The sequence below is a fragment of the Martes martes genome (genome assembly GCF_963455335.1).
Source record: "Martes martes genome assembly, chromosome: 2".
In the NCBI taxonomy this organism is placed as follows: domain Eukaryota; kingdom Metazoa; phylum Chordata; class Mammalia; order Carnivora; family Mustelidae; genus Martes; species Martes martes.
The window spans coordinates 55,323,353-55,467,531 of record NC_137889.1 but is presented as its reverse complement, the minus strand read 5'-3'; positions in this window follow the sequence as shown (position 1 = coordinate 55,467,531).

The window sequence follows — 144,179 nt, the reverse complement described above, 5'->3', positions numbered from 1 at the left end:
GACCTTACCAACAACTCTGGTGCTGTTAAACTCTATTAAAGTCCTTACAATAAGACTATGTGAAGGCAGAGTATGGAGAGTTTGGCCAAAGTACTCCATGGTATTGCTGCTTCAGCATTCATTGTATATGTCTAGGTGGCCTCCAGAGACCTCAAACTGACTTCAGCACCTCCTGCCAGCTCAGAGCAGAGTCACAAGGAAATTTCAGTTTCTGATAAGACTTGCCCAGCAGCCCATGTAAACAACAGTCTCCCCCCAGTTCCCAGGGCCCTTCTTTTCTGTATCTCTTAGATAAGACCCTCATGAAGCTTACCAAAGGTCCACTCTTTTCAATTTGAACTGACCAATCTAGCCTTAGCTGGGGAATGCAAAGCACTTTACCTGCAGACCCTAATAAAGGCATGTGCCCCAGGTCCGGACTATCTGCTGGCATTCTGCCTTGACCTCCCACAGTGGCCCCTCAAGGCATCCTACATACTTCTTCCAGGATCTGTGATTAATAAACTTCTCTGTTTCACTTTCTCTTGCCATCTCTTGACATCTTTTGGTCTTTCGTTGAACCTTGGCTAGCTATCCAATATCCCGGGCTCTGCTTCACAAGTGTGAATTTAACAAAATCACAACACAGAGAGAAGATAACCAGGTGAAGACAGAGGCAGAGATGTGAGTGATGCTGCCACCAGCCAGGGGACACCTGGGGCCACCACAAGTTGGAAGAGGCAAGAAAGGATCCTTCTCCAGAAGCTTCAGAAGGAGCATGATCTGCGAGCACTTTGATTTCAGTCTTAGAGTGTCCAGAACATGACAGAATAAATTTCTCTTGGTCTAAGACCTAGTCTGTGATACCTTGTTTTCAGCCTTGGGAAATGAATATAGGCAGGTGACTTCTTTTGGTTTTGACAAGCCTGGGAACCACTGCTTCATCTTATGCTTTTATTTTTGCCACCCTATGCAATATTGAGAAAGTGTCATTGCTAGGAAAATAGATTTATAGAACTTACAGAATGTAAGTACTTAAAAGGAACTTCGAACCTTAATATCAAACCATTCACAGAGCAGAGGTAGAAAAACGTTTTCATAAACCTGTTTCTGTTTCACTTCAGGAAAATTGAGACAAATCTTGCTTTGTTGTCTCAAGTTAGAAGAGATGTTTTCAGTTTCTAGACATGGGACAGTGAAACCTATCAATCATGTGAAATATGCTGTGTGTCTCTGAACAGTCTCTGAGATGAAAAAAAGTCTATAAAACATAACCTTGCTTTGCCAAGAAATGACAAATAAGTTTACTTGCTCTCATTCTGATCTAAAATATTAATTTTTACATGTTTGCTTCCCTATTATGTTTTTAAAAAAATATTTAGCATTCCAAAACTATTACTCAAAATATAAATATCATTTGAAGAGCAATAAATATCTCCCCAGATTAATGATTTCTTGAATCATACGTTTAATAAAAAATCCTTTATATGTCTAATTAAACAGATTAACCAAAACAGACTGAAATAACAAATGACACTCCATCCTTCACTGGCCAGCTAAGGTAGATCAAGGCAGAGAAGAAAAGGCCCAGTCATGATACATAAAAGCAAATAACATCCCTGAGACACATCCTTCCTCCTTCCTGAAGACCTTAAAATCACAAATCTCTGACACAAATTAGCTTAGGAGCTCACCGGATCTAGAGAAAATCCTCTGGCTGTTATTTTCTTTTTGCACTGAAATGTGGGGTCACCTAGCAAAACATTCATTTCTACACTACCCTTCCTTTGCTTTCCTATTATTTTCTATCCACAGTGACAATTTATCCTGAGCAGACTCACCTGCCCCTTTAGATCAGAAGATGTGAATTTTATGTAAATATCATGTAAAAGAAGTTGTGACTTAGGGAAGGACTTGCCAACAATATTTCTTATGTTACCATTTCATCGTTTGGCTCTATGATATTCTTACCTACTTTTTCAAGCATTGGAATTTCTGTAAGATTTTCTGGTGAACATCTCAAAGTGTGGTCCAGTGTTATATACAGTAGTTGTTAAAGTCAATTGAGTTAAGCAAGGTATTCAGGATTCATTCTCCTTTAAATATAGAAACCACTGGGATTACCCATCTGCAAGAGAGTTTTCATTTCCTTTGGTTCCAAAACCCTAAAATGAATTGTTTATTAAATGTTATATAAAAAATAATGGACTTTGCAGCACTGTAATTCTCTGCCATAAAAAAGCAATCAAACCGGTATAGCTAACACTGGTGCCTGAACAATGCAAGCTATTATGTAAAATTGGAAGGAAATGTGCAATAAATTATGCACTATGCACTTGTGCTTGCTAGAGGCAAATCTCTCTTACTCTCTCTTTTTGAAGTAAGTTCTTGCATGACTATAGTGTTCCTTTATGCACTTTGCTTTCTATGTGTGTATCATCTTGAATACTCTGTGTGTGTGTGTGTGTGTGTAGACAGTAGATAAATAGAGAGATGGCAGATAGATGGACAGTAGATAGATAGATAAATAAATAGATGGCAGATAGATAGATGATAGATAGATTGGTAGATAGGAAAACACCTAATATAGGAAGGAAGCTTAGAAATCACGCTTCACTACTACACCCTATAACAAATTAAAAGAAAATTCTTTTTTTGAAAGGATTTTATTTATTTTTTTGACAGAGAGAGAGATCACAAGTAGTCAGAGAGGCAGGCAGAGAGAGAGGGGGAAGCAGGCTTCCTGCTGAGCAGAGAGCCCAATGCGGGGCTTGATCCCAGGACTCTGAGATCATGACCTGATCCAAAGGCAGAGGTTTAATCCACTGAGCCACCCAGGAACCCCTTAAAAGAAAAGAAAAGAAAAGAAGAGAAAAAAGGAAAGAAAATTCTTAGCACAGAATGCTGCGAAAGTGCTTGTGAATGCTTTAGTACATTAATTTATTTCTATCAAATTACATTTGGTGAAGGTTGTACCAATTTATATGGCCACCAACAATGCACAAACATACCTGATTCATGGAGCTATTTTCAAAAGTTTTTAAAAGTTTGACAGTTTGATAACATGCAAATAGTACTCTATTGTTTTATTGTGTCTTTGGTAAAAAGTTTCATTATTTTACTACATATTCAATAGTCATTTATGTTCTCTGTTTTAGAGGGTAACTTTGTTGGAATTACCTTTTATGTTTTACAATTGGGATTTTTATTATTTTTTTAACTTATTTGGTAGAATACTTTAGTAAATTTTTTTTGTGTGTGTATATTTTAAATATACTTTAGTTTTCAGACTATTTTATAACTTTGTGATTTTTGTCTTATTGTCTCATAACTTTTTATATGTAAATCTATCAATTTATACATTTCTCATTTTTTGTAGTTAGACAATACCCAGTTGAAGGTCAGCTAAATATCCATGTATGTATTTTATAGTTTGCTCATTTAAACAGATTAACCATTAAATCATTCTGTAATTCATTGTATACGTAGGAATATTTTCTAATAAATGTCTGTCCATTTATGAATTAATCCTCTTACCACTGATTTAAATCTCATCACTACACATATTTCATTCTAGTAAGCTTAGTTTTGTTACTTTCTGGTATGTTATGGTGATTTATCTAGTCTAATTATAGAACAATATTACTGATTATGTGTTCCATAATAACTGGTGGTAAAATCAATCTCTATTATTCTTCTAAATCAAAACATTCTTGAAGATTCTTACAATATAATTTACAATTAGTTTTTCAAGTCCAAAAATATACCTTGGGTACTTGTTTTGAATTATGTTTATTGATGCATTTTAGAAGCATGGTTTACACAGCATTATGTTGAGTCCAAAGTCAGGAGCCAGGAGATGGATTGCTCTAGTTCAAATCCTGGTTTTACTGCGTCCTCTCTGTGATCTGTGCCCTGGTTAGGCTAGGCACAGAATCCAACTTAACTTAGCTTGTCCATGCCTCAGTTTTTTTCATGTATGAAAAGCAGAATAATGAAATTAGCTACCTCCTTGGGCAGTGGTCAGAATTAAATAATACCATATTGACATAGATTATTGTCTAGTACAGAATAAGTGTCATTTATAAATTTCTTACTCAAAACTACTTTTGTATCTTTCCATACAACATTTTTACCAGATTCAGAGAATTATTGCCCCTTTCTTGTTTACACTGAGTTCTAATTTCACCCCCTACCCTTCTAGCTCTTGGTAGCTTTATTTCCTTCCTACTATTTCCTTAGTTTAGCTTTATTTTTCATTTATTTATTCATTTATTTGAAAATTAGGTCAAGTTCTTATCATTGTTCCCTTTTACATGAACTATTAGGAATGTGAATTTCTCTGCCTATAGCTTTGGCTATATTGGTTAAATGTTACCTGTAGTAGCACATTCTTATTTTCTTCACTATAACTTTGTTGGCCAGTCTAGTTTTTAAGTTCAGATTCACTCAAATTTAAATATGTGCAATGGTTTTAAAAATTTTCAATGGTGATGTTTCCGTGATAACATGATTGCCTTATCATGTCCCCGTTTTGTATCTAGTTTCTTTTTTATTCTTTTTGTAGATTATTTCTTTCACCCTTCGCAGCAGTTGCTTACCACTTCACCTTTCGTTTTGTGAGAGTAGGCAGTTAGTTTAGGTGCTAACAGCATGTGTGCAGGGCAGGAAACAAGAAGTCATGACCAACCACAAGGAGGTCAGAGGCCTGTCCTGGCAGCAGTCCAACACAAAACAACAAGAAAACAGATCAAACCAGATGGCTGAGAAAGTGGGTCAAAGTTCACGTTATTCCTTCATTTTACCCTGTTAGCACACTAAAATCTCCTCCCTGAGGGGCCATGGCAGGAAACCCCTGACCAAATAAGGAAGAAAACTGCCGAGATCAAGAGCCTCTGGTGACATCTTTTGGATGGGCTGTCAAGACCTTAGAACCCAAGGTCTCTCCAGTTCACCTGACACCAGTTTCTTAGTTCACAAAGGATAAAATTTTTGAATTTTATGGTAATATAAATTTATTTCTAATGGATATTTTCTTTCAAATGTGTACATTTCTTCTAAAAGTTGAATTATAGATGTTCTTTTTCAAAAAAATTCATTTTTATAGGGCTTTAGTGTTTGAATTCATCAGATTAACCAGAGCTCTATCTATTACTACTTTTCTATTGAAAACAGGATGGGCGGAGTCACCTCAATTTCTCTTAGTTGCCAGCTTTTGACACTAACATGATCTTCAAGGCGTTAAAGCTAAACCCAGGTTGATATGCACAGGCCCTAACCAACTTCTTGACATTTTATCGCCATTTAGTACTATTGGTGTGAAATTATATCAGCCAGTTCTAGTAACTGATTGTCTTGCTATGAATTATAATATTCATTTCTAGAATTTGAAGTGGTTTGTATCATTTCCTTCACTAGAAAGAATAATTGACATATAAAATTTCCATGATGATTTTCCCAGGTACTGCTTCTTCTACTGCCTGCATTTTTTTACTACAACAAAGCATAACTCCTGTCTTTGATACAAAGATTGTTGGAAGTGTAGCCTTATACTGAATATACAAATGTGAGGTATCATGGGAAATCAGCTCCCAGATGGGGGACCACTCTCTTTTCTCTGGTCTGAGAAAGGAATGGCCACACGATGCATAGGTTTGGTACATAGAGCTGGGTGGTACACTATGGAATATATTGACCACCAATATTTATTTCCCACCTCTCTGATAACAGAAGCCAGCCTCTGGCCATGCATCATGATTTGCCTGAGCCATTCATAACTATCCTGTTGTCCTTGCCAGGTTGTCTGCAGCCTCTCCAATGACAATTCAGTGTAAGTGTGATGGAGTGGTTTCTGAGAGAGTCTGTGTTGTGTACATGGAGGTCTTGGTCCTTGGATTCCGTACAAGAAGATTTATGTGAGAATACATACTCAAATAAAGATAATCAGTAGGAAAGGAGCAAGCACATAGTGGTTTATTAAAGGCAAAGTACACTCTCAAGGTAGGAGAGTGGGCAGGTCCCACAAGGTGGAACCAATCCTAGGTTCTTTTGTAATTGGGTATTATTGGCTCTCTGTGGGCTAGGAGGAACTGCAACGTACAGTGGAGTGGTCTCTGATGGAGGCTGCTTCCAGTCATTTGGGAAATTCCCATAGGTTGGGAGGGGAAGACTTTGACCCTACAAGGTTTGTGCCAGAACCATCATGGCAGTCTTTCTCCATCTGTTGGGGCTGTTCCCTCAATGCAAATGCATTATGATGAGTCTAGAGGTTACCTTGGGGGCAGAAATGGAAGAGGAGAGCACATGTTCTGCACCTGTGGTTCTTGCTCTCGGGCCCAACATCTTGGAAGCCACAGGTCAGGATGTTGAGCTCTTGGATTTATACTGTGTAGCTTATTTATCACCGTCCTTGCTTTCAGCTCCTGTTTCTGTTCTTCCCCTTCAAGGACTTGGCACTCTGCCTCTGGTGTTCCTTCCACTGCTCGTCTGGCTTCTACCTAACAGGAAGACTTTTGATTGACTGATAAAACAGAAGAGTGGTTGACACTTCTCTTCCTTTGCTTTTTCTTTCTTTTTTCTTTTTTTTTTTTTCACCTTGAATTCAGTCCTGATACTGTGTTACAGCACTTTTCTTATGACCACAAGGCAACCAATATGATTATGAATGGAAAATGTAGGCAAAAATGTAAAAATCTTCTAGCATTGGGTCTGTATGACACTTTTCATTACTGAACTACAGCAACAGCCAACTCAGACTTCATTTCATATATAAAAACTAAGCATTTATTTAAACCACTGACAGTTGGACTTCTTTATAATTTTTTTTTAAGATTTTATGTATTTATTTGACAGAGAGGAAGAGATCACAAGTAGGCAGAGAGGCAGACAGAGGGGGAGGGGGAAGCAGGCTCCCCACTGAACAGAGAGCCTGATGTGGGGCTTCCCAGGACCCTGAGATCATGACCTGAGCCGAAGGCAGAGGCTTGACCCACTGAGCCACCCAGGCACCCCAACAGTTGGACTTCTTATTTGAATTTGAAAGCATTCCTTCTCAAATATACCTGCTACATTTACTCTCTTATTTTACCTCTAGGTTACGTGAGTATTTGAGTAATACAAATTCATTATAAATTCTTGTAAATGATTGAATAACATTATAATATCCAGTATTGATAAAACTTTATATTATTTTTCAAATATGTTTATAGATTTTGTAACCAAAATTAAAGGAAGGAAAATTAATTGCAAATAGATTATGCATGTAACTCCAAGTCAGATTATAAGCAAATTACTCATGTCACTACAGTTTCCTTTATGCAAAGGTATCACAGTTTAGGATTTTACTCCGGAGCACAGGCATATAATTTGATATCCCCACATCCCATTGCTGCTTCTGTTATGGATCGAAAACTCTACAAACAAAGTATACAATGTATACAATGTATACAACTGTGCTGTTGACCTACACGTTCCACTCCACATTTAACCATCAGATGTGATATTGTAATATTTTTCCTTTTATGGAGAGGGATAGTGTCAGAGAACTGCTGCAGAAATAGAGCAAATCTCTTTCAGGATCTGACTGCGTAACTTTTGGTCTTTGTGGTTGTGAATTTTAGAGACTGTCTTCTGTAGAATATCTTAGATTTTTTAAAATATTATAATAGCTGCCATATTTCATCCAGTTTATTGTTTTTTCCCTACTTTATAATTCTTCAAAGGCAGAGGTCACTGTATGTGACATATGGTAGGTACTCCTTAAAGGCTCCCATGCTGAATAAAAGAATAAATTAGACAGTTCTCAGGGTTTTGTGGGTGGTTTTTTTTTTTTTTTTTTTTTTTTTTGTGAGAGAGGGAGAGAGCAAGCAGAGAGGAGGGGTGGAGGGAGACAGAGAAAGAAAATCTCAAGCAGGCTTCACACACAGCATGAAGCCCTATGCGGGTTCCATCTGAGGACAGTGAGATCATGATGTGAACTGCAATCAAGAGAAGGATGCTTAATCCACCAAGCCACCCAGAAGCCCCTCTCAGATATTTTTTTTTAAAGTGGACTTTATATTTTAGGGCATTTTTAGGTTCACAGCAAAACTGAATGGAAGGTACAGAGATTTCCTTTGTACTCCCTGTCCCCACACAGACACAACCTCCCCCCACTATCAGCATCCCCCATCAGAACAGTACATTTATTATAATTGATGAAGTTACATCATTATCACCCAAGGTCCTTAGTTTATACCACAGTTCATTCTGATGTTGTCTATCCTAGGGTTTTGAGAAATGTATAATGGCGTGTATGTACCACCGTGTTATCATAAAAATAGTTTTATTGCCTTAACAGTTCTCTGTACACTGCTGATTCATCCCTCCCTCCCTCAACCCCTGACAATAATGTATCCTTTTACTGTCTTCATAGCTATTCATTCATTTAGTTGGAATCATACACTATGTATATTTTCAGATTGGCTTCTTTCACTCAGTGATATGCATTTAAGTTTCCCCATGTCTTTTCATGTCTAGGTGGCTCATTTCTTTTCAGCACTGAGTAGTAGTCTATTGTCTGGATGTACCACAGTTTATTGATCTAATTAGCTATTGAAGGACATTTTGGATGCTTCCAAGTTTTGTCAGTTATCAATAAAGCTACTATAAGCAACCATATGCAATTTTTGTGTAGACAGACTTTGTTTTTTAACTTCTTTGGGTAAATATCAAGTAGTGCAGTAGTTGTAGTGCAGTAGTTGCTGGATGGAATGGTAAGAGTATGTTTCATTTCGTAAGAAACCGTCAAACTGTCTTCCAAAGTGTCTATACCATTTTGCACTTCCACCAAGCAATAAATGAGCTTCGCTGTTACTCCACGTCCTTGCTAGTGTTTGGTGCTGTCAGCATTTTGGACATTCTGATAGCTGTAAGATAATGGTTTTAATCTGTGGACTCTTATTAATGATTATCAGCAAATATTTTCTTTCTTCACTTTTCTGTAGAATTGGAAAATGGAAGATGCAATTCTTAAAGTTTTCTTTGTGATTTTCAACCTTGAGGCTTGTTTCAAAAACATGAAGAGGGTGTTGATCTTTGCATGTGAATTTTCCTATTCTGAATTTTTTATCATATTTATTCCTCTTAAAAAATCAACTGATATTTAACATATTTGGCTCAATATGAATCATAAATTGAAAGATAATTTTCACAGGTCTGATGAGTTTTTAGCAGCCACATTAATTGATATTACCCTGAAGGCAAACATAAGGTTTTCAGAGTACGAGACTTGTCATTACTTAAAGCAATGAGCACAGGGACCTGGAAAAGAGGAAAAGAGGAACCTTGAAATGAAGAATCTGCTAATTCATACAGGCTACATGCTGCCTGCTTTCCCCCTCAGACCTTTGCTTCTAATCTTTTGATATGTGAATGATTGACTCATTGATCAAAGTTTCATTTCCCACCTGCAATGTTAACAAGTGGACTCTAAATCTCTCCCATTGTCTGTGGCTGTTCAATCACCCTTGAAATTTCAAGGCTCATCTTCTAGCCAACATCCCAGTGTCCTTTCTCCAGAAACACTCATGAGGCAGGAATAGGAAAATATTTTCTCTAGAGTAATACAAAGTCCAATAGCCAAAATAATGTTATGCTTTATGAAAGTGTTCTTTTGTTCCTTAAGGAAGAAAAGATACTTGATGTAAGAATAGTTAGAATTCAGATGCTCTGCCTGAGTTTTCAGAAATGAGCAATCTGAAGTTGAGTCCATGTGACAGTTAACAGCTAGGAACTAGATTTATGTAGACTGACAGAAATGGTGGGAAGCAGAGGAGAAAATCACTGAAACCAAACTGTAATGGACCTGACCTTTACCTTGAACTTCTGACCTGTTATGTCACCTATTTGGCCGTGACCTAAGAGTCCAGTCTTAGGTCTGGACTCTTAGGTCATGAAAGCATCAGAGCTCTAAGTTTATGTAACTTCTAAAAACAAAAATCAGGTGGATCAAATCGTTCTCTTGTGAAGCCAGGATGACGGAACGGAAGTGTTGGGTCAGATATGCCATTTTTTTTTTTAATATTCAACTTATTTATTTGTCAGAGGAAGAGAGAAAGATTGAGAACACAAGCAGGGAGAGCAGGAGGCAGAGGGAGAAGCAGGCTCCCCACCGAGCGAGGTGTTGGATTCCCAGGACCCTGGGCCACAGACACTTAACTGACTGAGCCACCTAGGTGTCTGGAATGTACCCTTTTGTCTTTTCACCTTTTAGTGCTAACACCCAGGAAATGGCCTTTATGAATTTAAAAATATTTTCTCTTCAAGAGTGCTAATTGAGTGCAATCTTATTTGTAGGTTATGAAGATATAAAATAGTCTGCTACAAAACTACTGACATGAATTCAGAAGCCGTCTGTATTAGGAAGCTCACTCTTTTATATGACATTTTATGATTCATTTCAGCAGCCTCATAGTGGCCCTCAGACGACACTCCAAAAATACTAGTCCTGTGAAATGAGCTCTGAGAATGCTGCCTTAGGGAATAAGCGAGATTGTGGGCATTTTTTTTTTTTTAAGGCAGATTTGTAATAAAAAAAATGAGCAAAGTTTCCTCCCAAAAGAATTTCAGAAGTTGAGCAAACATGGCTAAACACAACTGGTTAATCTAGGGATGAGTGGAAGTTAAAATGTAAGTGTGAAATAGAAAGACAATGAAAATGAATAAAGACTAAAAGGGAATGCTGAGTCTAAGGTACACTGCTGTATCTTTTCCTATTCTGACCTTCCCACATGCAGGAAACATAAAATAAACGTGGGAGTAAAACAGGCAACATAAGAAAATAAAATTCAGAAGCACATTTCTTAGGAGGAAATGTCAAAGAAAGAAAAGATCAGGGTGGGCTAATAAAGTGTAATGGAATGTCCCTGTTGTCAGTTTATTTTAAGAAATTCTAGGTGACAAAGCTTCTCCCTGAAGTTGATTCATTTTTGCAACTTGTAGCAACCTTATGGTTGCCAGGCCTCTCATTACACTGGGGGGTGGGGGGGGGGTGCCCAAAGCACTAGGGCCTGGGACCACTAATGAGCAGCTCTGACTTCAAATCTGCCAGGAAAGCCAGGGTCTGAGTAGTGTTGCCTTGGGCTATGATTTTATACAGCCTCTTGCTCCCACAGTCAACATATGAGCATCAGAAGACAAATCGGACAGGGTCCTCATAGGGCCAGAGTGTCAGGTGAAAATCAGAAAAGTAGAGCATTAGGCAATTTTTCTTCAATATCATTAAAGACATTAAAAAAATCTTTATTTTTGTAGACCCATGTATTTCCTTCACGGTCATTTGTTAAGGTCGGAGATGCTGAGAAATGCTTTTGGCATCCTGGAAGAGCAAGAAGAAGAGAAGCAAGAAAAATATATGGAAGAGGAACAGAACAGTTTGTTTTTCAATCTCCAAGCTGTTTAGTAGCTACTGTAGAAGACATTTAAGAGAACTGAAATGAGTTCTTAGCCATCCGTGTCCCTGTATAGGAAGAACTCTAGAAATCCCCTCTTAGAGCTTGAGAGTAATCAGGAATACCACTCATTGAAGGGTTCCAGGAAGGGGAGGACTGTTGAATGATTGTACTGCAATATGAATACAGCAGACACAGTTACGAACAAGGGAATTAATTCTCTTTTCATTCTATCTGTTCAGATTGCTTATACAGAGCCCCAGATCTGTTTTGAGATGATCTTTTCTAAAACGTTTAGTTAAGGACATGGTAAGTTAGCTTTTGAAATTATATAACCTGACACTTGAATTTCTTTTTTATGGTTGATATGATTTAAAAGAGAACAAGAATGAGGGGATGCCTGTGTGGGACAGTCGGTTAAGTGTCCAACTCCCAGTTTTGGCTGGCTCAGGTGGTGATCTCAGGGTCCTGGCGTTGAGTCACATGCTCAGCTTGGAGCCTGCTCAAGATTTTCTCCCTCTTCCTTTGCCCCTCCCACCATGCTCTCTCTTTCTCTCATATAAATAAATAAATAAATAAATAAATGAAAAAAACAAGGATAGCTATTTTTATTTTTATTGCGATGATCTGTCAGTTATTTTTCCCCAAATAAAATATGGCAGAGGGAGGGTGACATAACATTTGGCCTTTCTCTCATGTTCCACTACTTTTCAAAAATGTGAAATGTTTAAAGAGTCTTTAAAAGCCCATTTTTGGTCAGTATTTAAATAAATACTCAGATTCTTTTCAAAAGTTAAAAAGCTTTCACAGAATAAATCTTGGTATTAAGATCTTTCAGGTTAAGAAGAAAGGTATTTGAATGACCCTCAATTTCTAAAGAAGTTAGTAAACTTGTGTAAAATATGGAGCAGGTTTGGATTGATAGGTAATATAATGATTGCTATTTTAAGTTTTCTTGCAACAATCACCAATTGGAAAAGGAAATTAACATCTTTTTTTTTCTTAAGGTAAATTAAACTGTTACATTAGAAATATTGGCATTATTAAACTTTTCTGTCAGTGAATTATTTAAGACCCTAAAACATCTCTGGCCTCTGAACCTCTTCCCTGTACCTGAAAGACAATACTACTTTGGAATAATCCAAGCTGGATTTACAATGAATGATCTGTTACTGGTGGCATTTGTCAATGGAGACAATGATGGACCTGGTATGTTTTGAGGAATTTAAGAGATAACTGATGCACTTGGTAGAGGAAGAATGAGCTTTGAAGTCAGGGGAAAAAAAAAACAGCAAAAATGCGACAAGAATGTTTACTAATTTTGTGACTTCAGATAAAATACTGCAGATTCCTGAGGCTTGTTTTTCTCTTATCTTAAAGTGGAATAAATAGAAGTTTAATATAAGTATGAATTATGTGCCTTCTTATGATAGCACATATAAGAAAGGACCTTGTACAAGGTAGCTGCCCCGTAAATATTATTACCATACTCTCCAGATTGCCTCTCCTAAACGCATAGTGTTGCACAACTCCAACTCTGATAAAATACAGAACCTTCCTGAGAACGTCATTTTAAATCACCAGATCCGTATTATGAACTCATAAATAGTATTTATTGTTTAGTGATTTAAAGGCATTTAGAGTAGTTAAGCATCTTTCAAATTCTACACCTACCATTCAAAAATATGATTTGCATGTTTCTTTTTATCTTTTTTATCTTTTTATCTTTTTATCTGTGGCTTTCCTGCTTCTCCTCCAGGAGATCTGTCCTCACTCTCTCCCTAACTGTCAATTCCCAAAGATGGGAACCCCTCTGCTAGGAACTCATCCGGTCATTCTTAACACATTAATATCCTCCAGTTTCTGCATCTAAATCATAACCCCTTCTAGTTATTCTATAATTTCTTTCTTTTCCTTCCACAAAGCTTTTTAAGGCAATCTATCACTTAAGTTTTCTCTACTTCCTCATTGGCAGTTCCTTCCCAGATTGGCTTCTATTTCCATGTTCTACCAAATTATTCTTTGTAAAGCTTTCACAGTCAAACTCAAAAGTCTCTGTCTTTCTTTTTTATCTTAAATCTCTCTGTAGATTATGATGCCCTTGACCATTTTCCTTTCCTTCAAACTCTTATCTTTGGTGTACATAAAATCACACTTTTGGTTTTCCTCTTAACTCTTTGGGATCTTCCCAAACCTGTTCACAAGTCCCCCTGCTCTGCTCGACCTGCAAATATTCCTAATGCCTAAGGCTCTATCTTTAGCCTCATGTTCACCTCCTACTCTATGTTCTTCCAAGATAACCTCATTCAAATCTATGGTGTCTGCTACCAATCATATCCTAAATATATATTTGCATTCTAAATCTCTCATGCTTCCCCTCTCTAACTGTCTAATTGAAATCTCTGCTTGGCTATCTCATAGTCCCTTAAGCCAACTATTAAAAGTAATTTTTCAACATTCCTCTATGGTTTTACACAAATTGGCTTAACTGCCAGTATTTCCACCTTGGCAAATGTTACCATTAACAAACAACTCAGCTTCTTAAGGCAGATCTGGCGATCAGTGTTGAGTGACATTATTCTTGCTCATCCGTGCTCTTCTCTCATCATTTACTTATCCTTCTTTCTGGTGTGTTTTTCTCAAATTCTTTCTCCAACTCATTTTCTCTATTCTCAGGGCCACTGCCTTAGTTTGGACTGACATTATTATTATTGTCATTATTATCCAGATTAAAACAAAATAAGATGCTGACTGTCAGACTCTATAGCACTGCTATTGTCAACTTTTTAAATGGCAGCATAGATCATGTCACTTTCTTATTGAAAACTCTTCATACTTCTTCATTTACATCAGATATATTTAAGAGTAATCATGTTTGGGGCACTTGGGTGGCTCAGCGGGTTAAGCCTCTGCCTTCGGCTCAGGTCATGATCTCAGGGTCCTGGGATCAAGCCCCGCATCGGGCTCTCTGCTCAGCAGGGAGCCTGCTTCCCTCTCTCTCTCTCTCTCTGCCTGCCTCTCTGCCTCCTTGTGACCTCTGTCTGTCAAATAAATGAATAAAATATTTAAAAAAAAAAGAGTAATCATGTTTATCATGTAAGCTCCTCATGATCTCTTCCTTGCTATTTCTTAGGTCTCACTTCCTGTTACTACCACAATTATCTTTGATTTAGCTATGAAGAAATACTAACAGTTCCCCAAAGATATGATGGTCTTTCACCCTCTATCATAATCCATGGTATTTCTTTTGATTGGAATGCTCTTCTCCTTAACCTCACTTTTATTATAATTCTTTAATTTCAGTTTATGTATTGCTTCCATCAGAGCCATTCTGGATTTTTGCCAAATCTCTTTTTTCTACTTTTATTCATTCCATCACAATGCATTATGTTTTACTTAAACTGGTCTCTTTGACAATAAATGCTAGTTCTTCGAAGGCAAAACCACATCTTATCTAGGTCTGTGTTTTTAGCCTATGGTATTATGTCATAGTGATTCTTTTGTGTAAATAGCTGTTGAATAGTGATTAAATAAAGGCTCAGGATACTTGTGAGGGAATGCTCTTTGAGTGGGAACAGATGAGCTAAGTGGGAAAGCTATAAAAGATGATCTCTTCCTATGATTTTACCAAAATTGCCTTTGTGAGGCCTGATAATCAAGCTATGACAGTTAATCTAATTTGAAAGATGTGTGCCCTCCTATGTTCCTTGCCTCATTATTTACAATAGCCAAGATATGGTAGCTAAGTGTCCATTAGTAGATGAATGAATAAAGAAGATGTGGTATGGAATATTGGAATATTACTTAGTCATAAAAGATGGATATTACAATAGAATATTACCATAACTATAGAATAGAATGAATAGCTATAAAAAAGGATGAAATTTTGTCATTTGTGACAACATTGATGGGCTCAGGGTATCATGCTAAGTGAAATAAGTCGGGAAGGCAATAGAAAGGCAAATAGCATATTATTAAAGAAGCTAAAAAACAAAGTAAATGAACAATAGCAAAACACAAATAGACTCATGAATACAGAGAACAAATTGATGGTTGCTAGATGGGTTGGGGGATGTGGGAAGATGGGCAAAATAGGTGAAAGGATTAAGAGGTACAATTTCCCAGTTATAAAATGAGTAAGTCATAGGGATATAATGAATAGTATAGGGAATATAGTCAATAATATTGTAATAACTTTGATGGTGACAGATGGTAACTAGGCTTATTGTGGTGATCATTTTGTATATAAACATTGATCACTATGTTGTGCACCTGAAACTAATATAATATTATAGGTCAATAAAACACGCACACACAGACACATACACACGTGCAAAAATTATGAGGTTTCAGGGTTTATGATTGCCAGGTTTGGGGAATAACACATCCTAGGATTCAGGATGTGAATTTTCATTGAATAATCTTCTTTCATATTTTCCTGAGTTTCTACTCAAGCAAAATTTCTCTTCTAAGTAGATAGGAGTTTAGGAGTTGCTGCAACTTTTCTGTCTCTATTTTATAATCTTTACATCTGTCCTGATTATTTTAACTCATTTTTCATTTTGTTCATTGAAAATACATAAAAACTTCAAGGGGTGTATGGGTGGTGCAGTCAGTTAGGCGTTCAACTCTAGAGATTGAGCCCTGAATCAGACTCCTTGCTCAGTGAGGAGTAGGCTTGAGATCTTCTCTCTCTCTCTCTACAATAATAAATAAAGAGATCTCTAAGAAAAAAGACAATACACAAAAAATTCAAGATGGCAACCCAAAATGCTATTATAGCATTTATATAACAATTATATTTAAAAATATAATTTTGGACATAAGAGGGAGTGGATATTTTGTATTCTAATCCATTAATTTTAAAGTCTTAATGGTTAAGTTAGTTACATAAATCACATAGCACACTGGTAATTTAAGGATTAATCTCAGAATCTACTTAATGAATAAATTTTTACTAATCATTAAAAAATTGTCTGGCTATTATAAGAATTAGCTGCAAAATGTTATCACTATAGTGTTTATTTGACAAGTTTTTAAACACTTTAATAATATAAATAACTGGTATTTTTAGTATGGTGTGACATTATGAGTTTCATTTTCTTGTTAATCTATCTTGAAGTTTTTTATTTTCTTATTCTTTGGCTTTTCTTGTTGGCTACAAAAATGAAAATAACCTAATATAGGAGTGACATTTTTATCTCCTGGAAAATAGCAATTAAGCAGCCAAGGAATAATACCATATTAATTGATAACATTAATATTTATTGAGAACATGTTGTCTTCCTCTTCCTGTGTTAATTATATAGCCTGTATTATCTTATTCACTATTCACAATGGTGCTATATAAAAGACAGTTTTGAATCATTTGTGCTAACACCTGAAAGTAGATTTTGTTTGACTTAAGCAAAAAACAAATGAATTAAAGTGATGATGGAAAACAACAGAATTCCCCAGATGCCTAGAAAACCAGTCTTGGAGAATGTATATGCAGGAATAAAATGTAAGCCAACTTAATTCCTATAATAATAGCAGATACCTGGTCCAGTGGGAAAATGGCTGTCATTACTGCCACACAGTAGGTACAGCAACTTGTGTGGCTGATGCTCTGGGCACTACTGCCTAAGGAATGGGACTTTGTTGTAATTACCTTCACTCTCAGAGATAATTATCTGAGCTCTTCAGACCAGAGCAGGTATCTCATCAAATTAGCCAGAGCAGTATCTAGCATTTTAAGCTTCTATTGTGACAGGAGAGCTCTGTTCCATCAAGATTCATATGGTGGGGAATTTTATGAAGCTTAGAAGATTTAGACACTCAATAGCCTGAAAGAATGACTAGTGATCATTTTACAGGTAAGAAAATTGAAGCTCAGGATGGTCGTATAATCTGCAACAAGACACAGAGTTAACAACTGGCAGAGCCTTGACTGGAAACTAGGTCTTTATGATTCTCACATTTGTGCTCGTAGCCCTTTGTGTTCTGGTGTTATCCTATCCTCCATTTCTGGTTTGGTTGAGCTATTCCCCTAGTTGTCATTTCTGTTTCTTAGAAATCACAAGTGCACACTTTTCATAGTTTTCTGTCTGGCTGCTGAGGAGTCTGTCTTACTTCATCTCTATTTTACTTTCTGAACCAAAGGGAACACCAGTTTGCATTTGCCTGTGTTACTCTTTCGAATGGCAGCTCTTGATATTGCTTTGAGATTCTTTACACAGGAAATTCACACGTAGTTCGACCTTAGCCACACAATATTTTCTTTTTAAATGTGAATTTTTAATTCATTTTATATATTACTTGTCTTGAGGCTGTATACAGATATGATGAACTTAAGTCCAAGATTTTAGACATTGATTAATAATTGAATTTTTAAAATAAATTTTTTTTGGAAAGAGAAATTTAGAAGATGCAAGGACACTAGAGAATATACTTGTAGGCTGTAAACATTTTTGAAGCAAAGGGAAGAAGATTTTAGGCATTGTCAGTTGCTAGGAAACCATGTCTCGATTAGATAGTTTCAAAATTACTGAGTATCTCATGCCTTGCTCTAGGTCCTCAGAGTACTAGTAGGAACAAAAGAAAATTTGATGCAATAAAATGTTGTTCATTTTCAGTGCTTAAAAAAAGATGACCGCCAAAACAATTAATTGAAGAAAATGCTGTACCAATGTTAGGACTCAAATCAGATATTATCCATTATTTGGAGACTTGGGCTTAAGCTGTTGTACAAATGTGAAATTATATGAGGGCATTTTGGAGGATTAGGGTCACTATTTTAAAGTTATAGATACTATTAACTATGTCATGGGGTTTTCATATAAAATAAAAAATAGTTTTTAATAGCATGTTGTACAATATATGACATGCATATAGTATATAGTATCTGAACCAGATGTGCATTTATTTTGCACATATTTGATCCTGATGAGCCCTCATGAAGCTCCCCCATATCCACTCCATCAACTCTCATTTGGATTATGGCAATAACCTTTTGACAGGCTTCCAACGATCTTTCTCTTAGAGCTAACTATCTTTCCTAAACAAAAACCTCATCCTCTGGGGAAATACAGTTACATAAAAACAGATCAATAAACTTCCTTCCCTAAAATTCAATAAAGGTAGACTAAAATAAATGGAAGCAGTAGAACACAAACGAAAGAAAGGCTGCATGTTCATTCTATAAACTTTGAAAACTGTCATCGATAGAGTTTTCTATGAGTTACTGAGTGATTCCTCTCTGATTTCTTTTGAAACAGTATGGTGGGACAAAGCGGGTGGATACATTTCTGAAAACTCCTGAAGTAACAGATATCTAGAAGGAAGAATTCAGAATAGGCTTATGGGGTGGTCGGAAGTGCACAGAGCAAGGACAAATGAAAAACGTAAGCCCTAGTCCACCACTACAGCGGAAGAACGTTTAACTCTGGTTAGGGAATTTCAGGATTCATCAGAGTAGTTTTTCTTGAGAAAAGAACAGAGTGAGAGACATCTGGTAAGTTCCCAATTTTCTAGATCTCACAACAACCAGAGTCTTCAGAGAATGGAAAGAGCAAAGGAATAAGAAAATTAAGAAGTGGTAGAGATATTGATGATCCCGGGAAAAGATGAAAAGAAATCTCAGTATAGTTTAGTTCCTCCCTCCTGCTACAAATAAATAACAGTATCTGAAACTATTTCTAAGTTTTGTTTTAATTAAAAAAATTGGTTAATATTGTCCTCAAAATATTAGTCAATAAATGCATTTAGAAAAAGAGAATGGAATGAGTGACATACATAATGGAAGCCCAGGGGAAAAATACAATTACCAGTAATTATGTGACAGAACGCTTTGAATTGCAAGAGACTTCACTGAAAATGGAAAAACATGGAAAGATAATTAATTGATATAGTGGGTTACATCAATAGTATCTCAAAGTCAAAGCATTACTGGTGCAAAGCTAGGAAGGAAATATAAGGAAGTAAATATTATATTCACATTAAGAATATGATCAATAACATGCTTAGTGATGAGTGTAGCAAGAACTATGTAGAACACCTATGTAAATAAAGTTTTTGAAATAAACCAATACACTTAAAAGAAGATTTGAATAAAGAAACCACCTCATTCTTGAAGCTTCCATATTTTGAGTATATGGATTTTCCTTCAAAGGATTTATAGATGAGATGTAGACCCAATAAAAATACCAAGACTTTTTAGAGTGGGGAGTGGAACTTCACAAAATCATTCCGAAGTTCTTCTGAAGAATAAAAATAAGTGGCTAGTTATGGAAGGTGAAGGGAGAGGGACTAACAAAGTAGAGAAGAGCAAACACAGTCAAATATGTCATGAAGGCCAAAAATAAGAAAGAGAAGGAAGCTGGGTCTATACTTATCCCTTATATCACAATACATTTAAGATGTAATATAAAATTTAAAACATATAAGTCTGAGAAAAATACATACATTAGTATTTTGAAGGAGAGAGCATCTTTTTTCCTTATGCTATAAAACCAAGAAGTCCAAAATAAGATGATTCCTGAATTTAACGTCTTCATTATGACAAAAATAAAAATAACAAGCCTGAATAATGTCAATGTCAAAATAAGGAAAAATGAAGCCTCTTTGGATAAAATTACTTGTCCCATGCAAGAAACCAAAAAATTTTGATATATAACATGCTTATGTATCATTGGGTAAAAACAAACTAATAGAAACAGTGGCCAAATTATATTGTAAGGCATTGTACAAAGTCAGATAAAATGAAAATAGGCAAATAATATTTTTAAAAGCTTCAATTTCATTTTTAATTTAAAAATACAATCAAAATAACAATAACCGCTTTTCACTTATCAGATTAACAGTAATGAAAATGAATCAGCTAAATCTCTTTGTGGCAATGTGGAAAGTAAAGATTGCGGGAGAACAAAACGAGCAAAAGTTATCGGCTGCTGTGTGTTTTATAGTGTGGGGCATGCAGGATTCCAGAGGGCCTTCTCAGTGCTAACCTTAGCTACCCTCTAGGGCACTTTTGTAGGGGTGTTAACAAAAGCACCTGATATTCAGTTCTCACTACTCTCCCACCCTGAAGTCTGGCCTTTAGCAGGTATACGCTTCTGTCCACAAAGTTGTGTTCACAGGAAATGCAACTTTAATTTTCTATACTCTATTTCACATTTCAAGTTCTTCAGTCAGTTCAAAGTTTTCTCCCCTTTATCTCAGGCTTGCATTTGATTCTAAAACATCTTAGTCAATTTCAGTCCTTGCTGACATTTGCTGACGTGTCCATTCCCTCCTTTGGGCATCGATAAGTGGTTCATGCATGTTGCAGCTGTGCATTTCCCATAATTTCCCATTTTTGTCTTGAGTCCTAACATCTCCTAGGACCCTGCTTGGGGGTCGGGGAGCAGGGGCCGTAGATCCCATTTGCAATCAGATCACAAAAAGTTATTTGCATATTCTTTTGCACCTTTCTCCTTGGGTTTGACAGCTTTGAGTCTGGTTGTATCAGGTTCTCTTACTTTCCCCCCCTACTTTATCATTCTACTGGCAATAATGCTTGCTCTGATACAGGAGGTTATATTTCTATCTATGGAGTCCCTTCAAGGGCTCAGATCTGAATTTTGGAACTCATGAGCCTTTGCTCTGCTCTAAATTTCTTTCCTGAGGCAATGAATGACAAATGACCCTCTAGGTATTGGGGAATGCTTCAGGGCAAAAATTGATAATTTTAACAATATCTGCTGACATCTGTTCTCACTTGTAACTGATGCCACCTGCAAAAGATAAACAAGGACCGAAATGTGTGATGACACAAGGACGGGTTGTAGGAGCAGTTTGGGGAGACAGGCTGGGCAGAAAAAAAAAACCCTAGTAGAGTGGTAGCTGAGCTGCTTCTTCTTTTTCTTCTTCTTCTTCTTTTTAAATTAACATATAATGTATTATTAGCCCCAGGGGTACAGGTCTGTGAGCTGAGCTTCTTTTGAAGAATGTGACGGGTAATGATTGGGAGAAGAAGGGAAGAAAATTTATGGAATTACTGATGTGTACATTTTGAGGCAGAGAATGGCTCAAGACAGGCTGAACATATAAGCAGGGACCAGGTGATGAATGTGATGATTAAGCACTCACACTTTATGCTGTAGATCACGAGATGCCAACAGACATTTTAATTAGGAGAATAACATTATTTTTTTGCATTTGAAAAGATCAGTTGAGTGGCAATATTTGTATGAATTTGATGGGAACAAACCAGATTTAAGCAGACAAATTCATAGGCTCTTTCCATAGTTCAGACGATGGTTTGTCAATGATGGAAGTTAAAAAGACAACCTTGAGAAATACTTGGGTGGTGTCTTGTGAGAAATTAGATGTGAAGGGTGAGGAGGAGAAAGAAATGAGTTATAGCTTTTATTTTTTTGACTTTGTACTCTTCTTTTTTTTTTTTTTAAGATTTTTATTTATTTATTTGACAGACAGAGATCACAAGCAGGCAGAGAGGCAGGCAGAAAGATAGGAGGAAGCAGGCTCCATGCTGAGCAGAGAGCCCGATGTGGGGCTCGATCCCAGGACCCTGGGATCATGACCTGAGCTGAAGGCAGAGGCTTTAACCCACTGAGCCACCCAGGTGCCCCGACTTTGTACTCTTGAAGCACAAGAAACCAAATGAGGGAGAAAGAGAAGAGAAGGGCTCTGGAGGGCACTGAACAGTGAAATTGGAACAGAAATTAGTTTATTCTGAACCTGGAACTATCAAATGTTAAGGTGGTCAGAAATTCCATATTTTCTGTCTTTTGCCATTATTCACTTCTTTTAAAAATTGAATTTATGTGGAATAAGATAAGAAGAAAAAGAAGAATTAATATTTTTGAGACAAAACTGACAAACTGAGGGAATGCTCAGTTCTTACAGTTTTAAAGTACCTACTTAAAAATATATTTAGTTGCTTGATTTTTCTCCCAGCCTAAATTAATACACTTAAAAACACTTAAAAACATAAAAAGCTGTATATGAGCTGATCAAATCTAAAGAAGCTAAAAATTATGCCATACAAAAAATAATCCACCTGTTTCAATCAATTCACAGCTGTAATGCATTTTACTGACATTGGCCCACATCAGTAAAACAGTTTTCTGCTTACTTCTGATTTTAGAATGTGCATCATCTGGCCTCCTTATAAATTCTATGCTCTTTTTATGTTTCTACTATTAATTAGTGCTGATTTTCCTTTATTTAAAGTCCCAAATTGTGAACCAGAAATAGTCTGAGGGTTTTAAGTGCTCCAAAGTATAATCAGTAGACTTAAAAAAAAAAAAAATCAAGATGGAAACCGTAATCCTACTTGCTTCTACTCAACCCAACGGAAAATGGACAGTGAGGGTCTGTGGTCTGAACTACTGTCTGACTGAAATTAATGGCAGTGTTATCACCAAAGTCAGTTGAGAGATACTTCTGTGAAGCCATGGCTAGAATCAGGTGCATGGAACTAAGAAATCTGGAGGGTAAATATATGTTCAGTAATATTAGGTAATACCATACTGTTCCCCCCAAATGTCAACCAGATGTACATTTGCACCAGTTGAGAATTAGAGTTCCTATTGTTCCAAATCTCGAGATTTGATTTTTCCCAACATTTAATGTTTTGTTATGAAAATTTGTGTCTCCTTATTTGTAAAAATAAAAAAAGGCATGTTTTGCCCATTTTACTGAGTATTTTGCAAATATCTTCTCCCGATATGTGGCTTATCTCTTCATTGTCTTTATGATATCTCCTCATGAACAGAATTTTAATGTCTTTAAATGTATTAATACTTTGCAGTTGGTACTGTTTTATATTTGTTTCCCTTCTCTGCCTTGATGCAATAATCTCCTAGTTTTCTTCTTTTTTTTTTTTTTTTTTTTTTTTTTTTTAGATTTTTTTTTTAATTTTTTTATTTTAATAAACATATAATGTATTTTTATCCCCAGGGGTACAGGTCTGTGAATCGTCTGGTTTACACATTTCACAGCACTCATCATAGCACATACCCTCCCCAATGTCCATTTCCCCACCACCCTCTCCCATCCCCCTTCCCCCCCGCAACCCTCAGTCTGTTTCTTGAGATTGAGTCTTTTATGGTTTGTCTCCCTCCCAATCCCATCTTTTCATTTTTTCTTTTCCTACCTCCCCCCAAACCCCCCCACCTTGCATCTCCACTTCCTCATATCAAAGAGATCATATGATAGTTATATTTCTCCGATTGACTTATTTCGCTAAGCATGATACCCTCTAGTTCCATCCACGTCGTCGCAAATGGCAAGATTTCATGTCTTTTGATGGCTGCATAGTATTCCATTGTGTATATATACCACATCTTCTTTATCCATTCATCTGTTGATGGACATCTAGGCTCTTTCCACAGTTTGGCTATTGTGGACATTGCTGCTATAAACATTCGGGTGCACGTGCCCCTTCGGAGCACCACGTTTGTATCTTTAGGATATATACCCAGGAGTGCAATTGCTGGGTCGTAGGGTAGCTCTATTTTCAGTTTTTTGAGGAACCTCCACACTGTTTTCCAGAGTGGTTGCACCAGCTTGCATTCCCACCAACAGTGTAGGAGGGTTCCCCTCTCTCCGCATCCTCGCCAGCATCTGTCATTTCTTGACTTGTTAATTTTAGCCATTCTGACTGGTGTGAGGTGGTATCTCATTGTGGTTTTGATTTGTATTTCCCTGATGCCGAGTGATGTGGAGCATTTTTTCATGTGTCTGTTGGCCATCTGGATGTCTTCCTTGCAGAAATGTCTGTTCATGTCCTCTGCCCATTTCTTGACTGGATTATTTGTTCTTTGGGTATTGAGTTTGATAAGCTCTTTATAGATTTTGGATACGAGCCCTTTATCTGATATGTCGTTTGCAAATATCTTCTCCCATTCTGTCAGTTGTCTTTTGGTTTTGTTAACTGTTTCCTTTGCTGTGCAAAAGCTTTTGATCTTGATGAAATCCCAATAGTTCATTTTTGCCCTTGCTTCTGTTGCCTTTGGCGATGTTCCTAGGAAGAAGTTGCTGCGGTGGAGGTCAAAGAGGTTGCTGCCTGCATTGTCCTCAAGGATTTTGATAGATTCCTTTCGCACATTGAGGTCCTTCATCCACTTTGAGTCTATTTTCGTGTGTGGTGTAAGGAAATAGTCCAATTTCATTTTTCTGCATGTGGCTGTCCAATTTTCCCAGCACCATTTGTTGAAGAGGCTGTCTTTTTTCCATTGGATATTCTTTCCTGCTTTGTCGAAGATTAGTTGACCATAGAGTTGAGGGTCTATTTCTGGGCTCTCTATTCTGTTCCACTGGTCTATATGTCTGTTTTTGTGCCAGTACCATACTGTCTTGATGATGACAGCTTTGTAATAGAGCTTGAAGTCTGGAATTGTGATACCACCGACTTTGGCTTTCTTTTTCAATATTCCTTTCGCTATTCGAGGTCTTTTCTGGTTCCATATAAATTTTAGGATTATTTGTTCTATTTCTTTAAAAAAAATGGATGGGATTTTGATAGGGATTGCATTAAATGTGTAGATTGCTTTAGGTAAAATAGACATTTTCACAATATTTGTTCTTCCAATCCATGAGCATGGAATATTTTTCCATTTCTTTGTGTCTTCCTCAATTTCTTTCATGAGTACTTTATAGTTTTCTGAGTATAGATTCTTTGCCTCTTTGGTTAGATTTATTCCTAGGTATCTTATGGTTTTGGGTACGATTGTAAATGGGACTGACTCCTCAATTTCTCTTTCTTCTGTCTTGTTGTTAGTGTAAAGAAATGCGACTGATTTCTGTGCATTGACTTTATATCCTGACACTTTACTGAATTCCTGTATAAGTTCTAGCAGTTTTGGAGTGGAGCCTTTTGGGTTTTCCACATATAGTATCATATCATCTGCAAAGAGTGATAGTTTGACTTCTTCTTTGCCGATTTGGATGCCTTTAATTTCTTTTTGTTGTCTGATTGCTGAGGCTAGGACTTCTAGTACTATATTGAACAGCAGTGGTGATAACGGACATCCCTGCCGTGTTCCTGACCTTAGCGGAAAAGCTTTCAGTTTTTCTCCATTGAGAATGATATTTGCGGTGGGTTTTTCATAGATGGCTTTGATAATGTTGAGGTATGTGCCTTCTATCCCTACACTTTGAAGAGTTTTAATCAGGAAGGGATGCTGCACTTTGTCAAATGCTTTTTCAGCATCTATTGAGAGTATCATATGGTTCTTACTCTTTCTTTTATTAATGTATTGTATCACATTGATGGATTTGCGGATGTTGAACCAACCTTGCAGCCCTGGAATAAATCCCACTTGGTCGTGGTGAATAATCCTTTTAATGTACTGTTGGATCCTATTGGCCAGTATTTTGGTGAGAATTTTCGCATCTGTGTTCATCAAGGATATTGGTCTGTAATTCTCTTTTTTGGTGGGATCCTTGTCTGGTTTTGGGATCAAGGTGATGCTGGCCTCATAGAATGAGTTTGGAAGTTTTCCTTCCATTTCTATTTTTTGGAACAGTTTCAGGAGAATAGGAATTAATTCTTCTTTAAATGTTTGGTAGAATTCCCCTGGGAAGCCGTCTGGTCCTGGACTTTTGTTTGTTTGGAGATTTTTGATGACTGTTTCAATCTCCTTACTGGTTATGGGTCTGTTCAGGTTATCTATTTCTTCCTGGTTCAGTTGTGGTAGTTTATACATCTCTAGAAATGTATCCATTTCTTCCAGGTTGTCAAATTTGTTGCCATAGAGTTGCTCATAGTATGTTCTTATAATTGTTTGTATTTCTTTGGTGTTGGTTGTGATCTCTCCTCTTTCATTCATGATTTTATTTATTTGCGTCCTTTCTCTTTTCTTTTTGATAAGTCTGGCCAGGGGCTTATCAATCTTATTAATTCTTTCAAAGAACCAGCTCCTAGTTTTGTTGATTTGTTCTATTGTTTTTTTAGTTTCTATTTCATTGATTTCTGCTCTGATCTTTATGATTTCTCTTCTCCTGCTGGGTTTAGGCTTTCTTTGTTGTTCTCTCTCCAGCTCCTTTAGGTGTAGGGTTAGGTTGTGTATTTGAGACCTTTCTTGTTTCTTGAGAAAGGCTTGCACTGCTATATATTTTCCTCTCAGGACTGCCTTTGTTGTGTCCCACAGATTTTGAACTGTTGTGTTTTCATTATCATTTGTTTCCATGAATTTTTTCAATTCTTCTTTAATTTCCTGGTTGACCCATTCATTTTTTAGAAGGATGCTGTTTAGTCTCCATGTATTTGCGTTCTTTCCAAATTTCCTCTTGTGATTGAGTTCGAGCTTCAGAGCATTGTGGTCTGAAAATATGCAGGGAATGATCTCGATCTTTTGGTACCGATTGAGACCTGATTTATGACCCAGGATGTGGTCTATTCTGGAGAATGTTCCATGTGCACTAGAGAAGAATGTATATTCTGTTGCTTTGGGATGGAATGTTCTGAATATATCTGTGATGTCCATCTGGTCCAGTGTGTCATTTAAGGCCTTTATTTCCTTGTTGATCTTTTGCTTAGATGATCTGTCCATTTCAGTGAGGGGAGTGTTAAAGTCCCCTGCTATTATTGTATTACTGTCGATGTATTTCTTTGATTTTGTTATTAATTGGTTTATATAGTTGGCTGCTCCCATGTTAGGGGCATAGATATTTAAGATTGTTAGATCTTCTTGTTGGACAGACCCTTTGAGTATGATATAGTGTCCTTCCTCATCTCTTATTATAGTCTTTGGCTTAAAATCTAATTGATCTGATATAAGGATTGCCACCCCAGCTTTCTTCTGATGTCCATTAGCATGGTACATTGTTTTCCACCCCCTCACTTTAAATCTGGAGGTGTCTTCGGGTCTAAAATGAGTTTCTTGTAGGCAGCATATGGATGGGTTTTGTTTTTTTATCCATTCTGATACCCTGTGTCTTTTGATTGGGGCATTTAGCCCATTAACATTCAGGGTAACTATTGAGAGATATGAATTTAGTGCCATTGTATTGCCTGTAAGATGATTGTTACTGTATATTGTTTCTGTTTCTTTCTGATCTACTACTTTTAGGGTCTCTCTTTGCTTAGAGGACCCCTTTCAATATTTCCTGTAGAGCTGGTTTGGTGTTTGCAAATTCTTTCAGCTTTTGTTTGTCCTGGAAGCTCTTTATCTCTCCTTCTATTTTCAATGATAGCCTAGCCGGATATAGTATTCTTGGCTGCATGTTTTTCTCGTTTAGTGCTCTGAATATATCATGCCAGTTCTTTCTGGCCTGCCAGGTCTCTGTGGATAGGTCCGCTGCCAATCTAATGTTTTTACCCTTGTATGTTACAGACTTCTTTTCCCGGGCTGCTTTCAGGATTTTCTCTTTGTCGCTAAGACTTGTAAATTTTACTATCAGGTGACGAGGTGTGGACCTATTTTTATTGATTTTGAGGGGCGTTCTTAGCATCTCCTGGATTTTGATGTTTGTTCCCTTTGCCATATTAGGGAAATTCTCTCCAATAATTGTCTCCAATATACCTTCTGCTCCCCTCTCTCTTTCTTCTTCTTCTGGAATCCCAATTATTCTAATGTTGTGTCGTCTTATGGTGTCACTTATCTCTCGAATCCTCTCCTCGTGTTCCAGTAGTTGTTTGTCTCTCTTTTGCTCAGCTTCTTTATTCTCTGTCATTTGGTCTTCTATGTCACTAATTCTTTCTTCTGCCTCATTTATCCTGGCAGTGAGAGCTTCCATTTTTGATTGCACCTCATGAATAGCTTTTTTGATTTCAACTTGGTTAGATTTTAGTTCTTTTATTTCTCCAGAAAGGGCTTTTATCTCTCCGGAGAGGGTTTCTCTAATATCTTCTATGCCTTTTTCGAGCCCGGCTAGAACCTTGAGAATTGTCATTCTGAACTCTAGATCTGTCATGCTACCTATGTCTGTATTGATTAGGACTCCAGCCTTCGGTACGGCCTCTTGTTCTTTTTTTTGAGGTGAGTTTTTCCGCCTTGTCATTTTGTCCAGGTAGGATTTGCTTTCTCCTGCTGTGGAATTCCGCTGTTCTTGGTGACTGAAGTTGGTTTTGGATGGTTTCTTGTTGATCTTCTGGGGGAGGGGCCTGTTGTAGTGATTCTCAAGTGTCTTTGCCGCAGGCGGAATTGCACCGCCCTTGCCAGGGGCCGGGCTAAGTAATCCGCTCGGGTTCGCTTTCGGGAGCTTTGGTTCCCTGAGCGCTTTCCGTAGAGTTCCGGAGGACGGGAATGAAGATGGCGGCCTCCCAATCTCTCGGCCCAGAGGAGCCGAGAGCTTGGGGTTCCGCTCCTCAGTGCGCTCTCAGAGCAAAGCGCCCAATAGCCCCGCCTCCCTGGCTTGCGGTCGCGCCTCGAGGAAAGCAGTCAATTGTTGGAGCTGGAGAAAAGCGCCGGGTCGCTTTTGTCTCCGTGGCCTCCGGCCGCGCTCCGAGCCCACCCAGCCTGCGACCGGCACAAGGTAACCCCGGGCTTAGAGCTCACTCCTCGGCTTTGTCGCTATAGCCGGCTTCCCCGCTCTAATACCTGCGAGCTCTGCGGCACTCAGACACCCCCAGTCCTTCTGTGACCCCGCGGGTCCTGGGGTTATGCTGACCCCACCTGGGTTTCCCCCCAGTTTAGCCTCTGGAGCGATGTCTCCCAGTGGAGCCGACTTTTAAAAGTCCCGATTTTGTGCTCCGTCGCTCCGCCGCTTGCCGGGTGCCGGCCCCTCCCCCTGGGGTCTATCTTCCCGTCGCTTTGGATTCACTTCTCCGCAGGTCCTACCTTTCAGAAAGTGATCGATTTTCTGTTTCTGGGATTGTTGCTCTTCTTCTCTTCGATTTCCCGTTGGATTTATAGGTGTTCACAATGGTTAGATAAGCTATCTAGCTGATCTCCTGCTACCCGATGTCGTCTCAGCCTGCTACTTCTCCGCCATCTTGACTCCTCCCTCCTAGTTTTCTTCTAAAATCATATTCATCTTTCCTTTTTTAGTTATGATCCTGGGAATTTTTTTCATTTATAATCTTCTTGAATTTGTAGAGATTTGTTTTTAACCTAAATATGATCTAACCTAGAAAATATTCTGTGTGTGCTTGAGAACAATGTGTATTCTTCTGCTGTTGGATTGAATGTTTGGTATATGTCTGTTAGGACAGTTTGGTCTACAGTTTTGTTCAAATCTGCAATTTCATTATTGATTTTTTGTCTGGGTGATCATCCATTGTTGAGAGTGGGGAATTCTGACCCTCTTTTAAGAATAAGAAATAAGATCATGAACACAAATTTAGGCTCTACAGTGAGTTTTTCACTCAAATGAGAATGAAATCAAAACAAATTATAAATTTTGAAATGCATACAGATGTCTCAAACATCATATACTTCTGAAAAATAATGTTCATTAAATTACAAACATTTAAATATTTGATTTATGAGAATTTACATTACATATTTAAATGTTGATTTATAACAAAGTAATCTTGTACATTTTGTTAATAGTTGTAGAATTTGGGAAAACAGCTTTCAATTTATTTAATGTATATAAGATGTAAGATTTCAGTACCTTCTACATTTTCTCGTGAAGTGGAATCTTAGATACTTTTTGAGTTGACCACATTCATTAGCCAGTTGGTCACAATGTTAATGTTTTCTAGAAAAGTCTCATTCCTCTTCATTAACTGGATTATTAAAAAAATCCAAGAGATTACTCAGACGTAAAAAGGATGAGATTTTGCCATTTGTGATAACATGGATGGACCTAGAGGGTTTAAGTGAAATAAGTCAGACAGACAAATACCAAATACCATAGGATTTCATTTATATCTGGAATCTGAAAAACAAATGAGTTAAATAAAAAGGAGAATCAGATTTACAAATACAGAGAACAAACGTGGGGGGGGGTGGGGGAATGGGCAAAAATGGGTGAAGGCTCCCAGTTATGGAATGAGTAAGTCACAGGGATGAAAGGTACTGGGTTGGGAATATAGTCAATGGTATTATAATAGCTTTGTATGGTGACAGATGGTAACTATGCTTATGAGCATAGTATTATATAGAGAGTTGTTGAAGCACCATGTTGTACACCTGAAACTAATGTAACATTGTGAGTCAACTATACTACAACAGCAACAAAAATTGTCACAATGGCCATCCCAGATTCATGAGGAAGGGGAAAAGACTCCACAAGTTGATGAGCAGGGCAAGGTCATATTGCAGAAGAGCACAGAGCACAGGAGTTGCGGCCATCTTTGGAAAATCTAATATGCAATATACCTTTCTTACAACATATTACAACCAGTTCTTGTATTTTTTTTTTTTTAATTTTTTATTTTAATAAACATATAATGTATTTTTATCCGCAGGGGTACAGGTCTGTGAATCATCTGGTTTACACATTTCACAGCACTCATCATAGCCCATACCCTCCCCAATGTCCATTTCCCCACCATCCTCTCCCGTCCCCCTTCCCCCCCGCAACCCTCAGTCTGTTTCTTGAGATTGAGTCTTTTATGGTTTGTCTCCCTCCCAATCCCATCTTTTCATTTTTTCTTTTCCTACCTCCCCCCAAACCCCCCCACCTTGCATCTCCCCTTCCTCATATCAAAGAGATCATATGATAGTTATATTTCTCCGATTGACTTATTTCGCTAAGCATGATACCCTCTAGTTCCATCCACATCGTCGCAAATGGCAAGATTTCATGTCTTTTGATGGCTGCATAGTATTCCATTGTGTATATATACCACATCTTCTTTATCCATTCATCTGTTGATGGACATCTAGGCTCTTTCCACAGTTTGGCTATTGTGGACATTGCTGCTATAAACATTCGGGTGCACGTGCCCCTTCGGAGCACCACGTTTGTATCTTTAGGATATATACCCAGGAGTGCAATTGCTGGGTCGTAGGGTAGCTCTATTTTCAGTTTTTTGAGGAACCTCCACACTGTTTTCCAGAGTGGTTGCACCAGCTTGCATTCCCACCAACAGTGTAGGAGGGTTCCCCTCTCTCCGCATCCTCGCCAGCATCTGTCATTTCTTGACTTGTTAATTTTAGCCATTCTGACTGGTGTGAGGTGGTATCTCATTGTGGTTTTGATTTGTATTTCCCTGATGCCGAGTGATGTGGAGCATTTTTTCATGTGTCTGTTGGCCATCTGGATGTCTTCCTTGCAGAAATGTCTGTTCATGTCCTCTGCCCATTTCTTGACTGGATTATTTGTTCTTTGGGTATTGAGTTTGATAAGCTCTTTATAGATTTTGGATACGAGCCCTTTATCTGATAGGTCGTTTGCAAATATCTTCTCCCATTCTGTCAGTTGTCTTTTGGTTTTGTTTACTGTTTCCTTTGCTGTGCAAAAGCTTTTGATCTTGATGAAATCCCAATAGTTCATTTTTGCCCTTGCTTCTGTTGCCTTTGGCGATGTTCCTAGGAAGAAGTTGCTGCGGTTGAGGTCAAAGAGGTTGCTGCCTGCATTGTCCTCAAGGATTTTGATAGATTCCTTTCGCACATTGAGGTCCTTCATCCACTTTGAGTCTATTTTCGTGTGTGGTGTAAGGAAATAGTCCAATTTCATTTTTCTGCATGTGGCTGTCCAATTTTCCCAGCACCATTTGTTGAAGAGGCTGTCTTTTTTCCATTGGATATTCTTTCCTGCTTTGTCGAAGATTAGTTGACCATAGAGTGGAGGGTCTATTTCTGGGCTCTCTATTCTGTTCCATTGGTCTATATGTCTGTTTTTGTGCCAGTACCATACTGTCTTGATGATGACAGCTTTGTAATAGAGCTTGAAGTCTGGAATTGTGATGCCACCAACTCTGGCTTTCTTTTTCAATATTCCTTTGGCTATTCAAGGTCTTTTCTGGTTCCATATGAATTTTAGGATTATTTGTTCTATTTCTTTAAAAAAAATGGATGGGATTTTGATAGGGATTGCATTAAATGTGTAGATTGCTTTAGGTAGAATAGACATTTTCACAATATTTGTTCTTCCAATCCATGAGCATGGAATATTTTTCCATTTCTTTGTGTCTTCCTCAATTTCTTTCATGAGTACTTTATAGTTTTCTGAGTATAGATTCTTTGCCTCTTTGGTTAGATTTATTCCTAGGTATCTTATGGTTTTGGGTACGATTGTAAATGGGACTGACTCCTCAATTTCTCTTTCTTCTGTCTTGTTGTTAGTGTAAAGAAATGCGACTGATTTCTGTGCATTGACTTTATATCCTGACACTTTACTGAATTCCTGTATAAGTTCTAGCAGTTTTGGAGTGGAGCCTTTTGGGTTTTCCACATATAGTATCATATCATCTGCAAAGAGTGATAGTTTGACTTCTTCTTTGCCGATTTGGATGCCTTTAATTTCTTTTTGTTGTCTGATTGCTGAGGCTAGGACTTCTAGTACTATATTGAACAGCAGTGGTGATAACGGACATCCCTGCCGTGTTCCTGACCTTAGCGGAAAAGCTTTCAGTTTTTCTCCATTGAGAATGATATTTGCGGTGGGTTTTTCATAGATGGCTTTGATAATATTGAGGTATGTGCCTTCTATCCCTACACTTTGAAGAGTTTTAATCAGGAAGGGATGCTGCACTTTGTCAAACGCTTTTTCAGCATCTATTGAGAGTATCATATGGTTCTTACTCTTTCTTTTATTAATGTATTGTATCACATTGATGGATTTGCGGATGTTGAACCAACCTTGCAGCCCTGGAATAAATCCCACTTGGTCGTGGTGAATAATCCTTTTAATGTACTGTTGGATCCTATTGGCCAGTATTTTGGTGAGAATTTTCGCATCTGTGTTCATCAAGGATATTGGTCTGTAATACTCTTTTTTGGTGGGATCCTTGTCTGGTTTTGGGATCAAGGTGATGCTGGCCTCATAGAATGAGTTTGGAAGTTTTCCTTCCATTTCTATTTTTTGGAACAGTTTCAGGAGAATAGGAATTAATTCTTCTTTAAATGTTTGGTAGAATTCCCCTGGGAAGCCGTCTGGTCCTGAACTTTTGTTTGTTTGAAGATTTTTGATGACTGTTTCAATCTCCTTACTGGTTATGGGTCTGTTCAGGTTATCTATTTCTTCCTGGTTCAGTTGTGGTAGTTTATACATCTCTAGAAATGTATCCATTTCTTCCAGGTTGTCAAATTTGTTGCCATAGAGTTGCTCGTAGTATGTTCTTATAATTGTTTGTATTTCTTTGGTGTTGGTTGTGATCTCTCCTCTTTCATTCATGATTTTATTTATTTGCGTCCTTTCTCTTTTCTTTTTGATAAGTCTGGCCAGGGGCTTATCAATCTTATTAATTCTTTCAAAGAACCAGCTCCTAGTTTTGTTGATTTGTTCTATTGTTTTTTTAGTTTCTATTTCATTGATTTCTGCTCTGATCTTTATGATTTCTCTTCTCCTGCTGGGTTTAGGCTTTCTTTGTTGTTCTCTCTCCAGCTCCTTTAGGTGTAGGGTTAGGTTGTGTATTTGAGACCTTTCTTGTTTCTTGAGAAAGGCTTGCACTGCTATATATTTTCCTCTCAGGACTGCCTTTGTTGTATCCCACAGATTTTGAACTGTTGTGTTTTCATTATCATTTGTTTCCATGAATTTTTTCAATTCTTCTTTAATTTCCTGGTTGACCCATTCATTTTTTAGAAGGATGCTGTTTAGTCTCCATGTATTTGCGTTCTTTCCAAATTTCCTCTTGTGATTGAGTTCGAGCTTCAGAGCATTGTGGTCTGAAAATATGCAGGGAATGATCTCGATCTTTTGGTACCGATTGAGACCTGATTTATGACCCAGGATGTGGTCTATTCTGGAGAATGTTCCATGTGCACTAGAGAAGAATGTATATTCTGTTGCTTTGGGATGGAATGTTCTGAATATATCTGTGATGTCCATCTGGTCCAGTGTGTCATTTAAGGCCTTTATTTCCTTGTTGATCTTTTGCTTAGATGATCTGTCCATTTCAGTGAGGGGAGTGTTAAAGTCCCCTGCTATTATTGTATTACTGTCGATGTATTTCTTTGATTTTGTTATTAATTGGTTTATATAGTTGGCTGCTCCCATGTTAGGGGCATAGATATTTAAGATTGTTAGATCTTCTTGTTGGACAGACCCTTTGAGTATGATATAGTGTCCTTCCTCATCTCTTATTATAGTCTTTGGCTTAAAATCTAATTGATCTGATATAAGGATTGCCACCCCAGCTTTCTTCTGATGTCCATTAGCATGGTACATTGTTTTCCACCCCCTCACTTTAAATCTGGAGGTGTCTTCGGGTCTAAAATGAGTTTCTTGTAGGCAGCATATGGATGGGTTTTGTTTTTTTATCCATTCTGATACTCTGTGTCTTTTGATTGGGGCATTTAGCCCATTAACATTCAGGGTAACTATTGAGAGATATGAATTTAGTGCCATTGTATTGCCTGTAAGGTGATTGTTACTGTATATTGTTTCTGCTTCTTTCTGATCTACTACTTTTAGGGTCTCTCTTTGCTTAGAGGACCCCTTTCAATATTTCCTGTAGAGCTGGTTTGGTGTTTGCAAATTCTTTCAGCTTTTGTTTGTCCTGGAAGCTCTTTATCTCTCCTTCTATTTTCAATGATAGCCTAGCCGGATATAGTATTCTTGGCTGCATGTTTTTCTCGTTTAGTGCTCTGAATATGTCATGCCAGTTCTTTCTGGCCTGCCAGGTCTCTGTGGATAGGTCCGCTGCCAATCTAATGTTTTTACCCTTGTATGTTACAGACTTCTTTTCCCGGGCTGCTTTCAGGATTTTCTCTTTGTCGCTAAGACTTGTAAATTTTACTATTAGGTGACGAGGTGTGGACCTATTTTTATTGATTTTGAGGGGCGTTCTTAGCATCTCCTGGATTTTGATGTTTGTTCCCTTTGCCATATTAGGGAAATTCTCTCCAATAATTGTCTCCAATATACCTTCTGCTCCCCTCTCTCTTTCTTCTTCTTCTGGAATCCCAATTATTCTAATGTTGTGTCGTCTTATGGTGTCACTTATCTCTCGAATCCTCTCCTCGTGTTCCAGTAGTTGTTTGTCTCTCTTTTGCTCAGCTTCTTTATTCTCTGTCATTTGGTCTTCTATGTCACTAATTCTTTCTTCTGCCTCATTTATCCTGGCAGTGAGAGCTTCCATTTTTGATTGCACCTCATGAATAGCTTTTTTGATTTCAACTTGGTTAGATTTTAGTTCTTTTATTTCTCCAGAAAGGGCTTTTATCTCTCCGGAGAGGGTTTCTCTAATATCTTCTATGCCTTTTTGGAGCCCGGCTAGAACCTTGAGAATTGTCATTCTGAACTCTAGATCTGTCATGCTACCTATGTCTGTATTGATTAGGTCTCCAGCCTTCGGTACGGCCTCTTGTTCTTTTTTTTGAGGTGAGTTTTTCCGCCTTGTCATTTTGTCCAGGTAGGATTTGCTTTCTCCTGCTGTGGAATTCCGCTGTTCTTGGTGACTGAAGTTGGTTTTGGATCGGTTTCTTGTTGATCTTCTGGGGGAGGGGCCTGTTGTAGTGATTTTCAAGTGTCCTTGCCGCAGGCGGAATTGCACCGCCCTTGCCAGGGGCCGGGCTAAGGAATCCGCTCGGGTTTGCTTTCGGGAGCTTTTGTTCCCTGAGCGCTTTCCGTAGAGTTCCGGAGGACGGGAATGAAGATGGCGGCCTCCCAATCTCTCGGCCCGGAGGAGCCGAGAGCTTGGGGTTCCGCTCCTCAGTGCGCTCTCAGAGCAAAGCGCCCAACAGTCCCGCCTCCCTGGCTTGCGGTCGCGCCTCGAGGAAAGCAGTCAATTGTTGGAGCTGGAGAAAAGCGCCGGGTCGCTTTTGTCTCTGTGGCCTCCGGCCGCGCTCCGAGCCCACCCAGCCTGCGACCGGCACAAGGTAACCCTGGGCTGAGAGCTCACTCCTCGGCTTTGTCGCTATAGCCGGCTTCCCCGCTCCAATACCTGCGAGCTCTGCGGCACTCAGACACCCCCAGTCCTTCTGTGACCCTGCGGGTCCTGGGGTTATGCTGACCCCGCCTGGGTTTCCCCCCAGTTTAGCCTCTGGAGCGATGTCTCCCACTGGAGCCGACTTTTAAAAGTCCCGATTTTGTGCTCCGTCGCTCCGCCGCTTGCCGGGTGCCGGCCCCTCCCCCCGGGGTCTATCTTCCCGTCGCTTTGGATTCACTTCTCCGCAGGTCCTACCTTTCAGAAAGTGATCGATTTTCTGTTTCTGGGATTGTTGCTCTTCTTCTCTTTGATTTCCCGTTGGATTTGTAGGTGTTCACAATGGTTAGATAAGCTATCTAGCTGATCTCCTGCTACCCGATGTCGTCTCAGCCTGCTACTTCTCCGCCATCTTGACTCCTCCCGGCCAGTTCTTGTATTTTTTAAGCCATACTTTATTCTTCACAATTTCTGAAAATAAAAATATGTGCACATAAATATAATAAAAATATTCTAAGAATCCAAGAAACTGTTCATTTCTTTTCCTCTAAATATACTTCTTAATGAATAAAATAAAAAACCTTAATGGGTACTTTGCTAACCCAGAATAATTTGTAATTATTCCATTGCTCAAATTTATTACTTTTGTTTCGTATTCCATTAAGTTATACCTGAGTTTTCTTTTGTCCTTTGGTAAGTTAAAGATAGCAAAATAAGAAGATATTCATATGTGTCCTCATCAGAAGCTTATAGTTATCACTTGTTTTATTGAAATTTTCCAACATATTTTAATACAATTAAAATAGTATATTTGAGCAACTTATTTAATACAATTCTACATTCTTGTATAATTGGATTTCTTCTCTCAGTTTTCAAATATACATATTAGAGTCCATAAAATGTTGGATGGCTTCATTAGCTTTTTAATGGATAGATCTTAGTTTCTTAAAATGGTGAAGGTACATATGTGTTTAAAATATTTCAAACCTATATATAGAAGAATGAAACTTGACCATTCTCTTACACCATACACAAAGATAAACTCAAAATGGATAAAAGACGTCAATGTGAGGCAGGAATCTATCAAAATTGTAGAGGAGAACATAGGCAGTAACCTCTTCGATATCGACTACAGCAAATTCTTTCAAGTCATGTCTCCAAAGGCAAAGGAAACAAAAGTGAAAATGAACTTTTGGGACCTCATCATGATCAAAAACTTCTGCACAGCAAAGGAAACAGTCAACAAAACAAAGAGGCAACCCACCGAATGGGAGAAGATATTCGCAAATGACACTACAGACAAAGGGCTGATATCCAAGATCTAGAAACAACTCCTCTAACTCAACACACACAAAACAGATAATCATGTCAAAATATGGGCAGAAGACATGAACAGACACTTCTCCAGTGAAGACATACAAATGGCTAACAGGCGCATGAAAAAAATGTTCATCATCATTAGCCATCAGGGAGATTCAAATCAAAACCACATTGAGATACCACCTTACACCAGTTAGAATGGCCAAAATTAGCAAGACAGGAAACAACAAGTGTTGGAGAGGATGTGGAGAAAGGGGAGCCCTCTTACACTGTTGGTGGGAATGCAAGTTGGTGCAGTCACTTTGGAAAACAGTGTGGAGATTCCTTAAGAAATTAAAAACAGAGCTACCCTATGACCCTGCAATTGCACTACTGGGTATTTACCCCAAAGATACAGACATAGTGAACAGAAAGGCCATCTGTACCCCAATGTTCACAGCAGCAATGGCCACAATCACTGAACTGTGGAAAGAGCCAAGATGCCCTTCAACAGATGAATGGATAAAGAAGATATCGTCCATATATATAATGGAATATTTTGCCTCCATCAGAAAGGATGAATACCCGACTTTTGTATCAACATGGACTGGACTGGAGGAGATTATGCTTGTAACTGTCCCTCAGAACAACATACTGCTTAAAATACAACCTATGAGAGATTATATTAGTTACCAAGCATGCTTAGATACACCATTAAGAAAAACATGTGCGGGTAACAGGCCTCTGGGGGAGAGGACGATGTCCTTGAAGCCGAGCAGCTGGGAACATCTGGCCTGCTCAGCACAGAATGCTGTCTGCTTCATTTTTCCATTATCTCCCCTTCTCTAGAGAGCGTCAGCAGTTAGTCAGACAATCCATTCGTTTGAGCTTGCTCACTATAGGTCATGTACTACATAACCAGGCATATTTTGCCTTTCTTCTTACATATCTACAAGACTCATGGTCAATGTGTAATCTACTCTGGTTTCTTTGTTGGTTATTACTCGCTTCCTAATAAATATGAGACTGAGGAGGTGTTCGGTGCGACAGTCTTTTCTCCTGTGGTCCCCTGCTCCCATCCTCTTGCAGGTGACTTGTTTGTTCCTCATTCTTCTTCCCTGCACTGTCAGGAGGCAGCAATGCTGAGTGAAATAAGTTAAGCAGAGAGAGTCAATTATCATACAGTTTCACTTACTTGTGGAACATAAGGAATAACACAGAGGACATTGGGTGAAGGAGATAAGTGAGTTGGGGGAAATCAGAGGGGGAGATGAACCATGAGAGACTGTGGACTCTGAGAAACAAACTGAGGGTTTTGGAGGGGAGAAGGGTGGGTTTTGGGAGGGCTTGGTGGTGGATATTAAGGACAGCACATATTGCACGGAGCACTGGGTGTGGTACATGAACAATGAATCTTGGAACACTGAAAAAATAAAATTAAATTAAAAAGAAATTTTAAGCCAAGATTAAAAGAAAGCATATGTATTGCATACTGCCTATATATGGGTATATTTAGGAAATATTAATTTATTCAGCGACTTAAAATATTGTAGATACACCTTTTTATTTCTCTGAAGGTGCATATTCTTTGTACAGATGAATTCATTCAAAGGGAGTTGTAGTCCTTAGCTCTCACCTTTCATTGTGACAAAAGACAATGTTGTTCTTCAGCAGGTTTTAACCATCCCATGCTTGTGTTGTATAAAGTCATATACTGATGGTTTCTATATGGCAAAAACATGTTAAAATAGCTGCAAATACTTTCTATTAAAACAAGTATATACAATTATCTGTAACAGATCAGTGTTGGCCATGTCTTATTTCACATGGTGTGGGTGGGTAAATGCATATCATTTGAATATTCCTCTTGCCTATTTGACAAGATGTTGACCTAGTTCATTATTATTTGATTTATATACATTCCAAGTAAACATAAATTTCTCATGCTTTCTGAAATCTTTGTGACCTTTAAGGGGTGTCAAAATATTTTGGTCTGAGAATTCATCAAGTTCGAGTAAGAAGTTTCTTATCGAAAATAGTTTGGAACAAAATGATGTTATGCAGGCATTAGTCTTGGAATAGGCTAGCTAGGCTCTCAAAACATTTTGATTATTGGATTAAAAATATAACCATTTGAGAAGCATTAATTATGTCGATTGTTCTACATGATTTTCTATAAAAATTATTGAGAGTGTGATTTCTGAAGGAAACAACCTGTCTTTCAATAACGGAGTGGAATAGAATTGAGGTTCATTGTAACAAGCCATCATAAAAGAGCACAGTGCATATCAAATTAATGCATTCACGAAATGAAGCTGCTACTGACCTTCGGGGCTGCCTTATTTTTGCACAAATTGCGCGTCTTGAAATTGCTATGTTTTACTGAGCTATGTATGATTGTGTAATCAGATTACTTTTATTCTGAATACATTGCATTATTGACGAATATGTGTACATTTTGGACATTTGTTTCCCAAGGCCATTTTGCTGTGTTAGTGCGACATTGCATGCCATTTCATCTAGCGCCGCCAGAGTCATCAGGGCCAATATGTCATATCTGCTACGATGTGGTCCAATACACAAGTATGAATAAAACGTGAATATTCACACACAGAAATACCTGCTGTTTAATTACTCTCTTAAATTTATGCCCTAAAAATACAAACATCCTGATAAATTCTCTTTCACCCAATTCTTAGTAAAAACTGTGGTGCATTTTTAACTGTACGTATTGCATTATCATGTATATTTCACTTGCATTCAATTCCTGCTCTAAGAATTCCTTAATTCCTGGCTCAAAGTATTCCTTAATTTCCTGCTGATTTATTGATTCATTCAAGAAGAATCTTTAGATATCTCTGTTGTTGTTCTTAAACAGCTTTATGGTGGGGTAATTTATATGCAAAAAACTGTACATATTTAATCAAGTTTAAATGTTGATGAATTTTGGAGATAAGCATATGCTCATGAAACCACAATCAAGGCAACAAAAGTATCCATCCCCTCCAAAAGTTTTGTCCTGTCTTCTTTTTTAAAAAACACTTAATATGACATCGACCCTCTTAACCAATTTTTGTTTTTAAAGATTTTATTTATTTGAGAGAGAGAGAAAACAAGCAGGGAGAGGGACAGGGAGAAGCAGGCTCCTAGCAGAGTGGGGAGCCCGACAAAGGGCTCCATTTGGGCCCCAGCATCATGACGCAAGCCAAAGGCAGACACCCAACCAACTTAGCCACCCAGGTGCCCCTGATTTTTAATAGGTATGGAGGAGTTTCAGTTATGCAAGATGAAAAATTTCTAGAGATCCACAGTGCTACACAGTAGTTACAATTAATAATTCAGTATTGTACACTTCAAGTTTTGTTAAGAGGGTAGATTTCACCTTAAGTGTTCTTAACACACACACACATCTTACTCTCTGTGTTTGGGTGATTTCAGATATCGGATTTTGGCCTTTATTCCCCAGTGATGCTGGAGTTAGAAGTGCTAAATTAGATTATTCTCACATTTATTTCTCCCTGTTTGTGAGTTCAGTTTCTTCCCAACTCTATTCTTGATGTCATCTATATATCAACATGGCAACAAACTCAGATTTGCTCTATCAACTAAATATCATGTTTTAGTTATTGTTCATGTAATATTCATTATATTCATTTACTTAGTGCCCCTCCCTTTTTTTTTTTTTTTCCCCACTTGCAGCCTTTCATAAGTAAAGTGCTCAGTTAAATTTCTTTCAAAACTTCTTTGGTATTAATAATTATCCCCTTGTAATATTGGTTTTGTTTTTACTACTTTTCTTCTCTCTTGTCCTATATTTAACATTTATGTCACTAATACAAAATACCACAAAACAGCTAGCTTCTGAACAACAGAAATTTATTTTTGCCAGTTCTGGGCTGGGAATTTCAAGATCAAGGTGCCAGCCTGATTGAATGAGGACCCTTTTCCTGGTTTATAGAACCTTCTCCTGTGTCCTCATGTGAAAGGAACCTTTTTTTATAAGAACTCCAATCCCATTAATGAGGGCTCTGCCCTTGTGACTTATGCATCTCTCAAAGGTCCCGCCTCCTAATATCATCATTTTTGGAGGTTGAGATTTCAAAATAAAAATTTTAATGAGAATAAACATTCAGATCATAGCAATATATAAAGAAATTAAATTGTTATTGTGCTCAATTTAAATCATTAACATTTTTCATTTGGCTACAAATTTTGTGTCTTATAGACCCAATTTTAACTGTTCAAACAAATTCTTCAAAAGGTAAAAACTTCAAGTTTTTCAGTATTTTAATTCTAAAGATCACCACTGTCACTGCATTGACTTTTTTACATAGCAAATAAACCATGTTTTTATTAATAATTCATTATGTTATAATGGGGTCTAAAGAAAGACATCAAAAAATTGAAGAAAGATGTTCCTCTGTAAAATGTCTGAATGTCTTTTAAAAATCAATTTAAGTATAAGAATTTGAATAATGAGGCAAAACAGATTGTTCTCAGGAATTAAAAACATTAATTTCCAGGTAGCAATTAAAATATCACTTTCTCTGTGAAAATCTCCTTGACTCCAACTGTAAATTGGTTTAGTAAGTTACTTTCTCTTCTTCCTCTTCCTGTTCTCTTCCTTTGTAACATAGTTTGTTTCTTCTACTTGTTACAATTTGTGATAGTATCCTTAATTTTGTTTTATGCCTATAATATCTTCTTATCCATTAGATTCTAAAGGGACAGAGTGGACCCATATTTGAGTCACCTATGAACTGGCAGCATCTTGCACGATAGTTGAGTAACTGAATTAGTCTATTAAGCAGCCACTACTGCCTGGCCAGGTGCTAAAAGAGCATGAAAAAATGATTGTGGTGGTACCTGTCATCAAGGAGCCCCAAAACTAGCAAGAAGAAAGGTATGTTAAAAAAGCTCCCAACAACACTAGATTGAGAGTATGCTTATAATTCAGACTTGAATGTAGGCTAAATTGGTAGAAAGGAAGGTCATCTTCACACTAGAAAGTCAGGAAGGATTTGTGAATAGAAGTGCTTCAGCTAAGATTCAAAGAATCTTCACATGGACTAGAAGGGGGAAAATGATATGCAAAATGGAACAAAGTATAATAAATAGAATTCTCAAAGAGGAAGAAAACAGGAGAGAACTTAACACTATTTATTCATTTAAGATTTATTTATTTATTTGTCAGAGAGAGAGAGAACATAAGAGGGCACAAGCAGGGGGAGCAGCAGGAAGAGGAAGAAGCAGGCTCCCCACTGAGCAGGGAGGTCTCAATCCCAGAACCCTAAAATCATGACCTGAGTCAATGGCAGACATTTAACCGACTGAGCCACCCAGGTATCCTGAGAACTTTAAAGATGTTGTTGCATTGCCTTTGACCTCCATTGCCTTTGATGATGCCTTTGATACATGCCTTTGATGTAATTTATTATTGTTTTTTTTCCCTATGGCTACTTTCAAATTTTTCCTGTATGTTTCGGTTTCTAGCAGTTTAAATGTGATGTGCCTATGTATAGTTTTCTTCATGTTTATATTGCTTTGAGTTCACCGAGCTAATTGTTAACTATGTGTTTGCCACCATTGGTTGAAATTCTTACCTATTATTTCTCCAGATATTTTCTTCTGTCTCTGTCTCTCTGGTATTCCAAGTATTTGAAAGCTAGGCTGCTTCTTTGTAGTCCTTTTTATTTCTTTGTCTTTAGATTAGACCATTTCTACTGATTTATCATCAGGTTCCCTGGCATTTTCTTTTGCCATCTGCATTTTGCTACTAAGTCTATCCAGTTATATTTACAAGAGGCAAGACGTGGAAGCAACCTAAATGTCCATCAGTAGATGAATGGATAAAGAAGATGTGGTGTATATATATACATAATGGAATTTTACTCAGCCATAAAAAAGAATGAGATCTTGCCATTTGTAACAACCTGGATGGGACTAGAAGGTGTTAATGTTAAGTGAAATAAGTTAAAGAAAGACAAATACTATATGACTTCACTTACATGTGTATTCTAAAAACCAATACAAATGAGCAAACAAATAAACACAAAAAAAGTAGAAACAGACCCATAAATATAGAGAACAAAGTGGTGGTTGCCAGAAGGGAGGGGGTGAGGGGATAGACAAAATGAGTGAAGGGAAGTGGGAAGTACAGACTTCCAATTATGGAATGAATAAGTCACGAGGGTGAAAGGCACAGCATAGGGCATATCATCAGTGGTATTGTAATAGTGTTGTATGATGACGGATGGTAGCTACACTTGTGAGCACAGCATAATGTGTAGAGAAGTTGAATCATTATGTTGTACACCTGACACTAATGTAATATTGTATATCAGCTATAATTCACTAAAAAAAAAGTTAGAACTTTTTTTGGTCATGTATTTTACTGTTTCAGTACTAGAATTTGTGCTTCATTCTTTTATACTGTCTCTGTATCTCTGCTGAGATTCCCCATTTGTTCATTGAATATGATTTATTTTATTTTAAGTCCTAGAGCCATTTTAACATTCTTATCTGCTACCTCCAAATACGAGCCATCTTATGACTTATTGTCTATTTTTCCCTGGACCATCTTCACATTTTCCTGTTTCTTTGGCTGTCTAGTAATTTTTTATTGTATAATGGACATTGGGATTTATACATTGCAGAAATTCTAAGTTCTGTTTTCTTTTTTTGAAGAGTATAGTTTTTATTTTAATAGGCAGTTAGCTTCATTGAACTCAGACTTCCAAGTCTCTCTCTCTTGTTTTGGGCAGCAGCTGAAATCTGTTCACTTCCTCCAGGCTTCTGGCTGTTTTTTCTTAGAACTTATAATCCTATAGTCCTATAGTCATCTCTCTGCAGATATAGTTAAGAGGTCATACATAGCTTTGGGCCAGTATTATACAAAGATTTTAGGGATCTCAATTCTAATATTTTTCCTGATCCCCTACTTTCTAGCTGTCTGACTCCCTTAAAATCCATTCTGTTTCCTAAAGCCAGGACCACCACAGCACCTTCTGTGAATAGACTAAGGAATGACCCTAGGTAAATGCTAATCTTATCTAGTGTAGATCCGTGATTCAAGTATCAAATTCCCTCTATCTTCTGCTTGTTTTTGTTCTTCATCTAACACCCTTAAACTATTTTCTTTTAGTATATAAACATTCTAGAATTTTTTTTAAGGTTTTATTTATGTATTTGACAAAGATCACAAGTAGGCAGAGAGGCAGGCAGAGAGAGAGAGGGGAAAGCAGGCTCCCTGCTGAGCAGAGAGCCTGATGTGGGGCTCAAATCCCAGGACCCTGAGATCATGACCTGAGCTGAAGGCAGAGGCTTAACCCAGTGAGCCACCCAGGTCCCCCATCAGTCTGGAATTTTTAAATCTTCTTTCTGGGAGAGTTTGTTAATGTAGGTCCTGCCTTAGTTATAAATAAAATTCTCTATTTCCTTATATGGCATATATTGGGGGAAACACAAAAAATTTACTAAAAATTTGAAAAATTGTGAAAGTGTTTGAGATACTACCTAGCCTTTCTCCTTAGCTTGCATTGGCTCTCCTCTTGCTGCCTCTTCATATTGTTCTCCTTTTGTGGGGACGCACACCTCTGGTGTTTCTTCTTTGTGTCCAAAATTCTTCTTAGAAAGATACTGGTCAGAATACTTTAGGGCTCACCATAATGGCCTCGTTTTAACTTAATCATATCTTTAAAGGAGTTTCCTCCAAATACAGTCACATACTGAGGTACTAGAGGTAAGGATTTCAACATAAGTTTTGGGAGACACAATTCAGCTTTTAACACAGTAGATTCAAATTTCTCAGAAGACATAGATTGTAATTGTTTTTGCTCATCAATATATTCCCAGCAACTAGTATGCAGAATAGAAATTCATTAATAAATATTTATTAAATGAAAGAAGGCATGAATGAAAGAAATATTGAGTATGTATTTTTGAAAAACATAGATTCTTGGGGCCTTTGTATTTTATGTGAATGGTATTGTGTTATATACTTCATTCTCATTTTGCTTTTTTTTTTTTTTTAACTCAATTTTATAAGATAGATCCATGTACATCTACTTGGTCATTCTAACTGCTTCATAGTTTTCTAAATAATTCTTGACCTATAGAAACCAAAACAAACTCTCTCTAAAGAATGAAAAAAATGGAATTTTATGAACTTTGAGAAAACCTGGTTAGGGCGTAAGGAGTAGGTTCAGCTTAGGTTCCCTCATACCTTCTCCTTATGTTCACCCATATCCAGGTTTCCCCACAATGAACTTGTTTATATCTTTTGTCCCAACAGGACACATTTTCCCCTAGATATATAATTAATTAACAAAGTGTTATTAGTTCTGGTGGCATAACCATGTCAAACTTATTAGTCCACATAAGTTGAAACTATTTGAACTATTATTTTATTAAAGAAAAGCTTTTTGTTCTCATCACAAACATGCTTAGATCGATTTAGGACAAGAAATAGAATAGGTATGATTTTAACCCATATATTGTATAACTGTTACATAAACATTCTTCAACCTTTCCTTTATCTTTCTGACAAAGTGTAACAGAGTATCTGCTACTAAGAGAGTCTTGTGTTTCAGTTTCTTGTAAACTTCTGAGGTTGGTCCCTTCTAACTTCAGTTATGTTTTTCTAACTGGGACTGAATTAAAAAAAAAATACATCAACTCACCTTGGTTAATTGAATTTAAATAAGTAAGTAAATAAGTAAATAAATATAAGCTTGTAATTATCTTTTATTATTATTATCATCACCATCATTTTCATCATGATCATTGCTGTTATCACATGTATTAGAATGTGCAGCAGAGTCTGTTTCTGTCTTGCTTTCTTTTTACTATGTGTTTCTTAAGGTTGACAAAATGGTCTTATTTTTCTTTGCATCTTTGCACTTAGTATCAGCTCACCTTGGAGAGCAGAGGGAGAAGCAGACTCCCCACTCAGCTGGGTACCTGATGTAGGGCTCAATCCCAGGATCCTGGGATCACGACCAGAGTGGAAGGCAGACACTTAACTCACTAGGCCACCCAGGCACCCCACTGAAGCCTATTCCTTTTTAAAGGCATTTGTTCTTTTCTCTCCTCTCTCCTTTCCTTGCAACTCCTGAGGCAAAGCAGATGCCTGGGACAGAGGAGGCATTCCAACCATGCCTCTTCTGTTTCCTCAGGCAAGTGCCCCCAACTTGGATATTTCTGGTAGAGTACTTTTGGAGATCTTGTTGACATGCCTTCTAAGAACTGATCACTGTCAGGGAGAAAAACTGTATTTTCTTTTTCCTGAGATAGCTGTCACTGTTTTGCTTTCAGATTTTGTTTTTTTCCATTAATACCTCCTTTTTTCTTATTCTCATTTCTCTCTCCCAAGAGGACTGCTCCTGCCAGATATACTTTAACTAGTATTACTTAACTTATTTTTTTATACAGTTGAATATTACATTCATTGGTGAAAGTTTTTGTTAACATGTTTTTATACCTTTGGCCTTTAAATAGATAAACTTTTTAAGCAAATACTAGTTATTAGAGCCAGAAAGCCAAAATGAATACTGAAATGTAAACCTGGCAGTCGAGCATAAGACAAATCTAGTTAATTTCCTTTGCATGCATCAGAATTCATTTTTCCCCCATTTTTTAAAAGACCATTTTGAAAATTGCAATTCCTCTTCACATTATGGTTTGATAAAACATCAGGAAGGTATTGTACTTGAGTTATAATTCAATAGGCACCAGAAAGCATCTTCTTTTCTTAATTGTGATGAAAATGCCAGGTTTGTATGTTTGGTAGAATGTTCCTCCCCGCTCATACCTTTCCTTGGGTAGGACAGTCACCTACCCACTCCTCTGGGGTTTTGGCTTATCCTGGAAAACCAATGAGATTAGAAGTGGGGAGGACAGTGCAGTGGAAGGTGAAGAAAACAGATACTCTTCACATTACTAACTGAAGTTGGGCTATAAGAGGTGGTACATTAGCAAAAATTGTCTTGTGGCTTTCTCCATCTGAGGCCTGACCGGGTTTTCCCACAAACTGTGAAGGTCCTTCCCTTCCAACCATTGTGGAATCTGAAGACTCTTCTCTTCTCTCCAACTTCTCTGTGGAAGACCAACTGTGACTGATACTCTGGGAGAGTGATTCAGAGACAAGAGTAAGAAGCAGAACTATTTGCAAAGGTTGAGAATGAGGTAAACCATGACTGGGAGAAGCAAAAAGATATATTTTAAATATGGGGAACTATCTCCTCTCCACTCCAGGTGAACTGTATATGAATGCTGGAAACTTCAGGGGAAAAAATGAAGAATGATTGGATTCTTTTTAAAGGCTTGATTATTTAATATCACATTTTTCCCCTGGTTAGACATTACTCATTGAATATTTGGGAGCTAGTCTGGGGCTGGGTAATGTGGCAATGTGCAAGGCCAAGCATGACCGGGCTAGGTTACATTCACTTTGACCTCAAAACATTTGAGGATTAGGATGGTGCTAAAGTAGGTACAAGCTTTCTCCTGAAAGCTGTGGTAGAGATGATTTTGATCTGAGCTCTAAATTGCTAGGGGCATAATATTCAAGAACGGACATTTTAGCCAAACAGTAAAGATTATATTGTGTGCGATTATCAAGTGATTGCCTCAGAAAACTTCCCAAAGGAACTTCCAGGGGAGGCAGCTCGTGGAACAGAATTTTGTACATTGTGTCATGTAATGTGGGATTTCAGAAATATGTTGTTGGAAGGACTTTCTCTAAATATGCAGAGAAGCCAGTGAGAGATGGCTGCATGGTAGAAGTAAGCCATCAGATTGCATCAAGAGGGCCTTGGCTTTGGGTCTCAGGCTCTCAACTGTACGGTAGTGCGTGCAGAACATAAGAACTGATTACTGAGGTGCTTAGTTAAGAAAAGACACCAGGGAACATGTATTTAGGCTCAGAGAACCCACCAACAATTGTCTTTTTAGCTTTGTGCAAAGAGTGTTGGAAGATACTAAAGTGACACAACCACTCCTGCTGTGCCTCATCAGGATATGAGAAGATGGGGGAAGGGGATGAAATCAAATTTTGGGCAAGTACAGTAAATGGAAATTGTGGCATCATCCACCTCTACTGGGGCGTATAGAGTGGTGCCAAGGGCCTTAAGAGAAATGCTTTTTCAAATTTGGGGTGTCACAATAAATAGGTGCTAGAATTTTGTTTCTGGGGTGGATTTCTGTTTCATTAGTGGTTTACCTCACCTGCTTTGCTGCCATCAGAAAAGAGAAGAATACTGGAAGGAGATGGTATGGGTAAGGAACAGTGGGTAGAATGGACATCAGGATCACTACCCTTTCAAGTCCTTGGTTCCCTAGAGGAATTAAAGGTGAATTTTGCAGGTACCAGGAAAGCCAAGAATTGGTATAAAAATGAGATAGTTCGGAGAGCTTATTGAAGACCATGGCAGAGAAAGCCAATTTATTTAAGATAACCAATCATGTAGGAGGACAGGTTTGGAAGAATAAAATTTATGACATTACTAGAAAAATAAAACTGTTTTATGTTTATACCTACATAAATCTAGGTTCCTAACTAAACCCGTTAATATCAGTTCATAAATTTTCATCCAAAGTTGCAGCTAATTCTTCTAATTAGTCAAAACTACAGTAGAACCAAAATAATAATCAATGGTATTATCCAGAAGTTCTTTTCTTGAGACTAGAGAAATGTCCTATCTTTCTGTAGGAAGGAAAGAGGATAAAAAGCAGAAGGAAGGGACCGTGACTGGAATAGCCTCAACCATGTATTACGTTCTATTGCGGTGTAACAAATTATCCCCAGTTTTAACAGTTTGAAAATGAAAATGTCTATTTTCTCACAGTTTCGGAGGAATCTGGGAACAGATTTACTGAGCAGTTCTGGCTTGGGGTTTCTCAAGAGGTTGTTATCAAGCTGTTGGCCAGAGTCACAGTCATCTCAAGGCTTAACTGGAGCTGGTGAATTGGCTTTGAAGTTTACTCGCAGTGGTTGCCAGGCCTCTATTCCTTACTGGCTGATGGCTGAAAACTAGTTTCTTACACTTGGACCCCTGCATACAGCTGCTTACAGTATGGCAATTTGCTTTCCCCTGAGTGAGACCTCCAAAATAGAAAGAGGAGATGCCCATGTTGGAAACCACAATCTTTTAAAAGCTAAACATAAAAGTGATGTGCTGCCATTTTTGCTCTGTGTTCTTGGTTACATAGGCCCACTGTGGTTCAGTGTGGACCCAATACTCAAAAATGTAAATACCAGGAGGTAGGGATCCTAGAGGCTGGCTGTCACAGTCAAAGTTTTAGTGACTCTCTAAACTCAGGCAGGAGTGGGGAAATATTTCTCATTGCCACATGGATGGTGAGTCTCCCTTTGGTAAACCTTAAAACTAGATAATATAAAAGATTTATCTAGAGTGAGTATCATAGGAATTGTACACCGAAAAGGAATGGGTGTTTGATTGTAGATACCGAACCTGGTATCACAGAAGCCAACCACTGTCTATTGTGACCTATAGAAGAGCTAGGTATTTCTGGAGAAATTGGCAACTCTTTTTTTTTTTTTTTTTTAAAGATTTTATTTATCCATTTGACAGACAGATCTCAAGTAGGCAGAGAGAGAAGGGAGGAAGCAGGCTCCCTGCCAAGCAGAGAGCCCGATGCGGGGCTCGATCCCAGACGCCAGGATCATGACCCCAGCCGAAGGCAGCGGCCCCAACCCACTGAGCCACCCAGGCGCCCCTGGCAACTCTTCTCAGGAAGCTCATGTGCCGTGTACAGCACACATCAATTTCCCGTCAGTCACAAATGGAGGAGCAAGTGGTACTGATGAGGGAACAAAAGGCTGGCTAAGGACGAAGCAAAAGGCTAACACCTTGCAATCTTCCTCCACCCCCACTCCTGGGTGGGACAAATGTGACATTCTTTAAGAATCTCCCACTATCTTAATGTTAATGGCTTGCTAAAAGGGAAAAACAACCTTGATGAAGGCAAGGCCTCTGGTATGCAGTACCTTCTAGATCCTCTCTAGCATATGAAAGTTCTTTTGAATCCTCCCTTTCCCCTACCTTCCCCCAACTCCATGGTACATAACCTACTACCCCTCACAACCCCGGGGGCAGCATCTCTTCCTGCCTATGGGTCCAGTCCCCGTGCTTTGATAAATCACCTTTTTGCACCAGAGATATCTTAAGAATTCTTCGCCCCGCCGAACCCCACCTATATTCTAGAACTTCATCAGCACTACTGTTAACTGCAGTGTTTAGAGACTCCTCAAGAAGGGGGCATGTGAGAGTGTTCTTCCTTTTTACCTCTTAGCGGTTGAATTATGTCCATCAAAAAAATATGTTTAAGTCCTAACCTTCTTGTTGGTGAGTGTGACATTATTTAGATAAAGGGTCTTTACAGGTATGACAAGTTAAAGTGAGATCCTATGGGTGGGCCCCATTCCCACATGACTGGTGTTTCTATAAGAATAGGAAAATGCCATCTAGAGACAGAAACATATGAGGGGAGGATGCTTTGTAACGAGACACAGAGATTATAGTGTAACTACAAATTGGGAGGAGGCAGCGAGGAAGGATTCTTCTCTTTAGATGGATTGTGGTCTTGCTGACCCTTTGATTTCAGTTTCTAGCCTCTAGAACTATGAACAATAAATTTCTGTTGTTTTAGATACCCTGATTGTGGTACTGAGTTATAGCAGCTCTGAGAAATTGATAAAAACTTTACTTTGGACCAATGCACTTACCCAAAATGCTTTGTGCCTTGTCCCAAAGCAGTGAATCTAAGGGAAAAAGGTTAGATGAAAATGGAGAAAAGATAGAGTTTGTAAGCCTAACAATCCACTTGGAGATACCTGAGAAGAGGTCATCAATATGAAAGAAACAGGTTCAGAATTTGGCTCAGCAGGGCAAAACTGTAATTTTCTTAATTTCACTAAAGCTTATATTTTGCATTGGTAAAACTATTCCTGCTGATCCAATGACAGAAAAAATCCCAGAGTATCCAATGGAAATAGGAAGTGTGCTCCCTGTGGTTTCCCACTTCCCTCTGCCTCTCACTCCACCTGAGCCTAGCTCTAGGAGGCCGGTCCCTTCCACCTGGCTCACCTGCTCACCAGACAGCCACTGAGCCTTCCCTGCTTCCTCCTAGTCAGGAGTCTCTCTAGTGTTATCACCATTGTGTGCTCTGTTTTGTCTCTAAGCTTTGTCCTTGTTATGTAAAGAAGCTCTCTTTGGAATTTAGAAAATCTCTTTCTCTCTCCACAAAGGCTGGATTTCCACAGCAATATCCCACTAGGAAATGAACAAGCTATGTTGGAAATTCAAAGCAGAGTAGTATTGAATGCCCTTTCAGAGATTTTTCTCCTTCAAACAGATTCTGCACATTGCTTGTTATTTACCCACTCTGAGAAAGGCTTCCATTTCATCTCTCCTTTTCTGCAACACACTATACCTCCATGGATCTGCCTGTACTGTCTGAAAACAGTTAAGTGGGGGAAAAGTGATGTAGGAAAGAACAGTAGCATTCAAAGCCATTGGCCAAGAAAGAATTCTTGAGACATCTTTGGGACAAAAAGGTGGTTTTATTAAAGTACGGGGACAGGACCTGAGAGCAGAAAGAGCTGCACTGGGGTCCTGAGGAGTGGCCCATTGTATACTGTCAAGTTGGGAGGGAGTTGGGGATAGTGGAAGTCTCTAACGAATTTTGGAAGCAAAGTTTCCAGGACCTTGAGGGGGCTTGTTGTTGTTGGGAAAATGTCATTTATTACCATCTTATAAAACCTTAGTCCTGAGACCCTTAAGGTGTATATTGGTGGGTCATATGCTTGGGAGATGATTGCCAACACATATCTTGGGGGATTTAGAAATAAAGGAAATTTCTGAAGGAAGTTTTATATGTTAAAGTAGACTTACAGGATCCTGGTTGTGGGGAGGAGGGCAGTCAGGCTAGGATTGCCTTTTGCCCTTAGCAAAGTATTAACATAGAGGCAGCTGAGTGCCTAGAGGAATGTCACTCTGCCTGTTTCAAGGACTTGTCAGTAGGCTCTAGTTAGTAAGGAAATTTAATAATTTTTCTTTTGCCTTTGTTTCCTACATCAAGAAGCACATCTTTTCTTTAGCAAAATGGTAGCTGTGATCAAAGTCCAAGCTAAAAACACCTTCCTCCTTTTAGAAGCTTGAATGCCATGCTAATTTTTTTTTTTTTTTTTTTGGGTGGTGGGGTCTTCTGAAAAACATAAATGTACTTATTTATTTATTTTTAAAATATTTTTACTTATTTATTTGACAGAGAGAGAGAGCGAGAGCGAAAGTACAAGCAGACGGAGACACAGGCAGAGGGAAAGGGAGAAGCAGGCTCCCTCACCCAGAAGGAAGCCCCATGCGGGACTGGATCCCAGGACCCTGGGATCATGACTTGAGCTGAAGGCAGATACTTAACTGACGGAGCCACCCAGGTGATGAAGTTCTAGAACATAGGTGAGGTTCAGTGGAGTGAGGTCTGGAGCTGATGACCAAGAAAGAATTCTTGAGACATCTTTGGTGCAAAATGGTGGTTTATTAAAGCACGGGGACAGGACCATGGGCAGGAAGAGCTGCTGTCCCAGGGATGTGAGGAGTGGTCTATTATATACTAGTAAGTTGGGGAGGGAATTAGGGATGATGTAAGTCTCTAAGGAATTTTGGAAGCAAGGTTTCTAGGACCTTGAGGGGCTAGCTATTTCTGGGAAAAAGGTTATTCATTACCAGTAATAAAACCTTCTCATGAGACCCTTTAGATGTATATCAGTGGGCCATATGCTTGGGAATGATTCTTGACACTATCTTGGAGGTTTAGAGATAAAGTTTCTTAGAGGAATTGTTTAAAGTAGACTTACGGGATCCTGGTTGGGGGTAGGGGGTTGGTCAGGCTAGGATTGTCCTTTCCCCTTAGCAAAGTCTTAAGGTGGAGGTCACTCTGCCTGTTTTAAGGGCTTGTCAGTAGGTAAGGAAATTTAATAATTATTCTTCTGCCTCTGTTTCCCACATCACAGGGACCCAAAACAGAAATTTATTTCTCACAGATCTGAAGGCTGGAAGTCTTGAGGTCAGGATGCCAGCATAGACCGGTCCTGATGGGGGCTCCCTTCTGGGTTGTTGGCTTGGGACTTCATATCTCCTTGTTTGACAGGGAGAAGAAGAAACCTCTCCAGTGACTCTCACAAGGGTACCCATCCCATTCACTAAGGCTCCACCCTCATGACTTCCTCTAATCCTAAATCCCTACCTCCTAATATCATCATTTTGGGCAATAGAGTTTCAGCATATGCATTTTGGAGGGGTGCAAATGTTCAGTCTATAACCCCAGATCTGATTTTTCTCTTCTAGCTCAGTATTGAATTATATTGCTTCTTTATAATGTCAAGTCTCCATAAGGGCAAAAAAATTTTTTTTCCCACTTGACTAAACAGATTTTTGTAATTCGATTATTAGATTATATGGTATGTTAATGGGGTGTCTCTCGATCAGTTGTGGGCCCTCAAATGTGGGGCAATGATTGGGTAGAAGCTGGTGGCATGGGAGGTGAGAGCATTCGCCTGAGGCAGAACAAAGGAGATGGAAGCTTACTGAATACACCACAAGGGAGCAGAGGGTAGGACAGCCAAGCAGAGGCTGTCTGAAACAAGGCAGTGGGTAGGGGCTGTTTTTAAAGGGGGAAGGTGAAGAGTTACAGCAACATGTGGAATCTTCTCTTTTTTTGGTATCTATGCTTAGTTGTAAGTCATTGGTCAGGTAGGGCCTATGGATGTTATGAGGTGGGCCACCCATCCTATGGACCTCGCTGTATTCAGCCAGGTGGCCCTTTCTACATTCCATCCCTCAAGTCTGTTTGCCTAAAAGTGACCTCTACAGATTAGAGACATTTATATAAAATGTTAACTTATAATATTTTGAATTGAGTTTTATTCATTCAATAAATATTTATTGAGTGTTATCACCTCTGTGCTAGCTGCTGGAGATACAGTGGTGAAGGAGCCAGTTAAGGTTTCTGTTCTCATGGAATTTACACTCTAGTGGGAAAGACAGACAATGAATGAATCAACAGTCATTCATACATTAGTCAGACCAGCAGGAGAAAAATCAGAAATATCCCTGTGTTTTGACAAATGCATACACCTATGTAACCCAAGCCCTCATGGACTTATGGAACTTTACCCAGTTCCAGAGAGTTCCCTCATGCTTGAAGTGTTCTTTAGAATTTGGCATAACTGGCTCTTTTCGTCATTCAGAACTTAGCTTAAATGTTTCATCCCTGTACCATCTCCTGCCCTCCAACCATGCTAATTTTTAATCTAACCTTGTTAAACATTCCCTTACTGTGCAGCAGGGACGGTATTGTTTAAGAAATCCCTGATTATTAATATGTAACCCATATATTCCCAACAGTATTTTGTAAGAGAATCTCCTCAAATATTTCTAAAATCAAGTTATGTTTTACTTTTCACTGCTGTCCACATTGCTTTCAGACACTCCACTAACCATTTTTATTATCAAATGTTGAAGTAATGCTATTTATTTGGAGAATTCCTTTGAGCCTAATTAGAATTTTGACATTCACTTAATAGATATTGAAGACCACAGAAAATTGCTATAAATTATTAAGGATGGGATTCAAGTGTTCTGCTGTAGGATCCAGGTTAATATTTGTTTCTCAGAAAATCAGTTTGCCTTATTTTTTCTCAATCATTATTTTGAGGTAGATATGTAGTAGAAAATTTCTTTGTAAGAACTTCCATATATGTGCTGTATAGAAACAAGATGTAAGGTCTATCCTTATATCATGTTTATTTTCGAAGAAGTCCTTTCTTCTTCTGTTTTTCTGTCTTTCTCTCCCTTCCTCCCTCCCTTCCTCATTTCCTTCCTCCTTCCCTTCCTTCCTTCCTTCCTTCCTTCCTTCCTTCCTTCCTTCCTTTTCTTCCTTGTTTCCTTCCTTCCTTTTTGGAAGTGCAAAGTATTTTACAGGATGATACACTAACATTCATTTCTCCTTCTGTGTTACATATTTGTTTTCACCTTCAGAGATTTCAACCATGTGAGAGATGACTTCTATTAACTACCACCTATATCCTTCCCTCTCTCTGCATTTGCTGTTTATACAGGCATAATGTTACCTGAATTGGCTGCCTTGTCAGAAACAGCTCCAACTGAAGTTCAAATTCTTGGAAAGAAGATTTTGTAGCATGAGCCACAAACAAGATTTTTGCGAAATGAATGACAAATGTTAAGACCAAACATAAATGACAAGTCTCTCTTTGCATCACTCAATACCTGATAGTACTCATTCAAGATGAGTAACTCAATTAGTGTTGTTTGTAGCCATATAACCTCAGAGATTATAGACTCTCAAAGTACCCCTAATCCTCCCAAATATTAGACTAGTGGCTATCTGGCAAGTCAGTATGAAAGACAGACTGAAATGGAAAATGAAGGCTGGTGACATTTAAAAAAAAAAAGGTTAAAATGAACACAGTCATGCCAAGGGATATTTATTGAAATGGAGAAACTAGTTGCATACTGTTGGCCAGATAAGAATGTAGATTTTCATAAGGTGCTTCTGTGTATTAGTAATAGCAGTTCTTCTTAAAGCAAACCAATCTCTCTCCTGCTTGCAAGGGAATGCCTTTGAATTAGTCCGTAGAAGAGATACCTGGTCTACTGCGGTACTAGCAGCAGTTGTTCTGATTTGTCATTCTTGAAGGCAAGACTCTGCTTTGCCACTTGACATAGGCCTTTGTTTGCATCTCTAGTAGGTAAATAGTTGTAACCTACTGAGCTGCTTCTGGAAAGGGTAAGGAGAGATGAGTGCAGCACAGCGGATTAGCTTCTAGTCAGGTTTTTCTGGATCACTGAACATCACCCTATAAACAAACCTTTGACTGTTAAAAGCTTAAAGTCCGTTTACACTTTTATTTCATGAATTTTATTTATGTCATTTCTTTTTATTTATTCTTTTTCATGGTGGAGATGCATTCTGAATTTGATGTGCTGGTTCCAGAGAGTAGCTTTAAAAATACTATTAAAATAATACGTGCTTGCTTCTTTACCTTTGGGTTTTAGTTTTATAAGGCTTTTTAACAATTTTTTATTAACATAATTTTATAAGTCTTTGAACATTGTAAGAATGCATATAGTTTGGCAATATTAGTTAAAGTTTGCATGTATATGTGAAAAATGCATTTTAGAATACAAAAATATTGAAACTTCTTAGAAGGAAAGAGAAAAATAGCTATTTTTGCACCATTGTCTCAGTTTAGTATGCAGATATTTGATCCAGTTCAACAAATGTCTAGAATGAAAATTCAACAGAATTTACACTGGATAGTATAAATTTATTTTAAAAGTTAGTAAGCCTTGTTTCTGATGTCTTTCCTTCGTAAGATGAATCTTGAGTTCTCATACCTCATAAAGGCTCAAGTAAATTCCGGATTCATGAATTAATAACTTATGTAGGTGTAAAGAATTCAATGAGAATGAACATATCCATGTTCCTATTCTCTTTTATGAGTGTACTCCTTTAGTACTAGGTGTTTTCCATTTAGGAGAGGCAGCAAGTGTATAGAAGTAGATTGAGATTCAGGATGTGGAATAATCAAAAGCCACTTAAATTTGATGTAAGTGGACTGAAATATGGTCCAAATGACAGTTTATCATCTATATGAAACTTTTCTTAGGGAAAAAATCTCCACTGTAAGGATAAACATTGACAAAGTTTTCTTATATAAAATAAAGGTAATATAGATTCAAGATTTCCCTTGTTTGACAGAATCCATTTCACCTCTAGGAATTGTGTTCTGAAGATAGGAATCATAGGAGCTACTTGTCTGTATGCTTCTAGGAATACTATTTTTATTTCATGTCATTTCATTATTTCATTTCATGTTTTATAAAATTCCATGAATGGAAAAGACTAGCATTATATTTACTTGGAAATAAAACAAATAAATGCAGCCAAAATTCTTTAAAAGTTAAAAAAAAATGGAGGAACGGTGTCAAACTTCCAGTTAAAAGGTAAGTAAGTACTCAGGATGTCATGTATAACATGATGACTAGAGCTGCCACTGCTCTGGGATATATAGGAAAGGTATTAAGAGTAAATTCTGAGAGTTCTCATCAAAAGGTGATTAAAATTTCCTTTTCTTTTTATTATATCCATATGAGAAGATGGATGTCTTCTATTGTGGTAATCATTTATTTCACTATATATATATATAAATCAAACCATGATGCTCTGTGCCTTAAACTTATACTGTAATATATATCAATTATTTCTCAATAAAACTGGAAAAAAGTTTAAAAAAACCCCTAAGTGTTACAAATATAGCTGCAATTTCTAAAATGTTAAAAAATTGTTTACTAGATCAATTTTTTTTCCAACAGCAGTGGATCAAGTATATTTATTATTAAATATTTTACATATGGAGTATAATTCTGTCTAATGTAATTATCATCGTATCACATCAGGATTTAGTTTTTCTGATCTTGCTACTGATTATCTTTCTGATCTTGGTTGCCTAAAACAAAAGGATATTTTGGCTTATGATGCGTGGCTGAAAATAAATATAATAGATGTTGTGTGACCGAAACAAAACTCCATCTAATTGCTTTCATTCTGGGTCCAGAATTCTGTTTGCCTCAGAGCAAAAAAGCAGCCAAGTAGTGCTGCAGGTATATTTTTCTTAAAAAAATGATTCAGATAAAATACACTGCTCAATGGGAAGAGAAGTTAGGGAATAGAAATAATGATCATAAAAATATTTTGCATCCTTCAGAAAGTATAGACTGCCTTAGAGGCAGGAAGGTACACACCATTACATCTCAACAGAACCATGTGTACTAGTCAGGGGTCCCTCACAGACACACCTAGAAGAGTGTTTGGCCAACTGTCTATGGCTCAGTCAAGATGACACACAAAACAAACCACCACCCCATGTAAACAGGAAGCTGTGGTGGAACTGTCAAGGACAGCAGGCGACTCTTGTTTTCCATCACTGTAACAATAGCTACACCTGCACTCTGATGCTCATCCCGACAATTTAAACTAGGAAGGAAGAAGTAACCTTCGTGTCCAAGGATGCAGAGATTATCAATCGGTCCTTTTCGTAAGGAGTCGCTGATGGAACAAGTTCAGATTAGGCACTGCATATGTCATTCTACCTGTTGTCATGCTCTATGTCATGGTGTCCTTCATTACAGCAGTTATTAACAATTGTCTGTGACCTACTGGTGTTCTTTGTTAGGCGGTAAATATAATATTGAGGGAAGTCACAATGTCTGTATTTTCATTCTGATTTCCCCAGTGCCTGGTGTGTAAGAGTAGCTGTTGAGTAAATTCAGATCCAAAGGAAGGGAAATATAGATAGGTAGGTCCAGAAATTAAAATCAATCGAAAGAATATGGAAGAGCTAAGCACACAGGAATTGGGAAAATATTTTCTATGAGAAAAACAGAATACCTTTGGCTGGAGATGGGTGGATACCAGAGTGGAGCATTATTATAATGGTATAAACTTTGGGAACACCATATGGGAGTAGAAAATGAATAAAACTCTTTATGTGCTAAATCTAATCAGATGCCTTCAGACTGCTCTGATCTGCTTCCACAACTTATGGACCTAATTGAGCTTTGTGAACCCCTGTTGGCCTTTGGTCTCCTAGTTTTCTCTTGATTACCACCTCATTTTTAGACTAAGATGTACCTCCTGTTGAGGGATTATTTTTATAATGTTGAGTATTAGAAGGGTCAGGCTTGGGTCAGAAGAATTGGTAATTGCAAAACTCAGTGCTGCTGAATTAGAAGGGATAATTATTAGAGTCAGTCATTTTGAGGAACTAGGGAAATTTTATATGCAGTTTCTGACCTCGAATTTATCATTTTCAGAAAGCTTCACCAGGAATGTTCCAGCCTTTGCAGACTTGACTGGGTATATTTGCTGGTCTGTGTCAATCTAGGGATTTAATCAACAGCCCTCCTAGAGGACAGCAGATCGCAATGGATGGATGAGCTTCATACCTGTCAGTGTACATTCTGAAAAAAATGTGTAACGGTCATCGAAAGTTCAAACATGCCAATACAGAGGTCCCAACACATGGCAAAATTTATGAGTTTAAAGAGCTTCCACAACTGGGGTTCATACTTGAATAGATGAGGCCCTCAGGAAAGTCATACTGTGGGATAGGAAAAGCAGCTTGTGAGGAAGGAACCCAAAGGGGCCATTATGAGCAATGACAAAGGAGAGGGCCACAGAGCTTGAGCTGGTCTGACCAGCATGCTCTGGTTCTTAGAGGGAAGGAAGGTCAGGCTGCTGCTTTCCCCCTAGCCAGACACTCCCTTTCTTCTCAAATGTTGATGTTCATTGGAAGGAGGAGGTCTGTGGAATAGGGAAGGGGTTTTCAAAAGCTCTGCTGGGAAAAGCTCTTTTGAAAAAAGTTGTTTATCACCAGCTCAAGGATGGGTAAGAATATGATAAAGTCCTTGGGGAGGGCCTGGAGGAGTCTGGCTGCAGGGCTGGCCGTGACTAAAATTAGCTTGATTGTTCAACCGGTGATTACACAAGTAAAATGTCAATGGAAAGAAATGAAGAGAAAATTGTTTACTTACATTAACTATTCATTTTTAGTGTTGGCAAATCTAAATGTCAAAGATAGATCTGATCTTTATAGTGAAAGGGTCAGAAACCTCACAAGATCAATTATAAGAAATAAATTAGTGCCGTAGTCATGGAAACGTGCGTTGTATTTTTTTAAACTAAATATGCACATTTGACTCTGACAAGGAACCTAGGGCCTGTGTCAGGTCGTAGCAACAGTAAGGACTTGTCAAAAAATATGATATAATTTTCTTTTTCAGCATCAGCTGGGGACTATCTTGGAGGGGTGAAACCTACCAGAGAGGAAGAGCCCTCTCCAGCAGTTATCTTCTGGGGTCAGGTCTGCCAAGTTGTTTCTTCATTAATTGTCTTGTTCCTTCTTCCTGCTCTGACTGAACCCGTTCCTTAATAGCCCAGATTTTATTCTCAGTAGCTCTCATGAGAGCAGCTTGTTGCGGATGGGCAATAAAGAGGGGGCAATGTGTGCAGAGAGCCTTTGTTTTACACAGGATTTATGGTAGCTTATTTTGCCATTGATTTCAGAGCTACCCACGTGTTAAAAACCTTCCTCTACCCCTAACCGAATCCGCAGTTAGCATGCTGAAATGAACACTCCACTGTTCACCTGGTGTACAAAATAATTTTCCCTGTGGTGTATTTCCTGCATTTATTATTGCCAGTTTGAAGGCACTCAGGGAGATAAAATGAGAATCAAAGTTCCCACAATTAGTTTGGTTTTAATGTAAGTCCGGGGAAGATGTATATCCTAAGCATTTTATTTTCAATTTCATTCATCTCTAAAATAATTGAATAGCTTTTTGTTTCATGGAGTGTGTATGTGCGTGTGTGTGTGTGTGTGTGTGTGTTTCTTTTATAGAGAGGTATCTACCAATAATAGAAAAGGCATCTTTAATCTGTGGTAACATTCTCTAGTTCACTGCATTTATTTTATTTGTGGGGAGTCTTTGGGGAAGTCTGTTGTTTCATAGCCAGCGCACTGATATCTCCTTGGCAAAGTTCATTAAATTAGTTTTATTGCTCTTTATGACATAGACTGATTTGATTTGATTTCATTTGCTTACTCTTATTTTCCATTATTTCAGCCTCTGAAGAATAGTATCTTTATTAACACTCCGGAACTCCCACAAAACAAATAAACAATTGAAACTTCTACTTCTGTCAGAATTCTTTTATCTTTAAAGGTCAGCTCAAATTGTACTTCCCTTTTGTGGTTTTCCTAGATTTCTCCTGAGTCAGAAGTATCTTTTTTATCTTGTATGATCTTTTAGCACATTGTATCACTTAAAACAAAACAAAACAAAACAAAAACAAACCCTTTTCTGTAAATGACATTTGACATTCAGGAAAAGTAGATCCTAAGGCTTTAAAAGTCATGAAATGTGTAAACACGATTTAGTTTACATTCTTTCTCTTGCAGCTGTAGTAATTTAAGACACTACTTTATAAATTTTCTTTCTTCTTGTTTCCACGTTTGTATATATACATACATACATATATATATTTTTAGACACAGAGAGAGAGTGTTCATGTGAGCTAGTAGGGCAGAGGGTGGGGTGGGGAGGACAGAGGGAGAGAGAGAATCTTAAGCAGGTTCCACACCCAGCATGGAGCCCAACTGGGGCTTGATCTCATGATCCTGAGATCATGACCTGAGCCAAAATTGAGAGTCCAACACTTAACCGACTGAGCCACCGAGGTGCCCCAGAGGATATCCAAATTCTTAATCAATTTACTGTTTTTCACTTTATTTCAAATTTCTATTTCATGGTAAATGGTGGAGGTGGGGAAGCTTTGTTGGACATTTCTACTTTTCCTGCCTTTCAATCACAGCACTAGTAGCTTATTTTCTTTGCATTTTTTTTTTTCAAGAGAGCCCCCTCATTGAGATGCATATGCTAGAAGGACAGTTAGGTTTCCTCACTATCTGAGTGCTTCATACACACAAATTAATGTCAGAGAAGCCAGTTTTAATGTCTGTTAGAATGGAGCCCAAAAATTGGTTCTACACCATGAGCTTTTGGAACTCTGAATGAATAATAAAAAATGCAGTTGACAAAGACTAATGGTCTTCTGTGGTTATTTATGTCCCTCATTGGATTAAATACATATTTAAAGAAAAACCCGATACTAGTTGACTTTCTTTTCTTTTCTTTTCTTTTTTTTAATTAAACATGCTACTAGATCAATTCCTTATACAAAAATGGTGTTTGTATAAAGTGGACTTGTTTGTGTAGGTTTGTATTCGGTGGACAGGTCATAGCAATGTGCTGTGAGGGGTTTCAGGGGAAGAGTAGAAGGTGATAGTTAAGAAACCGCACTCTAAATCAGAAATACCATTATTTAGATCACAGAATTTATGTTCTTCTGCTTATTAGATTTCTCATCTTGGAGGAATTGTTTACTCTGAAAATTTTGGAAAAGTTCATCTACAAAATGGAGTAGAAAATAATGGTATATACTCCCTAAAATTCTCATTAGGATTAAATTAGGTAACACATTCGATTAATCCTGGCAGTAATAAGCATTCAATAGAGACCAGTTGTTGCTATTAATTTTAATTATGATCATTAATCCATTAGTTATATTTATTTTCCATAAATGTGTTCATAGAGGGATATGCTCAGAATATATTAAACAGGCAGAGAACTGAACAACAATGGGGAGCATTCTTTATTGAGGCCAAACCTACTGAGAATGTGGTGTGGGAGTCACTTGGAGCATGATAGTGAGTAAAGAAAGGGTTAAAGAATAGGCAGGGGGAAATAGGGAACCCCTGACTAGGCTCTGAACCTCTTCCTGGCAGCCAAAAGTGGCTAAGCCAAGGTGAGCAAGAGATGAGGGACTAGATCAGACCACCTGGCCCTGGGAAGTTAGAGAGTATTTTTCTTTGGTGGCTGTGGTGTAATCACAGAAAATGACCAAACTTCAAAGAAATAAGTTATTAAGGATGTTATCAATAGTTCTTCCTCAAACCAAGATGACACAGGAATCTCAAGGCCACAAGTTCCCTGGTCAAGTTTTCGATAAGAGACTGGCTCTAAAAACCCTCAGTGGCAACCCAGTCAGGACCCCTCTCACTCTAGAGAGCTCTTTCCTTTTCGCTCTCACCCTCACTTTATATGCTTTCACTTCACTTCACTCTTTTGTATCCATGAAATTCACTCTTCAACTCTGTGAGACAAGAAACCTGCAAACCTGCAACACTAGTTTTCTTCCTAGTGAAGCATTGTTCTTGTTGATTTTGCTTTTAAACTAGTTTACCACTGGAAGCCAAATCTCCTTGCATTTGCATCCGCTGATCTTGATATGCACTATTATAAAAATTAGAGTATGTTTACTGTGTCATCTGACAACTCTGCTTCATTAACTTTCGTGTAAATAAGGTTACATAATAACAGGTGATTTTTAATTGTTGTGACAGTTTTGAACTTCATTCCAATGAAGTCTAATGAATTTCGAAAGGCATTCTCTTGCCTTAGTCTAGTGGTTGAGATCACAGACTCTGGTATTAGATTGTCCAGGTTTGAAAATTGGTTCCCAAGAGCTGGAAACATTTACTAACTTCTCCTTCCTTCAGTTTCCTTGATGGTAAAAAATAAATGTCAATGGTACCTACCACTTAGGGTTATTGTGAGAACTAAATACTTTAGTACACTTAATGTGCTTGGAACAATGTTTGGCACAAAGTAAGTGCTTAACAAATACTAGTTATAATTTTTACTAAACATTTTTTTTTTAAAGAGTGAGAGAGGAAGGGGAGGGGCAGAGGGGGAGGAAGAGAGAATCTCAAGCAGGCTCTATGCCTAACACAGACCTCAAAGTGGGGATCTACCTCATGACCCCGAGATCACGACCTGAGCAGAAATCAAGAGTCCAACGCTTAACCAACTGAGCCATCCAGTTACCCCTAAACATTTTTAAATTGCTTTGGAAAGAAATTGGTCTCATTGAACTTAATATACTTTATGTACTGTGGACTTCATATACTGTGGAGCCTGAATGTAAATATGCTTGTAGGACAGAGCTCTTTGTCTGCCTGCTATAAATTTGTGTGTGTGTGTGTGTGTGTGTGTGTGTGTGTGTGTGTATTGGAAGTTGCTCCTTGTTATAGAGATTAAAGTTCAGCAAAAAGACAAATGGGTAGATGTACATTATGAATGGGACATATGTGGTGTGCACTTGGTCTGCAAATGGCTAACATGATGCCAGTGGTTAGACAGCACAGTTCCATAATATATGCAGCAATGCCTTGACAATTCTATTTATTTTTTCTTTTGAAATTTAAATCTTTCAACAATGGCTAACTTCAATGAGAAGATTTCCTCAGCAATCACCGTGGCTGATCAGGTATAGAGAACACTTTATTGTGACATATGTTTGGAAGGCAAACTGTCAACAACAAAGCAGGGTTCTTGACATGACTATTACTTTTGCTGGAATAAAACTTTCAGTATAGGAATCTCAGAAAACAGCTGTTTTTCATTAGTACATGACAGTGTAGTATATTTTCAGCAGTGAAACTTTTATTCAAATATTATACAGAGCCCATTATTTAATACAGATTTTTTTTTTTTAAACTACTGCTGTCTTTGAAATGGAGCTTGAGTTTTTACTAAAGGTTCTACTTATCTACATTGATGGTCCTGAGACATTTTCATGGAACCATTGGTACTTCCAAGTATACTCTTGGCTAGGGATTTTAAGATCTTTGCTCTCCCATAAACTTAGTCATTTAGTAGCTGTATCCTTTTGGGCAATTTCTCTCAACGTGGGCCCATTTCCTTAAATTTAAAATGGGCTCAACAACCCTTTTCTGTCATTTTAAATGGCAATCATGGGGATAAATGAGATGTATATAAAGACAGATTGAAAAAAATGTGCCAAATACAGATTTTTTGTGTGTGTTATGTGGCCCCCTCCACCCAAAAAGCTCTTTGAAGTATATGGTCAAAATTACATATTTTATATATGTTTTATATATTCTCCCAAGTAGATTTTTAAAAATTAAACTGCATATTTTGAGATAACTGCCAATTGACATACAATTGTAAGAAATAATATAGAGAGATTCCATGAACCCCTTAGCTAGGTTTCCCAATGGTAACGTCTTGCAAATTTATAATATGATATCACAGTCAGGGTATTAAAGTTGATAGAGTCAAGATACACAACACTTCCATCATCACAAGCATTTCTCAGATTGTACTTTTTCAACCATACCCATGTCCCTCCTATAGCATCCACTCTTGAAGCCGTGGCAACATTAATCTGTTCTATATTTCTGTAATTTTGACATTTCGAAAATGTTATAAAAATGGAGTCAAATGGTATGTAACCTTTCGGGATTGGCTTTTTTCATTCAGTATAGTTCTCTAGAGATTCATGCAGATTTCTGTATCAGTAGTTCTTTTTTTTTTTTTAAATTGCTAAGTAGTACTCATGGTCTGGTTGTACCATAGTTTGTTTAAGCATTTACCGGTTCAAGTGTACCTGGGCTGTTTCTAGTTGTTGGCTATATATAGCTCTATATAACTATCAAAACCTGCTATAAATATTCATATATAGATTTTTTTATGAACCTAAGTTTTAATTTGGTGGGGAACAGAGAGTGGCTGATAAATGCCCAGGAGTATAATTGCCTGCTTGTATAGTAGTTGCATGTTCAGTTTGTAAAGAAACAGAAACTTTTAGAGTGGTTGTCAATTTTATATTCCTATCAGCCGTAAATGAGTGATCCAGTTTCTCTGTATCTTTGCCAGCATTTTGTGTTGTTACTATTTTTTATTCTAGTCAGTCTGACAGGTGTGTACTGATATCCCCGTGTTGTCTTAGTAGGCAGTTCCCTCATGTCTGATGATGTTGAGCTTTTGGCCTATGCTTAATTGTCCTCTGCATAGCCTTTTCAGTGAAACATGTTTCGTGAAATTTGCCTACTTCTTATTGGATTGTTTTTATTCCTACTGCTGTTTGAGAATTTATTTTTTCTAGATGCTATTCCTCTCTCAAATATATGGTATGCACATAATTTCTTCAGTTTATAGCTTGCCTTTCTTCTTCTTAACAGACTTTTGCAGAGCAAAATTGTTTAGTTTTTTTGATCTCCAATTAATCACATTTTCCTTTTAAGGATTTTATTTTTGATGTTTAAGTTAAAGAAATCTTTTCCTAGCCTTAGATCTAAATACCTTCTCCATTTTCCCCTCTGAAGGGTTTATCGTTTTGTATTTAAGCATGTGATCTGTTGTGAGTTTATTTTTGTATAATTTGTGACAGTTCAAGGCTCTTTGTGGGTTTTTTTTTTTTTTCAATATCTACAGATGTCTACATGCTCCAGTATCATGTGTTGAAAAAGCTATTTTTCCTTCACTGAATTCCATTTACAACTTTGTCAAAAATCGTTTGGACATAGTTATGTGCATTGATTTCTGACTTCTCTACTCAGTCTATATGCCTATCCCTTAGCAATGTCACAGAGTTCCAATTGCTATAGTTTTAAAGTACCTTGAAATTGAGAAACCTGATTCCTTCCATTTTATTCTTTTTTTTCAAAATTGTTTTGACGGTCTTAGTTTTGTTTCCTTTTCTTATAAATCTTGGAATAGTCTTTTCCTATCTGCAAAAATATCTTGATAGTATTTTGACAGTAATTTTATTAAAGTTTGCTTACCCTGTCAAATATAATTTTGAAAACTCAAGAGGAAAAGGAAAATATATTGAATTTACCCAAGTTTTTCTTACCATGTTCTTTTTCCATCCTGGTGTTCCTAGATTTTTTTTTATTATTATTATTCATTCTCTTTCTGTTTAGAGAACTTCCTTTTCCTTTTGTTAGGTTTTTTTTTTTTTTTTTTTTTTTAAGGCAGTTCTTGCTGGCATCAAATTATCTTGATTTTCCTTCATCAAACAGGGAAATATTTTGATTTCCTCCTAATTATGAATAATATTTTCATGGATATAGAATTCTAGGTTGACAGTTTTGTTCTTTCAGCATTTACAGATATTTTGTTACTTCCTTCTGGTTGAAACAGTCTTCCATGAGGAATCTGCTGTCATTTGACTTGTTCCTCCCTTATCAGTAAGGTATTTCTTTCTCTCAGTGCTTTTAATATTTTTTTCTTTGTTTTTAGGTTTCAGAAGTTTGACTGTGCTGTACTTGGTGTGAATTTCTTTGGGTTTGCTAAGGGTTCAGTCAGTCTTTTGAATCTGTAGGTTTACATCTTTGTAGAATTTGGAAAGTTTTCTGCCATTAATTCCTGAAATACATTTCTAAACCTACCATCTTCTTCCTCTCCTTCTAAGATTCTGATGAGATTAATATTTGATCATTTTCATAGCCCCATTCACCTATGAGACTCTGTTGATTTTTTTAAAGTCTAATTTAATCTCCGTTACTTAGATTGGGGAATTTCTATGGTTTCGTCAAGTTCTGATTTCCTCCTTCTGTGTATTCTGTTGTTGAGCCCTTCAGTGAGATTTTTTCTTTTGGTTTTTGTATTTTTCAGCCCTAAAAGTTTCATTTCATTCTTTTTTTATCTTCCATATTTCTTTTTGCCAAGTCTTCCTATTTCTTTGCAGAGAATCTCTATTTTTTAATTTGTTGCAAGCATGATGGTGATTGCTCATTGTATCACTTTAATGATGGCTGCTTTAAATTGTTTTTCAGATATTCCTAACAATCTGACATCTCAGGGCTGACATCTATCTATTGTATATTTTTCATTCAATGTGCAATCCTCCTAGCTTTGGTATACAAGTGATTTTTCAACTTAAATATAACTTATGTTATATATGATGTCTGAGTCTCTAGATCTTATCAAGATCTTCTTTTTTAGTATACTTTCTCTGAAGTGACTCTGATAGAAGAAGGGTAGTTGCCTCATTACTACCAGATGTTAAAAGTGCAGATTCCCCAACTGGCTACTCTTGACGACCAAGGGGAGGGGTTTCTCATTATTTGTGGGTGAGGATAGAAGTTCTGGCTAACCACTAGGCCTGCACTAATGCCTCCCTGGCTGAGAGGGACAGAAGTTCCTTTCATCTCCTTGGCCTTGACTTACACCATGGGGGCTTGGGATCTTGTTACCATTGCGCAGTAGTTAACATCCTTAGTTTACACTAAGCCTCCTCTGACCCCATAGTAGAAAGAGAGAGAGGTACCTTGTTACTGCTGGGTTGAACTAGAAATCTAGGGTCTCCATATGGTCTCCCTCCACTGATGCTGAGGTTCATGCTCTTGTTGCCCTCCCAGTAGAGATGAAAGTACAAGTTTTTTACTTGGCTTTATCCAATAACACTCAGGTGATGGTAAAGATGGGAGAGGGCAGTTAAGAGCTCCTTGTTATAACAGGGCAGTGGGGCAAGTCTAGATACCTACTGGGCTTTTGCTGGCTATAATTTTTTTTTTCCTTTTTTTAAATTGTTTTTGTTGCTGGTAGAGTGATTATTGTCTAAAAATTCTGTGTCTTGCTAGGTTCCCCCTCCCTAACTGATCTTCCTTCTCTCCACCTTTCAGATTCTTCTTACATTTGTATTATATACAATGTTCAGGGTTTTTAATTGTAATTAGTGAGAAAAATTGGTAAAAGTGCATCTTCCCAGAAGCAGAAGTTCTGTAGTTCATAAATATATAGATTTTCACTGCATTATATTGTCTAGTCCTTTACAATCAAGATCTTATCTGTGTCACCAAAAGTTACAGTGAGGAACCAAAAAACAAGCAAGGGAGTTTAACATCATCAACTGTATTTTAAGGGCAGTATTTGAAGACAGAGACAACTTTTTCAGAGTAGTTGAAATCATTGTGGCATAATTTTATTTGAAGTCCAAAAATAAAGACCATTGAACTCCAATTTCTTTTGAAATAGAAAACATAAATGACACATTAGTTCTGTAATTTTTTGTATTCAATTATTCATTTAACCAATGGAATCTGTAGTATAACATCTAAAGCTCAGGATAAAATATATATAAACTACTGATTGAAAACATAGTTCTGTCATGCCACTATTTTCAGGTCTTATAAGTTATATTTTAACAAAGGTCTCTGAATTCATCAAAGCAAATAAATGATAGTTGAAATTTTGGTTGTTTAAAAATGTAGACTAAGTAAGGCAAAAGGAACTGTAAACAGAGCCCTAGATCTAAGCAGGAAACGGAAGGGAATAAAAACTTCCATGTCCAGATTGATATTTATTTTTTGACTTTGGTTTATTGTTCCTGACAGCACTCCACATGATACAGAGATCACTGGGATCAAATAATTTTTTTTAAAGATTTATTTATTTGAGAGAAAGAGAGAGAGCATGCAAGGGGAGGGGCAGAGGGAGAGGGAGAGAAGCAGATTCTGTTGAGTGCAGAGGCTGATGTGAGGCTTGATCTCATGACCCTGAGATCATGACCTGAGCTGAAATCAATAACTGGTCACTTAACCAACTGAGCCACCCAGGCTCCCAGGGATTAAATTTTATATTCTTGCAGAATACCCATTTGAACCCTTTAAGGTCACATTTAAAACAAAGCTCTATCAATTAACATTGATGAAAAGAGCAAGTTCATCTAGCAATAATTAATGCTCAAAACTGACCAAGTTAATCTATGTCTCATAGACTGCTTAACAACCCTCCACTATAGTCACCTGCCCCCTTACCACACTGTGCACCACCCCCCCCAGCCCCCGGCACCATTCAAGCAGATCTACTTGAACAAGACTTTCTGTAAGAATCTGTAAAGAGGGGCACCTGGGCGGCTCAGTGGGTTAAAGCCTCTGCCTTTGGCTCAGGTCATGATCCCAGGGTCCTGGGATCAAGTCCCACATCGGGCTCTCTACTCAGAGAGGAGCCTGCTTCCCTTCCTCTCTCTCTGCCTGCCTCTCTGCCTACTTGTGATCTCTGTCTGTCAAATAAATAAATAAAAATCTTAAAAAAACAAAAAAAGAACCTGTAAAGATTTCTGTAAGAAATCTGTAAAATTTCTGTAAGAATCCTGAATTGTTAAAGAAAATGGAGAAAAGCAATCTGTGACCTAATCTGCATGATTTTTTCCTGGTGAGTCAGGCAGAGATGCAGAGCATTTTGGTGCTACATAAAGCAAGGATCTGTGGAAAATAGGTGCCACTGCTTGCTGTTTGCTGTGGCAGTTACCAACCTTCTAACTTTTTCTAAAGAAAAAGATCTTGATAAAATGTAAAAAAAAAAAAAAAAAAAAAAAAAAAAAAAAAAAAAAAAAGATGAAGCATGTGAGATGCTCTAGTTCTGTGTTCTGTGTTTTAAAAATCATACCTCATTCTTTTGACAAACTGGTGTTTCTTTTCCTATATATTTTTCCTCCCCAATCTTCAATTTGTATTTAGTTCATAAAGTTAAAAAAAAAAAAAACAGAAGAAAAGGGTGTGGCTGACTTCCTTGGCCTGCTCTGGTAGTTCCTTCCTACTTCCTGACATTTATTTTAATTTTTACTTACATTTGCTTTCCTAGCTCCAAGCTCCTCGGAGATTCCTCTTTCCTCCCTGAAAAGAGAGAAGAGAGGAAAAGAGCTTTGGCAAACGTGTTCGATATTTTCTCTTCATGTAGAAGACTTGACTGAAAGCACTTGTGACTTCAGTTTGTAACATTCTGAAAAGAAAGGAAAGGAAAAGAGATGATCAAGAGAGAGTGGGAGCAGGAGCAGAAGTGAGATGGAAAACCTTTCCTCCCCTAAAACAAAATAAGAAAAGATATCATTAGTGAGAAGGGAGCTCACGTCTTGTGTGAAAATCCAGCATAGGTGATCATATGATGTTGTTAACTATCTCTGTGAGAAATTGTAGTCCGGCTTCCAGGTTGTGTGGATAACCATCCCTAGTGGAGTTAGAGGAAGGGCTTTCCAGCCAAAGGATTGTGTTCACTTGTGTTCTAAGTTTCTTAGCAGGCAAAAATCCTTAGGCAAAACCTTGGACTTTTTTGTTTTTTTATAGTCATTTTCCATGATCTGTTGATCATTAGAGACCAAGCTAAACCAGAAAAACATTTGAAAATTTCAAGCTTATTTGTCCTCAGCCTCCATCTGAATATGCCCTGGTGCTTAATAGCTTAGCACACTAGCTCCAGTATAGCCTCCAGACAGGAATCAGTGGGCAGTGTTTTAACTGCCTTTTACAGTAGAAATAAAAAATGATCTTAGAATTTACAATCAGATGGACTCCCAAGAATTTGAGTGCTAATGTTTTTTCAAAGGAAGTTCAACCCATCCTAAAAGTGATAGCTTTTTAATAATCAACTTAGTGAGGCTGAACTATAGTTCCAAATTATTCAATCAAACATTGAATGTTGTGAAGATTTTGTAGAGTTAATTACAGTCCCTAATCACTTGATTTTAAGTTAATCAAAAAGGAGACTATCTTGGGTGGGCCTGGTCCAATCAGGTGAGCCTAAGTAAGCAGCCCAGAGCCTTTGATGAGCTCACGCCCTGAGTTTTGAATTTGAGTTCTGTGTTCTTCCCCTTGATTGCCCTTGGAATCAGCCTCAGCTGGTACTCATGGAGTTCTAGCCTGCTTATGATCTTCCTTTTCTGAACATCTTCTACCTTATTGATTTTCAATTTGTTTAGAAGGCCCACACAACTGTATAAGCCAATTACTTATAATAAAACTTCACTATATGCTTATTCCACAGTTCTGCTTCTCTAATTGAACCACAACTGAATTATGGAAAAATAGCTGTCATTTCTAACACTGCAAGTAAACTGAAACGGTGCCTCTAAAAACGGTGTCACTCCTTTTTCTTTGGTGTCTGAGAACTTCCTTTTTTGGCCATTCGGGGGACTAGATACTGTCAGGAAAGTGATTGAAGGAACTTTTGTTTGCTTTAATTTTAGTTTTCCTGTAACATGAAATTTTTTGTGAGCTAATAAATTTACAAAATGTTGCTTTTTCTTTTCCATACAAACATGAGAACTAATGGACAAATTATGTTCTATATGCATTTTTTATTGTCTGGACACACAGTCTCAAGTGTGTAAATAAATTTAAGCTTTCTTAGTTCCAGATACATACAAAGCAGGTCTCTGGAGGCTCCCATAGGCCCAGGGATGGCAAAACCACAGGTCAGCATTTGCAGAAAGTTAATAACTGACTTTATTTCACTCACACTCAAACTTGTAATAAAATGCCATTCTGTCACAAGAGTCCATAACTTTTTAAAGCAACATTTGTTCAGGTTGTTCCTTTGAAACTGGCTCACTGTTTCTGACTCCAGCAGTAGCCTCTGCCTGCCTGTCACTGCCTCACTACTCCCAGTGTCAATGACAGTGAGGGACCTTCTTGTGGCAGCTAATGAGGGGACTGCTGCAGCAGCTGGCATTGGGACTCTATGGTTAGCTTCTGTCAGCCAGAGACCTGACTCTCTGAGAGAGTGTCAGTTGGTGGGTGGTCCCTCCATCAAGCATGGGCAGTCTTGATTATTATCACCAGTTAGAACCCAAGCAACGTATCCTGTTTCATCACCAAACCCTCATAAGAAGTTCTGAAGCAGGTTGAGAGCATCTAAGCAAAAGGTTGTGTCCCATTGTGAATGGGGAGACACTGTGTAGCCACTGCAGTCCTGCCTTGACATTCCTGTGTCATGTTGTTGTTTGAGGGCTGCGGGGCCTCTTTCCTTCTCTGGATCTTCCTTCCTCATCGCTGGAGAGGTATAGGCATTTTGAGGTATTGCACTATCTTTCTGTTTTGTTTTGTTTTAGATTTATTCATTTATTTCAGAGAGAGAAGGTAGATACACAGAGAGAGAGAGAGATAGAGCATGAGTGGTGAGGGGAAGGGGCAGAGGGAGAGAAGATGATTCCTGCTGAGTGGGGGAGCTCTGTGTGAGGCTCAATGTCACAACCCTGAGATCACAAGCTGAGTTGAACACAAGAGTCTGTCCCCTAACCAACTGAGTCACCCACGCACCACAGTCTTTCTGTTCTTAAATGGAAATAATGAAAAAAGAAAAAAAAAAGAAGTTGGCTATAAAGTAAACCAATCCAAATTGCATTGTTATTAGAAAACTTGGAACTAGGGATTCCTGAAATCTTACAAAAGACTAGATAAAAATGGATGTTGGTACAAATTTGGGCTGACGATAGACCTCTCACTTGCTTAGCTACTAATGCACATAACTAGTAAATATAAAGTTTATGTCTTAGAGGACTATAATATTTCAACCTGTACAGCCAAGAGATGGAGAAGTCACTCAGGTGCAAAATTTTTCAGATTTATGGGCCCTAAGCTCACTTCCATAAATGGACTGAGACTTTGAGACATAAAACAAGTGACTGGGTGATGAATGAACTGAGAAACAAAGCCATAAGCCAAAAATGAGTGTAGATGACAAATGAATGAGTCTAGAGCCAAGGCAGAGAAATGGCTTTTTTGTTTGTAGAGAAAGCTGCTTCCACACGAAATGGTTTTCATTCTGGATGGCTCCTTCTCTATTTCTCTGCAACTGTATGTATAGTGTCCAAATAGATTAAAACAAACTTAATGAAACAGAATTCACAGTGCCTGTAAAGTACAAGAACAGCTGAGACCATTTTCCTGAATGAACATTAGGTTGTGAGTTTTTAATAAGGGAAAAATATCTTTGGGTAAAAGAGAAGGTAGAGAGCAAAAACAAACAAACAAACAAACAAAGCCAAACAAACAAAATAAAACTTTTTTACCAAATTTTAGAAATGCTGCTTCATAATGAAGCTAAAATGGTGGGTATTTGCATATGGAAATGCATTTTTATTTAAAAGCACAATGAGGGGCGCCTGGGTGGCTCAGTGGGTTTAAGCCTCTGCCTTTGGCTCAGGTCATGATCTCAGGGTCCTGGGATCAAGCCCCGAATCAGGCTCTCTGCTCAGCAGGGAGTCTGCTTCCCTTCCTCTCTCTCTGCCTGCCTCTCTGCCTACTTGTGAGCTCTCTCTGTCAAGTAAATAAATACAAATCTTTAAAAAAAAATAAAAGCACAATGAATGAAATAATACATTTTGTTTTAAAGTTTGTATATCTCAATGTTTGTGTCACTGAGCTCTGAGGATTTATGTTCTTTAGGGTTTATCTTAACCTACCTGATTCTATCTAAATTCTTTAGCATTTGGTGACCACTGGGTTGTTTTTATCCTGCCTAAAATTTTCTTAGTGTTTTTGTTAGCATTGGTCAACATGAGTAAATTCAGAGGAGAAATAATATGAGGTCATTAATTAATTAATTAAATTTAATTTTGTATACCAGGCACTGTACTCTGGGCTGAAGATGAGACAGTGACCACATTAGATTGTAGGATTTTTATCCTTGAGACTCAAATTCACTGGAAGTCTAGAAGGGCATGGATCTAGTCAAGAATTTTGATTTACACTCTTAGTTTAAAACAAATGATAAACAGTAGGGAATATTACCCTTCTTATAGCTTAAGTAAGAAAGATTCTAAAGGGAGTACTTTATTTATTTATTTATTTATTTAAAGTTTTATTTATTTATTTTAGAGAGTGGAGGGACAGGGGGAGAGGGAGAGAAAGTCTTAAGTAAACTCTGCACTGAACATGGGTCCTGATAGGGGTCTAGACATGGGACTTGATCTCATGACCTGAGATCATGACCTGAGTTGAAACCAAGAGTCAGAAGCTTAACTGACTGTGCCACCCAGGAGCCCCAAAAGGGAATACTTTAAATACATATGGTATTAAGTTGCTTCTATTTTGATATGTAAGAAGTAGTATGAATTCTAAAAAATGATTACCATTGAAAAACCTAGGAAAATAATATTGTTTTTTAAAGATTTTATTTGAAAATAATATTTTAAATGGTCATTTTACAGCTAAGTTACTAGATATATAACATAAAAAAATAAAAGGATATTTCTTATGAGTCAAGTATATACCTTCGTAATTCTGGAGATAAAGAAAATGCTAATGTACTTTACCTAGTCTTATTAAAGTTTTATGACTCTCTTAATTTGGAGGATACATTTTTTAAACTCTGAATCAATCTTTTTTTTTTTTTTTTTTTTTTGGTAACAAGATCTGGTTTTCTCATTCCATTAGAATTTACATAAACAGGGACCATAAAAAATATTTTTTCTGACCTCAAGGAGCAAAAATATCTCAAACAAACAACCTAACCTTACACCTAAAGCAGGTGGAAAAACAAGAACAAACAAAAAATATTTTTTCCTGCTGACAAACAAAACAAGAGATGGAACACTGTGTACTCCTGCAAATTCACAGAAGACACAGATAATAAGCACATTTACAATCACTGGCAGCAAGGCTGAAATTATCCCTGCTCCTATTAGGCTAAAATATAATGAGCAGTGGTAGGTAACTACATGGTCACACTCCCACAGTCACCATGAGAAAATGAGATCTGTTGCTAAAATAATGAGGAGAAAAGAAGAGACTCTTCTCTACACGATATGTCTTTTTAAAAAAATATTCTTTGCCCTCACATAATGAGAAGAGACGGAGAGTGACTTATTTTGCTTAAATTTGCTACCGTACCTACTTCCAAACAACACCAATACAATTTTTTTCCCTCTCTCATACTCAAATCCTTTAGGGTATCTGGAAAAATTCTAGGGCATGTAAAATAATTTTTATTCTACCCTGTTTGATTTCTTCTGCTTTCCTGTGTGTATGCACACAGTGGTTAAACGATCAAGCAAACAAATTAAAAAAACAGAATAAGAGAAAACGAGTTAAATTTAGTAAAACAGCCCATTATTTTGAGAACAAGTTAAAAATGGATAAAAATATATATTGAGTTTGAAATTCAGTCCTTTGGACAAATTTTGAGAGTCATTTTTGTATGAAGACTGATTATATGTATTAGATCTCTAATTGAGCATGAAAAATATCAGAAAGCTTTAAGAAATACCTCAAAATAATGATTTTTTGGGATTCCAGAGTTTGAGTGTATCTAGGAAGGTGAAAAAGGAGAAAAGGCAAGGAATTCCATGACACCAAAGTGGACATTTTTGGTATATTGTATCTTGAAATATTTTTAATCTTTTTTCCCATTTTTGAATTGGAAGAAAGAAGGCCTGGTCAAAATTGAAGTCTGGCCATGGTCATGATCTGACCCTTATGATTATGTTTCATTAAAGTCACTTTCATTTGTTATTTCAATTTCCAAAGTCACTTCAAATCACCACTTTCAAATGTAGTCTGTGTTATGGACTGTTTGTGTCCCCCTCAATTTCATATGTGGAAGCCTGGATCCCTAATGTGACTGTATTTGGAGGAAGGGATTGTAAGTCATAAGGTTAAAGGAGGGCACAGGATGGGGCCCTAATCCATTAGGACTGGTGCTCTTATAAGAAAGGGAAGAGACACCAGAGTGAGAGCTCTCTCTCTGTCTCTCTGTTATATGAGGACTAAACAATTTAGCACAGCCAAGAGGTGGCCGTCTGCAAGCCAGGAAGAGAGCTCTCACCAGGAACTGAACTGGCCAGCACATTGATCTTGGAATTATCAGCTTCCAGAACTGTAAGAAAATACATTTCTGTTGTTTAAACCACTTGGTTTATGGTATTTTTTAAGGCAGCCCAGGGAGACTAAGGCAGCCTAAAAATAAATAAATAAATAAATAAATAAAAATCAAACCCTAAAAATAATCAAGATCTATATACTGTCAAGTCTGGTAGCCTCAGGATGAGGGAGTTCAACCCCTGAGGCCAGGATTCAGGGCCCTGAGGAGTCATTGGAGAGAAAGAGTTATCGGTCAGTGGTTTATAAAGCTCAGGTTCAGGCACTGACTTAGATCCATACGAGAAATTTTTGCTAGCTACCAAAGACTTTTTTGAAAAAGATTTCGCAAGGGACTCATTTACTTATAAACATGTAGAGTCTAGAAGCTGCCGAGTTTCAGACATTAATGTGGAAATAACTTCATTTGTATTCTCAGACCAATGAGAACTGGGGATTTCCTGATAATAACACTTATTTCCTGATTCTTAATATTACAATTAATTATTTAATGAATGTACGCACACATGTTGCATACTAAAATGAAAATAGTAAATAAAGACAATTGTAAAAGTCATATGTAACATTAAACTAACAATATTTTCTGCAGAAGAGGATAGATATTCATAATTATATATAAGCATTTCATTCATCCTTTCTTCTGTCTGCCATTACCAACAAAAATGCAGCAAGTAGAACTTGTATAACCAATTAATTGTATAGCTGAGATACTCTAGATATTTTAATAGAAAAGAAAGACATTATGCCTGTGATGCCTGTTGTGGAATTCAACAAATTCATATGATGAAGCCATGAAGTCATTGTAGTTGGAGGTAGAGCCTTTATTGAGGTAATTAAAGTGAGATAAAATCATTAGGTTCTAATTAGGCTCTAATCTGATAGGATTAATGTCCTTATATGAAGATGAAAAGAATCTGGAGGAAAGGCCAAGTGAGGACACATGGAGAAGGTGACCATTTGCAAGTCAAGGAGAGAGCCCTCACCCAAACCCAGTCCTGGGGATACCTTAGTCATGGCCTTTAGTCTCCAGAACGGTGAGAAAACAAATATCTGTTGCTTAAGCCATCCAGACTGTGGTATTTTGTTATGCAGCCCAAGCAGACTGATATAATGCCCTAATGTGGTAATACCAATGAAGATTTTGCTACCGATGACACAATTTTATATATGATATAACTTCTTTGATTGCAGCTGGGTCAAGTATTTGCCACATCTCAAACTTGTAATCTCACATAAACAACTGCAACGATAAGAATGTTCTAGAAAGTCAAAGAAATGAATGGCTATAAAATGCTATAGTTATCATTTTGGTTAATTGTTATTAAAATCACTCTCTTCATATCACTTCCAAGGCAAACAGAAAGTAATATTATTCTAAGAAGTGAGAGCAATATTAACATGACCAAATTTTAGACTACTTTCATCATAGTATTTGGAAAATCCCAGATAATATAGACACATATGCAAACAATAAACTGTTAAAACAATCAGCAGTATAATTTAAACAGTTTGTAGTTTTACAACAGATGGAGTTTTCTCTTGAATATAGGAATTATGACTTGCTATGTTTGGGTAAAATCCACTTTTAATTTTTTCTCTCTTATGTTACAAAAGGAATAGATAAATGCATATTTTTAAAATTGCTGTTGTGGGGCGCCTGGGTGGCTCAGTGGGTTAAAGCCTCTGCCTTCAGCTCAAGTCATGATCCCGGGGTCCTGGGATCGAGCCCCATATCGGGCTTTCTGCTCCATGGAGAGCCTGCTTTCTCCTCTCTCTCTCTGCCTGCCTCTCTGCCTACTTGTGATCTCTGTCAAATAAATAAATAAAATCTTTAAAATTGCTGTTGTTAAAAAAGAAAATAAATTCTTTAGTAAAAAAGAAAAATAAATAAAAGATCCCTTTTATTTAATGTTCTTTAAGACCATCTCCTTCTTAAAAGAACACTGTTAATAGTTTGAAGTATGTTTAAATATATCTGCACATATGTGATACACTTATACATAATCTTTAGAAATATGATCTTACTACATATAATGCAATATGCTTTTTTGCTTCACATTGTATCCTGGTATCTTAGTCTGTTTGGTTGCTATAACAAAAATGCCAAGACTGAATGGCTTAAAAAACAAATATTTCTTTCTCATAGTTCTGGAAACTAGGAAGTACAAGATAAAGGTACCAATTGATTTGATCACTGAAGAGAGCCTGCTTCCTGGATCACAAAGGACTGTGTCTTCACGTGGTAGAAGAGGCAAGAGAACCTTCTGGGATCTCTTTAATAAAGGCATTAATTCCATCAATGAAGACTTAGACCCCTGAACCTAATCACCTACCCAAAGCCCCACTTCCTAAGACCATCACATTGGGGTTTAGGATCTCAACATATGATTTTTTTTTTTTTAAGATTTTTATTTATTTATTTGACATGCAGAGAGAGAAATCACAAGTAGGCAGAGAGGCAGGCAGAGAGAGAGGGGGAAGCAGGTTCTCTGCTGAGCAGAGAGCCCGACACGGGACTTGATCCCAGGACCCTGAGATCATGACCCGAGCCGAAGGCAGAGGTTTAACCCACTGAGCCACCCAGGTGCCCTCAACATGAATTTTTGAGGGACACAAACATGCAGCCCATCGTATCTGGATACATTTTTATGTCACTAGGTAGAAATCTGCCTCAAATTTTTAAAGACTACATAGTATTTCATTACATGTAACAACAAATACTTTATTTGGCCCCTCCTCTTTTGAGGCACATTTAGGTTGCATCAAATCATTGTCAAATTATCTGCTGAAGATGTTTCGTAAAAGTACGTACTCACCAGCCTAGCTAATATTGACATTATCATTTAAATATTTGTCGATTTGATAAATGGAAGTTTTATATTATTGTTCAAATTGGAAATTTAAAGCTAAATCTTAATCGTTAAAAATAAATATACTGGACTCAGATAAAACTGTGGCTCTTCCAATGCTTTTGCTGTAAGAAATTAGTGAAGGTATTATAATTTTCTAAACTTCAGCTTCCTGGGGCTCCTAGGTGGCTCAATCAGTTAAGTGTCTGCTTTTGGCTCAGGTCATGATTCCAGGCACCTGGGATTGAGACCCTGCTCAGCAGGGGAGTCTGCTTCTCTCTCTCCCTCTGTGTTCTCTTTCTCTCTCACTATCTCTCTCTCAAAAAAAAAAAAAAACAAAAAAACAAAAAAAACCTCTAAACTTCACTTTCCTTATGTATAAAACAGAAATAACAATACCTATGATAGTGTGATAATTACATGAATCTATACCTATCATATAGCAGCACCGTGTATGGCATTAATAAAATTCTATATGTATATTTAAGGAAAATAGTAGTAGTAGCAATATCATGTCCCTATTGTTGCACTAACCCTCATTTTTATAGGCAATTTTTTGGTAAAGTTCTTGTTCGTATCCTTTACCTCTATGTTTTTATTCAGCATCAGTCTTCTTGTTGATTTGAGGTGTTGGATTGGAGGAGAATTAAGGCTTTTATTTAGGGTATGCAGGTATCTTGCCGCTTAATATTGTCATCATAAGTTTTCTGGCCTGTGGGGTCATCTTTCCCTCTATAAAGCCGAACTTACAGGCCTTCTCTGGAAGTAATTCTTCCTGATTGTATCATAAAGACAGAGCCAGTCACCTGCTAGGGCTGTGGCATTGGGCAAGTGTGTGTAGCTGATTACAGCCTTTTCCATTTGCCCAACGGACTCCCCTTGACACAATTCTTTCTCATCTCCAAATGCTTCTAATCTTGTAGTCTTGTAACTGCCTTGCAATTTTCTAGACCTTCCAATGTTGGTATGGACTTAATTTTATTTTTATAAAAGCCCTTTTATAAAAGCCCTCAACAAAATTTTTGAAGGACTGATTTTTTTTTTGAAGGAGTGAATATTAAAGGAGTTTTAAAGGAGTGAATATTAAAAGCAGCTTGTCAGTCAACAATATTTCATTGAAAAATAATTATTTTTTAAAAATAAAATAACAACAATAAATCATAACAAAATCATAAAAAAAAATCGTAGCTCAGGTCATGATCTCAGGGTTGTAAGATCAAGCCCCACATTAGGCTTGAATTTTTTTCTTCCTGTCCCTTTGCCCCTCTCCCCTGAACACACACACACTCTTTCTCTCTCTCTCTCTCTCTCTTGCAAATAAACAAATAAATAAGTCTTTAAAAAAATAAATCTTGACAGGGAAAGTGCATAACTTTCTCACTAGTCTTCTGCCTGGAGGTGAGTTGAGTGTTACACTAAGTGCTGAATGAAAAGAAAAGGGAAAGAGAAAGAAAAAGAGAAAGAGAAAAAGGAGTCTGAAAAAGAGAACAAAGACACAGGCTAAGTGATGGTTCATATCAACACATTACTATTCACTTTACAGGTCACTTCTAGTTGGTTAATGTACATTAACTGTAGGGCATACACAAGTACAATAAAATAAAGACTTTGGAAAAATGATATTATTCTATAATATTCTATTTCATTCACAGCCATTTGATCTTTATTCTCATGTTGGCTTTAAGTTATAGATTCAGTTTTTAATACTTTAGAAAGATATGTAACACATTAGAGCTTGAAGCAAAGTATAGCCGGGGTTAGCATAATGAGATTTCTATATTTTGTGGTAAAATATCTTTAAGGAGGCACAAGAAACGTGGTTGATTTAATTTTATCAGAGAATTTCATTTATTCAATTCATGGATATCTAATTCCAGGTGAAGAATGACAAACTGACAGCAGCATTGTTTCCCATTTTAATGTAAATTTCTGTTTCCTTTCAAATATAGTTCTATTTGAAAATATCACCATTGCTTTATTTACCTATTTTCAGTTGCCTGGGGTAAAGTGAATTGAATATATATATATATATACACACATATATATATATACACACACACACAATATATATATATATATAAAATACAATATATATACATGTATGTGAACATTAACCTCCTTCCTTTTTCAGATTTTCTTTTTTGCTTAATTTTCTTTCCCAGTTCTTTCTGCTCTGACTCTCATCCTAGATAAAAAGTATACCAGTAACTGTAAAGCTCTAGAGATATTGACACTTTGTATTCTTTATTGGTGATGAAATTCCAAATCTAAGTTTTCTAAAAGTAAACACAAATTCATCATACAAAAGAAAGTACTGGGGACTCACTATTCCAAAATATAAAATTCTCACAAGACTATTTAATATTTTTTGTTGGATGTTGACAATATTACTCTCAGTTTTATTTTTATTCAGAGTGAAGTCAATAAAATAACAGATATTTTTTAAAAATTTGGAGTACCTTAGACAAAGCATGTTTGGAAAATTAAATTTCACCTTCTAAAACATTCACATAGTTCCCTAAAATCTAAGATGTGTGGATTTAGTTCAAATGTCTATGTGTATATTTCAAAATAATTGCATGTTTTTGTTCTTTTCTACAACAAAAAATGGAGGGTCTCAGAAAATAGTCTCACTGATTCAAAATGAGTTAGCTTTGAATGAGTTAATGCACATTGAAAATATTTAACTATGCTTCAACCATTAGAAAATATTCTCTTTTGATGTCAGTGGATTAGTTAAAAAATGCAACACTTCGCTTACATCTAATACATAGCAAACTTTCACAATTATCTAACCTTATACTAGAGAAGAGAAAATATGAAATATTTATTGATTTCTGGAGAGGAGGTAAGTATGAAAATTAAATTTTATTACTGTACTAGCTCAGAACTGCATTAAGCATCCTCTGTGAGAGGTTTATAATTTCTGTTTTACAGATGTTAAATAGAAACCTCAAAAAAATTAATGAACTCGCCTCCAGTTGCACAAATAGAATGTAGGTGAATCGTAATTTGCATTCAGATGTTACTGCAAAGACTGCCTCTATCCTTGCTGCTCTATTATATTCTCCTGTTTTCTCTTTGGTCATTTATATGCATTTATCTTGATGGTAGCGCCATTCTCAATACATAATTTCCATCATTACACTATATTCATAAGTTTGCGAGAAAGGAATAAAGAATGAAGGGGAAATGAGAAGGAACAAAGGAGTGAGAGCCACAATGAAAAGACGGCAAGAGAGCGCAGGCGCACAAGAGAAGAGCTCTTGCAAGCTCTTTTCTTTCCAAAGGTAAACCAGGACTGCTGGTCTACTTTTAGTTTTCCATTGCTTTGGGCCATTTCTGCAGTCATTCTGAGGTAAAATTTATTCCCCAAGTATTTCTAAAGCCACTAAAATGCCCTTTCTCTTAGTACACAGAAGAATTCCTCTGTCATTTGCTTAAATGGACCTAGGGAATAGAAGAGGACTGTCCTTTGGTCATCTTTTTCAGTTTATATGAATACCCAGGGTCACCATCTAGAGCTTGTCAGTGCCTTTGCGTAAAAGATTCCTTCTCTGAAGCAATTGACTACCCAGGTCTCATATTATCCAGTCCAAAATTGTCCTCTGCCTTCTTTTGTTGTTTCTTATTTAGTTTTTAGATACAAGCTTGACATTTAAAAAGTTTTCTTATATGCTGCCATTTGACATTCATGGATGAATCCACACTTGTCAGGGTTTTGGCAGGCTTAGTAAGAGAGGCTGTACATGTGTCATTCCTTACTCATAAAGCCACGTTTATATATAAACCACTTATTATCTGAATACTAGGAACCTTCCAGATTTACAGCGATCTTAAGTTGTTCATAACATCTTCCAAGACACTTGGAATCATGGCGATGTCTGTCCTCTGAATTTCAGTGGAGGGAACTACAGAACATACTGACTTAGGGTTTTCCTTTTACTTTCTTGAATGATTGTTTTTTAGCTGTCAATTTATCTCCCAAATAACATAAAAGCTATTCACGTAATGATGTTTTTAATGCTCTTTGCACCCATCCTACCTCCAAAAGCCCTAACCCGGCATCTAACAACTAGTGGGCAATTAACAACTATTTCCATTAATATTTTTCTCTTAACCCATATTTAACACAGTAATAATGGTGAGGACAGATAACAATAAATTGTTCTGCAATTCCTTAATGATAATGTACAAAAAATGATTAGGTTTCAGTGTCCACTGAGAAGTGTGATATAATAGCAACAGGGTTAACTTGAGAATCTAAGAGGCTTTTCATTGTACTAGTATCAACTTGTAGTCAATTCATTTGTGTCTTGGTGTATCACTTCATCTCCCTGGAACTTTTCCTTATCCTTAAAAAAGGGAACATGGCAGATGTCCTTTACATGTAGGGTTTTTTCCTGGCACAACCTTCTGGAAAAAAAGATCTGATTCCTCTCCTTTATCTTTATAATATGTCACTTCAGTTGCTTTCAATTTATGGGCAACACATTATGGATCTTTTCACATGTTCTGGATTCTCCTGCAGGTTCAAACTGGCTTTCACAATGAAACTGCACTCTTGGCTCTTGTTCACAAGGAAATTGTGTGCTTTAAAGTTAACGTTAACCTACGGTTTCTTAGAAGAATGTTAAGGAGCAGGTGGTATGCTTAGCCGTTCTCAACCAGTCTGAACCATTAGATACTATTTACGGCTCTAGGGGAGAACTCATGTGGAGGACACACAAAAAAGACCATTTTCACCTATACTATAGGGCTCGATTTTTCTGTCTCATTTTTCTTCACAGAAGTTAGCTCTCCCTTGGTTACTGTGTTCTGTCTCTTTAACCAGCACTAAGGGACTCAGACTGTAACAATAGCTTCTGGTGTGTTCTGTTTTGTTTGTCTCTTCTGAATACTCTCACTTAGATCTCCAGCATTGAAATGGGAAAGAGTGGTTGAGAAAGTAGGGATAGTGAATTACCAGGAAGAAGCAAACCAAGGAAAAATAAGTGAGTTACAGTCCTAGTTGGAGTACTGTACTAGCGGGAGATGCAAATTCATTGTGAAGGATGGGAACACTGTGGGAAGGGTATAGGTGTTGGAGTGGCAGAACCATTTGGGGGATGACAGGGGAATAATCCACTGGTTCGTTGTGGCTCAAATGTTCCCGTTGGGCACAGCAGAAGTTCTTGGAGGTATTAACTGACTACCAGCCATAAATGGTCCCCTGGAAAAGTGAAATGTTTTCAGAGTGATTTGTGTGCATATGAGAATAAGAAGAATAAAGAGTGAGATTTCCTCTGAAAGAGGATCAAATATGTCAGAGAATTCTGAAACACACCATTGTCATTCACTAAAATGGATAGTGGTCATGGTCCAGGTGATCCCAGGAGCTATACCACGAGACATTTAGGTGGTTGGCGACATCTGTGAGTGAGCCTAGGTGACTAACTGAGGCTTGTCAGCTCTTATAGGTTAACTGTGACTAATCTTCTATTTTGGGTACTTCTTTTTTTTTTTTTTTTCCTTAGATTTTATTTATTTATTTGACAGACAGAGAGAGAGATCACAAGTAGGCAGAGAGGCAGTCAGAGAGAGTTGGGGAAGCAGGCTTCCTGCTCCCTGCTGAGCAGAGAGCCTGATGCGGGGCTTGATCCCAGGACCCTGAGATCATGACCTGAGCTGAAGGCAGAGGCTTAACCCACTGAGCCACCCAGGCGCCCCTATTTTGGGTACTTCTAAGCACATAAGTGTATCTTGGGATAAAGAAAAGGTGGAATGGGTTGGTGAATAGGCCAGATTTAGAATTGCTAAATCAGACTGTGACTAGAACATGAACCTTATGTATTTCAAGAAATTCAGTAGCTTGGGCTAAACATTTAAAATATGTTTTCTGACATCAGAGAGATCGGAGTTCAGAATGAAGGAAAATATTTAGTTGTTAGGGAAAATTTCAGCTTGCTCTGCTTTTATTTTATGTTTTATGATTAAGACTAAAAAATTTATACTTATTCAAATTTTGTCCATAAGTCTCAGGAGCTATAATGCCTTTATTAAAAGGATATTGTTTAAAAGTGTGTTATAAATTATATGATGATATATCAATTCTCTTTCAATGTTACTTGTTTTTTTTTTTTTTCAAGTTTTTATTTGAGAGAGAGAGAGTATGAGAGAGCTGAGGGACAGAGGGAGAGGCAGACCCCCCCGCTAAGCAGGCAGTCTGATGCGGGCACTTGATGCGGGCACTCCAGGATCTTGACCTGAGCCAAAGGCAGATGCTTAACTGACTGATCCACCCAGGCAACCCTTCCAATGTTACTTGTAACTTAGGATCTAAATTACTTGGCAAAAGGATTGGATGCACCAGGAGACATAATCATATACAACAATATCAACAAGATCATGCCATACATACATTATTTAATTATCAATTGAATGGGCTGTTGAGAAAGACATGAGTGTCATGAATATTCAAAGTAATAAATAGATATTGTTCTAATAAGGAGATTATTTGAGAGACAAAGCACTTGATGATTCTGTAGACTGACTTGCACCACACTCCATGAATGTTCACAATAAGGAAACAAAGTTCTGGGGACATGCTTGAGTCTGTAAAACTGTCTGGAATCACAGGGCATTTCCTTAGCTTGTTCTAGCCCTTTCCAGAATTTCTTAAGCTGTTTTTTATCTCCAGAGATGGGAAATCTAGAAGGAATGATAATATAAGAATAAACCCTCAAGGACTTCTGAGACTGAACAGAACTCTAACTAGTAGTTGAGAGCCATTTCCACGTGTGAGGAATTCTGCAGAATGCCTGATATTTTTCTTTTCCCTCAAATTTTATTTTCATCTGAAAAGGTACACAATTTGTACAATAAGGATGGAAACATGTAGTACAAGAGAAACTGAAATACTAAATCCAGGCAATACTAAACCTTTAAAGAAATCTTTTGAAGATGGGTGCCTCGGTGGCATCCGACTCTTGGTTTCGGCTTGGGTCCTGATCTCATGGGTCATGATCTCATGGGTTGTGACATCAAGCCCTACGTCAGGCTCCTCTTGCTTAGCAGTGAGTCTGTTTGAGATTCTCTCCCACTGCCTCTACCCCCACCTGCAGTGTGTTCTCACTCTTAAATAATTAAATAAATAAGTAATCTTTTGAAGAAAGGTTTCCTCCTCCTTTATCCTTCTTCCCCCTCTTTATCGTTCCTTTCTTTCTTTTCCTTCCTCTTTAGCTCCATCTCTCCATCCTGTTTTCTTGCCCCCTCCCTCCTACCTGCCCCCCTCACTTCTTTCTTTCTTCCCTCCCTCCCTCCTTCTTCCAGCCCTTCATCTATTATTTCCTTCTTTTCTACCTACCTTTTGTTTTTTTCCTTCCAACTTCGTTTTCTTGTGATTATTATTTTCCTTCTGCACGGTCATTTGTTCTTAGCACACTTTTTGTTCTTTTTATAGCATACACACAGATGAATTTTCTTTGTTGCCTTAGTAAAGACAAAGAAAAGATGTTCTGTTTTTCTTAAAGAGTACAATTCTTTAGTCATTATTCATGGTGCCCATCATGTACTAAATGTAATATAAATTGAATGTACTTTTACTAATAAAATGTTTCTCCATTTTGTAGCAGAAATAATTATTTCTTATTTTTCAAGTTAAAGTCTTTGTTTTATTATTCAGGAGTCTCCCACTGCTCAACCTCACATGGGCCTCTCTCTTTAACAGTAGGAGATAATATCGCTGCTGTTTCCTTAAATTTATAAAATTAAGTCAAAAGAGACATCTATATCAGTTTCCATTTAGCTCACTAGAAATTCTAATAGTTTTAATCTAGAAACTAAAAAGTATTACTGAATTTTATGATCAGAATTGAACAAAATATTCCTAAAGATTCAAATAACCAAATAATCTGGCTCTTGGTACAAATAGATTTTATTCAATATGGGGAGATAAACTGACACACACACCACTATTAAAGGGTTGCCAAGCTGTAATAAAATGTAATATATACTCAGAATATTTTCAGTAATCTGTGAGGTCATTATAAACTTGATTTATAATGTTCTGCATATCAAATAAAATATCAAATAAAATAGATGAAAAATAATCAAGATCTTTTTCATGTACTTTTTTTCCATGTCAATTCATGTTACTTTTTAATAAAAAGTAGGTAGATTTGAACTATTCTGATAAAATTCTTAGTGTTAATTCACATCATTGCCATATACATTATAATTGAGGATTGCTAAGGCTGTCTTTTGTAATCCTTTCCAGTTTTCTAAATAAATAAGTATAATGTAATAGGTATTTATCAGTGAGGTGGTATTCTTCTTGACTGTGGCACAATATGAGTCACTATTTGTGAGAAAACAATTCCTATCATGCAATTTCACCTGTCATCCCTAAAGCCAGTTTCCGCACCAGTATTTCCTATGGCCATGCTGGTGCCCATTTTCCATACACTTGGGTAAGCCCAAAACTGGGTTTGTTAAGCTGACCCTGACATTTCCTTAACTTTTACCCCTTTCTATGTCATATAGACCATCAAATCCTGGCTGGCCATTTTCTTCCTATATTTTCCTCGAATTCTATATTCTTTCCATTTACAATATCACCAACCTATTTTAATATCCAAGACAATTACAACTATTAATGGGACTCTCTATATTCAGTCTTCATGAAAATCGATCTCTACTCTGCAACCAGTTTATTTTTTATGCTTAAAACCTTTTATGTTTCCCCATGACCTTAAGGAAAAAGTTCCCAATTCTTATTTTGGTCTTTAGAACCCAACATGATTTTGTTTCTTGCTTGTTTCTCCAGCCTCATTTTTGTCCCTTTTTTCCATGCATTGGGCACACTGACCTTTACTTTTTCATTTTTTGAATATAAGGGATTTTACATAGAACTGCACAGTGTCCTTTTTTGTCTCATGGTTTTTTCCTCACACTGAAAACAATGCAAATGTTTCATTTTCAAAATGAAACAACACCCTTGGAATTATAAGGAGTATTTTTCAAATGCATATTAGTAGGGTTGAGACTACATTTTACTAGGTATCCTAAGGAAATGTTATACCCTCCAAAAAAATCAAGAACTCTTATTCCACATATTTGGTTCCTTTAGATTTGTTGGTAGGTCTTCTCTCCTCAATCAGTACTCTCAATTTAGGTAATTTTATCCATTCCCCACCCGTTTGACCTCATCTACATGCCAGAGATACTGCCATGTAAATATCAAGTCTCTCTTTAACTATAGACTTGGACATTTAATTCCCTCCTTAATGTCTTCACTAGATGACTCACAGCATCTCAAATTAATAAATAGAGGTGCACTGACCTCCTTATGGTACCCCTACAAATTTTTTCCTCCTCCAGTGTGCCTCCTTGGGTGTCTGCCCATCCACTTGCTCTTTCCAGAAACTTTTCCTTCATCTCCCACAAATCCATAACTATATCTTGTCTTTATCTTGAAAAGTTCTTTTTTTTTTTTTAAAGACTATCTGAAGAAAGTGGAAGTTTGTTTTTTTTTTAAGATTTTATTTATTTATTTGACAGACAGAGATCACAAGCAGGCAGAGAGGCAGGCAGAGAGAGAGGAGGAAGCAGGCTCCCCGCTGAGCAGAGAGCTCGATGCCATGCGGGGCTCGATCCCAGGACCCTGAGATCATGACCTGAGCCAAAGGCAGAGGCGTCCAAGATGGTCAAATTCTTATATTTATTTTATGTTATATGTAATATATGTAATATATGTTATATTTATTTTATGTTTATATATTTAATATATTTATATTTATATTTTGGCTTCCTCCCACCTTTATTGATATAACCAAGGACAACTGTAACACTTAATCTCAGCCTAAGAATCGTCCAAGGCCATCATTACTATATTTTAAAGCAAAAGAGAGACTATCAAAGCATTTATTTGACTGAGCCTCAGCTTAGGAGAATTGTGTTGGAGTGGGGTCTAAAATATAGACCTAAAATATAAAATAAAATATAAAATTAGACCTAAAATATAAAACTGCAATATGACTTTTGCTATTTTCCTAGTGTCAAAACTTGTGCATTATGGCTCTCACTTTAAAATGATATCCTTAGACTACATTGAAAAATGAAATAGATTAAGGACAGGATTTACTTATTTAACAAATATTACATATTTGTTAAAATAGAAAATACCATGCAAATATTTCTTATTAATTCTTTTGTTTACAATTTAGGAAATGCTTTTTCTCATGACATTTCTATTTTTACTTTTTTGAAGATTTATTTATTTTAGAGAGAGAGAGAAAACCAGAAAGAACATGGTGCGGAGGGGCAAAAGGTGAGAGTGGGAGAAAGTCTTAAGCAGACTCCATGCTGAGCATGAAGCCCGATGTGGGGCTTGATTTCATAACCTTCAGATCATGACCTGAGTTGAAACCAAGAGTCTAACACTTAACTGACTGTGCTACCCGAGGTGCCCCTCTACTTTTAAAATAAAATTATATTCCTTAAAGTGAGATAAAGCTGTTCAGAAAGTAATGGGATGAATAGTATGCAGGGAGAAACATGGTTTTCAGATGAACAAAATATTTTAGTTCATCTTACTGTTTCATCCAAAAAAAAGTAGTTATTATCTAAAATAATTTTCAGTTTAACATGATATTTTGCATGATTTTTCACAACCCTTCTTCCCAAAGCCTGAACAGACACAATAAACACATTTTAAAGTTATTTCTATGACATATTCTTTAATTCTAACTATTGTCAAATGTAAATTTCTATAGCTATATATGATTTGATAGGAACCAGACTAGATAAACTGAGATCAGCATTTGGATTATTACTCTTTTCATTTTTTCTAGTCATGTCCAATAAAAATAGGAGAGCATTGCTTCTTTTTTAAAAATTATTTTAAAGATTTTTATTTATTTATTTGACACAGAGAGAGAGAGACCACAAGGAGGCAGAGCAGCAGGCAGAGAGAAAGGGGGAAACGGGCCCCCTGCTGAGCAAAGAGCCAGATTCAGAGCTGTATCCCAGGACCCTGAGATCATGACCTGAGCTGAAGGCAGAGGCTTTAACCCACTGAGCCACCCAGGCACCCTGAGAGTATTGCTTCTTTGCTTTCATAGTAACACATACAGTTTAGAGATACTCGTGTATTAATGCTTTCGTTGGATATTTAAGATTAAAATAGCTTCAAGGTGAAAAATACTTGACCTGAATTACTTTGAAATTGTGTGATCTGCTATACACAGTGCTTACCTTCGAAAGATCATAGAAATACACGTTTTCCTTATATTTGGTAATAAACAGTAGAGTGAGAAACTATAGCCTCATTCCTCAAGCAATTTGTTTTTAAGATTTTTATTTATTTATTTGAGAGACAGAAGGAGTGAGCATGAGTGGGGGGTGGGAGGGTAGGGCAGGGGCAGAGGGAGAGGGAGAAGCAGATTCCTCACTAAATGTGGAACCTGATGCAAGGCTAGATCCCAGGACACCGAGATCATGACATGAGTCAAAGTCAGACGCTTTACCAACTGAGCCACCCAGGTGACCCTCCTCAAGCAATTTTTGTTAACTATACACTATTATTTTAAAATATTTTACATAAGATGAATGTAAATAATAATACAAAAATTGGCCATGTGAATTAAAAGATTACAAACTGGAAAATGGTTTAAAATAATATAACTTTCTAGGTTTGTCTTTTCCTCAAATGACTTTTTTTAGGTGAACTCTTGTTGATATATGAAGAGATAAAAACTATAATAGCTCTGTTATAACATATTTGTATTTCCATATTTACCATATGGATTGCAAATTGAAGTGGTAATATTATTGAAAATATATTTGTATTTATGACTATCCATAAATCTTACTTAAACATGCATTAATCAATGGAGAATTAAATTAGAAGAATTAGACATGCAATATATAAATTTCAAATTTATGACAATTGATATTTGATTTAAGAAATTGGCAATTTCAGGATCATAGATTTAAATATAAAGATGAAATAATTCAAGTATTAGAAAAAAACAGGATGGACTCTCTCTAATCTACACGTAAACAGAGGTTTTCTAGCTATGACATATATCCAGATGTAGTAAAAGAAATGACTGATAGAATTGCCTACAATTGAGAAAAATGCCCTGTAAATAGCCAAAAACATTTTATTCTAAGTGTCAAGAGGTGACTGATGAGAGACAATATTAAGACATCTTGAAGATGATATTTGCAGCACCTATCACAAAGGACTAATGTCCCAAGTAAATAACTCTTATGGGTTGAGGAGAACAAGACCAAAACCAGATAGAAAATAGGCAGTTCCCACTCCTCCCCACTCAAAAAAAAACACAAAAAAACCCCAACCCATCCCACATGTGTTTTGTTCAGTTGTACAACACACGTGCACAAGATAAATCAGTAACTAATGTGATTATTTTACTTATAGAAGTCAGGTGGGAAGTCTGTAGAGAATATGGGAGGATTGGAACAGCAGGAGTGATGTGGAAAGGACAATTCTTTGAGTAAACTTTTTAAAAAAATTCTGAATTTTAGAATCATAGTAATGTTTTACAAACTGAAAAACTGACTTTAGTAATCAAACATAGGAAAAGGTAAACAAAAAGTAGAATTTAATTAGAAACAAATGAACTTACCTGCATTTCAAATGGACAACACACAACGAAGAGGAAAGACAAAGCAGTATAATTAACATTTTTAGTATAATTAATCTAAGAAGGAGTTAAAAGAAGTGAAATCAAATGTATTTTTCTTGTTCCCTGACTATATTTGAAACTCACCTGATAATTATGTTTGCTTTGGAAGGAGAGCCACTTAATCATATCATGGCATTTATTTGGTTCTAATGCAAGCATTTTCTTCATATCTAAATATCACAGTGGGAAAGTCAGAGAAATGCCAAAAGTTTATTTCTAACACCCTTCTCCCTCACCCTTTCCCATTTAAATGATAGAAGGGGAGCTGTACAATTTCGCAGACTCCCTTGCAACTTTGTGCAGCAATGTCTGTTCCAGTCAGTCAGACATAGAGAAAGTCTTTTACTTTCCAGCTAATGACAGATGCAGGAGGCACCATCACTTTCCACAAAAGCGAGGCTCTGACTCTGGGAATTGACCTACCACTCTATTACTTGTGCTAGCCATGGAAAACATAAACCTAGTTTTTCAAACTACTTTCAGTTTGTTTTTCTGTTAAGTAAAAATAAAAATCTTCATTTATACACAGAAGATCTGCATGTTCAGTTCATGCTCCTAAGCTAGGACTACACAAATAAAATGTGTAAAACTGCTTAGTTCTTATACAAATTAGATCTTCTATACACAATAGTTTCATACGAACAATCTCATTGAACCCTCAATATGCTTAAGAGAAAGGCAAATGAAATTCATTTTACCTAAGATAAAACTGAGATTGCAACATTTTGATTATTGTACCAGGAGCCTTTAGCTCATTTGAAGAGCCAGAATTCAATATTACAACTTTCTTAAGTGATTTCACCACAACATTCAGCTTTATATAACAGATCAACAGACTTGAATCATGTTAACATTTTGAGGCAGAATCCAGATAAGCATGATAAATATAAACCTTGGTAGGTGCCACTGGGACTGTTGCTTTACTGTGTACATGGGATTAGAGTGGTCTTCACAATTTTAATGTGCACTGAAAGGTCAAATGACTTTATGTTTGTTTCATTAATAAAAGTATTTCGAAGTGTTATGACTTTGCAGTTTTTCCTGAGTAGATTTTAATAATTTTTTGATTCTGGGAAGAACAATCTTCAACCAGATTACTTATTCAAGATGGATACAATACTGAGAAAAAAAATTTTTTTTTCCTGAGTGACAAAACAACTGAATATATTGGTATTTTAAAGAAATTATGTATAGGATTCGAGGCATAAAATTAATAAAAATTCCCATTGAAATATGACCAACTCAGTAGTATATGATTGTGATGAGCAGGGTAATATTAGTAGGATTAAAGAACTGTATTAGGATTTGAAGTATCCTATATTCCAATTTAATTAATTCACTAAAGCTTTATTGCATGCTACCATGGGTCAGCTAGTTTGTTAATTCCTGAGACTATAAAAGCAATACATATACAGTATAGTGAGCTTATAGCTTGGGAGGGCAGTCTTCAAAGTAATTACTGAGGAAGATGCATTATAATGATGGGATAAATAAATATGGAAATTCTATTTAAAAAGTGGTGACATAGAAAAGCAGAGACTGGGTGCCTGGGTGGTTCAGTTGGTTAAGTGGCTGTCTTTGGCTCAGGTCGTGATCCCAGAGTTCTGGGATCAAGTCCATATCCGGCTCCCTGCTCCGAGGGGAGTCTGTTTCTCCCTCTCCCTCTGCCTGCTGCTCTGCCTACTTGTCTCTCTATCACTCTGTCAAATAAATAAATAAAAGCTTAAAAAAGAAAAGAAAAGAAAAAAAAAGAAAAGCAGTGACCTCTGCCATGGAATGTCAAGGGAAGCGTCTCTGATGAGGTACTATTTGCTCTGACTTGACATTCTCTTGTGAGAGAAGTATGAATTTCTCCTGAGAGAAGCAACAGCTGATGAGACAAGGGTAAGGGACAGCCAACTACAGCACAATGGGGTAAGGCTGGGCATGTGTATTGGGCCCAGCTTATGAAAACTCATGAAGGAGTTTTACTGTAATAAGTGAAACCCTTGGGGAGACTTTAAGGAGGGGAATGAACTTGTACACTTCTGCTTGCCAGATTGATTTTTGATTTTTCCTTAAACTTTGCCTTGGAATGAAAATAAATAGAACCTCTGTCAATAACCATTTCAGGGTTTCTGAAGTGGTTATTTTTCTGTTTATAATTTTCCTTTACTTCATTTTTTAACTTGTTCCTTCATTTAGGAGTAAGAGTCCTTTTGAGAATTCCAAATCCTCCTTAGAGAAACCAAGGAAAATGGAATTTACATACATCTAGTCAAAAAGATAGATGGGCCTCAAGTTGGTGATGGTAGCAGCAGCCATAGTTAGAAAGAAAAGAGAGGACACAAGGAAAATTTAATTATGGTCAGCTTTGCCTGCTTATCCTTTGCCCTGTGGTTCTCCATAGAAGAGAATATTTATATAAATATTAATTACCCCAAACTTTTCCATCTCTTGTTGGAAAAATGCAGCATTTAAAATATATGTTGTTACCATCAATGTATGTAGAGGAATTTAATAGTTACACAGTTAAACACATATCTTTTACTTCTTGTGTTTTTAGTATGTTGTTTCCCCAGCTTTACAGTGTTTGAAGGCATTAGAGGCATAGAGGTAGTACAAACTCAGGTTACACTGCTTCCTGAGAAGGGCATACTTCTCATTGGTAACGAGATTGTTCAACTTTGGGGATGTGTAAGCTTGTTTCACCACCTTCCTTTCCCATCCCTCCAGCTACGTCATAGAGCTTATCAGAAAATCCTCTCATTCTTTCTCTCAGAAATTCACCTTTAAGAGCTTGCCTCTGGCTTCTGGATTGTTTAACAGAAGGTTGCTTTGTTTTATATGGCATTTGATGCCTAAGAGACGTTTCTTAACCTATTCAGTTTTCTGGGTTCAGTTAACTCGTTGGGACAAAGCAACTGGAGAAATGAATTACCTAATGGATAGGTGAGATTTATGAATGGAATGCTGGTAGGTAGCATTTTGTGTTTTCATTTCACACTAGTAGTAACACATCAAGATTCTTATCAGCATTGACTTCATTTACTTTATCATTTCTGTATTGCCTGGTGCAGAAGAATGATAAAATAACTACACTGTCCATTTATTTTATTTATCTGTATTTAGTTAATGGTAGGAAAGACAGTCTTCAAGGCAACTACTGAGGAAAATGCATTATGATGAGGGGATGAATAAATATGGAAATTCTATTTAAAAAGTGGTGACCTGGAAAAGCAGTGAGTGATGCCTAAAGGGAAGCGTCTCAGATGAGGTACTATTTGCTCTGACTTGATGTTCTGTGGTGAGAGAAGTTGTACAAATTTCTCCTGAGAGAAGGAACAGCTGAGACAAGGGTAAGGGATTTATCTGTATTTAATTAATGTAAGTAGCTAATGAATTATGGATCTCTATGAGAAGACAAATATGTGTCTTTAAGTTGGATTGTGGGTTGAAAGAGTATGCATAACTGAGATACTATGGCATCCAAAATTAACAAAGGAAATGGAGAAATCAAGCAAAAATTACTTTCTTTCTTTCTTTCTTTTTTTTTTTTTTTTTGCTAAAAAATAAGATGAAACCATAATGTGCTATCTCCACAAAAACAAAACATGTAGGGTAGTTATGCCTGCTAGAGATGAATTGATAAATGGACTCTAAGCTTTCTTAGAAAAAGGAGACAAGCAAGATCAGTTACACAATACTTAAGTCCAGAAAAGAAAAGAAAACCAGTTTTTCAGAAGTACAGCTATTTCTGTTCATATACTGAAGGGAATTTTTCCCATGGGTCTGCAAAATATATGCTGTGGGATAGCATAAACTCAATTCTGAAAGATATCCCCCCGGTGAACACTTAATGGGTTTCTTTGTGCTTCTCATATGATGGCTCTCCATGTCTGATAGTGGTAAAATGCTTACATGTAGTTTGTTAAAATTTGCTCTGCTGGGTACATCTCAGGGAAATTTCTCAGGATTACTCTTCTTCCTGAGTTAATGAATAGCACAGCATTGACTTTGCTCATGCAATTCATGCTCCAAGAATGGAGCTTTTTAAAGTTTTTATTTATTTATTCAGAGATAGAGGGAGAGAGAGCACAAGGTGGGGGTGGGCAGAGGGAGAGGAAGAGAGAGAATCTCAAGCAGACTCTATGCCCTGTGAGGAGCCCTACATGGGTCTTGATCACACCACCCCAGAACACAACCTGAGCCAAAATCAAGAGATGGTTGCTCAGCCTACTGGGCCACCCAAGTGTTCCTCATGCTGATTGTTAATATCACTTAACCACTAGTCTTATGGTCATTTAACAGATTGAGACAAGACTTGTGATGTATGAGAGAATGATGTAAAGATGAATGAAACTTGATTTTTTCCCATGCTTGTCCTAAATGTTCATTTGTAATGAAGATAATTTCCTTCTGTGGGTATATCAGACATCTGGGTCTCTTTGCCATAGTGAACATATTTAATCTTCCCACCTTATCTCCCTGCAATTGTGGTGTGGGCTAATGGTGTAATAAATACAGCTGAGACATGCTTGATGCACTGAGTGAAATAGAATGTATTTATTACACATGTAAGATGGTGGATGCAGGTCAGTGGGACAGTCTTTTTCAGTGCAATTGTTCATGTACTACACTCACAGGTGATCTGTCCTCTTACGAATGGTGTTAGGGGCTATGTCCACTATAGTCAGTTGCAAAGGTAACTGTTATGGACTGAAAGTTTGCATACCTCCCTGCCAATTCATATGTTGAAGCCCTAACCCCCCTTGTAATGGTAATGGGAGGTTGGGCCTTTGAGAGATCATCAGGTTTAGATGAGAGCATGAGGATAAGGTACTCATGCTTAGTGTCCTTATAAGAAGAGACCAGACAGCTTGCTTTATCTCTCCTCCCAACAACATGAGGGCACAACAAGAAAGTGGCCCTCCGCAAACCAGGAGAAAGGGTTCTTACCAGACACTGAATCTGACACACTTTGATCTTGGACTTATCAGAACTCTAGAACCTTGAGAGATGGTTATTTGTTGTTTAAGCTGCCCTATATATGGTATTTTGTTATAGCAGCCCAAATGGACTAAGATACCAACAGAACAGAGGAAATCTGTATTGGAATTTTTGTGACCAGGCCTGGGACTGTCAGCCATCACCTTGACAGCCACTTCACTTGTTAGAGTTTGGTCTACTGTAAGACCAAGACCTAATGGTAAGAGGATCTGGGACATACACTTTTTGAATGGGTAGCCATTTCTTACTGACAACTCCACACCACTGAAAGTGGAATTTAAGGTGTATAACTAGCCTGCTTTAACCATAATAAATGTATTATAAGCCTAGAACTCTACAGAGACTAGAATACATTCATAAGCTTAACTGACAGAAATGAGAATATAACATGCATCAAATAGCAGCTAAAGAATCCCCAAAATAAAAAGCACTTGACACATGACAAATGGGTGTCATTTGTCTCTTAATTTTTCACATTTTAGAAAGTTAATTTGGCAATATGTCTGTCTTTGCCTCAAGAATGGACTTGGATGAGTCCTTTTTCCAGAAACATATACATAAATATTTAATACTAATTTATTTATTTATATTGAGGAATACAACTGCTGAGGGGGCATGGTTCTTATCTTCCACCCAGAATTTTCTATGGGAAAACCATGTATTCATCAGATGTTATAAATGGCATTTCCTTAACAGCCAGCCAATACTTGTTTTCACAAATTCATCCATTCATTGAACAAGTATTTTTTGAACATTTTCTTTATTCCAGTTTCTGGTACAGTTACTTGAAAAACAATCAGGGATAAAAATTCCCTGGACCAAAACACTTATATAATAGGAGATTGACAAATGCAGAAAAATAATTTACCCAAAGAATCATTTATGATTCTCAAAAAAAAAAAAAAGAATTTAATAGTATGAATTGTTCTTTTCAACTTCAACTCTCCCAGCATTCAGAGAGTAGTGGAACCCAACTTTGAATGCGGGAAGTTCTAATTTCCATTTGCCTACAGTGGAGAACTAACACGACTTAAATCATGTGGGCTAAACATTTAGGTGATGGCTCTGGGTTCTTGATGATGTGACCAAAGTTGTTAGAAGTAGCAGAAGTGGCAGATCCTAAACAGAGACATTGCCATCAGGGCTAGACTTCCACAAGTGGCAGGGACCTGCACCTCACAACTGCACAACACAAAATATGTGCCTTCATGAAATATATTTTTTAGAGAGGTAATATAGACATGAGAAATAAACATGTCAATGTCTACTCTGTTAGTGATGATGTGTGTTTCAAGGAAAAATGAGGGATGATAAGTTAGATTTGGAGAGAAGTGGTGGAGATGATGTTGTTTTATATGAAGGGATGGGTGAAGGTTTCCCAAGTAAGATCATATTTGAGAAGAGACCTGAAAGAAACAAGGGGACAGGTTGTGTTTATGCACTTTGCCAGGTTTGCTCTGGCATAGTTTTCCTCTCAGTACATTTAATGAGAGAGATTGTTTGGCACCAACCACATTCTTATAGACCACAGAGATGAGGTTTTGACCATTGTTGGTGAGACAGAATCACTGAGCACCGTTATTGTCTTTATGGCAGAGTCTGGCTCATGAAGTTTCTGTATGTAGCACTATCTAAGAATGTGCAGAAGGACTTTTCTATTACCTAGTATTCTTTTCAATACTGCTCAAGACAAAGTGACTGGTCGTATGGCATGGGAGATACAACAATGCGTTTTTAAATGTAGGATTCATGGGACTTACCATGTACCCAATCCTAGAAGCAGCTCGCCTAGTAAAACAGTGGACCAACCTGTTAAATGCTTATCTAAGATGTCTTAGGCCTAGGACTCTGTCCTTCAAGAAGCAATCCCAACACCAATTGCCCATCTACAGTACTGTGTTCTCGAGAACTGGCAGACATGGATCCAGGAATGGAAGTCTGGAAGTAGGATTGGCTCCTCTCACATCACTCTTAGTGAGCAATTATGTAATTGTGTTTGATGATTCTGCAACTTTAAGCTTTGTCAAGTTAGAAGTCATTTTTTTTTTTTTTCTGGGAGTAACACATCTGCCAGAGGACATTCTATGTATTACACTGAACTAGAAGCAGCTGCTATCATCTATTTAGATATTGTAAGCCAGTGAATCAACAGGAAAAAAAAAAAAAAAAGAGGAATTAGTGTACACTTTGGAGTAATTGACCCTGGCTTATCCACATTTTGTGAAACCTGAGCCTATAAAATCTGGTGGGGGTATTTTTTTCTAAAAACAAGAATGAGAATTAACTAATTAGAAATTAGGTACAGGGTTTTTGAAAGAGCCTTGCAAATCATAAGTATTAATCTTAAGACTAGTTTCACAATAAATACACCTCTGGGAGATAGGACTTAATACACAACAGGACATGGAGGCATATGTCTGATGTCCAAGGATTTTTCTGAGACATTCATGTTCTTTATTCTTTTCTATTTTATTTAAATTTTGTTAGTTAACATACAGTACATTATTGGTTTCTGGTGTAGAACTCATTGATTCATCACATACATACAACATCCAGTGCTCATCACAAATGCCCTCCTTAATACCCATCATGCAGGAGGGAGGCAAGATGGTGGAAGAGTAGGAGACCTTATTTCATCTTCTCTCTTGAATTTAGCTAGATAACTATCAAATCATTCCAAATACTTATGAATTGAACCTGAGATGTAAGAAAAAGAATTGCTGGAATTCTACAAACAGAAAAGCAACCACTTTTTGCAAGTTAAGAGGTGTGGAGAAGTGAATACGAGGTAACATATGGGCCAATAAATGATGGGAAGAGGGAGTCTCCATAAGTCGGTTACCAGAAAGCGATACAGCCCTAGAATGCAAAATCGGAAATTTTATGAATCTGTTTTGGTGAGAGACGTCCCTGCCTGAAAGGTGCTCTGGTGGCAAAAAGGGTTGGAATCCTAGGTGAAACAGTGTGGTCTCAGGATCCCCAGGGTTAAAGAAAGAAGGGGTGTCTGAGTTGGCAGAGTTCCCAAGCATTGGAGCAGGGACACTGGCTATGGTCAGTGAGCTTGGGAGGGGGATCTCAGCTCTGTATGCCTTTAACCATGAACCATGGCCTAATCTGGCAACAGCTCTCCAACTCTCCATGTGGGGGCCCTGCAAAGGTCAGAAAGGCACCCCCCCCAATTCCCCCAGAAAGATTGGCAAGGATGTGCACTGCAGGAGTCTGCAGAATTTGGTACACACAAAAGTGAACACTGCTTTTCCCTGGGAGTTTAACAAGGGAGTGGCCCATGGTCTTTCAGCTCCAGGGCTGGAGATTGGGGCATGACCATTTTTATCCTTTAAAGCGGAAAGGAAAACTTTCCTGGAACAAAAGCCACATAGAACAACCTGAAGCAGTTTACTCTGAGCCAGTCCTCACGGCAAAGGACAGTGCATTTCCACCCAGGCAAAGACACATGAGAATCAGTGCAGCAGGCCCCTCCCCCAGAAGACCAGCTGGAGTATCAGGGAATACCAAATTTACTGAGCACATGGAACTGCAGAAGTCCAGCATTAGAGGAAGATAGTATATAAAATTTGAGGGTTTTTTTTTTTTTCTCATGATTCTTTTCTCTTTCATTTAAAAACTTTCCTTTCTTTATTTTCCTTTTCAACTACTTTCTTATTTTATCAACTCTTTGTTTTTAAGTCTTTTTTTAACGTTCATTTTTACATTACATTTTATAGATACAGTCTTCATTTTTGGCTTTCTTTCACTGTATTTAATTTTATTTTTGTAGATACAAGTTTTGCTTTCTTTACAATTTTGGGGTTTAGTGTCTTCTAACAAACAGAGCAAGATACACCCAGCACTGAATGGATCAGACTGTTTTGTCCACCTGAGAGATTATATTCTTTTTTCCCTTTCTCTTTTCTTTTTTGTTTTCTGACCTCTTTGGATTTCTCTAGTGTGTAATTCACTTGGGTTGTAGTTGATAATTTTAACTTTTTCTCTTGTTCATCCATTCTTCTCTGGGCAAAATGACTAGAAGGAGGGATTTACAACAAAGGAAAGAACGAGAGGTAATACTCTTTGCTACAGATGTAATAGATATAGATTTAAGTAAACTATCAGAGTTGACATTCAGAATAGTGATTATAAAGTTACTAGCTGGGCTTGAAAAAAGCATAAAAGACATTAGAGAATCACTTGGTGCAGAAATAAAATCTAATCAGGACAAAATTAAGAATGCTTTAACTGAGATGTGGTCTAAAATGGTTTCTCCAACAGCTAGGGTAAATGAGGCAGAAGAGAGAGAGTCAGTGACATAGAAGACAAGATGATAGAAAGGAAGGAAGCTAAGGAAAAGAGAGAAAAACTAGTACTAGACCATGAGGGAAGGCTTTAAGAAATCAATGATATCATAAAGACAAACAGTATTAGAATTACTGATGTCTCAGATAAAGAAGAAAGAGAGAGAAAGGGACAGAAGGTATTTTTGAGGAAATTGTAGCTGAGAACTTTCCTAATTTGGGGAAAGAAATAGGCATTCAAGTCCAAGAGGTAGAGAGAACCCCCTCAAAATCAATAGAAATAGATCAACACTTTGAGATATAATTGTAAAGGTCGGAAATTTCAGAGATAAAGAGAATATCTTGAAAGCAGCTCGAGGCAAGAGCTCCTTAACCTACAATAGTAGAAGTATTAGATTGGTAGCAGGCCTATCCATAGAGACTTGGCAGGCCAGAAAGGGCTGGCATGATATATTCAGGGTACTGAATGAGAGAAACATGCAGCCAAGAATACTTTATCCAGTAAGGCTGTCATTCAGAATGGAAGATGAGGTAAAGCTCTTGCAGAACAAACAGAAACTAAAAGAATTTGTGATAGCCAGCCCTGGTGGGGATCCTGTAAGCAAAGAGAAATTCCCAAAATAACATAGACCAGAAGAAAACAGAGACAATCTACAGAAACAGGGACTTTACAGGTAATACAATGGCACTAGATTCATATCTTTCAATAGTTATTCTGAATGTAAGTGAGCTAAGTCCCCCAATCAAAAGACATAGGGTATCAGATTGAATAAAAAAACAAGACCCATCCATATTGTGTCTACAAGAGACTCATTTTAGACCCAAAGACACCTCCAGATTGAAAATGAAGGGGTGGAGAACCATTTATCATGTTAATGGACATCTAAAGATAGCTGGTATACCAATCCTTAATCAGACAAATTAGATTTTGTTTATTTATTTTTTAAAGATTTTATTTGTTTATTTGACAGAGATCACAAGTAGGCAGAGAAGCACGCAGAGAGAGGAAGAAGCAGGCTCCCTGCTGAGCAGAGAGCCCGATGTGGGGCTCGATCCCAGGACCCTGGGACCATGATCTGAGCCGAAGGCAGGGGCCTTAACACACTGAGCCACCCAGGTGCCCCCAAACAAATCAGATTTTAAACCAAAGACTGTATCAAGGGATGAAGAGGGACACTATATCATAAAGGGTCTATACAACAAGAAGAACTAACAATTATAAATAGTTATGCTCCTAACTTGGGAGCAGCCAATTAATGTAAATCTTTGAATAGCAAAATTAAAGAAACACATTGATAACAATACAATAATAGTAGGAGACTTCAGCACTCCATTTACAGCATTGGATAGATCATCTAAGCAGAAGATCAAGAAGGGAACAAGGGCTTTGAATGACACACTGGACCAGATGGAATTCACAGGTATATACAGAGCATTCTATCCTATAGCACCAGTATATAGATTCTTCTCAAGTGCACATGGGACATTCTCCAGAATACATCACATACTGGGTCACAAATCAGGTTTAACTGATACCAAAATATTGGGATTATTCCCTGCATATTTTCAGACCACAATGTTTTGAAACTTTAATTGAATCACAAGAGAAAGTTTGTAAGGATCTTAAGCACTTGGAGGTTAAAGAGCATCTTCCAAAAGAATGAGTGGGTCAATCAGGAAGTTAAAAAAGAATAACAAAAAATTCAAGGAAACACATGAAAATGAAAATGAACAACTGTTCAAAACCTTTGGGATATTGCAAAGGTGGTTTAAAAGGGAAATATGTAGCAATACAAGCCTTTCTCAAAAAATTAGAAAAATCTCAAATACACAACCTAACCTTACATCTAAAGGAGCTGGAGTAAGAACAACAAATAAAGCCTAATCCAAGCAGAAGAGAAATAATAAAGATTAGAGAAGAAATCTTTGAAATAGAAACCAAAAGAACAGTAGATCAGATCAATGAAACTGGAAACTGGTTCTTTGAAAGAATAAATAAGATCAGTAAACCTCCAGCCAGACTTATCAAAAAGAAAAGAGAAAGGATGCATATTAATAAAATCATGAATGATAGGGGAGACATCACTACCAATGCCAAGGAAATAGAAATAATTTGAAGAACATATTATGAGCCACTATATGCCAACAAACTTAGGCAGTCTGGAAGAAATGTGTGCATTCCTGAAAATTTATAAAATGCCAAAACTGAAACAGGAAGAAACAGAAAACCTGAACAGACCCATAACCAGCAAGGATATTGAAGGAGTAATAAAAAAATCTCTCAACAAACAATAGTCCAGAGCTAATGGCTTCCCAGGGGAATTCTATCAAACATTTAAAAATGAATTGATACCTATCCTTCTTGAAGCTGTTTCGAAAAACAGAAAAGAAGGAAAACTTCCAAACTCATTCTATGAGGCCAGCATTACCTTGATCCCCAAACCAGATAAGGACGCTACCAAAAAGGAGAATTACAGACCAATATCCCTGATGAACACAAATGCCAAAATTCTCACCAAGAAACTAGTCAATAGGATCCAACAGTCTTCAAAGGCAAGGGAAACAAAAGCAAAAATGAATTATTACGACTTCATCAAGATAAAAATTTCTGCACAGTGAAGGAAACAATCAATAAAACTAAAAGGCAACCTTCAGAATGGGAGAACGATTTGCAAATGACATATCAGATAAAGGGATAGTATCCAAGATCTATAAAGAACTTATAAAACTCAACAGCCCAAAACCAAATAATTCAGTTAAGAAATGAGCAGAAGACATGAACAGACATTTTTTTCAAAGAAGATATATAAATGACCAAAAGGCACATCAAAAAATGCTCCCCATCCCTTGGCATCAGAGAAATACAAATCAAAACCACAATGAGATACCATCTCACACCAGTCAGAATGGCTAAAATTAACAAAACAGGAAACAGCAAATTTTGGTGAGGATGTGGAGAAAGGGGAAGCCTCTTACACTGTTGGTGAAAATGCAGGCTGGTATAGCCACTCTGGAAAACAGCATGGAGGTTCCTCAAAAAGTTGACTCTACCCTACACCCCAGCAATTGCACTACTAGGTATTTACCACAAAGATACCAAATGCAGTGAACTGGAGGGGCACCTGCACCCCAATGTTCATAGCAGCAATGTTCACAATAGCCAAACTATGGAAAGAGCCCCGATGTCCATTGATAGGTGAATGGATAAAGATGTGGTATAGGGGTACCTGGGTGGCTCAATTGGTTAAGCATCTGCCTTTGGCTCATGTCATGATATCAGGGTCCTGGGATCAAACCCCACATTCGGCTCCTTGCTTGGGGTGTAGCCTGCTTTGCCATCTCCCTCTGCCACTCCCACTGCTTGTGCTCTCTTCCTCCCTCTCTCTGTCTCTCTTTCTTAAATAAATAAATATTTTTAAAAAGTAGATGTGGTATATGGGGCACCTGGGTGGCTCAGTGGGTTAAAGCCTCTGCCTTCAGCTCAAGTCATGATCCCAGGGTCCTGGGATTGAGCCCAGAATTGGGCTCTCTACTCAGTGGGAAGCCTGCTTCCTCCTCTCTCTCTGCCTGCCTCTCTGCCTACTTGTGATTTCTGTCTGTCAAATAAATAAATAAAATCTTTTAAAAAAAAAGTAGATGTGATATATATATACACACACACATATATATAAAGTAGATGTGATACACACACACACACCCAATGGAATATTATTCAGCCATCAGAAAGGATGAATACTTAGATTGACATGGATGGAACTAGAGGGTATTATGCTGAGTGAAATAAGTCAGTCAGAGAAGGACAATTGTCATCTTGTTTCACTCACATGTGAAATATAAGGAACAGCCCAGAGGATCATAGGGGAAGGGAGGGAAAACTGAATGGGAAGTCATCAGTGAGGGAGAAAAAAACACGAGAGACTCTTAACTGAAGGAAACAAACTGAGGGTTGCTGGAGGGGAGATGGGTGGGGAATGGGGTAACTGGGTGATGGGCATTAAGGAGGACATGTGATGTGATGAGCACTGGATTTTACACAAAATTGGTGAATTATTGCACACTACATCTGAAACTAATGACTTACTATATGTTGGCTAATTGAATTTAACTAAAAAAATCCCACCATCTATGTATCCCATCCCCCACCCACCTCTCTCTATCAACCCTCAGTTTGTTCTCTATCATTAAGAGTCACTTATGGCTTTTTTCCCTTTCTCTTTTTTTTTCTTTTCCTCTTCCCATATGTTCATTTGTTTTCTTTCTTAAATTCCACATAATAGTGAGATCACATTATTTATCTTTCTCTGACTGACTTATTTCCATTAGCATAATACACCCTAGCTTCATCCACATCATTGCAAATGGAAAGATCTCATTCTTTTTGATGGCTGAGTAATATTCCTGTGTGTGTGTGTGTGTGTGTGTGTGTGTGTGTGTGTGTACCATATTTTCTTTATCCATTCATCAGTTGATGGACATTTGGGTTCTCTCCATAGTTTGGCTATTGTTGATAATGCTGTTATAAATATCAAGGTGCATGTACCCCTTTGAGTCTGTATTTTTGTATCCTTTGGGTAAATACGTAGTAGTGTAATTGTTGGACCATAGGGTAGTTCTATTTTTAATCTTTGAGGAACCTTCACACTGTTCTCCAGTGTGACTGCACCAGTTTGCATTCCCACCAACAGTGCAAGAAGTTCCCCCTTTCTCCACATCCTCACCAATATCTGCTCTCTTTTGTGTTGATAATTTTAGCCATTCTGACTGGTGTGAGACAGTATGTCATCATGGTTTTGATTTGTATTTCCCTGATGATGAGTGATGTTGAGCATCTTTTCAAGTGTCTGTTGGCCATTTGTATATCTTCTTTGGAGAAAAGTCTGTTCATGTTTTCTGCCCTTTTCTTAACTGGATTATTTGTTTTTGGGGTGTTGAGTTTTACAAGTTCTTTATAGATCTTGGATACTATCCCTTTATCTGATATGTCATTTGCAAATCGTTCTCCCATTCTGAAGGTTGCCTTTTAGTTTTATTGATTGTTTCCTTCACTGTGCAGAAGCTTTTTATCTTGATGAAGTCCCAATAGTTCATTTTTCCCTTTTTTTTTTTTTTTTTACTTTTGTTTCCTTTGTCTCTGGTGATGTGTGGAATAAGAAGTTGCTATGGTCAAGATCAAGGGGGCTTTCTGCCTGTGTTCTCCTCTAGGATTTTGGTCATTTCCTGTCTCAGATTTAGGTCTTTCATTGACTTTAAATTTATTTTTTGTCTATGGGGTAAGTAAGTCGTCCAGTTTCATTCTTCTGCATGTGGCTGTCTAGCTTTCCCAACACCATTTGTTGATGAGACTGCCTTCTTTCCATTGGATATTCTTTTCTGCTATGTTGAAAAGAGTTGACCATGTAGTTTGGGTCCTTTTCTGGGTTTTCTATTCTGTTCCATTGATCTATGTGTCTGTATTTGTGCCAGTACCATGCTGTCTTGTTGATTATAGCTTTGTAGTAGAGCTTGAGATCTGAAAACTGATGCCTCTAGTTTTTTTTGTTGTTGTTGTTTGTTTGTTTGTTTTTTAAGGTTGTTTTATTTGGTGTTTTCTGTGCTTTCATTTAAATTTTAGAATTGTTTGTTCTATCTCTGTGAAAAATGCTGATGGTATTTTTATAGGGATTACATTAGATGTATAGATTACTTTGGGTACTATAGACATTTTAACAATGTTTGTTCTTCCAACCCATGAGCATGGGATGTTTTTCCACTTCTTTATGTCCTCTTCAATTTCTTTCATAAATGTTCTATGGTTTTCAGAGTATAGATCTTTTACCTCTTTAGTTAGGTTTATTCTTAGGTGTCTTATGTTTTTTGGTGCAATTGCAAATGGGATCAATTCCTTGATTTATTTTACTGTTGCTTCATAATTGGTGCATAGAAATGCAACAGAGTTTCATACATTGATTTTATATCCTGCAGCTTTGCTGAATTCATGTATGAGTTTTAACATTTTTTTTTTTTTTTGGTGGACTCTTTTGTGTTTTCTACATAGAGTATCATGTTATCTGCAAATAGCAAAAGCTTGACTTCCTCCTTGCCAATTTGGATGAATTTTTTTTCTTTTTGTTGTCTTATTGCTGAGGCTAACTCTTCCAGTACTATGTTAAATAGTAATGGTGAGAGTGGACCTTCTTGTCTTATTCCTGATTGTTAGGGAAAGGCTCTCATTTTTTTCCCCATTTAGGATGATATTAGTTATGGGTCTTCTGTATATAGTCTTTATGATGTTGAGGTATGTTCCTTCTATCCCTACTTTATTGAGGGTTTTTAATCAAGAAAAGATGCTGTATTTTATCAAATGCTTTTCCAGGGTCCATTGAGAAGATCATATGGTTCTTATCCTTTCTTTTATCAATGTGATGTATCACGTTGATTGATTTATGAATGTTGAACTACCCTGCAGTGAGACATTAATGTTCACTGATAACAGTGATGGGTAATTTCAGCAATCATGGTCTGTTAAAGGTCAAGGCAAGAAAGAGTTTTGATTATTCAGATTCAGGAAGACTTTCCAGGCAAGAAAATTAGATCATATAATTTTCTGGCTCAAACTGAGAGGAATACAGAAGGGGAAGTTGAAGAAGTTTGACAAAGACCAATTAGGACTCTCAGAATAGCTGTAGTCCCAGCGGTAATAGTTTTAGGTCTTTGTGATGTTATAACTGGTCTCATCTTTATTGGATTTGTACTTCCTCTCTTGATGGAAGAATTGAGGGCATTGTATTCTTAAAAGAGGGTGTAAGTGAATCTACATATTACAAGGAGTGGGCTGTACCACATTCAGTGCAGGTGCTCACCCAGATCACTCAGCCACGTTTTTGTGCTCAGTGTTTCTGATGAGCATAGGAGGTGTAGGGGGTTGAATGTATACGGGTTGAATGGTAAGTGGTGAGAGACAGGAAGGAACTAGCAATGAAATTCTTCTCCTTCCTTCCTCTGACAGTCTGCCCTGAGATGCACTACATCCATACCACCTCTCCAGAGACTTACTGGAGAGACTGGCAACCAGCTGTGTTTTTCTGTGTCTGGCCAGCTTAGTCAGACACTGTGTTGTATTTGCATTTTATTCTTCCTTATCTACTTCCATTTTCTCCACACTTCTGTTTTCTTGAGACTGCATTAAAATTTTGTCATGGGCTTTATTAACTAGGAAACCCACAGGAAGATTGCTCAAGACAGTGGGAACAGTAAATGCAAAAGCCTTGTGTCAGTGGCATGCTTAAAGAATAGCAAGATATCTTGTGTGGCTAGAGGTTAATTAATAAGTTAAGTGAAACTATGTTAGAAATCATGTGAGAGATAATCAGGCACTTGATTTTATGTGGCCTATTTGGTGTCTATAAACAAATTTCTCTTTTTTTTTTTTTCCCTGAAGGAAATAGGAAGCTAATGAAGGGCTTTGAAGACAAAGTGAAATGTTCTTTTCAGAAGGCTTTCCCTTGAAGTTATGTGCAGAATAGACCAAAGGGGAGATAAGATGAAAATGTAAATTAGTAATTTCTAATTAGGAAGTACTTACAATAATATAGGTAAAGTAATAGTGGCTGAGGCAAAGGTAGTATTGGTGAAGGTGGTGGGAAGTGACCAAATTATAAATATATTTTGAATGTAGAGCTGACAGAATTTATTACTGGATCAGATAAAGGGTGTGAGAGAAAAACTTTGAAGTATAATAGGAAGAATTGAGTTACCATTCCTGACATGGGGAGATTGTCTGATAAACATAGTTTAAGAGAAGTGAGTTTATTTTTAGACATCGTAAATGGAAGATGTCATATACACGACACATATATGTACTAGCACATATATACACATATACATGTACATATAAAATGAGGAAATCCTCAATTCTCCAAATTAGAAATCAATAGTTGATAACAAGTAGTGTGTTACTATTATTTAAAGTCATGAAGACAAATGAGATAAATGTGGTTAATAACAAAGAGGAGAAGTTCCACACATTAAATTTAGTGTAAAATTCCTCAGTTTTATAGGATGAAGAATTAGAAGAGACAGAGGAGCAGTCCCGGAAGCCAAGTGAAGGGAATGTCTCAGGAGGGAGAAATGATGAACTGTACAAAACTGCCGTAGATTCCATTTGGCAACATGGAAATTATTCATTACAGAACAATCTTTGCTACAAGAAAAGAAAAGGGGATACATTCAATTCTATTTAGATTTAGCCTCTTTTCTCCTTGATGGCTTGCTCTAGCTTGACTATCACTTTTTACTGGTGTAAGAGTATAGTAAATGTATTAAGTGGGTCCTTCACCATCCCTAAGACCTTCCATCTATATCTCTGTAGTCATTGCCTCTCTCTGTATCATTCTGGCCCTAACAATAATTCATGTAATTCTGTTCTCGAGAGGAAGGCAGATATATGGAGAAAAAGCAGAAAAATCTTCCTTTATTTTCCAAAATACCCTTGAAAGTTTATGATGACAGTTTACAAAAGAAGAGTCTTTGAAATCACTTTAAAAATAAAGAACAAAAGCCAGAGAGACTACGAACTTCAAGTTTAAACTATCAACTGCAGAATAGGGACAACTGCTTGGTGATGACGGAAGTTATTTCTCCTCCAAAAGATATAAATTCACCGTTTGTGGGAAGAAATGGGGAACTGGAGAAGCACAATGAGATTTAAATGTTGGCTTCTAGAGCAGGAAGCATCCTCACTCTCCCCACTTCTCCACAGCCATCTAGTGGAAACCATAAAAAATGTAGTAGAAATCTCAGTAATTTCGGGAATCTCAAAGCTAAAGGCTCTGTGGCAAGCCCTGTAACCAGTATGGCGACTAATTAGTATGCTAGCAATTGTTAAGGGTAAGTATCTAGTCAGATGGACTGAATCACAGTTATCTTGGGGCACCTGGGTGGCTCATTTTGTTAAGTGCCTGCCTTCAGCTCAGGTCCTGATCTCAGGGTCCTGGGTTTCCTGCTCAGTGGGGAGTCTGGTTCTCACTCTTTCTCTCCCTCTGCCCCTCTCGCCCTGCTCATGTTCTCTCTCTTCTTCTCTGTCTCAAATACATAAAATAAAATCTTAAAAAAAACAAACAAGCAAACAATGGGCTGATTCACAGTTTTCTTTAGGACAATGTGGCAAGAAACAAGCTAAGTATTACTCAGCTCTTTAAAAATACTGAGAGTCTAACTGACTATCAGAAAGAAGTCTGTGGTCAGAATGAGAAAGGTGCTGAATATATGGCCCTAGCTACAGGAGGCAATGGGAGACCATAGCAGATACCTTCACTCCCTTCTCATCTGGTTATAGCAGATGTCAGGAAACTACAATAACCAGAAATAGCCAGAAGCTGTATTGTTGGGTTAATCAGCCACTCTACACTGGTGGTCAGTGAGAAGAGAGAGTGTGACATGGAACAGACATTCTTGTTTTACTGCCAACATGTAAATGAAGCTCCTAAGAATTTAGATCACTTTAGGAGAAGGGAATGGCAGGAGTTGAATCACCACATTTTCATCCAGAAGGGGCAACATTATCATCAAATGTAAGTTGGGATTCTACTACAATACAACTAGAACATGTGTGATAAATTGAGTTTACCTTTGAAGACAATTCTCTCACTGCACTATTGACTTTTCATTATTTTATTTTATTTATTTCTTTAAAAAGATTTTATTTATTTATTTGACAGACAGAAATCACAAGTAGGCAGAGTGGCAGGCAGAGAGAGAGAGGGGGAAGCAGGCTCCCTGATGAGCAGAGAGCCCAATGCAGGGCTCGATCCCAGGACCCTGAGATCATGCCCTGAGCCAAAGGTAGAGGCTTAACCCACTGAACCACCCAGACATCCCCACAATTGACTTTTTAAATGGAAAATTTAAACTTACATCACAGAAAATATTCTGCCCAATAAATATTATAATATTTACTTTTTCAAAATTGTTTTAGGTTATTAAGTATGTATTTTGGAAGTCAGAATTGGGAAATTTGGCCTTAGGGTTCAAGGACTTTGCTTTTGGACTCATTTTTTGTTTGTATACAGTAAGATTCCTTTAACTCTGAGAATCATATTTTTTTGTCAGGATAAAGTGGCAGGTGAATATTTTTTTTTTTTAAAAGCTCTGCGACATAATATTTCCTATGCAAAGGAAGTTGAATTTTGCTGAGACTTTGGGCACCAGGAAAAATTGATGGTTACTGGTATCAGGTAGACCTACCTATAGGCTCAATATGCACTTCGTGACAATGGCTTTACTTCTCTGAGCCTCAATTGTGTCATCTACAAAAAGGGATATGTTATGAAAAGGATTATATGAGATTACCTACATGAATCTTTGTATTATATGCACTTAATATTTGTATTTCTTTACTTAGATATCTTAAAGTTGTAACTTTTAAAAGGCATGGACTTTCCCTGTTAAAATAGGTGTTGCCACTTATGCAAGTGTGAATTTAAAATTCACAAAGTGTTATCAAACACAAATAAATATAAAAAGTAAAGGCAAGGAAAAAACAAATTATGGTTTATATAAAATCATAGTTTTTGCTAAGGGAGTGATAGATCAATTACATAAATTCTTCAGGAAGTTTCTGCATACTAAAATATTCTTAAAAATGACATGTTAAGAGAAAAAAATTGTAAGTCATACATGGGCAATTAGAGAGATAAGGCTAATTTTAGCACTTTGTAGAAGGTACTAATTTTTTCTTAAAGATAAGCAACTACTAGAAAAAGAGACCATGGAGGTCAATTCTTGATTTACAGTAAAACAAATCTACGTTGGCAACAAATATAGGAAAGGATGGTTAAATATATATTATTTTCCTCTGCAGAAGGAACAAATTTGATAACATTCTTATTTGTGAGAATTTGGGAAACTTTTACTATTAGCCAGTGTGGAAATATTAATTGATGCACTCAGGTTGGAAGGCAGTTAGACAATATTCATTAAAAGCTAATATGCATGTCCTTATTGACCCAATGATTCAGATAAAAATTTATCACATGCATATTCTTTTAAGTTTTCTATGATACATATCCAAGGATGCTTTTTACAACTTAGTAACAGCAAAAGAATGGAAATGATCTATATAATTATGAACACAGCATTATTTAAATAAAATGTTTTATGTCCCTGGAATTCAGCTGTTTAATATAATGAGGAGTCCTATATACACAGGTGTTGGAAAATTTCCAAGTATATTATTAAGTGAATAAAACTCCAGTCAAAATAAATAAGTCATGGGATATAATATACAGCATATACATATAATATACAGCATAGTGACTATAGTTAATAATATTATATTGCATATTTGAAAGCTACTAACATAGGTCTTAAAAGTTCTTATCCTAAGGAAAAAAAAATAAATAACTATGTATGGTGATTTAGCCAGGCTTTCATAATATATGCAAATAAAAGACCACTATGTTGTACACCTGAAGCTTATATAATGTTTTATGTCAGTTATATTTGAATAAAAAAAGATGACCCCCTCAAAAAATAAGACACAGAAGAATGTATCTAGTATACTTAAAATTGTACAAATAAATCAGAATTGTGTATGTCATTACTGGAAAGATAAAGATTTCTTTAGAGAAATTAACTCCTTGAAAAGAGACTGGGGAAGGGGTAAAACTTTTTTTTTTTTTTTTTTTCAGTCTGAACAGTTTAGACTGTTCTCTGTATGTACTGTGTTTATTTTAAAAATATGTTGGTAAATTTTGGGACAATTGGAATAGTTCTTAATGCAGGTCATTTCTTAAAGCAAACACCACATTCTGACATATTTCAATGATTATTATTTTTTCTTTTCCATTGTGCTTCAGGACAATTTAAATGACTCTGGAGATACTTTTAGAAATGTCCAGAAGTTTGAAGGGCAGAACTTGGTTTGAAGGCTTGCTATAGTTTTTTTTTTTTTTTTCTAAGCAATTTGGAAATGTCCTTCTAAATATGTTACCATAACTCTACAACCTTGTTTATCCTGTATTTTCAATAGTCTCTAAGAGATTGATAAAACACCAACAAAAAGAAGAGACTGGACTTTTCATTTCCCTTCACTGAGAAGGAATAGAATTACCAGCTCTGTCCTCATATACAGATTTGAAAAGGAAATGATCCCAAGAAGCTCTTTCCTTCTTTGGGTAAGCACTAGCCAGATAAAGGATGGAGTCAAGGGTTGGAATCAAAAAGACTGGTAGAGAGGTTCATTTGGAGAAAATCATTACAGTACTCTGAATCTCTCTGCTCCATTCCACAGAAATTGGGAAGTAGGGAAAAACTACACTGTGGCCCCAACCCAGTCAAGGGACTTCAAGGGGACCATTTGGAAAACTTTGAAATGTGTTTCTTGCATATGAAGACTAGAGACTAAGCCACATCTGATTAAGACAAAGTGCAATGAGGACTGAAGTTTTAATCCTTCTGGGTGAATCAACATCTCATCAAAAGGATGAATTAACTTCTTTGGTACTGGAGCCAGAAGAGTTCTGTTGGGATTTGCAGGCTCTTCTTCAGTTTACTGGAGTAAGAGTTGCTTGAGTTTTTGATGGACCATACCATGCTGTGCAGGAGAGAAAGCCTGCATGTGATCCACTCGGGATCTGTCCATAAAGCTGCCTCAGGGGAAATCTCTGCAGAAGGAAGATGGAGTTTACAGTTGCATGCACAGCTCTGTCATATGCCTGGGTCATAGGAACGGCAGAAGAGAGGAGTCCAAGATGGAGTCTCTATCTTCAAAAGCTTAGGAATGTTCATGAGAGAAAAGATCTGCTTTCACCGTCTTGGAAATCAAAGCCCAAACCTGCTCAGCCATGTATGAGTCAGACTACCCCCGACCCCACTTGCACAATTTAACACTGTAGCTGGAAGGAAGCTCATGCTAAGTCAAGTTCAGAGTTTTTACTGGCATTCTGATTACTGCAGGCATTCTAATTACTGGAATAAATTACTTTCAATGACTAAGAGTAATAAGCAGACTTTTAAAATTATCTTAGTCACCAGAAAGCCAGTGATGGGTCTTCCAGGTTTTTAATTGAGAAGCAGGAGAAGATTATCCCTACTGAATAAAGTTGCAATCAAAATTAAAGTGTCATGATTGTTCCACATAGGAGCTAACATTAATTAAAATATTTCTAGTATTTTAATCTATCCTGTGGTTGCAAGCCATGGGTTCATTCAAGCTTGAGTGGGAGAGCTATTCTTTTGACTATGTGGGTGATTATAGATGAATTACTTAACTTGTATGAAACTTGTTTTTTGTGTGTGTTTATTTAATAATGAAATATTATATTTCATATATGCAGAAATGAACATAGAATCACCACACCACACAACTTTCGGTAGCATTAGTCACAATATGGTCTATGTGACTATCTCTCCAAGTCCCACTACAATAGTATAGCATCCAGCTGCTCATCTGTCTATGATATCATTGTTTTTCAAGATTGGGTATAACAGTTTCATCAACATATTAAAATATGCCAGTCTTCTTTAGACATGTATTAAAGTAATAAAAATTATAGGTAAAATATTATAGTTGTATTGAGACTGTATCTTCTGATCATACCTTTCTTATCCTGCTATGATTTTGTGTTCATAATTACTATGTATTTTTATAATATTAATAAAATCAATGTACAATCCTCTTTGCAAGTTTTAAAGATTTTGTACATTTGGGACCCTTGCTGTATCTACTGGTGGGAGTGTTTCTTCCTCTGGGATACTGGATCTCTGGATCTCTAAACCCTCAAAGCCTGGAGATAAAAATTTCACAAATTCCTCAAGCAACCACTACGAATGATGGTAAGCGAAGCCGTGCTTCCTTCTACCCTCTGCTCCCTGGACCCATGTGTTCTATATATCGGTGAACATGATGCCATTGAATGATCATTGCTTCTGAATGCATCCTGCAGCTTGATGGGCATTATTCTCATTTTGTGTTATTTCCAAGCTGGCATTTCAGTTATGCTTTGCAAAAGCTGTTTCATCACTTTGTCTCTCTAATTATAAGGGAGTTCATCCCTTAATCCAAGGTAAACACAGGCACCAGTGTAACAGTGGTAGAGGGTGTGGGGGTCTAGGGCACCTGTTCATGCATATGATGTGTATATTCTGGTTCTGTTTATGCTTAGTGCTGGATGCCTCCCCTGTAGTTTTCAATGAATTGCTGCTCGGACCACCCAACCTTATGACTTGTTGGGTTTGATAGATCATTAAACATGTTGGCTATTTCTGGCTACTAAGTTGGGTGCTATGTTTCTTTAAACAGAACTAGGAGCTATTTTTCTAAGGCTGTATATTTCTCTGTTGCAGATAGTCTATGTTGTTACTCTTTCACTGGGGCCAACCATAAAATAGACATGCAGTCTTTTTCCATCTGTGATATGTGTACTATAGGTATCAGCATATGGACCAAGTGGCAGGATGCTTGCATTTAGCCTGAATCCACTCCACAGCACTTTCCTTTTCTGATCCTCACTCAGAGTGGGAAGTTTTCCATGTCCCTTGGTAGATGGGATAAGGTAGTATTTCCAAATGAGAAAGAGAACCTGGATGGCTTCCAGCTATTGGTCTTTGTTCTGAGTGGTGAAAGATGAAAAATGTGGTAGTTTGTCTTTTATTTTGGGGAAAATGCCATGGTATATCACAGGTCACTAGATCCCTAAAAATACCACTGGAATTTTCATAGGATTTATCTCCCACCCTATGGAGCTTATCTGTTTTATAAGACCTTCCGTATTCTTCTTACTTATCTAGTCCTTTTAATACAATTTTATCCATACAGTGGACCACAGTGATGTTCTGTGGAATGACTAGGTCATCCAGGTCCCTTTATAACAGTCGAGGTGCAGGACTATATTACAGTAGATGGCGAGAGAGTTAGCATAGCCCTGTATAAGAGCATAAATATGTATTTTTTAATCTCTTCCATATGGATGAGTATTACTTCTGGGTATCCTTTCTTAGAGAGTTTGGACGATACTGCAGTTTTTCAGATCAATGATTACATTGAGGTCATGCTATGTAGCTGTCCAGAGATAAAATATCTGGCACTAAAACTGAAATTATAATTACCACTTATTTGAGTTTAGATAGTCCAGTGTTGTTTTTGAGATTCCTCCTTACCTTTATGGGGGGGCGGTAGGATACATATTTTTATATCCTTTAGGTCTTTAAGGGTGGCATAAATCCTGAGCTTTGTATCTGGGAATGTGTGTGTGTGTGTGTGTGTGTGTGTGTGTGTGTGTGTCTATGTATTTTGCATATGTACATATATTTAGTTAGGGAGAAGTGGGACAAACTTCACCTGGGCTTTCCCCAGTATGGTCATTCTTATTTTATAGGACAAGGAAGAAATATGATGGTGTGTCAATTCCCAAGTAGGTTCATTCCAATTACATGTGTGGGAGCTAGAGAAAGGACCATGGCTTGGGTCCATGGATCTAATTCAAGCCATATCTGGACCAGGATTTTACTAGTATCTGGCCCTGATAGAACCTTATCACCCAGTTGAGAGAATGATGATATTTTAGAATGCATGCTATCATTGTCAACTCAGATCTTGAATCCAACAGCCCTTGAAATGTCTAGGTGATCTCCTTTCCTCAGTGTATGGCTACCTGATTAAGTGGCTGTTGGTTCCTTGGGGGAAGGACTGGGGAAAGCTCTTAGCAGAAACATTTGTTGGAGTATATCTGTTCTTGTGTTGACCCATTCTCTCCTTAAATCACTGTGTTCCAGTTCTGAAAAACTGGCTCAGATCTGGAAATTAGGAAAGTAATCATTACTCATTGGAGTAGCTGCCCTTAACCTCCTGATTGTTGATTTATTTTAAATGTAGAGATTAAGCAATACACTTGTCCTTCTGTATTGTCTCTGGGGTCCCTAAGGGGGACCTGGCTGCCACTCTGAACTCTTCTGTTCTTTAAATAATTGTGCCATCTTGCTTATTTAAGGGTCCTATTATTCGTATTGCTATTAAGGAATCCAGTTCTGTAATTCTTGCCTTTAGATCTTCTCTATAGAGACAGTCTCTGTAGGCTTCTCAAAGATGACGGGACTTCTCCCACTGGGGCATTTTCATCATTTTAATAAGGAGAGTATTTTCTGTGCTTCTATGGCCCTGGCCCAGACATAGATTTCTGGAATTGTGTGGTATATCTAGTACAGCATGCTTTGAAGTTTTCTACCTTTTATCTTACCATTGGCTAAAGAAATTCATCCACTTCTATTCCTTTTAGTATCAACTATAGGTATTTGTAGTTTTTTAAGAATGCTACCCTAGCAATGAGTTTACACTATCTCCCTGTATGCTTGCCAACATGTGAAATCTTACAATATAGCAAAGTCGTTAGCATATCAATAAACTCTCCTTTATCTAACTTCTTTTCCCTCCCCACTGCACTCATCGCTTTTAAGATCCCTTTCCATGCAGATGCTCACAGTTCCTGCCATAAATGTTGGCTCAGTAGTCTGTATCCCGTGGGGTACGATCTGTCTCTCCTTTAAGTAGGTCTAACACTTTCTTTGTCAGTTTATGTCGTACCTTGGCACTTACTATGGCCTGATGGCCAGGAAGGGAGGTGGAGAAAGTCTTGAGGGGGAGCATACTTACTGTACAAGGGAGGGCCTTCTGTGTCATCTTCAAGCAAGAAAGGAGAGTAAACGCTTATCAGACAGGAGTTGGCCACTTGTTCAGGCTCAGATGTTTCTGAGTGATCTGAGGTTTCAAAGTGTTCAAGAGCATCCATCTAATCCAGATATCTCCATCTCAAATTTCAAAGACTCATTCGTTCTCCAATTGGTCCTTGGATTACAGAGTTTTGGATATGAAACCTTAACTTTTTCTGGAGTGCTTTACTCTTCTACTTGATCCTCAGTTTTTCTCACCTTCTGACTGCTGGAGATGAGAATTTTTTTTATACCTCTCCATGCCCTCTGACTGTCACACCTTGCTTTAGGTTGGTGATTAGCCACTCTTAGCCTTTCACTGTGTTTCTACAATGCAGCAGTAATGCTAATGACAGCATTCACATACCGTGCTTCTTAGAATTGTTGGTCCCCTGAAACTCCGAAGTGCTTGAGTGATTGCACTATCAGTGCATTCCTTTCCATTATGGGCCCATTCCAGTTCACTAGTGGTGAAAATTTAGCAATTGCACTGCTACAGACTGTTGGGGCTGTTAGTACTCCCTCTAAGGTCAGAGATGTGCTCTTCCCGGCCACCTCATTATTGTCAGTGGACATATAGTCAGTGGACTCAGCTCCACAACCACGTTATAGAATGTACTTCATAGGAACACTCCTGGCAGCAATTGTAGTACATTGGGTTTGAGGAAACAGACTCTGAAACAGACATTAGCTTGGAGGGCATTTATGTGGGAGGGATTTCAAGGATCTCAGAAACAACACCTATAAAATAAGAAAAGTTGGAGTGGGCTGAGGGAGAAGTTTATTGGTGATGTAGATAGCATGGAGGTGAGGACTCTGAAGATCCCGTGGGGTGGTCTGACACAGGGATAGCTCTTTAGAGATGCCCCTCATGGAGGCAAGGGCCTGACCTTTTGTACCACCACAAAGACTACATTTGATGTAGGTTGCCCAAGAGGCAGACAGGAGCATAAGTTTGCGCAGACTGTTTAAATCTGCTAAAGTGATTCTCATGGAGAACAGCTTATAGTAGCTAGTATTCCCAGCATCTAGGAGAATGCCTGCATTGGTCCTGGAGGACTGTGCTATAAATTTTTCACAAACATGAATGTATCTTCATAAGGATCCTCTGATCATTTCCTGTATTTTACAGATGAAGCATGCACAGAGAACTTAGCCAACTTGGCTAAGTGGCTATGACTAGGGAGTGTGGGAGCTGGGATTCCAACCCAGGAAATCTGACTCACAGAGTCCCAATCACTGCCCCTTGCCACCCTTAATCATTGCCTTTAAATTACTATATATACTAGAATTGTGTGGGTTAATTGATATGAACCTATGTGCCTCAATATACTAATGGAATTGGACAAAAACTACATTAAGAGGCTTCTAAAATCGATGCCTGCATGCTTTAAATTTCAACTGTTTTTGTGTGTATACCTAATTGGAAAGATACTTACTTGTGGTGACCTGAAATAAAGACAGGGGCATTAATTGTTATTTGATACACAATGGATACTTACATAAGTTGTTAATGTTTTACATTCTTGCTCTTGTCTACAACAAGTAAAGAGGAAAATATTTTAAGGAAACACAATTTAAATTCCATTTACTTTCATAACAACTTTCATAGATTACCCTGCTCCATGAAATGCCAAGCATTTGACTGACATAGTATACACACACACACACACACTATATATATATATATACTTATATGCATATATGTACACTTGCGTGTGTGTGTGTGTGTGTGTGTGTATATATATATATATACCACTGTACACACAGCATTTAAAATAGTCATAGAGTGCAGTCATGGTGAGAAAAATGTAATTATAGAACTCAGTGATCATTTCAAGAGGAACTATAGACTTTTGAGTGAATAAATAAAGAGATAAAGTATTCTAATTCGGGGGCACCTGGGCGGCTCAGTGGGTTAAGCATTCAACTCTTGATTTTGGCTCAGGTTGTAATCTCAGGGTCATGACATGGAGCCCAAGTCGGGTTCCATGCTCAGTATGGAGTCTGCTTGAGATTCTTGCTCTCCCTCTGCCCCTTCCCCAACTCATGCATGCGCGCGCGCACGCACACACACACACACACACACACACACTCTCTCTCTCATTCACTCAATAAATAAAATCTTCTAAAAAGTATGCCAATTAGGAAAATGTGTTCTAAAATGCTTCACTGGAGATCACACTGACTATGAAGTTTTAACATCTTTAACATATATCTAAGAGTAATTTTTCTATTTATCACTTGCAACCAGTGTTGAATTAGTGGTGGAATTGGTAAAAGGGAGTGCAAATACAAAGTCTACTGTGCTCACAGAAATGCATGTACAAGTCTGATATGTAACAAAAAAAGACTTCATTTGTCATGACTTGTTCATTACTCTGAGAATGTCCAAATGGCATTATTTTTGACAAAGAGAAAAATTTAAACAAATGATGTCCATTAGCACTTTCTCCAGTAATGGAAATGTTCTATAATATACAATTATTTTCATCATTATACCATATCTAATGATAATATTTTATTTAAATTAAAACTAAAGGTGTTTCAACACCTCTATGGGTTAGTTGAGCTGGAACAGTTGTTATTACTCATAAAGAAGCTCAGTCTCCTGGAAATGGAAGATTGTAAAATGTAGACGTGGGTTTTCTTATATCAATCACAGCTCTGGTCTTAAAACTTTTGTTTATATTGAGATATTATTGTCATTGCTAGCAATGTTGTCATGATAAGCTTTGAAATTTAAGTTTCGGTGTTTATCTGGGTCTGCTTGTTCAACATGATAGCCACTAGCCATTTATTTTTATTGATATAGAAGCTGAAATTAATCAAAGTTAAGTAATATTTAAAAAGTCACTTCCAGAACTGCACCAGTTCAAGTACTAGACGGCGAGAGTAGAGCTATCTGTAGACTAGCATTTTCAAGTGGTTGGAAGAAGTCGCTAGGGGGCGATGTGGAGCTTCCTGGTTCCTACTGTAAAGTGGGAGCAATCTGAGGATTTTAAAGGTTAATGAGAAGCAGCTAGCAGAGTGCGAGAGGTTTGTCAATACCGGAGAGAGAAAGAAAAATCAATATAATAAAGTCCTTGAGAAGGTGGGATATAATGAGGCAAGCACAGATAAAGATATTAGATGAGGAAAATAGAAGGGTGATTTCATTGTAAACAAGAGAAGAGAGGGGGAAAGATGGGTTTTAAAATCAGTGACAGGAATTTGAGGAAGTTTCTGTCCCTCGGTTCTAATGTTCTTATGGGCTATGAATCAAAGAAACTTCTGCGACTGACAGGGGAAGCAGTGAGGTCAGAAGTTGGATATGGTTGAAAATACAATCAGGTAACCAGTGGGTTAAACAGCAGCACTAAGGAAGAAGTCACAGAATTGCTGGCGATGTAGGAGGGCCCCAGGCGAGGCCAGTGATGATCAAATTATCCTTTCAGAGGTGGGGTGGTGGTGTCTTTCCTGCAGCTGTGGGCAGCCCAGGGTGGGTTCAAAGAGTGAAAACAGTTGAGTTCCACGAGGATTAATCTTAAAAAAGATTCCCCATCCCATGCTCCCTAGTACTAAATAACAGATTTCAGATAAGTTGCAAGAAAGTTGAAACATGGAGAGTTCAGGAGCTCAGCTGAGCTAGAGAAAGAATGGGAGGGGGGGGGGTGCCAGGTGGCAGAGTAGTCAATTAAAACCCACTAGCCAAAAAATGAAAGTAACAGTTAAGCCTTTAGTCACCTCCTGTGATAGCAGAAGGGAGGCTAAACCAGAAAAAGCTCTGACTCGCATCCTATTTTTCCCATGGTTGAGGGTCTCCAGTGTAGGGGTGGGTAGACCTGCACAAAATTAAGGATCCTCTGGTTGCTGAGGGAGCTTCAAACAAAAGGCTCCAGCAGTTTTGCTGAGCTGGGGGGCCAAGAGGAGAGAGAGGGGAAAGAGTGGTGGGAAAGTGTGGAGTCCCAAGCCAGAATAGAGAGATGTTCCTTCCCCTTCCCCTTCCCCCACCTTCCCCTACAAGGAGGTTGGTGCAGAGGTGCCTAAGTAGAAAGCCTCAGTGGAACTCCCAACTTCCAGATAAGGAGGAATGCAGACCCGCAGAAGGTGGAGGCTCGCCAGGGGAACTGAGTCCTTGCCTACAACTCCCCCCCCAGGACCGGTGGTGGTGCATTGGCTGGGTGCCCAGTCTGGTGCAGGAGGCAGCACTCCTGAGGAGGAGGCCTGCCAGGTAAAGTTTTAGTGACTGGCTGCCTTCAGGTCTGAAGAATCACACACCCTTATTTTGGCCTGCAGCCAGGTTGCTCTCATGAAAGTTCTAAAAAGGGCGAAGAACAGTCTGCACGCTGGGGTTTCCAACAAAAGGTCCAAAGGTCATCTATTGTGAAGTTATTTCAGAGTGGTTACTTCAGAGGTCATTAGGTAGATTAGGTCAGACAGGTCAAAGGATAGGTCAGACAGTCAGATGTGCTTCCAAACTGCAGTGAAATCAATCTGAGGACTGGTTATGAAGGCGTACAGTTGCAGAAGTGTGGATTCAGTAGTTTGGGGATGGACACATACAGCCCACTTACAGCAAACCTTGAGGGGATTCTGCTACCAATTTATAATCACAGGTTTGGAAAAACTGTCTGTTCTCAAAGTATGGATGGCTTGGGGCGCCTGGGTGGCTCAGTCGTTAAGCCTCTGACCTTGGTTATGCTCAGATCATGGTTTCAGGGTCCTGGGGTCAAGCCCCCATGGGCTCCACAGTCAGTGGGGAGTCAGCTTGAGGATTCTCTCTCTCTCTCCTTCTGTCCCTCCCCCTGCTCACAAGCTCTTGCTGTTTCTCTCTCTCTCTCAAAAGAAAAAAAAAAAAAAAAGAACTAATACGTCTAAACAAAATAAAATAGAAGTATGGGTGAGGAAAATGGAGTAAAAATGAATATTGTCAAACATGAGATCATGTGTATGAGAGGTATAAATTGACAAACAGAAACAGAAGGGAACTGAAGAAACTTTTCAGCGACGAAGAGGGAGAAGAGAGCAAAGGGGCTTAACTACTGATGACGCTAGTGAAAGCAGGCAAGGTTAGTTCTTTTTTTGCCTTCTCTTTCGATCCTGGTAGCAGGGCTAGCAGCACCCTCTGGATGGCTCGTTTTATTTCTTTTATTTTTAAAAATATTTTGTTTATTTATTTATTTGACAGACAGAGATCACAAGTAGGCAGAGAGGCAGGCCCCAAGGTGGGGGGAGTGGGGGGAGGGGAAGCAGGCTCCCTGCTGAGCAGAGAGCCAGATGTGGGGCTCGATCCCGAGACCCTGGGATCATGGACCTGAGCCGAAGGCAGAGGCTTAACCCACTGAGCCACCCAGGTGCCCCCGGATGGCTCATTTTATACCCATTTTACAAACTAGGCTGTTGAGGCTCAGAGAGTTTAAGCGACTTGCCCAAGATTGTCACAGCCCATACACAAAAAGCACATTGCAGTAAAAACCTTCAGTCCGCCTGATGGGCTGCTTAATGTCCTCAACTTTTTCTCTCAGTGCATTTTTCTCATTGTTCTCTCTAAGTGCATTTGACTTCCTTCCCTGCATACTTCTGGTAGAACATTTCTCCCAGGGCAGAAGCCTAGAGGTTTCGTTCCAGTCATTCGTGGTGATTTTGCTTTGCTCTTCTTTCTTTCCTTCTTTCCTTCCTTTGTTTCTCCTGCTGGAAAACTCCTATTTTAGGTTTCACCCAGCCTTCCATCTTTCTCCCAGTGACCTTGACCTTCTGACTTCTTTGCTAGCAGATTTCAACCACCCTCATTAAATGCACAAACAAGCAAACACTAAATTAAAATACTAAAGTCTATTTTTAAATAAAGTTTCAATGTTTGATTTTTTTTAATAGATATGGTCTATGTCTAATGGAAGACAAAACAAAACTGAAGCTTTGGTAGCCTCTATTCATTTCTGATTTTAAAATAACATTCAAAAGTGTTTCTCTTTTGAACTTTTATAGCTTCGTTATTGTTTTGAGAAAAGTCACGTTTTTAAACTGAGATTTCACAGGGGATTTACCGTCTACCCACAGACCTGTGAACGCTTTTTACTGTATAGATTTGTGAACATTTTAACAAGAAAAAGTAGGCCATTTATTTTCAAACCGATAGAGTCAATTCACTACCCAAATAAACACTAATTTTTGTATCCCAGTTATTCTCAGAAAACCAATGTAAAACTGGAATTTGCCAAAAGAAAGAAAATGAGTTAGCTGTATGCACACTGAAATAAATCTTTATTCTAGCCTAAAGATGTTTGCGTGCATGCTCTAAAACAGATCCATACAGACAAATTGGATTTCAGATTGCTTTAACCTCACCAAATAGACATACAATTCTCTTCCTCAATAGAAAGGATATGTTTGCAAAATAACATGTATTTATAGGTTTCTCAAACAAAAATCATGTCACTGGCCCACTACCATGAATATTATTTACTTTAGCTATTTTTGGAAGTAGGGGAAGGATTTATACAATTCAGATACTGTCTCACTAAATCCCCATTTTTCAACAAAGTTGATCATTGTGAAGATTAAAAGGTTTGGCATAAACCCTAGTGTAACTAACTTGGTTTTCAGAAATTGAACCCATGGCTTTTTCTAACCAGATCATTAGGAGGCCTTGCTTGGGTTTCAGGAAGCAATGCATACTTTTTCTCTTCCTTCCTTTCTTTCTTTCTTTTCTTTCTTTCTTTCTTTCTTTCTTTCTTTCTTTCTTTCTTTCTTTCTTTCTTTCTTTCTTTCTTTCTTTCTTTCTTTCTTTTCCTGTGTGGCATTTTGGAATAACCTGAAGTTATTAAATGTATGATTCTCAAGTTAGAATTTCATTTCATTCCAAGGAATTGAGAAATAGTAATCGAAGTGCAGAATATTTTTTTAACATTTTGGGTTTAATTACTCCATCAGGTGTTCATAGGAAAGTATGGGAAATAAAATAACTATCATTGACAACAAAAGGAGGAACAGTACAAGAGATTCTGAGACTGAAAATTTATAACAAAATATTGAGACCTTTTTAAAAATTTAATTGCATTAATCTGCCTACTTCTTCAACTGCAATTACCTTCTGCAGTACTATACCCTTAGAAAAAGGGGCAGAAAGGACATTTTAAAATGTGAGATTAATGAGTGCCAGTTTATTACTATGAAATGCACTCTGATAGGGAAACTAGAAGCATTTATTCCTGACTTAAAAAAAAAATCGAAGTTGCCAATAGCATTAACCTTTAAATAAATGCAAAAACAAGGAAAAATACTTTCTCTGTAGTAAGCACTTGACCATTAAGCCCTTGTGTTCCCTCATGATATCCTCCCCACACATTCTCCACCTTCCAGGTGGCTCAGACCATACAGATCTAGAGGATACCAGAAATCAAGCTACTTTATCATCTCTTTCTTTGGGAGTATTCGACAGTATTATGGAGGGCACAGGGAGAGAAGCATACTTCAGATCGAACCTTGTTTTACATAAAATGGATTTAGTTACTTATATGTGGCAACCAAGAAGGTTGATGAAATTTAATGTTTATAAGTCCCTGCTAAGCGGCTTTTGTGATAAAAAATTATTGAAAAAGTTTAAAAAATAACCATCAATTACTTTTTCTGCTTAAAATCAATCTATTAATTTTGGCAACATATAAGTATGTCTCTTTATTTGAAAGAGAAAGAAATGGATATCATGGCTAATGGTAAAGTTGATTTATTATGGGATTTCTCCATCTAAATGATTTGTCTATCAAATGTTTTTTGAAGATAGAGAAAAGAGAAGATCAATACTGCTCTGTTGATCAGGTTATTCCATTTAGATTTAACTGAAAATTAGGAAACTTTGGGATCAGTGTTTTTGTTTGTTCATTTGTTTATGTTAGTAAAGGTAGGCCCTACTCCAAGATTTGGCAAATTCTATCCTCTGTTTACCTCATTAGTGACCTGAAGATGCTAACTGATCCATAATTATCAAGAACCCTATGAGAAAGGGACTTTGAAGAATTTTCTTAAGAAGGCTATTTCCTCATAGGGCTCTCAATAATTATGGAAGCTCTATGACAATATTTTAACATTATACAATTATATCTTCATAATCTACCATTTTATATATATAGTATCTATTAACATGTAGACATTATTGTCAGTATTTCTAAGTAAATAATATATAGGTGATCAAGATGACAGGTTGAAATGTATTTGGTATCATTGCCATGAACTTTGTGGAGAAATATCTCCTGACTTTGAATAAAAAAACATACTTCAATTCTAAGGTTGTTTACTTAGCTTTGTATCTTTAGATAATTCATTTCTATGTTCTGACACTCCGTTTACTCATCTGTGCTATATATACCATTATCTTACAGATTTAAATTAAGAGGCATACGAAATTATGTAGCTAAAACCATGTAGTAACTTTAAAGTACCATATCTATGCTAATATTAATATTAAATTGATAATAGATAATATTTTTAAGATACATATTCTTTATTTCCCAGTGGGTGAATACCAGGTAAGCTTAATTCTCCTGCAGGATAGTGAATACAATTTTCTTTTACTTTGTTCCAGAACAGGCTGAAGAAGAGGGACAGATTACAGGTGGGCTGGCTTCCTCTCCATACATCTAACATAAAACTGAGTACAAGACAAAGAAAAATAACTTTGGAAGAATGTTGCATCAGGAACCAAGTATAATTTGCACTTCCACCACTTTACATATATGTGATTATATCTTTAAGATAATTCCTGGAAGTGATAGTGCCAGGTCAAAAGTTGATTGCCTCTACAATTGTTATGGACGTCGCTATAGTGTCTTTGATAGGATTGTACCAATTTATTTTCATTCATTCATATTTATTTCATTCATGTATGAGAATGGCTTTTACCAATACCTCTAGTGGTGTGCTATCAAAATTGAAACACTTACTCTAAGTGAAAAATGATATATCAATTTGGTTTTAAGTTTACCTTATGAGAGTATTTTTTATGTATAAAAGCTTGTTGTATTCATTTTTTTTCTGGTGAGCTATGTTTTGTAAATAATTCTCCCCTTACTCCATCTATTCGCATTTGACATTTTCCTTTTCATTATTTTTAAATTATGGATAAACAGAATATATATCTTGAACTTAAATTTAGCATTATTTTCTATTGTAACTTCTATGTTTTATGTCATCTTTAGAAGTTTTCTCTAATTTGAGGTTATAGGACAATTGTCTTATGATTCGTTTTTGTGTTTTTATGTTTTTATATGTTACATCAAATCTGTGAACACACTGGGATTTATTTTGGTATAAGTTATAAATCAAAATTTATTTTTCCAGCTGGCTAGTTAGTTGTTGCAACCCTATTTATTGAAAAGTCCATTTTCCCTTATTCATTTTAAATGGTAATATTATTTTTATCTTAAGTTCTTATGTATGTTTTGTGCCTTTTTTGAAACTTTCTTCATGATCCATTAATCTGACTTTTTTATTCATGTGACTGATATCATGTTGTTTTAATTATTAAAGAATTATACCTTAAAATATCCAGTAGGGCTAGTCTACTGTAGTGTGTAAAATTTATTTACAACTAATTGCTATCTTTATGAACGTTGATCTTCTTTAACAAGGACGTGGTATGCCTGCCCATTTGTTACATCTTTTATTTATTCAGTTTTTTTAAAAAAATATTTTTAAAATACAGAACATGCATATTTCCTATTGAGTTAAAATTTCTGTTAGATGATATGAATGCACAGATCTTAAGTGCAAGTTTTGATATTTCAACATATGTTTACATCTGCATAACTTCTATCCCAACCAAGATAACTATTTCCATCACCCCAGAAAATTCCTAATGTCAATTCCCACCACCTGGAGGCCCCTACTGTTAAATTTCTATCACTACAAATTAGTTTTTCCTGTTCTTTTAAAATGTTTTGATATTCACCTATCTTGTTATGTACAGTGGGATTTTTATTGGTGAAAAATGTTCCATTTTGTGAATATACCACAATTTTCTATTTGTTCTTCAGATTCTTGCACACTTTGAATAATTGGATCTATAAATATTTTTTAACGGTCTTTTTTGGGGCACTTATTTTTATATTTCTTTTGGAACTATATAGGAGTGAAATTGCTCAATCACAGACAGGGTAGTTGTTGCTAATATAAGAAACTGCGGAACAGTTTTCCAAGGTGTTTGACATTTTTTCTAATCCTCCTAGAGATATACAAAAGTTCCAGCTGCTCAATTAACCAACATAGTGTTGTCAGACTTTTACCCATGTGTATGGATGAATGCCAATATGTTATTTCAGGTTTAATGTGTCTCTTTCTCATGATTAATGATATTGAGCACTTTTTCGTGTAATAATTGGATACTTGAATACCTTCATTTTTTGAAGTGTTTGCTCAATTCTTTTTTGTTAAGTTATTTTCTTAAGATATTATTTGTATTGATGTATAATTTACATAAAATACACCCATTAAAAATGTAGTGTGAGTTATGAAAAATTTATACTTTATTGTAACCTTGACTAAAATTAAAACAGAGCATTTCCACTACCTGAAATATTGCCTCTTGGCTCTTTCAAACAATCCTTACTCTACATACCTCAGAAAATAACCATAAAGAGAAAAAATAAAAATCACTTTAATCTTATTCCCAGTTAAAGTAATTTTTAGAGCTGTGATATTATTTCTTCTTAGTTGATCCTAGTCTCTCTGTTTTCTCCCTTGCTCAGTGTATAAGATATGTGTAAGTGTGTGTGTGTGCATATTTGCAAGAGGAACACAGACGAAGAGTAATTATATGGTTGTATTTGTTTTGTACATTTGTCCCAACTTGAGGTTTTGGGTCCTTAGATTTATCCATGTTGCTTTGTTTAATTAATGCTTAATTATGAATATTTTCTTATTTAATTAATCATGATTTAAAACATAATTATTAATGGATACGTAAAGTTACAGGTGTAATATTTATTAACATTTTTCTTTTTGTTCTTTTATTCAAAAATAGTTATTGAATATTCACTATTTTAACTGCAACACTTATAGAGGAGATATGACATAGTTCAGAAGTTGGGTGTGTTCATACTTTCCATTATGTAAGAAGGGTGTGTTTTCCTAACTAAAAGTCATTTGAAAAGATTTTTTCCTTTCCCTGTCTGCTTATTAATATAAAATAATATGAAGATTGGAATTACCAAGGAACAAATGTACTTCAAATGAAATGGAAGGCATATTTTAGTTTGATGGGATGTTACTGATCTTACTGGGAGGAAGGAATGTTCAAGCAAGCACAAGTGATAGGATACATTTTTAATTTGTTGGAACAGAGAAAATAATGTTTGGAAAGCATGTAACATGTGTTTTATAGATTGATAGAACAAAGACAAATAATATTTTGTAAGCTCAAATGATTTTACATGTGTTTATACTTCAGTGTAAAACAACAGATAGTTTAGACAAAAAAAAATCTTTTGCCTGACTTAATGTAGTGCTAATATAAATATTGTATTAAATACAAATGGTTCAGGCTTAAGTATTCCAACATGGATTTTATTCTATAGATCATCTGCCACAAAATATTCTTTCCTGGTTTGATATTTCTGTCTTAATTTTTTTCAAAGTAATTTTCAGTGCAAAAGTGTAGCATCTGGGTAGAGTTAATTGGCTGGCTGGATTAGCTACCTTCTGCTCATTTCATGTTATTGTGCATCCAATATTTAAAAGACCATAGCTAAGTCTAAGCATGATTAACTATCTGGAAATTCCACAAACACAACAAATTTGTCTTATCAAACTGCAAATGCTTCTTTGTTTTCCATAAAGATAATATAATTAGTTATTAACATACTAAAAATAGGACAGTGGAAGATTCTGTCAGTTTGAATGAACTGAAATCTTCATGTTCATTAAGTCCAGATATAACTTAATCTGAACTTAATCTCCTATGAAAGAGATCATTTTTTATATACCAGCTCCTTTCCTTTTTTTTTTTTCTTACCTCCTATCCCCACAGGGTATCTATTAGAGAAATTCTCCCAGGATATATGGATTCTACAGGTAAGACTTTGTAGCATTCAAAGATAATAACTTTAACAGTCAAGAGGAGGGAGCATGACTCCTGCCTGGGGGAGGCAGTGACAGAAAGAAATCAAAGTAATGAAAAAGCTCTTTAGGGAGGCTGTCAGTCTGCCTTTGAATGGAAACCCTGATGGGAGAAGCAGTGGTCTCAGTTCCCTAAAAAACCCAAGGTAGGCATTTTCCAAGGTCATAAATGATGCAATTATGCTTTGGATGTCTTTCTACAATGTTTTGTCTACCCTTTTTATTGAGGCTCTGAGACTATGGGATGTATTCAACATAATCTGTTTAAATGAAAAATAAGAGATAAATGAGTGGACATTTTTAAGTAGAGCAATGTTGGTAACAGTTGTTTGTTTTCCTATGTTTGGCCCAATATAATTCCTGAGAACCCCATTCTTCAGAATTCAACTGTGAAAACTTATTGGTATTAATTCAGGCAAGAAGTTTCCATGCTGAATCTCTGGCTGTATCTATTAATGATATTTCATTAAAAAATCCTGAACTGCCAGTTAGTTAGGAAAAAGGTCTCTTTAATATCTCCCAGTCTAATGAGACCATATGTCTTATAAATCTTTAACTGTCACTAACAAAGAAAACCTAGTTGACAACTATTTATTTAGGTATAAAAGGGCAGTGGGTAATTGGGAGCTGAATGTTCTTACACTCTAAAGAATTTTTAACACTGACAGAAAAGAATGATTATAATTATTGTGAAGTATTAGAACTGAATTAAGGTCAGCATCTATAATGTTCTGACTAAATGGGCGTGTCTCAGGTCATTACAGTATCTGGAATATATTAGTGGCAGGTGAGAAGACAAGGGAGAATTTGTGAAATACAGAGAGAAAAGGGTCAGACAGTGAATGTGTCTAGACCTTTAAGACAAATCAATTAGAAAATTTATTTTGGTGAAACTATAGTGGATGCAAGAAAACTCAGTTGGAAAGTGTGGATTTTCTCAGGCATTTTCAAAAGCCATGTGTGAAGGATAAGTTACCATGGGATCCCTGTGGTGCACAGTTAGTATTTATAGAGAAGTTTGCATCTTAAAGATCTTTCCATAGCTCTATGTCACATCTCATTTTTCTACCAGTTTTGTCATCTGAGTGAGACATCTTATTGATGGATGGTCACACAATTTTCTGTGACAGAGTAGGCCCTGAAAACAAGCTTATTCATCTCCAAGGCCCTGTGCTCTTTTCACCACACTACCCTAAACAGGATGTTTTCCTTACTCAGTCCTTTTCTAGGAGTGGATTTGTTCCCTTGCCCCCGGTTCAATATACACTGCCATTATCTATTCAAGCATCAAAGCATTAAGGGCTGCTAGCTTGTCCCCAGCTGGGAGAGTGCAGAAGAGGTTTTGTTCATCTATAGACTCAGTGTAAGCACATTCCTCAGCAATCTAGAAACAACCGAGCAGATGCTATTTCTATGGAGCAAGATGCAAAGGTGGCGAAAGGCCAGAAAACATGCTATTTCCTTTGAAGCTGTGATGGACAACTGCCTCATCTCCTGAGAAGAGGCAAGTGTTCATACAAATAGTTTCCCCTCCATGTTTAGAAATAACTGTATCCACTATAATGGAAAGAAAAAGAGCCTAATATTAAAAAGAAAACAATGACCTTCTTGGAGTTGGGTAAATATTGTTATGGTTACTGTAGCATTTTTTTTCTTTTTTTTAAAGATTTGTTTATTTTCTTGAGAGAGAAAGAGAGAGGGAGGGCACCAGAGGGACAGAGGAAGAGGGAGAGGGAGTCTCAGGTAGACTCTTTACTGAGCGCAGAGCCTGATGCAGGGCTCCAATCCCAGGACACTAAGATCACGACCTGAGCTGAAACCAAGAGTGGGAAGCTTAACCAACTAGCCACCCAAGGCACCTCTGGTTACTGTAACCTTAAAAACAAACAAACAAACAAACAAACAAAAGATGAGATCGCTTCTAGAACTGATATTCTGGTTTGTTGGAGAGTATTTGTGACATGAATCACCAACTTTAAAAAAAAAATAGACTTTCAGAATGTCTTTAGAAGTAAATGCTTCTCACTACTTGTTAAAGAGCTCAATTTAATTTAATCTTGATTTGGTAAATCCCAAGAAATCTAGGGACTCTGCAGTATACTGACAGCATACTTATCGATATCATCACGACACAGGTTAAGATATAACTTCTGGCTCCCTGTATTATCTGCTTATTTGGATTCTGGATTAACTGCTGTGTTTTTGTTGTTCTTTTTCTAATAACCTTGTGTATTTTTATTTGTGCATTTATTCAGTTTGTATTTACTGCCCTATTTTCAAATATAGCATTTTATTACTCTGGAGAACAAATTATCCCTTTTAGGTATACTCTCCTGACTTCGTGGGTACATTTCAAATAACAAGGTAGGCAGGGAATGCTGTCCCAGTGTGGATCACCAGCTCAGACAGTTCTCTTAAAATGCTTTCAGTAAGTACAGTTCCCAATTTTTATCTTTGGAATAACATGGCATTGAATATTAATAAAGATGTGCATTCACTGATGCTATACCAAAATCATTAGCATTGATGAGACAAAAGTGAAATTAAGATAAAAGAAAAAAAGCATGATAAAAGTGAGTGTTCTATTTTCTGATGTCTTTGGCAAAAAAAAAAAAGTTTTCATTTTTATTTTTCAAGTATTTGATAGTCATAGTCAATTTAAAGTAACCTTGCCTTAGAGCTCAGCTTAATTATTCACTTAATTGTTATAACTGATAAAAATAAAGTCACTAACCAAATTATTTATAAGTTGTACTTGATCCTATAAACTTTATAGGCATCATGCCCATAAATGTCTTGTTTAGTTAACTTTTCCAGAAATCAGGTCCTGGTGAAGCATCCATCCTTCCATATATTTCTTTCTTTCTTTGTTTTTTTTTTTAAAGATTTTATTTATTTATTTGACAGAGATCACAAGTAGGCAGAGAGGCAGGCAGAGCGAGAGAGAGAGAGAGAAGGAAGCAGGCTCACCGCTGAGCTGAGAGCCCAATGTGGGACTCAATCCTAGGACCCTGGGATCATGACCTGAGCCCAAGGCAGTGGCTTAACCCACTGAGCCACCCAGGCACCCCTTCCATATATTTATTCAGAACAATAAAAGGATTAACTGGAAAAGAGATCAAGTTACATACTTGGGGGATTTTATATAATTCTTACAATGAACTGCAAATAAGTCCATTTAAAATTAAATCCATATGTCTATTCTGCTTTCAAATAAGGTTATAGAGAGTTTTCAGAAAGACTGAGTAAGAATGGAAAGAGGAGAAAAACAGTTGAGAGTGCGTAAGAGAACATGAATCAGCACTAAAGGTCGTCGCCACAATTGCTGTGATTAAGTAGAAAACCTGGTACGGAGACTTCTGGCAGCCAGAGAGAGAGGTTAAGGGCTTTGCTCTGATTATCAAAAGGGAGAAAATGTCAGCTCTCAGAGGAAAGCAAGATGTTCTAGCACTGTATTGGTTAATAGTAGTGGCCTGTTATCAGCAACAGGCACAGGAAGATGGCCACCTAACACATCAGGGTTTATTCCCACATATCAGGAAATGTTTGAGGCTAGACCATCGTGGTGCCAGTTCACCGGATCAGGAGTGTCAGGACGAAGTTCTCTCTGCAATCTCCTGACCTTTTCTCAAGTTCTCAGCTGAGTGGTTCAGCGGCAGCCACCAAACTCCAAGGGAGATCATATTTCAGATCCCAGTAGTTGGTAGTGTTTCAGAGACTTTGGGACCATGTAGCCAAGTCCCACATGTAGAAACTAGAGTTTAAATGATAGGACCCAAAGCCCAGTCAGATGGGGTCACTGACCATGCAAGACAGGATTTATATAGAAGGGACAAAATCGAGATTTTCTTCTGAGATCTGGTGTAAGAAGTGATGGTTTGCCCACACAGAACAATAAAGATGCTAGTGTATATGGTAAGAGACTAGCTGGGCTGAAAAGACAGAGCCAGTTTAAAATTTGTAACTCCCTTAGCATTTCCTAGACCAGTACAAGATGTGGAGTCGAGTGTGCAAGTGGATCTAAATCGTGGGAACTTAAACACCATCATAGAAAGAAGTAAGTGGATCTTCATAGATAAATATCAGATGATAAAAAATCTGGTACATTTTGATATGAAATTTACCAGTAGAAAATGAAGAAAACACATTTTGTGCAGAAGGAGTAGAATTTACAGTATGTATATTCAGTAAATCCAATGGCCCATCAAATAATTTTTATGTTTATTTCTTCTAATACAATATTAAATATTACAGTACATTGTCAGGAGGATTTTATGCGTTTTAATGCAACACAACAATTATACATAGTCATACTTAGAAATGTTAAAAAAGTTGACCGATTCAATATTAATGTATTTACAAATGCATTTAAGTTTAGGATTGTTTTATTTAACAATGTCCCAACAAGAAGAATGGCAATGAAATTTATGCTTTTGAATTCTGTATTCTACTTGGACATCTCAGTCTTCAAAAGTGAAGTCACTAAACACAAAAACAAATCAATTCTTGAAGTATTGATACAGGGAATGGTTTTATTTGTATTTTTGAAATTTCACCTGATTTCTCCTTGGTTTATAAGGAAATCCCAACAATTACAAAGTTATTATTGTTTTGAAGCCTCTTAGGTTGAAACTTCTTCTTCAAATATTCTAAAATTGAAAAAAAGAAGTCTGAATATTGTAGAAGTCTTTCCCACGATTTATATCTTCATGCATTTAGATGAAATGTTAATGATAATAGACAGCTGTGCTTTCCCTCTGAAAACAGCATCTGTGTAATGCCAGCATTGTGAAAGAGTGAAAAACACAACTACATATCATGTAACTGAAGGTCAAATCATTCTAAAACTGAGATTTTTGTTGTTGCTGTGCAAGTAATGACTTGGAAAATGTCCCCGAAGAGGTTTCTTGATTATACATGCCAAAATTAAAAAAAAAAAAAATTCCTGCAATGATTGTCTTATAATATTTGTATCTTGTTTTGAGATGTGATAATAAGTTAAGAAAATACGCGTTTTGATAAGTGCTGATTTTCCCACTCCTCCTCAGAAATTTCCCTAGAGATACTGTAGCATTGTTCCAGCCACAGCTACTCTACCGGGAATACCTCCCACTGCATTCTAGAAAGAGGGAAGTAATTAAACTGTAAAGGGAGACAACTCACCGCCTCAGGAGTAAACTTCACGGGGGTGGAGCATAGTTTTTCAAAGTTATTTTCATCCTCTTTCAAGGCATCCTGGCTTAGCACCGAACATAACAAATTAAGCAGTGCAGACACACATAAGTAAATGTATATCGAGATGGGGTAAGGGGCTGATATTTTGTAATTCTTTAATTAATGTCAGAGAGAGGAAAGGCCTCTACAGAATAAGTTATTTACAAAATGAGAATAAACATCAGTTGGGGTTTCTTTTAATAGTTTACCTAAATATGAAAAGTCTGTCCTCAAGTTTCTTTGCCTATAGTGTTTGAATCAAGGAGGTCTGAATGCTGTAAAAATCACCAGTCTGTACCTCTATGACTTAACACAATAGAAGTGAATTCCTCCCTCTTGTCCAGTCTACTGGGCTGTGTCAGGCCTGCCTTCCACCTGGTGATGTGGAAAGCCAGCTTCTTTTTCTCTCATGATTTCACCATCTCCTAGCACATTTGAGTCCTTTGCTCTCAGCTGGCAAGTAGAACGAGAGAGGATGGATGAGGCAAACGCTCTTCTTTCCCATATCAGCCTAGAGGTGCAAAATACAACTTGCATTTGGCCAGAATTAGTTCTGCAGCCCCTGTGCAATTCCCTGGAGAGAGGGGTAAGGAAGTGAAGACTGGCTGCGCAGCCACATTTGCAGACTCAATTTTATGCAGCAGAAGAAGACTAGGAATTTTGAGCGGACACCTAACTGACTTAGAAAGCTTGAAATTATTTGTTTCAAGGTGGACATTCTAGATCTTGGAGGAATTCTTACAGAATTCCATTGTTAGCCATCTTGCCTCTTTCCATTTCTTCAAAGCGCTGCATGAAACCCTGGATCTTAATGTAAATAGACAATGCAGGACCTGCCTGAGAAGTTACTGGGACATTTTCCTTCCACTCTATATAAATGGAATCATCCTCTGTGGACTGGGTGTTTAGGCTCACTTTATAGGTCCATTTCCAGAGTGTTCAAATTGGGTTTATGCTCTTTAATGTCCTGACTTAAAAAAACATAGAATGTTAGAAGTGCTGTTTTGAGAAGATGTGCTCCTTCCTGACTTTGTTTAAAAACGAGCCAAGATCAAGAAAGTATATTTTTGCTAAACATTAAGCAGCTATGTAGTGCAGAGCTGACGTCCATGTATCTAGGATCATGCCCTCTCCTCTGGAGCTGCTTTCTAAATCTTTTTTCTTCCTTACTGATGAATATATGTGACTATTAACATTGTTTTATTTAATTAGCCATGAGCTGGAAGAATAAATCTAGGCACTGGCATTTTTAAAAAAAAATTATAAGCATATTCTTTTGAAATGTAATCCATAAAATGAATACTGAGATGAAAAATTGAAATCAAGATGTAATTGATTTTTTTCAGCCAGCTGTTGACAGGGTTTTGAACTACCCAGGAAGAAATAATTACAGCCATTCTTGCAGCATGAAACAGCTACAAGTAAATGCCATTTATTCCTGAAATATTTTGTATATTTTCAGAAAGTCAGAACCATTGGTGTCAAAGAGCGTATCTCCTCCAGTGAAAACAACAAATTCAAATTAGGAGAACCTTTGGGTGAATACCTTCTAACTTTACCCAGAACACTACACGGCATACAGCAGTGGGAAATTTAAGCTCACCTAGTTTATTCATTCATATGTTCATTGAATGGTTATTTCTAGAAGGGCAAAAATGGACATAAGAACACAAAATGACATATAAATCCCATTGTGAACTACTTTTTGTGATTTTAGTTTGTGGATGGATTTATAATTAAAGCTCAAAAGACCTAAGGTATTCTGCAGGAAAGCGAGGATCTCAGAAAGAAGAAAAGTTCATTTTGAAATTAGGAGCTTCTTATTTCTGCTCTAGAAGAGATGAGATGTACAAGAATTGTATAATTTCATATGCTTAACAATGAGAGCCAACCAACTTTGCTTCAGGAGAGCATTAGTGTCTTTAAAATAAATAGATTTTTTTTTTAAACTCAGGCAGATATTATAAAGTGGGAAAGGAGTTAGAAAATGCAACCCTCTACTAAACATACAGGAAAAAAAAAATAAAACCTGTTGATTATATTAAAATACTTATACTGATTTGATTAGGAGGGACATTTCACCCTGGATTTATCACATTAGTGGTACAGAGGTACTTTTATAGCTCTACTTCATCTCTCTGCCTTCTGCAAATATCAAGAAAAATGTAAGGATAGGAAATTATCAAGTGGGATTAAATAACACTGCTCTATTACAGAAGCCATGCCTTATTCAAAAATAGTATTCTGTGGTAAGAAATTTTCCATATTTTTGGGTTTTATAAATACTCTCTAAGTGACTTATATTACATTTTCTTGGATAGTTGCAAATGAGAACAGAAAAATTTGATACTGGATAATGATGAGAAATCCTTAATAAGCAGGAATAACATTTGATCTGGGGGTTTCTCTTTGTTGTCACACACCAGATCACTTCTAAGTCTGAGTTTATGAGAAATACGAGTTTCCCATTTTTAAAATACAATTATTTCTTTATAACTGTGATCTTTAGTGATCTGTTGTATTCAGTAATATCTTTTGCTTTGTGTGCTCTTTACCTGGCAGAATTACCCATTTGTGACAGAAGCCCAATTATTTTGATTCAACGATGAATCTTGTGTCGAAATTCAGCTCTTCTGGATGGATTGGAAGGAGGCCAGAGACTTAAAGGTTGAGAAAGATCTGTGGTGTCATAAAAAGAGTTGTGTTAAGATTGTCTCATATTTATGCAGTAGAGGTACTTAAACACCACAAGCTATTTGTAAACAACAAAATCTTCAGTGGATGCCAATGTCCTTGATGACTGATTTTGCCAGAGAAAGAAAACAAAGTGCTAGAGAATGTAATTATTTCTTAAGAATCTGGGAAAGGAACTAAGTTAAACTTACAAGCATACTGTGGGACTGTATGCTTATATGACTATTTCTAGTATCAAGAGAAACTTGGAATTCTTTTTATTGATGTACAAGTTCTTAAAACTGAATAGCCTCACATGGTATTCTATGCTAATTGATAAGGTCTCACATGGAACACGTTCCCCAGTTTGCAGGCATGGGAATCACTGAGGGTTGGAATAATGCCCATTAATTGATTAATTTGAGACATTATATAATGAACTGTTTTGGTGAAGATGCATGATTTGAGTATACTTGCAATTTTTCATCCTAACACTAATGGATTGTCATAAAAAAAGAATTAATCTCTGTCGCCCTGAAAAAACCACTGTGACTAAAGAAGAAAGCTCTACTCTCTGAAGTGAGTCCACTGCCAGGCAACAATTTTCTTTCGAAATGGAGCCATTTTACTTCACATAGTTGCTTTTTAAGCTTAACTTTCCTTCCTATGAGAACAGTGTCAGAATAGAAACAACTTCTGTTTTCTAGCAAATAGAAAAATTTGAATGGAAACACTGCAGGGCCTTTGGTATCACAGAGTTCACCTTATTTTTCTAATGACTCTTGAAATGCCACCGAATTCTCTTTTCTCTGTACCACTTCTGTGTCTGTTTACTTCTGTGCTGCTTCTTCCTTTTTTTTTTTTTAAAGATTATTTATTTATTTATTTGACAGACAGAGATTAGGCAGAGGCAGGCAAAGGGGTGGGGGAAGGCCCTCTGCTGAGCAGAGAGCCCGATGCTGGGCTCCATCCCAGGACCCTGATGTCATGACCTGAGCTGAAGGCCCAGACTTAACCCACTAAGCCACCCAGACGCCCCTACTTCTGCGCTTTTGTAGTGTCTGTGAAAATCTCCATGTGTTTCACATTTAGAGGATCCCCTTTATTTGAGTTTACCTTGGACTTTGATCCATTAACCTATGGCCAAGATAGCAGGAGCGCACAAGGCAAAGTATGGCCACTTAATGGGGCAGGAATCTTGATAAAACCTCATAGGATGTTGGGCTTTTCTTTAGTACAATGTGAGGATTATAGTTATAAACTTTAAAAGATTATCTCTAACCTAACTTGTCCCTTTTCAGCCATTTTATCATGAGAAGACACACCAATTTACTATATCCCATTATATATTACATCATTCTCAAGAAGACCAAAGAACAATGTCTCAAAGGTCATCAACTCATTTTATTTTTTAAAGATTTTATTTTTAAGTAATGTGTACACCCAGTGTGGGGCTCAAACTCACAACCCCAAGATCAAGATCTATATGTTGTACTGACAGAGCCAGCCAGGTACCCCTCAACTCTTTCTTTTATTGTGGAGAACACGAAAGCTCAAGGTATAGAACGTTTGACCCATGTTACCTCATAGGAGACCTGGGGTTATCTATCTGGTCTTCTTACTCCTGTCTAAGAACCTATTACATGTGGAGTTTTAAAATTCTAGATTTAAGGGTCTATTTCTTTATCCTTTTAACTCTTGAATCAACAAGTTTTCTGGAAATCAGTTGTCCTGGGACTCAAACACATATTTTAAAAATCATTCTAAAACAATAACTAAGCTAAACTTTTAAGAGGTAGTAAGTTTAATTCACTTCCAGCTTCTCTATCCTAATCCTATCTCTATCCTAATCTTCCTTTCATAATGAAATCAAAGTGGTAAGTTTAAAGCAAACCCAATTATGTCACCCTATTCCTTAATAACTTCCAATGGTCTATTCTCTTCTGAGAAAATTTTAAGTTTCTCTGTGTGGCATTCCAGACCTTTTTGGATTTGCCCCATTGACCTTTCAGCTAAATTTTACATCAGTCAAGAAAACACACCGTGCCCTCCATAGATGCTGAAACCATTCATATTCATCCAAGGCATGCTTGCTTGTCTTCTTGTTTTCTTTCTTCCTTCCTTCCTTTCTTTTTTTTAGATTGAATTTATTTATTTGAGAAAGAGAGAGAGAACACAGAGAGAGATGGAGAAGCAGACTCCCCACTGAGGAGCTCTATCCCAGGACCCCGAGATCATGACCTACTCCCAAGGCAGATGCTTAAACAACTGAGCCACTCAGGCCCCCCAATACATTCTTTGCATGCTGCCCCTTCTGTCTTCCTCCTGTAGCTACACTGTTCCTGTAAAGATTGCTCTAATTACTACTTTCATATATTTAGATGACATGTAAACTATACTGTTTGCCTCAGGAAGGCAGGGCAGTCAGAACTTCTTCATCAAGAGTTGGCAAAAAAGTAATTAAAAAAAACTTTCATGAAGCCAGACTTCTGGAGAGAGGGAAGCCGCGAAGGGGTGGGAGAGGATAGTGGTCATCCTCTGGGAATCTGTGGCTGGCAAAGGTCTGACACTCAGTGAAATGTCGAAAAATCTAGGTCTGAAGGAAAAGGAAAAGCACATTTTAATAGTGAACTGAAGAGTTTAAATATATAAACAAGTTTTTAAAAATATATAAAAAAGTTTAAAGTTTAGTAATAATACTGAGAAATCAACAAAAAGACCCAGATTTCCTTGTACTTAATTATAATAATTTAAAAATAGAGTTTTTGAAGCAAAAATTATTGGATAAAAATATCAGAATTTGAGGGGTGCCTGGGTGGCTCAGTCGGCTGAGCATCTGCCTTCCACTCAGATACTGATCCCAGGATCCTGGGATCCAGCCCTGTGTGGGGCTCCCTGCTCAGCAGGGAGCTTGCTTCTCCCTCTCCCTCTCCCTCTGCCTCTGCGTACTTCCCACTCATGCTTTCGCTCAAATAAATAAATAACATCTTTAAAAAAAAAATCAGAATTTGAATGTCCAAACCATGTATTAAAGGGAACTAGCAATATTCTGGAAATTAATCTTTTTATGACTACTTAAAATCCTACTCCATGTGTTTTAATTACCTCCTGCTTTTTCCACTTCATATTTTTTTTTTAAAGATTTATTTATTTATTTGACAGAGAGAGATCACAGTAGACAGAGGCAGGCAGAGAGAGAGAGAGGGAAGTAGGCTCCCTGCTGAGCAGAGAGCCCGATGCGGGACTCGATCCCAGGACCCTGAGATCATGACCTGAGCCGAAGGCAGCGGCTTAACCCACTGAGCCACCCAGGCGCCCCTCCACTTCATATTTTTTTCAACAAAATTAATTTGCCTGTGTTTTGATGGCTTGATTTTTATTTGATTTGTATGCACTTTGGTATTTTGGCTAAATACATGATTCAAAACCAGCTCAGATACAGTAACTATGCTTCCATTACCGAAGCATAAAATCATCAATACCCCATCTTGAATCCAGATTGTTAGTAATTTATAAGAACTATCAACCAGTATGGCCAAAACTGTTAAAGAGACTAGATTGTAGCAGATACCAGGCCTAGTGAGGCTGAGAGAAAAAAAATCAACTGCAAAATACCTATGAGTTTAGGTAGTGACATGGTCAGGAGAGATGAAAGCAACAAATTAAATCAGAAGTAATGATAATTACATTTAAAAAATGCTCTGCAAGCAGCATAGGAAAGTACGATGCACTGGCATTTAAAAAATTTCAATGTTATTTATTCTTTACTGAGGTAGTACTTTCAAATTCATGGATCTGCTTGCAAGCTTTATACTGATTCAGTATTTCCCCCCCAAACTGGCTTTTGATTAAATAATACAGTGTATTTGAATTTGTTCTTTTTTAACTTCCTTGGATTTATTTTAATTATTAAAATGATGTCAGTGGCTTTGCACTATTAAAATGCTGTTTCATTTTTTTGTCAGGGTAGGAGGGTATTTTGCCTAAATGTCAATAGTCTTTAATGGAGTTGAGATTTTTTAAAAGTCTGTTTTTTTTCTATTTTCTTTCCAGGAAAAAGAACATTGAATTTCTATATTAAAAGCCTTTTCCTTAATTATATATATATATAATAGGCATAATGTTGGTACATTGGTCATTCTAAAGCAGTATTTATTGAAGTGACAAATTTCTGATTTTCAAGTAATTTTTATTACTTTTAAAATAGTTACTTTATATATAAATACATATTTGTATATATGTATACATATATTTGTATATATGTGTACATATATGTGTGTATATATACACTCTGTAAATTGTCCCTCTTGTTGGCATCTTCTGTGGAGCTCTCATCAAAAACAGGTAATATAGGGGTGCCTGGGTGGCTCAGTGGGTTAAGGCCTCTGCCTTCGGCTCGGGTCGTGATCCCAGGGTCCTGGGATCCAGCCCCACATCGGGCCCTCTGCTCCGTGGAGAGCCTGCTTTCTCCTCTCTCTCTGCCTGCCTCTCTGCCTACTTGTGATCTCTGTCTGTCAATAAATAAATAAAATCTTAAAAAAACAAACAAACAGGTAGTATAGTCTGCTTAATGTGCAGGAAAGGATTGCCTCTGTGTATCTCTATGATGTGTTCAGACCCTCACCCTCAATGTAGGAACAAGGGTGAAAATCCCTTTTAATAGCTTCAGACACCAGATCTTTAAAAGTGGGTGGGCCCCAGATGGTCTGTGGTATGGACAGAGACAAACTCACATTTGTGCTACTGTTGGACTGAAATGAGCCTGTAGAGACATCTCCATGACCCTTGGTATACCAATATATTTGATCACATATAATTTAGCACAGAACATATCCCCTAGAGACCTAAAAATATAATGAAGGCAATTTCTCCAGAAACCAATTTACAAATAGGGAGACAGCTTTGATGTGGAAGGGAATTAACTCAGTCAATATTAACAAAACAATTGTAGCCATATATATATACATGCAATAAGTAAAAAGAAGACAATGTACAAGACCTAATTTTGATTAACGAGTCCGGAAAGATCCTCTATTAACACTGAACTAAAATACACATTTTTGCCTTTTGTTGAATTCAAGGGTCTTTCTCAGTCTTGTTCTTCTGACACTCAGGAAAATATTCACTGTGAGTGTTTTCCCAAACCAAGAGCATTTGTTCTATTGTAAGAATTCTTTGAGATTGTGCAAGGAATGCTATTCAAAACTTTATATTCATGAGGTAAGGTTGGTTTGAGATATCACATATGTTATATATTTTAGCTGAGGTTGTTTTTATAATCATGACAAGACTTCTCTGAACCTGGCATTCTATAAAGTAGTTCAAAGCTGAACCATTCTGAACACTTTCTCACAGTTACTGTATTCAGAGAGTTTCACTCTAGGGTGTATTCTTTGATTTAAAAGATGGACAGAGTTACAAATGTTCTTAGATGCCTTATAGTTTTTAGAGTGCTGCTGAATATTTTATTTATATTTTTATATGAGGATATATAAGTTTATATATATAAATATTAATATGTGGCTATATATACACACTGATATATAAACACATACAGACATACATACAAAATTTATATATCATGGAATCCACAAATATAATAGTTTCTACTTTTTATGTTTTAAGAGCTCAAGTTATCTGATTTTGTATGTTTTTGAAAAAGCATTCATAACATAAGATATTACAAGTCTAAATTTTTTATCATCCTCTATTTTCCGTTTTTGTCTTTTGGTACAGATTTCAGTGATTATATGCTGAATTTAAAATAATATTTAGAATAATGACTAATATTTAAAAATATTTTATGCTCATAAAAAAATTAAGCAATAAAAAAGTAGAACAGATAACTCCCAAAGTCTAACACTGGAATCAGCATTTGTTTGTTTTAAATGCTTTCCACTCTCTGCCTATGTCTATTCATATATTCTAATAGAAGAAAGGCAAAGAC